Source organism: Trachypithecus francoisi, unplaced genomic scaffold (genome assembly GCF_009764315.1).
Source record: "Trachypithecus francoisi isolate TF-2019V2 unplaced genomic scaffold, Tfra_2.0 Lachesis_group20, whole genome shotgun sequence".
Taxonomy (NCBI): Eukaryota; Metazoa; Chordata; class Mammalia; order Primates; family Cercopithecidae; genus Trachypithecus; species Trachypithecus francoisi.
Window position 1 is genome coordinate 67,856,871 of NW_022681466.1, and position 138,858 is coordinate 67,995,728.

At 50.9% G+C, this 138,858-nt stretch overlaps 1 protein-coding gene across 5 annotated transcripts; it reads right to left on the reverse strand.

Annotated features, from left to right (window-relative positions):
• Nucleotides 1-1,365: 1,365 nt before the first annotated feature.
• On the reverse strand, nt 1,366-59,631 carry SPNS3 (sphingolipid transporter 3 (putative)). Of its 5 annotated transcripts, XM_033185030.1 has the most exons (12): nt 59,101-59,628; nt 51,812-51,877; nt 46,164-46,300; nt 44,833-44,984; nt 44,116-44,182; nt 42,791-42,939; nt 41,705-41,857; nt 37,172-37,361; nt 11,396-11,461; nt 3,421-3,519; nt 3,164-3,335; nt 1,546-1,944 (listed from the first exon to the last, which is right to left on the reverse strand). In XM_033185030.1, the coding sequence occupies exons 1-12, from the start codon at nt 59,297-59,299 to the stop codon at nt 1,856-1,858; spliced, it is 1,539 nt and encodes a 512-aa protein (XP_033040921.1). In that variant the 5' UTR covers nt 59,300-59,628; the 3' UTR covers nt 1,546-1,855. The 5 variants fall into 5 exon arrangements, with proteins under 5 accessions (XP_033040925.1, XP_033040921.1, XP_033040923.1 ...); XM_033185032.1 differs by lacking the exon at nt 11,396-11,461; XM_033185033.1 differs by lacking the exon at nt 3,421-3,519.
• Nucleotides 59,632-138,858: the final 79,227 nt, after the last annotated feature.

Here is a 138,858-nt window from a genome sequence, read left to right on the forward strand (position 1 = left end):
AGTGTTCTGACCCTTGGGCAGCCCTCAGTCATTTTCTGGGAGCCTCGCCTCACCGGGGTCCTCCTTGGGGCTGTTGGGAGGAAGGTTCAGACCTGGAGCTGGGTTTCTGTGGGCCTAGACCTAGCCTGTGCGAATCACATGCTCAGGTTAGAAAGCCACGTCAACACACCTTCCAAACACAGCCAGGGAGTCAGCGGCTCTCGGGGAGTCAAGGAGCCACCTAGGTCACACAGCCAGTGAATGCTGAGAGGGACCGTGGCATCCTGGCTCCCGCCCAGTTGCTGTCTCCTTCTCAGGAAAAACAAAATATTCTCACAGATCTTTTACCTTGTAACTTCAAGGGCCGCCTGTTGCATGAGCTCCAAGCATTGAGTCATGGTCAAGGGCCTGGCTAGCCTGCAGGGAGGGCTGGCTGTGGTGTAGGTGGGGGCTGAGCTGGAAAGCCCTGCTCCTGGGGCCTGTTGCAGCCAACAGGGAGGGCTGGGGGGCACCCCACAGAAGGCAGGGACAGAGCAAGCAAGCATCAGGGGCTGTGCAGGAGTCTCAGTTGCTGCTCTGCCCGCAGTTGCTGGGAAACAGGCACAGCCTGGCACAGCGAAGGTGGCCATCAGTGAGTGAGCAAGTGATGCCTGGCTGGGCACCAGGGGAGGCGGAAAGAACATGAGAACAAGCCTCCCCACTGCTGCCCGCCTGGAAGCTGTCGATCTCCCACAGGGCCCGCTGAGCCCAGCTGCTCTGAACCCAGTGGCAAGCGTGGGCCCCGCAGAGCCAGCCCTCCCCACAGGCTGTGCTGGGGTCAGAGCGTGGGCCCAGGGAAGGCTGGGGGTACAGAACTGGGCAGGCCAGGAGGATCCCTGCATGGCCACTCAAGTCCTCAGCAGGGTTCTGGGGCAGCTGCGCCCATGTCTGTGTAGGCATGGGTGCTCCTCTGTGTGGTTCCCTGGAACTTGGAGCCACAGCCCCACACCAGCGCCCAAGTGGAAACTCATCTCCAAGAGCAAGATTCAGCCCCCACGTTTTGTTCAAAGGGTGGAGTGGGCCGGGCACGGTGGCTCATGCCTATAATCCCAGCACTTTGGGAGGCCGAGGTGGGCAGATCACCTGAGGTCAGGAGGTCAAGACCAGCCTGGCCAACATGGTGAAACCCCATCTCTACTAAAAATACAAAAAGTAGCCGGGCATGGTGGCACACGCCTGTAATCCTAGCTACTTAGTAGGCTGAGGCATTGAACCCGGGAGGCGGAGGTTGCAATGATCCGAGATTGCGCCATTGCTCTCCAGCCTGGACAAGAGTGAAACTCCATCTCAAAAACAAAACAGAGTGGAATCATGCAGAGGGTGCCCTGTGCCCATGACTTTGCAGAATGGAGAAGCTGGGTCAGAGTGGTAGGTCCAGGCTGAGGACCCCAAGAGACCCATGCCGAGCCACCCCCTCAGCTTCCCCACTTTAGGGCAGCCCTGCATCCTTGGCCTGGACTGCCCATCCTGTCCTCTCCCCCTTCCCCTCCAGCAGAGGCACAAGAGGCTATAAATAACAGGGCTGTCTACAGGCCCGAAATCCATAGGCTTTGTACTGGCCTCGCTTTATTCAGCGCCCAGCAGCAGCCAGGCTGGGGAACCCAGGCTGGGGCAGCCTTGAGTGGGGCACAGGCACAGGCCCAGGCCTCCCATGCAGAGTGCTGACAGCTCCATTCGCAGCCCAGCCACAGGGTCCTGCCAGCTCTCCAGCCGGGAATGCAAAAGTGGCAGACGCGCCTCAGCCGGAGTCCCCGAGGACAGCCAAAGAGGAACCGAGGCACGGCTACTGTGGGACCCAACGGGAGGCTTGCAGGCAGGGCGAGTGCAGGCAGGGACCTCAGGGCTCCTCTGTGAAGGCAGCGGCGCCCGAAAGCAGGCCTTGTCTCTCCGGGTCGTTGCTGTCCACATCCTTGCTGTCTGGGGTCCCTGCAGGAGGAAAGATGCTCAGCCTGCCCAAAGGATGCAGAAGGTGCTTTGGGACCAGGCCTGGGCACGGGCTGTCAGGAAATCCTCTCTGTCCCCAATGCAAAATACCTTCCAGATCCAACCCCTTGTCATCACCTTCAATGCCACTGGCGTGGTCTTAGCACCATTGTCCCCTGGAAGGGGAGTAGGCTGTCGGCTATGCCTCTTGGCTTCAACGCTGACCCTCCTGCAGTCTGCTTTCAACACGGCAGCCAGGGCGACACTTTGACATCAGTCAGACCACCTGAGTGCTCCTCTCCTGGAAGCCCCACGGCAGCTCCCGCCTCACTCCGAGCGAAAGCCACGGTCTTTACAAGGACCCCCTGCTCTGGCCCTGTATCCCTCACCCCTACCACTGTCCCTCTTGCTCCTGCTGCAGCCACACTGGCCTCCTGGCTGATCCTCAAACACATCAGGTGCATACATTCCCATGGCAGGGCCTTTGCACTGGCTGTCCCCACTGCCAGGAGCGTCTTCCCCCCGGGTCGCTGGATGGCTCACTCCCTCGCTTCCTCCAGATCTTTGCTCTAATGTCGCCTGCGCAGTGGGGATCCTCGTAACCTGCACCCACCTGTCCCTTTTTTGTTTTTTGTTTTTTGAGACAGTCTCACTTTGTTGTCCAGGCTGGAGTGCAGTGGCAAGATGGCGAGATCTCAGCTCACCGTAACCTCCACCTCCTGGGTTCAAGCGATTCTTCTGCCTCAGCCTCCTGAGTAGCTGGGACTACAGGTGTGTGCCACCACACCTGGCTAATTTTTGTAGTTTTAGTAGAGACAGGGCTTCACCATGTTGTCCAGGCTGGTCTTGAACTTCTGACCTTGTGATCCGCCCACCTCGGCCTCCCAAAGTACTGGGATTATAGGTGTGAGCCACTGTGCCCAGCCCCTGTCTCCTTCCTTTCCTGCTTTATATCTCTCCATAGCACTCGTCACCCTGAACATGCTATATCTTTACTTTTTCTGTTTCTGGTCTGTCTTCACCAACTAGAGTGTCAGTTTCTACAGGGTCCTCATTCTTTCCCTCCCCAGCCTCTGCAACCTTCCCTGGTACATAGCAGGGGTGTATAAGCATTTCTGAATGAGTAAACAAACAAACTGACCAGGGGTTCGGGGGGTGGCCAGTGCTGTCTGCCCCTAGGGTGTCCAGCCCTGAGCCGGGCCTGGTGCAAGGGGTAGGGTACCTGTGCCAGGCTGCCAGGCCCGGTCCTCGTCTCTCTCCAGGTACAGCGCTGTCAGCAGGAAGCAGCCACCCCCCAGGGCAATGACGAAGGCGCAGCACAGGAAGCTCTGCTGCAGGCTGAGGAAGCGCTGCAGGTAGGAGTCAGGGCGCCTGGCCCGCAGGACACTAGAGATCTGTGGAGGAGAAGGGGTGGGTCTGCCAGGCCCACCAGGCTGGCCCCCAGACCCTCCCCACCCCACACACGCAGACACCTCTTACAAGTCCCGTGAGATAGGGGCTGCCAGCGTCTCCCAGGATGTGGCCCACTGTGATCTGAAGTGCCTCTGCTGTCCCCCGACACCTGGGCACCACCACAGACTGAAAAACATAGGCACAGCAGGGGGCACCCCAAGTGAGGGCACCCTTGCCTCCTGTTCCCCACCTGCCAAGGACCTGCCTGGAGGAGTGACAGGCCATTCAGGTGAGTGGGATGCGAGGGGAGTCGGCAACCCCCAAGGTCTAAAGTCCCACCCCAGAACATCAGGCCCACCTGAAGCTCCTCCAATGCCCAAGGATGGGGGTGCCGAGGCCCCCGATCAGGGCCACCTCTTTTGAGAGTTTGCTCTTGAAATGGGAAGGAACCAGGCATGACTGTGACCACAGTGAAAGGGGCTGGGGTATCCCAGCTCAGGGGCCCAGGACACAGCAGTGCAGGTGGGCGGGGAGAAGAGCAGGTGCATGCCAGGTGTCTGCATGTGCGGGCAATTGGGCAGGGGTGGTACGGAGGGCTCAGCCCTCTCAGGAGCCGCAGGGCCCCTGGGGCAGAGACCAAAGGCAGCCTTGCTGGAGAAGCCCACACAACTCGACGGACGAGACTGAGAACGTTAAGAAGATGAACACTGGAACGGGCGCAGTGGCTCACTTCTGTAATCCCAGCACTTTGGGAGGCCGAGGTGGGTGGATCACCTGAGATCAGGAGGTCAAGACCAGCCTGGGCAACATGGCGAAACCCCATCTCTACTAAAAATACAAAAACTAGCCGGGCGTGGTGGTGGCACATGCCTATAATCCCAGCTACTCGGGAGGCTGAGGCAGAAGAATCGCTGGAACCCGGGAGGCAGAGGTTGCAGTGAGCCGAGATGGCACCATCGCAATCCAATCTGGGTGAGAAAGCAAAACCCCGTCTCAAAAAAAAAAAAAAAGATGAACTCTGGAGTCAGAGTCTCAGGTTCCGATCCAATCCCCACTCTCTAGCTGTGTGACTCTGAGCAGGCTGCTTCACCTTTCTTCCCTCTGTCTCTCCATCCCCAAATGGGGATAAATAATAGTACCGATCTTGAGAGTGTCACTCATTGTCATTATTCGTCTGCTACCTGGAGGCTTCGTGTGGACATCAAACCAAAATCATGCTCTGAGATGGAATGCTCCAGGCACTTGAACTCGGCTGTGCCTTCCGCCTGGCGTGCCTTCCCCTCTCTGGTCCAGCTGGAGCGTCTCTATTTGTCATTTAGGACTTACATTTGGGTCACCTCTTCTGTGAAGCCCTCTCAGAGTTCAGGTACCTGCCCTGAGCTCCTACAACTCCTATGCACACCCCTAACTGAACTCATGTCACCCAGAATTGTGAGGGGCCCTTTCTTCTCTGTCCACCTCTCCTTATTCCCTATGGTGTGTAGGCAACAAAGACCCTTAATTTCTCTTGGGGTCCCTGGGCGCAGCGAGGTACCAGGCACAGAGGGGACTAGCTGAAAGTCTGCCAACAAAATAAGTCAAGTAGATCCATCCGGGAGACTGTTCCCAGGAGAAACTCTGCCAGAACCCAGGGCTACAGCAGGGGATGGAAGGAAGGAGGGGGAGGGGATTCAAGCAGAGACCACATGGTCACATGAACCCAGCTGGACAGCCACAGGGGAGCTTACCACCCTGTAGCCTTATCCCCAAGACCTAGGTGTCTATGATCTGAGGCCATGAGTTAGTAATAATCAATATAAGCTGGGCACAGGGGCTCAAGCCTATAATCCCAGCACTTTGGGAGGCCGAGGCAGGTAGATCAACTGAGGTCAGGAGTTCGAGACCAGCCTGGCCAACATGGTGAAACCCCGTCTCTACCAAAAATACAAAAATTAGCCAGGCGTGGTGGTGCATGCCTATAATCCCAGCTACTCGGGAGGCTGAGGCAGGAGAATCACTTGAACCCGGGAGGTGGAGGTTGTAGTGAGCCGAGGTGGCACCACTGCATTCCAGACTGAGTGACAGAGCAAGATCCTGTCTCAAAAAAATTAATAATAGGCCGGGCGCGGTGGCTCAAGCCTGTAATCCCAGCACTTTGGGAGGCCGAGACGGGCGGATCACGAGGTCAGGAGATCGAGACCATCCTGGCTAACATGGTGAAACCCCGTCTCTACTAAAAAATACAAAAAAACTAGCTGGGCGAGGTGGCGGGTGCCTGTAATCCCAGCTACTCGGGAGGCTGAGGCAGGAGAATGGCGGGAACCCGGGAGGCGGAGCTTGCAGTGAGCTGAGATCCGGCCACTGCACTCCAGCCCGGGTGACAGAGCGAGACTCCGTCTCAAAAACAAAAAAAAATTAATAATAAAATAATAACTGCCAACATTTATTGAATGCTTGCTGTATGCATTTTATACATCAACTTGAACAACCCCTAAGGGAGATGCAATGACCACCTGCATTTTACAGATGAGAAGAACCTCCACAGGGAGCCCAAGGTTACCCAGCCTGAAATAACAGGACTGAGATAGGATCCCAGGCCTTCTCCCTCCAGGACCTGGCTTTTTGACTACTCTGCTGTGATCGGCAAGGAGGAGCCAGTGTTTCCAGCAATATTTATGCATTTGTAATAGAACATTCAGAAATCCAAGAGAAAGATGAGGAGGACAAGTTCATTGCTAGCCCTGTAAACGGATGGCAGAGTAATTGGCAAAGAGACGGGGAAAGCTATGCCAGGCAGGGGACAGTGTAAGCAAAGGTGTGGAGGGAGGATCCCAGGGACAGGATCTCTGCATTCCAGAACCCCAGGGGGCAGATGCAGGGGGTTTTGTGGTGGGCAGGGCAGAGGGCGGGAGTCACTGTGGTGACTGTCTGGTCCCAGGGTCACTGGCGCTGAGCCACCCTGCGCAGGTGGCGAGAGAAACCAGGCCTCTTGCCATCACCAGGATCTGCCAACAGGCCTGAGAAGGAACTGACCAACAGCTTTGCACCTTCCCCAAGGACTTCCTTCTCACTCCATAATTATGTCATTACTCACTGGTGGCTCTAGGAAGGCAGGTGAAGCCTCCTGGAGGGAGGAACCTGAATGTCCAAAAAGGTCCACATGGAGGCTAGGGCTGCTGGGACCCCCACAGTAAGGTCCAGGTAGGGTGGCCGCTTCCTCCTCTCCCAGGAACCCCAACCTGCTGGGCCCAGCTCTGTCGCTGCTGCCAGTGGCGAGAGAGGTGGGTCTCCCCCAGCCTGTTCCAAGTCCTCATTGTCTCCATGCAGCCAGCAGCCAAGACCGGGCCCCACAGAAGCTGGAGAGCCCAGGGGGTAATTTCAGAAATAAGAGGCTTTGGGTTCCCAAAAATCCAGGCTCACTCTATTCTGAGACAAAAACACCTCTGTGTCTGGCTCTCCCTTCTTAGAAGGGCTGTTCCCTTTATAGCCCAGGGCTAAACCAGGGCCAACCAAGGGCTTGCAGAAAGTCGGAGCAGCAGCCAGCAGGTGCAGACTGCCCCGGCAGCCTGCCTCCTGCACCCCCACCCAGGCCTTGCCCCCAAACACCCCTGGGAGGGTGAGACAGGCCAGTGAGCTGACAGCTACCTGGAGGCAGAGGCTGAGCAGGGAAGCACTGAAACCTGGGGCAGGGGGAGAACCCAGAGGTGACAGCTCTCCGGGGAAGTGTGGGGACGTCTGCTGGGGGTGGGAGATGAGCCTGTGGGTAGACTGCAGGACCCCAAAGGACAGGCCTGAGAAAGAGGAAATGAGCCCCCTCCTTCTCTAGCCCCCACACTGGTTGAGATCCAGAGATTGTGCTCCTGGGATCCTCCCTCCACGCCTTTGCTTACACTGTCCCCTGCCTGGAGAGGGGTTGGGGTGAGCTGGCTCTGGGCCATCCTGAGTGGGGCCAGGACAGACAGCAGGGCTGGGAGGGAGCCCCCATGGCTAGGTGTGGGGAGGCAGGGAGCTCTGCCTGAGAAGATGCGGGTTCAGGGGACATAATCTCAGTCTCCAGGGAGCAGGGCCCTCTGCGGCCCAGCGGGGCCAAGGGGAGGCTGGCAGAGGTGAGTCTTGGCTGTGACTGCGCCAAATCATTTTCATCAACAGAAAGCCCCCCGAGAGGCAGGCGCTGCCCGAGGTGTGCAGAATGAGCTCTCGGGAGGTGTATGTGAACAAGGGGATGGCTGGAATTTGGCAAAGCATTTATGGACTGGCGAGCTCGCGATGCCAGACCAGTGTTCTCAAAGTGCGCTCTATGGAATGCGATGGCAGGATCACTTGGGAAGTTCATCAGAAACACAGGTCCCTGGACCCCAGCATGGACTTGGAGGACACAGAGCCTGGAATTGGGGTTTGTAACAAGCTCCCTTAAACCTGACTCTCATGCACAGTGATGTCTTCAAGCCACTGGACCAGAGGGCCCCTGAGGTCCCTTCTCCAGAGAGAACCTGGATTCTCCCCATTGTGGAGACTGCATCAAAGACAGCAGTATCCCTGCCAGGGGCAGCGGCTCAAGCCTGTAATCCCAGCACGTTGGGAGACTGACGGGGGGCGGATCACGAGGTCAAGAGATGAAGAGCATCCTGGCCAACATAGTGAACCCCGTCTCTACTAAAATACAAAAATTAGCCGGGCGTGGTGGTGCACACCTGTAGTCCCAGCTACTCGGGAGGCTGAGGCAGGAGAATGGTGTAAACCCGGGAGGCGGAGCTTGCAGTGAGCTGAGATCCGGCCACTGCACTCCAGCCTGGGCGACAGAGCAAGACTCCGTCTCAAAAAAAAAAAAGAAAGAAAGAAAGAAGAAGAGAGAGGAGTGTCCCGAGGAACGGATGATCTGGAAGTCAGCGGGGCCCACACACCCACTCAGGAATCTATAGGACGCAGGTGTGAATTCATTCTGTCATAGCCTGGGGTGTCACTGGTGGTTGCCATCGCTCTACCTATTGGACAGGTGAGCAAACCAAGACCCAGAGAGGTTCAGTCACTTGGCCAGGGCCACACAGCTAGTGAGGAGCTGGGCTAGAAGCGGAAGCAGATGGGCTGCTGCAGAGTCCTCGAGCCTGGGCTCTGCTGCCCTCTGCCCTCTAACCCACCCACAGGCTCCAACCTCCCAGACACCTGCAGTTTCCACCCATTTTCCTATCAGCCGTCTGTGGCTTTCTTGGCTACCGAAAGCTGTTCATGTGAATGTGCCCTGCCCTTCGCTCCCTGCTCCCTTGTTCTGGGGCCCCTGTTCACATACACCCTAAGGCCTCCTCCCTCCCTGGGCCCCTGCCAAAAGAGAAGCCGATCTCCTGTCTCAGGAGCAAGTGCCGGCCGGCAAAGGGGACCTTCCTCTACTTCCTGCCACAGGCCCTGTCCCCACACACTTCCTGCCCCTGCTCTGCTGGGAGGCTACTTCCTCCCCCAGCGCTGGATCCCACCCTCAACTCACCCTCGAACAGGGCTCCCTCTCTCCTCCTGCTTGCCCCTCCCTGCTCCCTGGAGGCTGTTCTGGCCTCCCGTCTTGAAAAGCAGAAAAGCAATGCCAGCTTCCCGGGATCTTCTGCCAACTCCAGCTACCATGCCCTTTGCTCCTGCCAACTCCACTCCTCAAGGGAATTGTCTACCTTCGGTGTCCTGCTTCCTCTTTCTCACCCTCCTCACCCTGCTCCAAGCTGGCATCTGCCCCTCCACTGCACAGAAGGGCTCCCCCTCCACCGGCCTTTACAGGGAGGAAGCAGCAACATGGAGGAGCTGAACTACAGGGGCTACAAGGATTGCTCAGCTCTGACCCCCAAAGGCCGCAAAGCATCTTTGGCCACAGGGCTCCAGGAAGGTGGGAAGGCAGGGAAGGGGGCGGGAGGCTCTGGGGCGGTGGACCTTGCAAAGCGTTGGGGCTGGAGGCCTCTAAGCCAAGCAAAGACCATGGGGAGCCCTGAGGTGGGCTGGCTCCTGTCCAGCCGGCTCCCTGGGCAGCTCCCCAGATGGGTAAAACTGTGCGGCTGGCCAGCCCCTAACTCTCCTTCCCCCCTTCCCCCACCTGTCCTCCCCAGCACACACTCTCCTCTTTAACCCCACAAAGAGCCTGGCTCTGCCAGGTTAATCATTCTTATAAAGGCAGACGCTGTGGGACACGGGTGCAGCCTTCACATATCTGCGGGGCTGTCATGTGGAAGAGGGAGCTGCGCCGTGGGGGGCAGGTCAGGGAAGCTGCGGGGGCAGGTGCAGCTCCGTCTGGACCACCTCAGAGAGAACCAGCTATGCTGGGGGCATGTTAGTTTCCCTGAGCCTAAAAGCGGACAATCCCATGAATAAAACATCTACCAATGCCTTCCCCTTTCCTGAGCGTTCCTGGAGGCCGCCTCGCTCACCCTACCGGGCAGGTGCTGATGACCCCTTTTATAAACAAGGAAACTGAGGCCCAGGGCCATGCAGCAGGTCTGTGGCTGACTCTGGGCTGGAGCCCAAGTCTCCTGTCTGGAGGGAGGGGCAGGGAAGACCTGCCAGCCCTGCAGCTGATCCACTCACCCAGGAGCCAAAGACAGGGCAGGCCTCTCCACACTCGCTGGGCCTGGGCTGTGGGGAGGGGTCAGGGGATCTGCTGGGGAGGGGCAGACATCTTGGCAGGGAGTGAGCATCCCGTCCACAGTAGTATTCAAGCAGGGTTTGTTGACGGAGTAAACGACTATACATACCCATAATTCTTTCAAACTCAGATTCTAGGGCACCATGATTTCTTTGGGGGATAGAAAATGAGGAAATGGAAAATTCTGGATTGCTGTAAGAATCCTAGCCAGCATTCTCTGTGCCAGGCACATGGATCTTCTCATTTCACCCTCACATCAATCCATAAGGCAGGTGCCATTATCATCCCCACTTTCCACATGGGGATACCGAGGCTCAGAGACACACAGTGACTGGCCTAAGGCCACACAGCTCATTAGTGGCAGGACCAGGGCTGACAGCCAGGTCTGTTTTCTGAATCCAGGCTTATACCGCGACATTGAACTGCCCTCGGGTCAGCTCTCAGCCGACGGCCAGGCTGGTCCAGTTCCCTTGTGGCCAGCACCAGGCTGCCAGGAGATGGAAGGAAGGCTCTCGGGGTGCCCACAGGCCCAGGGCCCTGCGTTATCTACAAAGGCACAACCCTTCATGGTATTCAAAGTCCTTCCCTGTATGCCTCCCAGAAGGAGGCAAGGAGGCTGGACGAAGGGCGTGGGGCTCAGGGAGGGGCCTGTGGGACTCTGGATGCAGCAGTCATGTGATCAAGACAGTATCAGGCCTCTGACAGGCAGGGCTGATCCTTGCATGGCAGCCTGTGACACACAAGTTGGTGTGGGCTGGCGCAGTGGGCCTCAGTGGCTACTGCCCCGAAGGATAGCATCCTGTCTGCAAGCCTCAGAGTGGAGGCCAAGGAGCCTGCTTGCTGAGAAGCTACAGAAAGAAGGAGGGAGGGGCCAGGCACAGTGGCTCACACCTGTAATCCCAGCGCTTTGGTAGGCCAAGGCGGGCAGATCACCTGAGGTCAGGAGTTCAAGACCAGCCTGGCCAATATGGTGAAGCCCCATCTCTACTAAAAATACAAAATTAGGCGGGTATGGTGGCGAGTGCCTGTAGTCTCTGCTACTTGGGAGGCTGAGGCAGGAGAATCAGTTGAACTCAGGAGGCGGAGGTTGCAGTGAGCCGAGATCAGGCTATTGCACTCCAGCCTGGGCAACAAGAGTACTCAGTCTCCAAAAAAAAAAAAGAGAGGGAGCCCAGGGAGTCAAAATGCGTAGGTTCCAGCCCTGGCTCCCTGCGCTGGGGCTGTGTGACTTTGGAACAGGCACCTGCCTTCTCTGAACCTCCATTTGTTCATCTGCAAAATGCGGATGATGGTCAGAGACGTCTGAGAGTGTCAGAGGCCTCTGGTCCAAGGTAACCGTGAATGACTTTGGTCCCCTAATGCATGGTCTCTGACGCCATTGCCAGGCAGCTGCTCACCAGCAGAGGTCTAGTCCTGAGCTGGACTCTGTCTAGCTCCCCCTGCTCAGCCCCCTACCCCGACTCCCGCACCTACCAGCAGGATGTCGGCAACCACTGCCCAGTTGCAGGACAGAAGCAGCTCCCCAAGGCCCAGGAACACCTGTGGACAGAGGGTGGCCTCGGTGAGGATTCCCAGACCCCAACCTGTTGCTCCCCACCTATTGTGTGCCAGCCAGCGTGCCCAGCCCCAGGCACCCCACCAAAGGCCCCTCCAGGCCATCCCCCTCCCCGTGGAGCAGCACAGGGAGGTGGGCAAGGCCCGGGACACCCATCATGCAGACGGTCAAACTGAGCCTGGTCAAGGACGGGGCTTGTCTGGGGTCACCAGCTGACCCTGAGTAAAGCCTGCCTGGGGCATGAGGCTTACGGCCCCTGCCCAGTGCCCACCCCCAGCTCTGCTCCCAGTGTCCTCTGGTTACCACAAGCCCGGAACCTGCCCCCCCTTCACCTCGTGCCAAGGGATTAGGACAATCCTCATTCCCCTCACTCAAGAAGAGTTTAATGAAGCAGCAAGAAGAAAGAAAAAAAAAAGTCTAATTTCTCAAAGCTTCCAAGAGCTTATTGCAAGGGTGGAATTAGTCATTCCTGGATCACGGGGCTGTCCCCAGGGTAGCCCAGGCTCAGGCACCCGAAGACCTGATGATCAGTGGCTGGGGAGCACCCGGGACAGAGGACCTGAAGGGCCACCGCCCGAGCACCCACCACACGCCAGCCCTGTCCTCTCTTGTGACCCTGTCTAACTCCTCAGGTTAGGTGCCCTATAAGGCAGGTGTCATTACACCCATTTCACAGATAAACTCAGGCCAGAGGGTACGCATCAAGCCACATCCTGATGAGCGCCCCCACCCCCCGCCCCGTGATGGCCTGTGCATGGTGAGGGTGAAGAGGCCACTGGGGGGAGGGGGGGTTCCCAGCATCCACAGAGCCTGGTGAGGCTAGCACCGGGGAATCAGAGGACAGCCCGAGATGGGCAGGGAGTCCCTGGGCGGAGGTGGCACGGGGGAGAACCCTGAAGGACAGTCAGGATCAGGACGGGCCCAGGACAGCCACAAGACCACGCCAGCCGGGGACCCACGGGAGTGGAGGCAAGGGGCTGGGATGTGCCTATCATGCTGGGCGGGGCAGGAACGTGGCCCAGCTCTGGTGGAGGGAGAGCAGAACCAGCCAAGGAGCCCAAGCAGCCATGTGCTCTCCTGGTCTAACTCAGCCCCTGGGACTTCAGTGCCTGGTCCCTGGCACCCAAACTGAGAGGCCCCTGAGGGTGGGTCTCCCTCAGGCCTGGGACATGGGGCCGGGCACCCACAGGGGCAGAAATCAAGAAGTTGTTGGCAGACAGGTCTCAGGTGGGGCCTGGGCAGCTGCAGATCCACATTCCAGCCTAGCAGGGTCTGCCAGCTGCCTCCTGGGGCCACATGAAAGCCTGGCCTGACTCACACCCTCCTCCCTTCGACTTTTTCCGGGTACCTTCACCTGGCCCTCCAGGCCTCTCCCCGCTTTACGACGCCAGCGTCTGCCTCTACCACCTCCCTCTCCGTGCAGCCCAGGCACCCCGTCCCCCAACCAGCCCCCCGTTTTGCTCTCCTCGGCCACTCCACACCCATAGGACATGCTGAAATACACCTTTTCCTTCCTCCAGCTGGGGCAGGGTGGATCCCGGCCCCAAAATAGAGCCCATCAGAGGGAGGCTGCAGCTACAATGGGGCCTTTCAGACTAAAGCCGCCCGAGGATGCCAGGTCTCCTCAGACACACCTGGAGGCCGGCACCGCGCCACCAAATCCTTGTCTCCGCTTGGCAGCTTTGAGGGGCAAAGGGCTCGGCTGCGGAGAGACCACCTTCTAATCCTGTAATTACAGAGTCTCCTGGGGTGGTGGCCACCAGGGCTGACTCAGCTCCAGGAGGGGTTCCACAGCCAAGGGGTGTGACCTCCTGGGGTGGACGGGCCCAGCCACACCCTGCCTTGCTGAGCGGGCCTGGGGAGGCCACCACCTCTGGACCTCGGTTTCCCCAACGGTACAACGCCAGGGTGCCCCAGATGCTCCACCAGGACCCTCCAGCACCAGCAGTCCCTGCTTGTTAAGCTGGTAACCCCGCTTTGCACTGGGGTTCCTCACAGGCTAGTGCACACTGGGTCCTAGAGCTCAGTGGCTTCCACGAGCAGTTCAAACCTGGGCTCCACAACTCAAAAGCAAAGCAAACACATAAAAAGTGCTCTGGGGCTGGGCGCCATGGCTCACGCCTGTAATCCTAGCACTTTGGGAGGCCGAGGTGGGCAGATCACAAGGTCAGAAGATCGAGACCATCCTGGCTAACACAGTGAAACCCCGTTTCTACTAAAAATACAAAGAAAAAATTAGCCAGGCGTGGTGGCGGGCACCTGTAGTCCCAGCTACTCAGGAGGCTGAGGCAGGAGAATGGCATGAACCCAGGAGGTAGAGCTTGCAGTGAGCCGAGATCGTGCCACTGCACTCCAGTCTGGGCGAGAGAGTGAGACTCTGCCTCAAAAAATAAATAAATAAAAAATAAAGGGGCTCTGGTTTGTAGAATTCAGTTGACTGTTCGCAGCTGCTCCTACATGGGCATCTCAGTCCTGCAGTCCCAGGTCCCTCCTGGACACTCCCTCCTGGACGGCCACAGGCACCTCACACTGAAGAGCTGCCTAAACTCATTTTCTCCCCTGTCCCCAAACATCTCTGTTCCTGCCCAGTGTGGCTGAGCCAGCCAGGACACAGGCCCCAGGCGCAGACTGGTCAGCAAGCTGCTGGAGCTGATCTCCTCCGGCTCAGGAATAGCGCCCGGTCCCCATCACCCAGGCCAGACGCTGGGGTTGGGGGTTCCCTACATGCCTTGCTCACCCTCACACCCCTCATCACTGATTTCTGTCCATTTTGCATCCTGCACATTCCTTGAATCTGCCTCTTTCTCCTGTCCATGGCCTCTGGCCAGTGCACTCCAGGCCTCCCCGGCCGTCTCCTCCCCAGTTTCCCAGGCCCCACCATCCCTCCAGACACCAGCCCTGGAGGGGACTTCCGAAAGAGAAATCTGACTCTGCCCCTGTCTCTGCAGAGTCTGTGTGGCCTCCCTGCACCCTGACTTAGATCCCTCTGGGAGATAGGGCCTGGGAACACTGCCTGGAGCCTGAGAAACATGGAGCCCCTCAGTCCCTGGCCTCTGCCATTCCAGACCAAGATAATTTCCCCCTCGAGCTAGGAAAGTGATGATAAATGTCCCTGGCTTTAGTCATCCCCGGCCACAGAGACCCACACGCATAGGTATCCATGCTCACACTGTCACGCACGCAGCCGCGTGAACATGCCCAGACACACGCACAGCCAAGGCCTCCCACACGTGCACACGAGATCAACACACAAGCACACTCACACACAAGCACACTCACATGCATGCACCCACACACGGACACTCTCAACCTGAGACAAACACAAAGAACTCACACGCCACAACTACGTACAGATGTAGGTAACGGGGAGCCATTCAAACTATCAAAACGTGTGGGGCAAGGGCACCAGAAAGATGATGGCTATAAACCCTGGCACAGGCTCGTTGGGGTGGACTTGCCGAATAACAACCTGGCATGTACCCATGCATCCCTGTGGTCTCATAATAAGCATAGTAATTATGCACACACACACACACATGTACACAGACATGCTTGTGTCTTCACTCTTGTGCACATCCATGCACAAGAGTGGACGTGCGCACACTTAGATCTTCACACACACATTCCTCTCCTCTTGTCCACCTGCACGTGCAGGTTGGCAGGAGGAGGAAGCAGGTGGAAACGGTCAGCCCCTGTGGCATGGCACTGGCAGTGCCTTCAATCTTGGTTCAGCTCAGTCTTCCAACTGGGCGGTAACTGACTCTGAACTGCAAAGAATGGATTCTGGGCCCACCAAGAAAGGAAAAGGCCCAGCATCCCAAGGGTCTCGCTGTGCCCGGGGCAGGGCTGAGGCCCAAGCCTCCTCTCTCACGGACCAACCCTCTGCCTGAGCCAGTCAGGACACAGGCCCCAGGACACAGACCAGCCGCCAGCAAGCTGCTGCACCGTCTGGCACGCTTTGTCCCTGGGCTTGCCAACCTGTAATTGCAACGACTGGCATTGGGGCACAAGGGTACCACCTGGTTTCCAGGGGCCGGCGACAGCCCAACAAGCCAGTGGGCAGGCAGGTGGGGAGTGAGGCAGTGAAGGGAGCAAAAGCTTTGCGTCCTCCCAGAGAATTCGGCTGAGATTGTGTGTTCTCCTGGTGTGCCATGCTGCCAGCCAACAGACACCTGTTACATCTTGGCAGGGCTGTGGGGCCCTCAGAGGAAGGATGAGTGGGCCTGTCTCAGCCCCTCTCAGACAGCGCCTGGTGGGGCCTGGTTACTCCAGCCCAGAAAGCCAGGTAGAAAGGGCTTATCCAAGAGACTCCCCAAGGGCCAAGTCTGGGAAGTGGTAGGAACGCTCCCCAGAGTTGGGGAGCTCACATAGCCCAGCTTTCCATACCACTCCAGGGACCAGACAGCAGATCCCACAGCCATCCCCTGCATCCTGGGCTGACCCTTGAGGACAGCTATGGTGGACTACATCCTGGCTGATCTCTGCCAACCACCCTGCAAGCTCCCCTGTGGATGCCAGATGGGCAGTTATCAGGCCTCCATCCCAGGTCCTCACGCAGTCTTCAGGACTGGGAAGGGGCCGGGCACGGTGGCTCCCACCTGTAATCCCAGCAATTTGGGAAGCCGAGGCAGGCGAATCACTTGAGGCCAGGAGTTTGAGACCAGCCTGGCCAACATGGTAAAACCCCTTCTCTACTAAAAATACAAAAATTAGCCAGGTGTGGTGACGGGCGCCTGTAATCCCAGCTACTCGGGAGGCTGACGCAGGAGAATCGGTTGTGCCTGTGAGGGGGAGGCTGACAGATCGTGCCTGCACTCCGGCCTGGGCAAAAGAGTGAGACTCTCTCTTAAAAAAAAAAAAAAGGCCGGGTGCGGTGGCTCAAGCCTGTAATCCCAGCACTTTGGGAGGCCGAGACGGGCGGATCACGAGGTCAGGAGATCGAGACCATCCTGGCTAACACGGTGAAACCCCGTCTCTACTAAAAAAATACAAAAATCTAGCCGGGCGAGGTGGCGGGCGCCTGTAGTCCCAGCTACTCCGGAGGCTGAGGCAGGAGAATGGCTTAAACCCGGGAGGCGGAGCTTGCAGTGAGCTGAGATCCGGCCACTGCACTCCAGCCTGGGCGACAGAGCGAGACTCCGTCTCAAAAAAAAAAAAAAAAAAAAAAGACTGGGAAGGGCAGTGTCCTCTCCTGGATCTAAAGGCCTCAGTGACAGCCACGTTGGCTCTGCTTTGTCCAGTGGTGGCCACGTCTCTCCTTGGGCAAGGAGGGAACTCAGAGTTATGATCAAGTTTGGGCAGGAAACAGCCTTCAAGATCACCAGGGTCAACTCCTGCGCAAAGATGGAGGATTGAAAGTTGCGTCATAGACTTAAGTTTCCACGCAGAAGCAAAAAATAGTAAGCCAGAAAAAAAGTGATTTTTTTTTTTTACCAAAGAAAAGAACAAAACCTAGCGAAATGAACATTCCCTACTGGCAGCCAGGCGCAGTGGCTCACACCTGTAATCTCAACACTTTGGGAGGCTCAGGCAGGAGGACTGCTTGATCCCAGGAATTCAAGACCAGCCTAGACAGCATAGCCTCTATCTCTACAAATAATTAAAAAATTAGCCGGGCACGGTGGCATGCACCTGTGGTCCCACCTATTCCAGAGGCTGAGGCGGGGAGGATCCCTTAAGCCTGAGAGGTTGGGGCCGCAGGGAGTGAGACATGATCACACCACTGCACTCCAGCCTGGGTGAACGGCAAGATCCTCAAAAAAATAAAATAAAAAAATTTAAAAAATTGGCAGCCAAGCAAAAGAGCAGACGATTCTGTAGAAGAGGGTATTACCCTTCTAGGCTTCTCCTCCTCACAGTCATTCACTAACAGCCCCATATCTGGAGGGAAATAAACTGAGTAGTGTCCCTGAGAGCCAGCAGGGAAAGCTGCTGGGGAGAGACAAGTAAAACCAGAGAAAGCCAACAATGACTCCAATCACTGACTCCACTCAAGGCCTGAGGGCAACCCCCGTCTCAGAAGGGAATGCACCCAGTAATTAAGTAGAATGAACCGTGTTATAGAGCGTTTACCTGAATCCCAGAAGACAGAGCAGACAGCCCAGGTGTTTTTACAGGTGCCTCATTTGCCTGAGCCCTGCATTTCCCTCCGGCAACAGAAAAGTCTGCAGAGCCTAAGCTCAGCTCAGACTGCATTACCTTTGGACAACGGAATGGTCGCAGAGAAGGCAGGGAGAGTCAAAGACACAAAGTCACCCACACTGGCACACAACCACACTATTATCAAAGCGAATCCAGTTTCTGAGCAGAGCTGCCCACACCCAGCTCAGAGGAAAGTCACTCAGCATGTAAACTCTGGATACATGTTGTAGAAAAGCAAAGAAGGAAGGAAAGGAGGGCGATAAGGAGAAAAAAATCCAACCTGGCCGGGCGCAGTGGCTCACGCCTGTAATCCCAACACTTTGGGAGGCCGAGGAGGGTGGATCACTTGAGGTGAGGAGCTCGAGACTAGCCTGGCCAACATGGTGAAACCTCGTCTCTACTAAAAAGTACAAAAATTGACTGGCGTCATGGAGCACGCCTGTAGTCCCAGCTACTCGGGAGGCTAAGGCAGGAGAATCGCTTGAACCCAGGAGGCAGAGGTTGCAGTGAGCTGAGATTGTGCCACTGCACTCCAGCTTGGGCGACAGCGTGAGACTCTGTCTCAAAAAAAAAAAAAAAAAAAAAATCCAACCTAAAAGATAGGTAATAAGAGAAGGAGCAGAAGGAAATTCTTTATATTGGCTTCATGTTATAAAACAATGCAATGAGAATATTAATTCAGACTGGGCACAGTGGCGCATGTCTGTAATCCCAGCACTTTGGGAGGCCGAGGAGGGTGGATCACTTGATCTGAGGAGTTTCACACCAGCCTAGGCAACATGGCAAAACCCTGTCTCTATGAAAAATAGAAAAATTAGCTGGGCGTGGTAGTGCATGCCTGTGGTCCCAGCTACTCAGGAGGCTGAGGTGGGAGGATCATTTGAGCCCAGGAGGTCGAGGCTGCAGAGAGCCATGACTGCATCACTGCACTCCAGCCTTCGTGACAGAGTAAGACCCTGTCTCTAAATAAATAAATAAATAAATATCAAAGAAAAGACAATCTCATGCATAAACGAACCAAAAGAAAATAAACTCTCTAGCCTTTTGGGGGACGGGGGTGGATAAAAATTTCTTAATCACAAAATCTACCCAGTTAGGAGTTGAAGCAAAATAAAGAACTCAGGAATACAGAATCTGTGTAAACAGACTGATAACAAACCTTGAATCTACTTAAATAAGAAACTATTGTCAAGCCACTACAAGGATGATGCTTAAAGAACAGACTGTGGCCGGGTGCGGTGGTTCACGCCTGTAATCCCAGCACTTTGAGAGGCTGAGGCAGGCAGATCACCTGAGGTTGGAGGTTCGCGACCAGTCTGACCAACATAGAGAAACCCCGTCTCTGCTAAAAATACAAAATTAGCTGGGCCATGGTGTCGCACATCTGTAGTCCCAGCTACTCAGGAGGCTGAAGCAGAAGAATCACTTGAAGCTGGGAGGTGGAGGTAGTGGTGAGCCGAGATTGTGCCATTGCACTCCAGCCTGGGTAACAAGAGCGAAACTCCGTCTCAAAATAAAAGCAAAAAAAACAACAACAAAAAAAAGAAAGCAAAAAAAAAAAAAGACAAACAGAAAAAACCCCAAACAAAACAACAACAAACTGTGAATGCTCTAGAAAAAGTAAAAATAATAATTAACAAAAATCAGGAGATTGGGGAGAGAAGGGAGAGAGGAGGTAGAAGAAGGCTGCTGTCCACTTTCATAGCTCATATTCATCAATAAGTCCACAGTTTTACAACTAATTCAAACTTAATTCCTTTGATTTCACTTCAGTTTCTTCAAGTGGATTCATATAAATTAAACATATTATATGATTCTATTTATATGAATTATCCACAACAGACAAATCTATAAAGACAGAAAATAGATGTAGCAGCTGCCTAGGGCCAGGGCTGGAGAGCAGAGAGATAGATTGGAGGGAAATGGGGGTGACTGCTAATAGGCATGAAATTTCTTTTTGGGGTGAGCAAAATGTTCTAAAATTGATGTGATGATGGTTGTTCAACTCTGTGGATGTACTAAAAACCAGTGAATTATACACTTTATTGGGTGAACTGTCAGATATATGAATTATTACTAATATCATTTTGAGACAGGGTCTTGCTCTGTCACCCAGGCTGGAGTGCAGTGGTGTGATCTTGGCTCACTGCAGCTTCTGCCTCCTGGGTTCAAGCGATTCTTATCCTCGGCCTCCCAAGTAGCTGAGATTACAAAGCACCTACCACCACACCTGGCTAATTTTTGTACTTTTTAAAAAAATATTTACTTATTTATTTTGAGATGGAGTCTCACTCTGTCGCCCAGACTGGAGTGCAGTGGCGCAATCTCGGCTCACTGCAAGCTCCGCCTCCCGGGTTCATGCCATTCTTCTGCCTTAGCCTCCCGAGGAGCTGGAACTACAGGTGCCCGCCACCTCACCTGGCCAATTTTTTGTATTTTTAGTAGAGACGGGGTTTCACTGTGTTAGCCAGGATGGTCTCGATCTCCTGACCTCGTGATCCGCCTGCCTCGGCCTCCCACAGTGCTGGGTTTACAGGCGTGAGCCACCACGCCTGGCCCATAATTTTTGTATTTTTAGTAGAGATAGGGTTTCACCATGTTGGCCAGGTGGGTCTCGAACTCCTGACCTCAAGTGATCCACCTGCCTCAGCCTCCCAAAGTAGTGGGTTTACAGGCATGAGCCACTGCGCCCAACCTGAGATATGAATTGTATCTCTATAAATCTGTTTTTAAAAATTGCACTACCATATGACCCCAGCTTAATAAAACTATTTCTACCTACCCATAAGCCTGTTAATGGATAGAAAGACACATATATGGAATGATGGTTACCTAATTGAATAATAAATATGGAAGCAAAAAGGCCAAAATGTGAAGAATTATTCACTCTTGTAGATGAAAACAGGAATAACTGTTATTATCTTCTCTGCACTTTTCTGCTTTTGCTTTGGTTTTTTTAGTGTCCCCCAAATAAAAATACCCAAGTCATTTGATACAGCATGATAGAGTGAACTGTTGGTCCCACCCTTGACTTCACCACGGCAGCACTGTGCATTCACAGCCATGACTGACGTGTGGCATGTCTCTAAGCCAGAGCTTCAGGTCTCCGCTCATGCCCTTGGTGACCCCATTTGGTCTCATGGCTTGAAATAACCAGCCTAGACCTCTCTCCTGAACTCCAGACTCATACATATCCAATTTGTTTTTTTTTTTTTTTTTTTTTTTTGAGATGGAGTCTTGCTCTGTCACCCAGGCTGGCGTGCAGTGCTGTGATCCTGGCTCACTGCAACCTCCACCTCCCAGGTTCAAGTGATTCTCATGCCTCAGCCTCCTAAGTAGCTGGGACTGCAGGCACCCACCACCACGCTCGGCTAATTTCTATATTTTTAGTAGGACATATTTTAGAGAGACCATGTTTGCATTGGGCGTCCAGCCGAATTGCCTCTTAATATGTCCAGTTGAGGCCGGGCACAGTGGCCCATTCCTGTAATCCCAGCACTCTGGGAGGCCAAGGTGAGCGGACCACTTTTGGTCAGGAGTTCGAGACCACCCTGTCCAACATGGTGAAACCCCTTCTCTACTAAAAATACAAAAATTAGCCGGGTGTGGTGGCAGGTGCCTGTAATCCCAGCTACTCTGGAGGCTGAGGCAGGAGAATCGCTTGAATTCAGGAGGCAGAGGTTGCAGTGAGCCAAGATCACACCACTGCACTCCAGCCTGGGCGACAGAGCAAGATTCTGTCATAAACAAATAAATAAATAAAACAAATAAAATAAATCAGGTAGAAGTGATGCTTTTCAAGTTCCTGGCCTGAGGCTTAACAGACTTTGTAACTTCCACTTTTGCTGCCTTAGAGCACTGCCCTGAGATGGTCATGTAAGGAAGCTGCTCTCGCCTAGGGGACGATGAGCGGCCACACGGAGAAGGACGAAGGGGACCCATGGGGCAGCCAGAGGTGAGTAAGGTCAGCGTGGACATTCCAGTGCGGTAATCGTCCAGATGAAAGCCACCACGTGAGTGGACACAGGCCAACCAGCAGAGGAACCGTCCAGCCAGGCCACGGAATCAGAAATAATTGGGCATTGTTTTAAGCCACGAAGTTTTGGGGTGATTTTTTACGCAGTAGTAGATAGCAGATACAACCCCTAAGTCAGATCCTCTCACCTCTGCGCTGGACACTCTGGTGGCTTCCAGTGTCAGTGATATGGGAAGCCAGAGTGAATCCACGTACAAGGCCCTCCATGATCCACACCCTCACTCCCCCATCACCGTGACCTCTGACTTCATCGCCTCTACTGCTCCCTGGCTGACCCCATTCCAGCCACATTTCCCCAACACACCAGTCACGCATTCTCCCTCAGGGCTTCTGCACAGGCTGTCCTCTGCATGGACTGTGCTTCCCTGCTCCACCCCGTACCCACATGGCTTCTTCCCACACTTATTTCTGGAATGTCACTGTCTCAACAAGGCCTACCCTGGCCCCTTGCATTGCTCCTGTCGTTCTCTTTATCCCCTTTCCCTGCTGTTGATCTCCACAGAACTCATCCCCATCTAACATACTATGGTATCTGTTTGTTTGTTTGTTTGTTTGTTGAGAGGGAGTTTTGCTCTGTCACCCAGGCTGGAGTGCAGTGGCGCAATCTTGGCTCACTGCAACCTCTGCCTCCCAGGTTCCAGCGATCCTCCTGCCTCAGCCTCCCTAGTAGCTGGGATTACAGGTGCCCACCACTATGCCCTGCTTATTTTTGTATTTTTAGTAGAGGGTTTCACTATGTTGGGTTTCACTATGTTGGCCAGGCTGGTTTTGAACTCCTGACCTCACGACATCTGCCTGCTTCGGTCTCCCAAAGTGCTGGGATTACAGGTGTGAGCCACTGTGCCTGGCCTTTTTTTTTTTTTGAGACAGAGTCTCGTTCTGTCACCCAAGCTAGAGTGCAAAGGTGCAATCTGAGCTCACTGTAACCTCTGCTTCCTGGGCTCAAGCGATTCTCCTGCCTCAGTCTCCTGAATAGCTGGGATTACAGGCACACACCACCACGCCTGGCTAATTTTTGTATTTTTAGTAGAGGCAGGGTTTCACCATGTTGGCCAGGCTGGTCTCAAACCCCTGACCTCGTGATCTGCCCACCTTGGCCTCCCGAAGTGCTGGGATTTATGGGCATGAGCTACCGTGCCTGGCCTATGGTGTTGATTTTCCATGTTTATTGTATTACACACACATACTTTTGCCTGCTTTGTTCATGCTGTACCCCAGTGCCTGGAACAGCATATGGCAAAGAGGAGGTGCTGGGGAAATATTTCATATGTGAGTGGACATTGCTGCTCTTCCTGGTGGAGACCTGCCTCTCAGCCACCTGGCCATGGCCATAGGCTTGGCCGTTTGAGGCCTCAAGCACATCTGCTCCTTCAGCCCATGGGGCCAAGCAGGGGTATGAGGGAGTCTGGGTTTCTCACCTGTGAGACCAAAAGAGCAGCACGGAACTAGAGACCCAGCCTGGTGGGCTTCGCCACTGTGCACACTAACACTTTCCTATGCAATGTTAGATGTCAGCAGAGCCCAGAGGACAGTAGAGAAGGAACCCCTGGGGCATGATGGGAGATTGCATTTTCCAAAGATAGCCACTGCAATATTTCCAATTCCACAAGTTCTTGCAGATCACTGATACTCTCATCAAAAGATACAGTCCGTTTCTACTTTTTGCTTTGAAATGGAGTCTCACTGCCTCACCCAGGCTGGAGTGCATTGGTGGCAATCCTGCCTCACTGCAACCTCCACCTCCTGGGTTCAAGTGATTCTCCTGCCTCAGCCTTCCAAGTAGCTGGGATTACAGGCACCTGCCATCATGCCAGGCTAATTTTTGTATTTTTTGATGGGGTCTCACCATGTTGGCTAAGCTGGTCTTGAACTCCTCATCTCAGGTAATCTTCCCGCCTCGGCCTCCCAAAGTGCTGGAATCACAGGCATGAGCCACTATGCACGGCCTAGAGTCCATTTCTTTGCCCCAGCAGAAAGTTGTGCTCAGGTGAAAAAAAAAAATAGCACGCAGAGAATGCAAGTTACATTTACGGTAACTTTCAAGGGTAGGTCATAAAAGGCAACACAGTTCTTTCTACCTGGCCCACTATCTCAGAACATTAGTCCTTGTTTAACCCGGCCACCATGCGGTGAGGAAGGAAGCACAGACCACACGGAGAGACCACAGACAGGTATACCAGCCAATGGCTTCTGCTAAGGTCTCAGTCAATAGCTAAATCGACTGCCAGGCAGGCCCCACCACTTTGATGATCCAGCCCCTCACCCCTATCCAGCCTAGCTAACACCAAGTGGAAAAGAGATGTCATCCCCTCTTGCTCTCAAACCTGGCCTAAACTGCAAATATGTGAGCAAAATAAATGTTTTTGTTGTTTTAAGCCATTAAGTTTTGTTACATATGCATAGTAATTATAACAGGCTTGGCCGGGCGTGGTGGCTCACGCCTGTAAACCCAGCACTTTGGGAGGCCAAGGCAGGCAGATCACCTGAGGTCAGGAGTTGGAGACCAGCCTGGCCAACATGGTGAAACCCCATCTCTACTAAAAATACCAAAAATCAGCCAGGTGTAGTGGTGTGCACCTGTAATCCCAGCTACTCAGGAGGCCGAGACAGGAGAATTGCTTGAACCTGGGAGGCGGAGGTTGCAGTGAGCCAAGATTGCACCATTGCACTCCAGCCTGGTCACAGGCTTTTTTTTTTTTTTCTGGAGACAGAAAAAAAAAAACAAAAAAAAAAACAGGCTCAAAAGTTTGCTTATCTCTTTAAGGAAGCCGAGAGGTAAGGAGTAGCACTCCCATTTTCTTGCTAAGAAAACTGAGGCTCCGAGGTCAAGATATTGACCTAGGTCACACAAGTCACACAACTGGTAAGGAAAGAAGAAGGAATGATGTCTAGCTCTTTCAGACACATCATGGCATGCTCCCTCCCACGCCCCATTCCTGTCCCTCCACCTTGACCACAAAGCCCACCTAAGGGGGGATAGCCGACGTTTAGCCACATCCTCCAGCCACCAGGTCAGTGACAGTGGAGGCCCTGCTTTGGGTGCAGTCCCTCCTCTGAGCACAAACCCCTTCTCTGAAGGGCAGCAGCTCTGGGAAGAAGGCCAAGGAAGGTGGTATAAGCCAAGACCTGCTGTGTGCATGTCTGGACCCTAATTAACAGCTGAGAAGTCCACTTCCCTTGCCAAGAGGACAGGAAAGATGGAAGAGATGGAACCCTCTGTTTCTGTAGGTGGCCAAGGGGCATGGGCTCCCCCAGGGAAGGCCCCAGACCAGACTTTATATTCTCAGAAAAGCTCATTTCCATGAAACAAGCAGCATGATTTGGCCCCTACTTCAGGAAATCTGGGAACAGACACACAGTGCGACCAAAAATCATTCTGCCCACACAATGCAGTCACAGGCACAAAAGTAGCAGGAGAAAAGCTATACTTAGCCACAGATGCACATGTGCACACAGGCACATCCCACACAGTTCTCTGCATGTCCTGAGGTGGGTGTGCACACTCATGCACAGAGAAGTGTACAAAACAGCACACGTCAACACACTCATACACACCATGCACACACACACACAAATTAAAATAGATCTATTTGTACATACAATGTACATTTAGTATGTATATTCATTCGTGCTAAATGTACATTGTATTACAAGTATATCCTTTTTTTTTTTTTTGAGATGGAGTCTCACTCTGTCACCCCAGCTAGAGTACAGTGGCATGATTTCGGCTCACTGCAACCTCCACCACCCAGGTTCAAGCGATTCTCCTACCTCGGCCTCCAAAGTAGCTGGGATTAAAGGCACACACCGCCATGCTCAGCTAAATTTTTAAATACATTTTTAATGGGGACAGGGGCATGGGAGAAGGCATGTTGGCCAGGCTGGTCTCGAACTCATAGCCTCAAGTGATTTGCCCACCTTGACCTCCCAAAGTGCTGGGATTACAGGCATGAGCCATCGTGCCTGGCTAGTATAGTCAGGGTGTTTGTTTGTTTGTTTGTTTGTTTTAAGACAGAGTCTTGCTTTGTTGCCCAGGCTAAAGTACAGTGGCGCAATCTCGGCTCACTGCAACCTCCACCTCCTGAGCTCAAGCGATTCTCCTGCCTCAGCCTCCTGAGTAGCTGGGATTACAGGTGCCACCACAATGCCCAGCTAATTTCTGTATTTCAAGTAGAGACGGGGTTTCACCATGTTGGCCAGGCTGGTCTTGAACTTCTGACCTCAAGTGATCCACCCTCCTTGGCCTCCCAAAGTGTTGGGATTATAGGCATAAGCCACTATGCTCGGCCAGTATATTCGTTTTAATGTATACACACAAGAATGAACATATATACACTCATATTAGATGCATGCACACACTAGCACACATGCCCAACTTCCCATGGGCCCTTCCCAAAAAGAGTTTGGAGCCTATCTCCCCAGGACTTACTCCTTCAATAGTAGAAATCATGCAGGAAGGACTTTGGTTCCTGCAATCTGAGAAGTGAAGGGATGGATGGATGGATGGATGGATGAATGGATGGACTGCTGAGTGGGTGAATGGATGGGTCGATTGGTGAGTGGGTGGGTGGGTGGATGGATGGATGGATGGATAGATGGATGGATGGATTGGTGGGTGGGTGGATGGATGGATGGATGGATGGACTGGTGAGTGGGTGGATGGATTGATAGATTGGTGGGTGGGTGGATGGATGGATGGATGGATGGATAGACTGGTGGGTGGATGGATTGGTGGGTGGATGGATGGATGGATGGATGGATGGATAGATTGGTTGGTGGGTGGATGGATGGATGGATGGATGGACAGATGGATGGATTGGTGGGTGGGTGCATGGATGGATGGATGGATGGACTGGTGAGTGGGTGGATGGATGGATAGATTGGTGGGTGGGTGGATGGATGGATGGATGGATAGACTGGTGGGTGGATGGATTGGTGGGTAATGGATGGATGGATGGATAGATTGGTTGGTGGGTGGGTGGGTGGGTGGATGGATGGATGGATGGGTGGATGGACAAATGGATGGATTGGTGGGTGGGTGCATGGATGGATGGATGGACGGACTGGTGAGTGGGTGGATGGATGGATAGATTGGTGGGTGGGTGGATGGATGGATGGATTGGTGGGTGGATGGATGGATGGATGGATGGATGGATAGATTGGTTGGTGGGTTGGTGGGTGGATGGATGGATGGATGGATGGATGGATGGATGGATTGGTGGGTGGATGGATGGATGGATTGATGGATGGGTGGATTGATTGATGGATGGGTGGATGGATGGATGGGTGGGTGGATGGATGGGTGGATGGATGGATGGATTGGTGGGTGGATGGATGGATGGATGGATGGATGGATGGGTGGATTGATGGATGGATGGATGGGGATGGATGGGTGGGTGGGTGATGGATGGATGGATGGATAGATGGATGAATGGATGGGTGGTGGATGGATGGATGATGGATGGATGGTGGGTGGTGGATGGATGGATGGATTGATGGATGGATGGATGGAGGGATGGATGGATGGGTGGGTGGATGGATGGATGGATGGATTGGTGGGTGGATGGATGGATGGATGGATGGATTGATGGATGGGTGGATTGATGGATGGATGGATGGGTGGATGGATGGGTGGGTGGGTGGATGGATGGGTGGGTGGGTGGATGGATGGATGGATGGATAGATGGATGGATGGATGGATGGGTGGATGGGTGGGTGGATGGGTGGATGGATGGATGGACAGATGGATAGATGGATAGATGGATGGATGGATGGATGGATGGAGAAGGTAAAGTGACATCATATTTTGAAGACCAACAGAAGTCAATTCCTCAGCACCCTCTGGACATCCATTCTAATGCTGACATCTTTTTCTCCCCAAAAATGTTCTCACCCTTTGAAGTTTTAGGGATGATTCCATATCCCCTGGACTTCAGACTCCTCTATCCAACTGTCTAGTAACACCTCCACTTGGATGTCAGCCTCCCCCAACAAACCCAGAATGTACAAAACCAAGCTGTTGACCTTCCCCCAACCACCTGCTGCTCCTGCTCACTTTCCTGCCTCAGTTAATGGGCCCTCCCCGCTTCCAGCTGCTCATGCCAATACCAGGAACTCACCTCTGACTCTTCTTGGAATTCATCAAGAAATTCTAATAGCTCTACCTTCAAAATACATATGTAATCCAACTGCCTCTCACAATCTCCATTGTTGGCACTCTGGTTCAAACCCCATCATCACACCTGCATTCTAGCAACAGCCTCCTCACTCCTCTCTGCTTCTGCCCTTGACCCCAGGTCTGTTCTCAACAGAGTAGCCAGAGTAATGCTACTCAACATAAGCCAGCCAGATGGGGTGGCTCACTCCTATAATCCCAACATTTGGGGAGGCTGAGGCGGAAGGATTGCTTGAAGCCAGGAGCTCAAGCCTGGGAAACAAAGCAAGACTCTGTCTCAAAAAAGAAAAAGGAAAAAGAAAATTTTTAAAAAAGCAAATAATAGAAAAAAATTGAGAAAAATTGATGAAACCAAAAGTTGGTTCTTTGAAAAGATCAGCAAGATAGACAAACCTTTAGATAAACTGACTGGGAAAAAAAAGACTCAAATTACTAAAATTAGGAATGAAAGGGGGGACATTACTACTCACCTTACAGAAATTAAAAGAATTAGAAGGAACTGTTATATTAACTATTGTGTGCCAATAAATTAGATTAACCTAGAATAAATGTACAAATTTCTAACAAGATATAAACTACTGAAACAACTCAAGAAGAAATAGAAAATTTGAAATGACCTATAACGAGTAAATATTGAGTTAGCAATCAAAAAACTTTCCACAAACAGAAGCCCAGAACCAGATGGCTTTGCTTGTGACTTCTTCCAAATGTTTAAAGATGAATTAACAAATTCTTCATGAAGTCTTCCAAAAAACAGAAGAGGAAGGAACACTTGCCAACTCATTACAAGGCCACTACCCTGATACCAAAACCAGACGAAGATACCGCAAGAAAACTGCAGACCAGTATCTCTTACGAATGCACATGCAAAAACCCTCAACAAAATACTACCAACTCAAATCCAGCAATACATAAAAATGGTTACCCACCATGACCATGGAGAATATATCCCAGGAATGCAAGGTTGGTTAAACATATAAATATAAACATATAAATATAAATCTAAATATCAGTCAATGTAATAAACTGTAGAAATTGAATAAAGGATAAAACTACATGACCATTTTAATAGATGTGGAAGACAAAAGCCAGATGTCCCACTTCTTAGAACAAAACTCCATCTCACCCGATGCCCACAACATCCTATATGATCTGGAACCCATCATCTCTCTGTCCCCACCTCCCTCTCCCACTTCTCTCTCTGCACTAATCACAGTAGCTGCCTTGTTGTTATTCAAACCCATTGGGTACGCTCCTGATTCAGGGCCTTCACAGTTGCTGTTCCCTCTGCCTGGAACACTGTTCCCCCAAATATCCACATAATTCACTACTTCACCCCCTACAGGTCTTTATTCAACAACTGCCTTCTCAGTGAGGCCTCTCTGGCCACCCTACAAAAAATTGCTACCCTCTCCTCCCGATACTCACACTCTCCCTATTTCCTTCCTGACAATACTTCTCTCCTAAGCCTTTATTATTATCTGAAATACTCTGAATTTTACAATAAAATTCACAATACTTATATATCTTGTTTGCTGTCTTTCTTTCCCAACTAGAATGTAAGTTCCCTCGGGACAGAGACATTTTTATCTGTTTTATTCACTGCTATATCTACAGCATTTATTTATTTATTTATTTAGAGATGCAGTCTCACTCTGTTGCCCAGGCTGGAGTACAGCGGCGCAATCTCGGCTCACTGCAACCTCTACCTCCTGGGTTCAAGTGATTCTCCTACCTCAGCCTCCTGAGTAGTTGAGACCACAGGCACGCACCACCATGCTCAGCTAATTTTTTGTATTTTTAGTAGAGACAGGGTTTTGCCATGTTGCCCAGGCTGGTCTTGAACTCCTGATCTCAGGTGACCCGCCTCCCTCAGCCTCCGAAAGTGCTGGGATTACAGGTGTGAACCACCACAGCCAGCCACCTATATCTACAGCATTGAAACTAGTATGCCACTTAATTGGCAATCAATAAATATTGGTTGAATAAACAAATGAATACAAACAGTTTGTCACTCGACTCTTCACTCAGCCAGCAGTGACTTACCTCACCCACCCATCCATGTGCCTGACACTGTGCTTCAAGCTGGAGTACAGAGAAAGATTAGAACCAGACCTGGACCCTGCTAAAAATCACAGACAGGGCTGGGATAGGAGTCAGAACGTACGTAACCAAGACCCCAGGAAGACAACGCTGGGAGCGCTAAAGATAGGAGGGAGAGAGGGTCAGGCCCAGCAACCAGGGAGGAATTCATGGAGCGACAGTGGTAAGCTGGCCCTTGAAGGCCTAGAATGCTTTGGACACTTGGAGAAGGGAGTGATGATGGGGAAAGAGGGAGAGGGGAAGCATGACTAGGGAACCAAGAGGGGGCCTGTGTGGCAGGACTGCAGCTGAGGAATAAGGCTCCCAAGGTTATCAGGGAAGTTCACGTGGGGCTTCAAATGCTGGGATAAGGGGCTGGGCCTAGTTCCAGAGGCACCAGGGAGCCATGCAAAGCTTTTGAGCAGGGAAGGGTGGTGGGGTCAGCAAGCTCACTCTGTAAGCCAGGCACAGTGACGCATGCCTGTAATTCCAGCTACTCGGGAGGCAGCCTGGGCAGGATCGCTTGAGGCCAGGAGTTCTAAACCACCTGGGCAACACAGGGAGACCCTGTCTGGAAGGAAGGAAGAAGGAAGGAAGGAAGGAAGGAAGGAGGAGGGAGGGAGGGAAGAAAGAAAGAAAAGAAAGAAAGAAGGAAAGAAGGAAGAAAAGAAAGAAAGAGAAAGAAAGAAAGAAGACAGACAGAAAGAAAGAAAAGAAAGGAAGAGAAGAAAGAAAGAAAGAAAAGAGAGAGAGAAAGAAAGAAAGAAAGAAAGAAAGAAGAAAGAAAGAAAGAGAAAGAAGAAGAAAGAAGAGGAAGGAGGAGGGAGGAAGGAGGGAGGGAAGAGGGAGGCCAGGAGTTCAAACCACCTGGGCAACACAGGGAGACCCCGTTTGGAAGAAGGAAAAAAGGAGGTAGGAAGGAAGGGAGGAGGAGGGAAAGAAGGAAAGAAAGAAGGAAAAAGAAGAAGAAAGAAGAAAGAAAGAAAGAAAGAAAAAAGAAAGAAAGAAGAAGAAAGAGAGAGGAAGAAGGAAAGAGGAAGGAAGGGGCCGGGCGCGGTGGCTCAGCCTGTATCCCAGCACTTTGGGAGGCCGAGACGGGCGGATCACGAGGTCAGGAGATCGAGACCATCCTGGCGAACACTGTGAAACCCCGTCTCTACTAAAAAATACAAAAACTAAGCCGGCGAGGTGGCGGGCGTCTGTAGTCCCAGCTACTTGGGAGGCTGAGGCAGGAGAATGGCGTGACCCGGAGGCGGAGCTTGCAGTGAGCTGAGATCCGGCTACTGCACTCCGCCCAGCGACAGAGCAAGACTCCGTCTCAAAAAAAAAAAAAAAAAAAAAAAGAAGAGGAAGGGAGGAGGGAGGGAGGGAGGAAAGAAAAGAAAACAAAGGAAGAAAGAAAAGAAAAAAGAAAGAGAAAAAACAAGCAAGCCAGCTAGCTCACTCTGGCAGTGTGTGAAGAACAGAACAGATTGTGGTGGATGAGCAGGAAGACAAGGAGACCAGGAAGGTGCCTTCTAGAACAGTTCTGGAGAAAGACAGCAAGATATGAGCCAGGGAAGGGCAGAGAGGACAGAGGAGAGGACAGGCCTGGGAGAGGTCAAGGGCTTCACGACTGACAGTTGCTGGGGAGGAGGAACTCGAGCCTGAATCTGAGGTCAGAACATCCGAGCATTCTACGGAGGCGCAGACAGAGCCATGGGGTGGGGGCGGGATGGCAGCACCTCTGGAGGGTTAGAGTTCTGGCCACAGAGGCTCAGTGTCGGTGGGTACCATGCCAGACCCAGCAGCTTCCCAGCGCCAGAGGATGGATGCACTCTAGCCCTGCCCGCCTTTCTGCCCCTCAGTCCCAATCCCCAGGGCAGGCCTAAAGAAGAGTTTCTCCAGCTGGCTTTGATGGCCAAGACACAATGTCATTTCTAGATGAGCCAACCAGCTCTGGAGATGCGCCAGGCTGCAGGGTGCAGGGGGTGGAGGGGGGCAGCTGTGTCCCCGAAACACAGCCAAGGAGCCACCTCCCAGAACCAACCGAGACAGTGGCAGAAGCAGGGCTGGCAGGGGGCCCCCAGCTCCAGCTGGCTGGTACAGGGACAGCTTTGATGGGGCCTCCATCTGCCTGGGCTTCAGCCTCCCTGTGAGGTCAGGCCCTACCAGCCCCCATCAGCTCCCACCAGCCAGAAGTGATGGTCCCCTCCCTCAGTCAAGAAGCATTAAGGTATTTACTACTGCCTGGGGTGTGCCCAGCTCTGTTTCTGGTTCAGTACACTATGAAGGACACAGACTTTGGAGGCGTCACAGCCAAGTTGGAGGTTGTTTGATGGTTTGTTTTGAGACAGGGACCCAGGTTGGAGTGCAGTGGCATGATCAGAGCTCACAGCAGCCTCTATCTCTCGAGCTCAAGCAGTCCTCCAGCCTCAGCCTCCCCAGTAGCTGGGACTACAGGCATGTGCCTCCATGCCCAACTAATTTTTTAACTTTCTGTAGAAACAGGGTTTTGCTACTTTGTCTAGGCTGGTCTCTAAACTCTAGAGCTCAAGTGATCCTCTCACTTCGACCTCCCAAAATACTGGGATTCCAGACGTCAGCCACTGCACCTAGCCATGCGTTGGAGTTTTGTCTGTCCCACTATTTACCTGATTCAATCTGTGGACTTCAGTTTTCCAACCTGTCAAGTGGCATAAGAAAAAACCTTCCAGGCTGGGTGTGGTGGATCATGCCTGTAACCCCAGCACCTTAGGAGGCCGAGGTAGGCAGATCACTTGAGGTCAGGAGTTCGAGACCAGCCTGGTCAAAATGGCGAAACACCATCTCTACTAAAAATACAAAAATTAGCCAGGCGTTGTGGCATAGGCCTTAATCCCAGCTACTCAGAAGGCTGAGACAGGAGAATTGCTTGAACCCAGGAGGTGGAGCTTGCAGTGAGCTGAGATCGTGCCACTGCACTCCAGCCTGGGTAACAGAGAGAGACCCTGTCTTGGAAAAAAAAAAAAATAGTGGCAGGTGCCTATAATCCCAGCTGCTGGGAAGGCTGAGGCAGGAGAATTGCTTGAACCTGAGAGGTGGAGGTTGCAGTGAGTCAAGATCGTGCCATCATACTCCAGCCTGGGCAACAGAGAGAGACTCTGTCTCAAAAAATAAAATAAAATATGAAAAGAAAAACCCTTTCTCACCAAAACATCCATTGAGAGGACTAAATAAGAGCATGTGCAGAAGAGAATGACAAGACTTTCTAGTCTTCAGGAATTTCCACAGAGACCCAAGGCTGAGAACAAGGGATGAGCAGCGCCCACACCTCAAGAGAGGTGCCAGCACACCTCCAGGACTTGGCAAGAGAGAACGGGGCTATCCTATGTGGCCCCCGCCCGCTTGCATAGAAATCATGCTTGGGGGAGGATTTATTGAAAGAGTTCTGCTCTTGACCAGGTGCGGTGGCTCACGCCTATAATCCTAGCACTTTGGGAGGCTGAGATGGGCAGATCACTCAAGGACAGGAGTTCAAGACCAGACTGGGCAACATGGTGAAACCCCATCTCTACTAAAAATTAGCCGGGTGTGGTGGTGCACGCCTGTAGTCCCAGCTATTCAGGAGGCTGAGGCAAGAGGATTGCTTGAGCCCAGGAGTTCAAGACCAGTCTGAGCAACATAGTGAGAGCTCCCATCTCTAAAAAAGTTAATAAACAATGAATAAAGAGTGTCACTCTTTTTTTTTTTTTTTTTTTGAGACAGAGTCTCGCTGTGTCACCCAGGCTGGAGTGCAGTGGCGCTATCTCGGCTCACTGCAAGCTCCGCCTCCCGGGTTCATGTCATTCTCCTGCCTCAGCCTCCCAAGTAACTGGGACTACAGGTGCCCACCACCACGTCCGGTAATTTTTTTGTATTTTTAGTAGAGATGGGGTTTCACTGTGTGAGCCAGGATGGTCTCGATCTCCTGACCTCGTGATCCACCCTCCTCGGCCTCCCAAAGTGCTGGGACTACAGGCGTGAGCCACCGCGCCCGGCCAAGAGTTCCACTCTTAAGCTGAGTGAGGGGCTTCAGATGACACTCAACCCAACAGAGGGCAGTGCTTGCCAAGAAGGAAGCTGGCCTTTTCTTTTTTTTTTTTTTTGAGACGGAGTCTCGCTCTGTGGCCCAGGCTGGAGTGCAGTGGCCAGATCTCAGCTCACTGCAAGCTCCGCCTCCCGGGTTTACCGCCATTCTCCTGCCTCAGCCTCCCGAGTAGCTGGGACTACAGGCGCCCACCACCACGCCCGGCTAGTTTTTTGTATTTTTTAGTAGAGACGGGGTTTTACCGTGTTCGCCAGGATGGTCTCGATCTCCTGACCTCGTGATCCGCCCGTCTCGGCCTCCCAAAGTGCTGGGATTACAGGCTTGAGCCACCGCGCCCGGCCGAAGCTGGCCTTTTCTCCCTGGCTGGACACTGGCTAAATGCTAAGCCTCCTATACCAGGACAGCCCGAGGGGCGTGCACAGAAGACGTCTTCAGGACACCCAGATGCATGTCATCTGGCGTTCGGGGAGAATGGACCCTGGGGCCTGACTCCCCCCAGGGAAGTTTGCAGGTGGGGATGCCAGAGGAAGCAGTCTGAGGTGTCGTGGGAGGGGAGAGGGCGGCAGTGGGGGAGGCCTCCCTTCCTCACCTCCTCCAGGAGTCAGATGGACACCGCGGAGGGAGACACGGTGCTCATGAGAGGAGCCTCTTGCAGGATTACCTACCCAGGCAAGACGGCCTGGCTGGAAAGGCAACCCTTGCATCAAGGAATTGGGCAAAGTAAAAACCAGGGCTGCCGGGTGCCATGGCTCAAGCCTGTAATCCCAGCACTTTGGGAGGCCGAGACAGGTGGATCACGAGGTCAGGAGATCGAGACCATCCTGGCTAACACGGTGAAACCCCGTCTCTACTAAAAAAATACAGAAAACGAGCCGGGCGAGGTGGCGGGCGCCTGTAGTCCCAGCTACTCGGGAGGCTGAGGCAGGAGAATGGCGTGAACCCAGGAGGTGGAGCTTGCAGTGAGCTGAGATCTGGCCACTGCACTCCAGCCTGGGCGATAGAGCAAGACTCCGTCTCCAAAAAAAAAAAAAAAAAACCAGGGCCAGAGACCCCAAAGTGCCCACAAAGGCCCCCACACCCAGCCTCTGAGCATCTGCCACCTGGGGGTCACTGACAGAGCGCGAAAACAACCCGGACACACACAGTACTCGGCCTGTTCTCAGCCATCCTCCCACGCCTGCTCATCTCTGGGGGGGACAGAATTGCGAGGGGAGGGGGGATGTCAGGGATGTGGGGTGAAAGATGGAACAAGGAGAACAAAACCCCACTGTAGCCCCACCTCTTCCCAAGGCAATTTTCTGGTCCTGGATAGAAACTTTATTTGGGGCCAGGCACAGTGGCTCACACCTGTAATGCCAGTACTTTGGGAACCTGAAGCGGGTGGATGACAAGGTCAGGAGTTGGAGACCAGCCTGGCCAACATGGTGAAACCCTATCTGTACTAAAAATACAAAAATTAGCTGGGCGTGGTGGCGCGTGCCTGTAATCCCAGCTACTCAGGAGGCTGAGGCAGGAGAATCGCTTAAACCTGGGAAGCAGAGGTTGCAGTGAGCTGAGATGGTGCCACTGCACTCCAGCCTGGGGCAACAGAGCAAGACTCCATCTCAAAATAAATAAATAAATAAAATAAAATAAAAAATTTAAAAAATAGCTGGGTGTGGTGGCTCGCACCTGTAATCCCAGCTACTTGGGAGGCTGAGGCAGGAGAATCACTTGAACCCAGGAAGCAGAGGTTACAGCGAGCTGAGATTACGCCACTGCACTCCAGCCTGGGTGACAGTGCGAGACTCAGTCTCAAACAAAAAAAGAAAAGAAAAAAGAAACTTTATTTGGAAGCAGGGACAAGTTTTTATTTCAATGGGACCAGACTGTTTAGTTCGTGCGTGTGACTGGAGAAGCGATGGGCTCTGGCCACGGGTGGGAGATGTGGCCAAACTAGTGTGAGGACAATAAAGTCGTGGCTGGCTTACTTTTCCAAAGTCCGGCCTGCTCAGTAAACCTGGTGCACACGCGTATGGGCCCTGTCTGCAGCCACAGGGCCCGGGGCCATGGATCTGGGAAAGGAGGGGAGGTCTAACCCCTCTGCTTCCGGCTGGGCTGGTGTTAGCTTCCCAGAAGCAGTGGCCCTTTCTCATGTTGGGGGTCAGGCAGGGCTGGGACTTTGGGGAGCCAGGGACACTCCAGCTCTGGTCCCCTGCCCTTTGGGCCCCCTGTCTTTGGACAGGCCCCATACACCTCAGTGCCTCAAGGGAACCAAACAGGCACTGAGCCCAAGCAGGAACATGAATTCTGGCATGAGGATAGAGCGGTCCGGGAAGCCTTTTGGAGCTTTTTGGAGCTCAACTCAAAGCTGACTTTGAGTTGAGTCTTGCAGAAGGAGGATTTCAGGATGCACAAAAGAGGAACTGGTGCTCTCGATGGAATAAATGGACGCGTGCAAAGTCTGGGAAGTCGGTGTGCCCACGCGGCTGGCACGGCCAGAGTGTGAGGCCCATGAAAGGGTGTGATGGGATGTGGATATGGAATACTTGATATTACCGTGATTATCGCCCTTCAAGCAGCATCCACATTGACTATAACCAATCTGGGCCTTGCTTCCCTCCTCTGTAACCTGGGGAGAATTGCTCTATTTCTTCTTGGGCCCACAATATGCCCTGGCAATAAATGAGTCCTATTTTCTCAAACTAACACATTAATCCAATGCTCAGAGGACACCTTTTACAGTCAGAAAAACTCAGGCTCAAATCCTAGTTCTGCCGCTTCCTCACTGTGAAACTCCTGGTAAGCTTCTCTCTCTTTTTTCTCCCCCACGATAGAGTCTTGCTCTGTTGCCCAGGCTGGGGTGCAGCACCACAATCTCAGCTCACCGCAACCTCCGCCTCCTGGGTTCAAGCGATTCTCCTGCCTCAGCCTCCCAAGCAGCTGGGATTATAGGTGCCCACCACCATGCCCAGCTAATGTTTTTCTATTTTTAGTAGAGACGGGGTTTCACCATATTGGCCAGGCCGGCCTTGACCTCCCAAAGTGCTAGGATTACAGACGTGAGCCACCGCGTCCAGCCTCTCTTTACTGATCTGCAAAACGGGGATAAGCTCTACCCAGAAGGAGAGATCAACATAATGTACGTAAAGGCCGGGCACAGCGTGAGCGGTGGAAACGGGAGTTCCTCGTCCCCCAACCCTGTTCCCACCTCCATAGAGGCTCTCACTTACATAGGAGGCCAGCAGGGTGGTCGGGGCCAAGATGAGAGCCAGGTAGAGGCAGGGGGCTGTGGCAAGCAGGCTGGAGGCGCAGATGAGGGGCTCAGCTCTTGGAATGACTTTCTTGTACCTCCTCGCAGCTTCTGCCCCCAAGATGACCCCAATGACGCCGGTTATGATGGTCAATGACCCAAAAATCAAGCTAATGGGAGAGAACACAGAGGGGTTGGTCAGCTGCTTGAGCTCAGCATGGAGACCTTTCACCCTGCTCCCAGCCCCAGGTCTAGCCCCATGGCTCAAGGGCATGATCTGGTGTCTACAGGGAATATGGCTGTGGGCCCCTGATCTGACCCAGGCCTTACCCACCTTCATCACTGAGGCTCCCAGAACCTGGGGACCCTGACCAGGGACCAATGTCCCACAGCCCTCCCCCAGCCCCTTTCCTACCTCCTCCCCTATCTCATCCTGGGGATCCCACTGGCCATGTGGGTGATCGCCCAGCACCCCAGGTCCCAGCCTGCCTCATCTCCATTGACCCTTTCCCTCTCATCCCCCAAAACTGCCCACTCAAAATCTGAATTCCAGGGTCCCACTCTGGCCCCAGCCTTCTCTCTTTCCAGCTCCCAGTACTACGAGGAATGGAGGCAAGCGAACATGTATTTACTAAGCCCCTGTGATACACCCGGCCCTTGTCTGGGCCCTCTACACGCCTTCCTTCCTTGAATCCCATCCTTCCCCTTCCTGTCTTTGAACCTCCCTCAGGCAGCCCCTGCCTGACCTCCGTCCCTTTCCCACCCACTTTTAGACCCGCTTCTACTCCGTTTCGCTTCCCCTTGTACATCCTTCCTGTGGAGACCTGTCCCTACAAAATAACTGCCACATAGGCTCCCCAAGAGTGCATTCTGTGGTGGCAGGAGATCTGTGGTGGGAGGAGTTCAAGATCAGAAAGATCTCATCTCTACAAAAAATGTTTAAATGATCCAGCCTTGGCGGCATGCACCTGTAGTCCCAGCTACTCAAGAGGCTGAGGCGGGAAGATCACTTGAGCTCAGAAGTTCGAGGCCACAGTGAGTTATGATCATACCACTGCACCCCAGCTTGGGCAACAGAGCAAGAATCTGTCTCTAAAAATAAAATTAAAAACACAGACCTGACCACGTCCCCGCCCACCTCCTGCCTAAAATTCTCCACCAGCTCTCAGATACCCACTAGATTTGTCCCCAGTTCCGTAAGGTGTACATTGTTCTTCGTGATCTGACTCTGACTCACATCAACTCCAGGTCCGAGCTCTATTTTCTTCACCCAGACTAGTTGCTCTCCCCTCCCGACTCCCAACCACACAGTTTCATTCCTGTGCCTGGAACACCCTTCACTAGTTTTTGACCTATCAAACTCCTACTCATCCTTCAAGACCCAGCACAGCCTACTTGGGGATGCCCTTCCTTTGTTCGCTTGCTGATCCCTTCACTCCCATCAGTTCCCACAGCACCTTCTGTGTCTGTCATCAGGTTCATTAGCTGGCCTGGGAATTCCTAGAGAACAGTTTCCTCTCTTGACTCTATGCTGGGAGCATAGAGCCTGGCACACGAGAGACATATGTTGAGCAACTGAACTCATGGATTCCTCCTACAATTCCCAGATGGACAGATGAGCAAGGAGAGGCTGAGAAAGGTCAAGGCCAAGATTACCCAGCTGGTAAATGACAGACCAGGATTTGAATATACATCCTCACCCTCCTGGTCTATTCTGCAACCTCTAGCCTCCCTTTAAAGGAGCTCAAAGGGGCCAGGCGAGGTGGCTGATGCTTGCAATCCCAGCACTTTGGGAGGCCGAGGCGGGTGGATCACTTGAGGTCGGGAATTCAAGACCAACCTGGCCAACACGGCAAAACCCCAACTCTACTAAAAAAAAATTGGCTGGGAATGGTGGTGGGCACCTGTAATCCCAGCTACTTGGGAGGCTGAGGCAAGAGAATCACTTGAATCTGGGAGGTGGAGGTTGCAGTGAGCTGAGATCACACCACGGCACTTCAGCCTGGGCAAGAAAGTGAGACTCTATCTCAAAAACAAAACGAAACAAAACAAATAAAGGAGCTCAAAGGGAACGCTGAGACTGTGCCCAGCATGAACTCTTGAAAACACCAGTCTAACCAGGACCTTTCCAGCCTCTCAGTAGCTCCCTGTCGTCCTCTGAGCAAGCTCCTGGCCAGCACTGACAGCTCTGCGGGACTGGTCCATGTCGACTGATGTAGCTTCCCCTCTCTTCTCCCACCCTCGCTTTGCCCAAATGACTGAGAATTCTCTAAATTCTCTACTAAAAGTACAAAAATTGGCTGGGTGTGGTGGCAGGTGCCTGTAGTCCCAGCTACTCAGGAGGCTGAGGCAGGAGAATCGCTTGAACCTGGGAGGTGGAGCTTGCAGTGAGCTGAGATCGTGCCGCTGTACTCCAGCCTAGCAACACAGCAAGACTGTCTCAAAAAAAAAGAAAGAAGAAGAAGAAGGAGAAGGAGAAGGAGAAGGAGAAGAAGGAGAAGAAGGAGAAGAAGGAGAAGAAGAAGAAGAAGAAGAAGGAGGAGGAGGAGGAGGAGAAAAAGAGGAGTAGGAGGAGGGGAGGGGGAGGGGGACGAGGAGGGGAGGGGGAGGGGGAGAGGGAGAGGGGGAGGCGGAGGGGGCAGGGGCAGGGGCCGGGGCAGGCAGAAAGAAGAAAGAAGAAAGAAGAGCTTTCCAAACCTTCCCAGCCTTCTGAGCTGTGCGAGGTCTGGCTCAGCCTAGTCAAGTGACCCGAATCCCAGATGTATGCTGGCCGCCTCTGAGTCCTGGTCTGAGCTGACCTTGGCAGGTTCTCGAGATATTCGTGAGACTTAGGATTGATTATCTAGACAGGCTGCCTGAAAAAGCACCCCCGCCAGCCCCTGAACGGGAGGTGCAGCCAGAGGACATGGCCCAGCTCCGAAGCCCTTCACGTTCCCTCCATCCACACAGAGCCTTCCCAGCATCACAGACTCTAACAGCCAAGAGAGGCCTTAAAGATCTGTAAGTCAGGCCGGGCGTGGTGGCTCACGCCTGTAATCCCAGCACTTTGGGAGGCTGAGGTGGGCCAATCATTTGAAGTCGGGAGTTTGAGACCAACCTGGCCAACATGGTGAAACCCCATCTCTACTAAAAGTACAAAAAAAAAAATTAGCCGGTTGTGGTGGCGCATGCCTGTAATCTTAGCTACTAGGAAGGCTGAGGCAGGAGAACAACTTGAACCCAGGAGGTAGAGATTGCAGTCAGCCAAGATTGTGCCATTGCACTCCAGCCTGGGCAACAAGAGTGAAACTCTGTCTCAAAAAAAAAAAAAAAATACCAGGCATGGTGGTGTGTGCCTGTGGTCCCAGCTACTTGGGAGGCTGAGGTGGGAGGATTGCTTAAGCCTGGGAGGTCGAGGCTGCAGCAAACTGTTTGTACCATTGCACTCTAGCCTGGTGACAGAGTGACACCTTGACTCAAAAAAGAAAGAAGAGAAGGAAGGGAGGAAGGGAGGGAGGGAGGGAGAGAGAGAGAAGAAGGAGAGGAGGGGGGAGGGAGGGAGAGAGAAAGAAAGAGAGAAGGAAGGAGAGAAGAGACAAGAGAGGAGAGGAGAAGAGAAGAGAGAGAAGAAGAGAGGAGAAGAGAAGAGAGGAGAAGAGAAGAGAAGAGATAAGGAAGGAGGAGAAGGAGGAGGAGGGAAGGAGAAGGTAGGCGCAGGTGCAGTCAGCAGAGGACCAGTGTCGCCAAAACCCTGGGGGAGGATGGGGCTCCAGGGAAGAGGACAGCATCCCCAGGAGCCCCCAAGACCCACCAGGACAGGGTCAGAACGGAGGAGGGGACCACACGGATGCTGAAGAGCAGCTGCCGGAGGCAGTGGCGAGGCGGGGGTTAAGGGTTCCGGGAGGAGGAGGAGAGAAGGAAGGGAGAACTGAAGGATGTCCTTGACTCAGCATCAAGCAGTCACTGGAGCTCTTGGAGCACAGGGTCGAAGGTGATAGGAACAGAAGTGGAGCCCAGCCGGGCAGCAGACAGCCCAGGAAGCGGGAGAGGGCGTGCCCTAAGGGCAGAGTGCCCGTGCCTTCCCTCCCAGGAGCCTTCTCACACACATGAAATCCCAAAACTAGCGAAGCGACGAGGCCTCCCGGGCCCCAGTTTGCCATCTGTAAAATGGGATGTCCTCACAGAAGATGCTACAGGCCCCTCTGAAGGGTGGGGCCCCTCTCATCCCACAGCCCCACAGAAGCCTCATGCCCATCTCCCACCAGTGCCTTCTGGAGCCCACAGCGGCCCCAAGAGTGGAGAGACGGGGGATTCAGCCCACAGAGGACAAGGGAGCTGGCCATGGCCACCCAGAGTGGCAGAGGCTCAGCCCGAGCCCGAGCCAGGCCTCCTGCTGCCATCTGGGTCCCGTGCCTCACTGTCTTCACACAGCATCACGTGTCCCACCCCAAGAAACTGAATTTTGGAGCTCAGAACTTCCTCAGGAAGAGCCCCCAAGCTGGGCAAGGTGCCCAGTGCCCCCGGACGCCCTCACCTGTCAGGGTTGCTGCACGGCTCCTGGAAGCAGGGAGGCTGCAGCCCGTGAACCACGCGCGCCTCGAGCAGAAACTTGGGGGCCCAGAACCCCAGGGCTCCAGTCACAAAGGCCATGGTGGTCACTCCGAGGGTGGACCACACAAAGCTCCAGCTGCAAGACAAGGTGCCCCAGCTGGAGTTGGGAGAGGGCTGGGGCTGAAGGGGCCTGTCCACTCCTCCCCACTCCTGGGCACCAGGAACTTTTCCATCTCATCTCATTACCTTCAAGATTCCATAGGTAGCATTTGCTAACTCCTCTTTACAGATAGGCAAACTGTGGCTCCGAAGAAGACACTCAGGTTACCCCAAGCTCCAACCTCCAGACCCTTCCTGGCAGCACCCTGAGCTCCAGCCTCCCTATGTTTCGGAGACCCCCTACCCACATACCTTGGCTCCTCCTCCCTCCCTCCTCTCTGCAGGACCAAATCTCCCCATCCTGAGGGTTCCCCAGCCAGCATCACATTCTCCAGGAGGATGTCCCTGCCTGCCCCACCTTCCTCTGAGTCCTCCTGGCCGGTTTCACAGCTCAGTAACGGAAGTGGGTCCTGTCCATGCCCTGCCTTGCAGTGAATCATGAGGCCTGGGACCAGCAGTTGACTCCTGCCTGCCTCCCCCAGCATGGCTGGCACAGAGGATCACACACGCCATGCGGCTTGGAGAGGTGAGTGATGAACTCCCAGCATCCTCCAAGCAACCCGGAGAAGGGGACAAGGCTGGAGAATTCCATCCATTGAATAAACAAGGACAGTGAGGCTCTGAGTGCCAGGGCCACTTATGGGCAGGGCAGCGGCAGAGGCAAGGCTGGGGCTCATGCCATCTCCCTCCCTCCCTGTCCATATTTCTGTCACATGGCAAGGTGATGGCGGCTGAGCCCTAAGGGAGGGAGGGGCACTTCAGTTGGTAAGTGGGATCTCAGAGGAAGAGGAGGGCTGTAAACATTAGGACAATAAGGGAGGCTCCCTGGAGGTGGAGAGAGGGGGTCAGTGAGGCTGGGGCAGACAAAGGGGTTTTTCCGTGCCTTGCAGGGGGTAGCAGTGACACTCACTTTTTCCCCAGGTATCTGACGTCCTCACACCAGCTGCTCCTGGAGCCTCCCGCGGCCCCCTCCCTCTGCGTCTCGGTAGCTCCCCGGGGTGGGTCTGGAACCAGCAGGATAAGCAGGATCAAGGCCACGGCCTCCAGGCAGGGCATGATCTGGGGACAGGAGGGCCCGGGAAGCTCAGGGCCACATATTATCACAGCCCAAGAGACCCCGGGGGCAACTGGTCACAGTACCAGCCAGTGTCTGACCTCTAGAGTCCAGGCCCTGGGAGTGGTGGGGGTGACTTGTTTTTCAGGGCGCTAGTATCCACAGAGCGGGATGTACCACTGTTTCTCAGCCCTCACCACTGCAGCTTTTCCAGGGAGTGGAGTCTCTTTGGGACTTCATGTAATTCCCATCTTTCCAGTACAGACACCACTCTTTTGGGGTCAACGGGCCTGAGATGGTTGAGAACAGGGACGCTCACTACCCTGGCCCTGCCTCCTGAGTACCTGCTGCCCCTAGAGCTGACCTTTCCCTGGCCCAGGCCTCCATCTGCCACATAGTCCTGCCCTGGCATCCTCTCCTAGCGGTCCCTCTGCTCAAACCCCAAGGACGGGGGTCTCACTACCCACCTTGGGGCAGCCTTCAGACAGCTCAGACCATGAGAAGGTTTATTCAATCCAGGTCAGACCTGCCTCCTTGAAGCCCACCCCACTCCCGAGATTCCAAATCTGGCTTCAGCGCTTCACACGCCAGCTCCCCGGCACTGGGCCGGCTCCGTGGAGGTCTGCATGCAGCCTGCACTCCCACCAAGCTGCACTCCCAGGGCTGAGCTCCGCGCCCTCCACTGTGGAGTTCCTTCCTCTTCAGAACGGTCCTGCTCCGTGCCCATGTTGGAATTACAAGGCCCGCAGCCCAGCGGGGCCTGCCCGGCATCTTCTTCAGCATCCTGCTCAACTGCTGAGCGAGCCTAGCTGCCAGTCCGCCAGGGCCTACTCCGTGCCCTGACCCTGCGGCTTGGAACTTCCATCTCTCGTCTCACTGATCCTCAAGATGCCTTAGGTAGCGTTTACTACCCCCACTTTACCGACAGGTAAACCGAGGCTCTGAAGAAGGTGACCTGCTTGAGATCACACAGCTGGTAAACTAAGCAGCCAGCTTTGAGCCTAGGGCCACCACCTCCCCAGCCCATGCTCCCTGTGGGGCCCCAAAGCTGCCAATGCCTGACCACCCCCGCCCCCCTCATGGCGCCGGGTGCTACGCCAAGTGGCTAAGGTCACCCAAGGCTGGAAAGTCCCTGCTGGTCCAGAGGGAAAGCAGAGGGAAGAAAAGGAAGCTGGACTCACTCGGAAGGCCCAGCGCCAGTTCCCAGTCAGCGTCGTCACAGCCGACCCCAGCACGTAACCCAGACCACTGCAACAGAGGGTCAAGGGCGATGGACTGTGAGGGGAGGGAAGCGGAAGGCAGACCCCACTGCCAGCCTGACCCAGGGTGCTCCCCCGTGCCCCAGGGAGCTGGTTCTCTGCAGGCACAGAGCTGTTTCACTGAGGAAAGTAAGCCGCGTGAGGTCCAGATGTCCACTGCCCTTGGTCAAATCACCAGTGACCTCTGGCTCCTGGCCCACCCCCAGCGCCACTCTCCCCACCTATGGAAATACATACCGTCCACCCTCCTGCCCAAGGCTGGGCCCTGCTTGAGTCAGGCAAGTTCAGGAAATCTGGGTCAGAGGCCAGGGTCCTGACTGCAAATCCTGCTTCCTCACCTCGCCTCCCAGGGCCGGCCCCTCCCTGGCCGGGCCACACTGCCGAGTGTACGAATCTGCAGGGCGCATCCTCATCACCTCTACTCCTCCCCCAGCCCATCAGCTGGCGTCACTGCCTCCGTTGACAGATGAGGAAACTGAGGCTCGGAGAGGTAGACTCATGTGGCGAGGAAGGGGTAGCACTGGAACTCACATTGCAGCCCTCCTGGTTTGACCTCTCCTACCCATGCCCAGCCCCTGTTCTGACTCCTTTGGGCCTCAGTTTACCACCTGGGGAAGTGGACCCATGGGTAATACCAACCTTCCAACAGGGATAAAGATGTAGAAGACGGCCAGCACGCGGGTGCGCTCGTCCCTCACGAAGAGGTCGCCCAGGACGGTGGGCGCGATGGTGGCGTAGCTGGCCGAGCCAGTGCCCACGACGCCCCGGGACAGGAAGAAGAGCCAAGAATACTGGGCAAGCAGGCACAAGACCACGTGAGTTCCAGAAATCACCCATAAGGCCAGGGACCCGAGGGTTTGTTGGAAGAGCCAAGGGGACCTCATGTCACAGGACCCCAGAGTAGGGAGAGGGGATCGGGGCTATGGACACCTCTCCACTCCAGGTTTCCAAAGTCCCACATGTGTCCCCTGAAGCCACTGCCTACCCCCCTGCCCAGGCGAGCCCTTCTCCTGGGTCCCACCATTGCTAACCAGGCCAGTTCCCCAAGACAGCAGCTGTTACCCCCAGTTCCACCCCCAGCAGAGTCAGGCAGAAATGAAGCTGGTGCGGCAGTGAGAGGTAGGAGAGAGGAGGTCTCCTGTTAAGAAAGTCCACCAGGCCGGGTGCGGTGGCTCAAGCCTGTAATCCCATCACTTTGGGAGGCCGAGACGGGCGGATCACGAGGTCAGGAGATCGAGACCATCCTGGCTAACATGGTGAAACCCCGTCTCTACTAAAAAAAAATACAAAAAACTAGCCGGGCGAGGTGGTGGGCGCCTGTAGTCCCAGCTACTCGGGAGGCTGAGGCAGGAGAATGGCGTAAACCCAGGAGGCGGAGCTTGCAGTGAGCTGAGATCCAGCCACCGCACTCCAGCCTGGGCGACAGAGTGAGACTCCGCCTCAAAAAAAAAAAAAAGAAAGTCCACCGGGTCGGCCAGGCACGGTGGCTCACGCAAATAATCCCAGCACTTTGGGAGGCTGAGGCGGGTGGATCAACTGAGGTTGGGAGTTCGAGACCAGCCTGGCCCACACGGCAAAACCTTGTCTCTATAAAAAATACAAAAATTAGCTGGGCGTGGTGGCACACGCCTGGTATCCCAGCTGCTCTGGAGGCTGAGACAGGAGAATCACTTGAACTTGGGAATCGGAGTTTGCAGTGAGCCGAGATCGCACCATTGCACTCCAGCCTGGGCAACAAGAGCGAAATTGTGTCTCAAAAAAAAAAAAAAATGTCCACCAGCTCTGCCCTGCGCAGCTCAGGCTGGAGACTGGGCCCTCACCTCCTCTCCCAGCCCTCAGTGCAATCCCTGATCCAGTCACAGTTGGGAATGGAGCAGAATTGTCCCCACGCAGCTCTGATGGGGCTGGATCAGGGAGGAAGCAGGTGGGGAAGGGGCCTCAGGGGCCGGGGCAGAGGCATGGACACCTACCCGGGGGGAGATGAAGGAGCTAGAGAGACCAGCTCCTGACCAGAGCAAGATCCCGAAGCTCATGGTGGTCTTGCGGCTGTATCGGTCGCCCAGGTAGCCAAACACGGGTGCAGACAGCAGCAGGCAGCCGATGAAGACTGGAGGAGACACACAGGGGCAGCCTGGGTCCCCCCACGACCGTGGCAGGGCAGACGGCCCAGCAGGCCCGGGGAGGGAAGGAGCCTGACTCAGAAGCCACAAGCTGGCACCTTGGCAGCGGGCCCAGGGTAGGAGGAAGAAAAGATAAGGTGAACCTCATAGTGCGTGGCCAACATACAACCCCAGCCGAGAGTGTAGAGGCCTGGACCCGGCCCCGAATCCAAAGCCCAGCTCTGCCGCTTGCTCTGGGTGTCACCCCAACACTGGAGAAGTCACCATCCCCCCCAGGATGGTGAAGGTGAGATGGGAAGTGAATGTGGAGCGTCAGGCATGGAGCAGATGCCAGTTTCCTGGCTTTACAAAAACACGTGACCCCTGTGAACCTGGAAATGGGGACAGGTCTGATTTTTCATTCGTGCACCTACTGGGGCAACAGGGAGCAGGGGAAGAGGGAAGTCAGCTTGGGCCTGCTCTGAGCAGCAGATGAGGACAGTTTAGAATGAGCACATTGGGCCGGGCGCAGTGGCTCATGCCTATAATCCCAGCACTTTAGTTGGCTGAGGCGGGCAGATTGCCTGAGCTCAGGAGTTCTAGACCAGCCTGGGCAACATAATGAAACTCTGTCTCTACTAAAAAAAAAAAAATACAAAAAAGTTAGCCAGGCCTGATGGTGGGCGCTGGTAATCCCAGCTACTCGGGAGGCTGAGGCACGAGAATTGCTTGAACCCGGGAGGCAGAGGTTGCAGTAAGCCGAGATCACGCCACTGCACTCCAGCCTGGGCGACAGAGCAAGGCTTGGTCTCAAAAAAAGGAAAAAACAAAAGAAACAATAAGCACATTCACTGTAAACTAGTGATGATTCCAGGAAGCCAGGAAAGAATTGGTTTTCCTACATAGGTAAAATGTTCCCTGGACACAGCTGCATTTATACTTTTATTTAATTTGTAAGACAAAATCTCACTCTGTCACCCAGACTGGAGTGCAGTGGTTCAATCTCGGCTCACTGCAGCCTCTGCTTCCTGGCCTCAAGCCATCCTGCCACCTCAGCCTCCAGAGTAGTTGAGACTACAGGCACGTTACCACCACACTTGGCTAATTTTTGTAGTTTTTGTAGAGATGGGGTTTCACCATCTTGCCCAGGCTGGTCTCGAACTCCTGGGCACAAGGGATCCACCCACCTCGGCCTCCCAAAGTGCTGGGGTTACAGGCGTGGGCCACCGTGCCCGGGCCACTTTCCATTTTTCTGTTGGGCTGTTGTTTGTTCATATGTTTTGGAAATAAGTTCCCATAGTCTTTTATGTTTGTTTTAAGAATTAAAAACGCAACTTCTGGGACTAAGTTGGCTGGGTTTAAATCCTGGCTCACCACTTTCTAGCTATGTGACCTTGGGCAGATTCCTTAACTCTTTTGTTCCCCTTTCATCAACAGTGCTTTTCCCTTGTTTGGTTACTGAGAGGATGAAGTAAAATAAAGCACATAAAAGTTATCTGCACAGCTTCATGCAAACATCCAACAAATGTTATCTATTATTATTACTGATTACATAATTTCAATCATCATCATACAGAAGTGTTTAGCTTTGATGTTGTCAAGTTTATTAACCTTCTGGAAGGGCAAGAGTTGTTTCACGTCTTGTTTATGCATATCTTCTTTATCCAAAAGTTATAAAACTATTTCCCAGCCGGGTGCAGTGGCTCACACCTGTAATCCCAGCACTTTGGGAGGCCAAGGCGGGTGGATCACCTGAGGTCAGGAGTTCGAGACCAGCCTGGCCAACATGGTGAAACCCCATCTCTACTACAAATACAGAAATTAGCCAGGTGTGGTGGTGCATGCCTGTAACCCCAGCTACTAGGGAGGCTGAGGGAGGAGAATTGCTTGAACCCAGGAGGCGGAGGTTGCAGTGAGCCAAGATTGTGCCACTGCACTCCAGTCTGTGTGACAGAGCGAGACTCTGTCTCAAAAAAACAACAAACAACAACAATAAATAAATAAATATATTTTCCCCCGTATTCCTCACATGCAGGGATCACTTGCAGGCTGTTTTCAGTGCCTTAAACCTGCAGATGCTCTGTGACTGACTCTGCAGATGCCCTTCCCAAGGGGAAAGTAGACACTCCTCATTTCCAATGTCTCCAAATTCAAATCGTGTCTTTGACATAGTGGATGAAATGAATGCTCCTAGAGTTAAAAGACAGACTCTGGAGCCACACTTCCTGGATTCAAATCCCAGCTTCAGCAAGTCTCCTAACTTCTCTGAGCCTCAGTTTCATCAGCTGTAAAATGGACGTAATAATAAAACCTGCCTCGTGGGATTGTTGTGAAGATTAAATAAGTTGATATTTAAAGCACTTAGAATAGTGCCTGGCACGTGGTAGGGGCCAAGTCAGTGTTAGTTTTAAATATGATTAATTAATTAACTCACTCCAGCAGCCTCTCTAGCCCATGGGTGGGTGAAGGGAACCTGACCACTGCCTCTTCTCACCTTCTACCACTCTCTCTTTTTCTTGTTTTTTTGAGACCGAGTCTCATTCTGTGGCCCAGTCTGAAGTGCAGTGGCACGATCTCAGTTCACTGCAACCTCCGCCTTCTGGGTTCAAGTGATTCTCCTGTCTCTGTCTCCCAAGTAGCGGGATTACAGGCACCTGCCACCACACCCGGCTAATCTTTGTATTTTTAGTAGAGATGGGGTTTCACCATGTTGGTCAGGCTGGTCTCAAACTCCCAACCTCAGGTGATCTGCCCACCTCGGCCTCCCAAAGTGCTGGGATTACCGGCGTGAGCCACCATGCCTGGCCCAATCCCTCTGTCTCTTAACCACTCTCTCCCTCAGTCATCAGTTTCCTCTTCTTAGCAGCCCTGTGGACACACAACAGGCTGGGTCTAGGGCCACAGCATGGCAACCCGAAAAGGTAAAGAGACCTCACCTGAGGCCACCAGAGACCAGCCTGGTCATCAGGCCGCCAAGCCCACTGTCCTTTCCATGAAATTTTTGGGCTGCTTCTGCAAAGATGACCCTTCTCTTCACCTACTCCCAAACACACACACACACACTTCTCCCTCCGTGGCCCAGGCCTTATAGTAATAATCCTGACCACTATAGTAGAATCAGTGAAGGGCCAGCATGGTGGCTCACACCTGTAATCTCAACAATTTGGGAGGCCGAGACTGGCAGATCACCTGAGGTCAGGAGTTCAAGACCAGCCTGGCCACCATGGTGAGACCCCCATCTCTACTAAAAATACAAAAATTAGCCGGACGTGGTGGCGGGTGCCTGTAATCCCAGCTACTCAGGAGGCTGAGGCAGGAGAATCACCTGAACCTGGGAGGCAGAGGTTGCAGTGAACCAAGATCGTGCACTCCAGCCTGGTCAATAAGAGTGAAACTCCGTCTCAAAAAAAAAAAAAAAAAAGAACCAGTGAAGGGAAATGTTGAGTAAACCACCATTATCTATTTAATCGAGGAGGTTGTGGGTATCTCACTTTGGCTACAGATATGGCTGGCAGATCAGCATCAGTTGCCGCCTCTTGGCCACAAGACTGAGGGGCAATTGGAAATGATGCATGTTCTAAAGCCATGGTCTTCTAACTCTTGCTCATGTAACTCTTTTGTCTTTTTTTTTTTTTCCTTTTTGTGGAGAAGGAAGTCTCACTATATTGCCTGAGCAGGTCTCGAACTCCTGGGCTGAAGCTATTCTCCCGCCTCCGCCTCCCTAAGAGCTGGGATGACAGGCGTGAGCCACCGCACCCGGCTCTCACCTCATTTTTAAAGAAGTTTCTAGAACTACGTACCCTTCCACATATTTTCAGCTAATATTAAAATGTTCTTATCCCGAGTTTGAATCGTTGCCAAGGATGGGACTTCCAGCATTGTTGTGTATTTTTTTAACTGTATTTTCATCCAAACTCTTGGAGCTACAGGGTCGAGTTTATTCAGTTTACGGGGAATGTCTGCAGTAGAATCCAAGTCATAATGCCCGTCCTCTTTTGCCAAAGCAATTAGACAATCAAATTGATTATAAGAAAAATGTTGCCCGGTGCGGTGCCTCACGCCTATAATCCCAGCACTCTGGGAGGCTAACATGGGCGGATCACCTGAGGTCGGGAATTTGAGACCGGCCTGGCCAACATGGTGGTACATGCCTGTAATCCCAGCTACTCGGGAGGCTGAGGCAGGAGAATTGCTTGAACCTGGGAGGCTGCAGTGAGCCGAGATCGTGCCACTGCGCTCCAGCCTGGGCAACAAGAACGAAACTCCGTCTCAAAAAAAAACAAGAAAAATGTTGGCTTCATTTTTTTCATTGAAACAAATGTGTTGACATGCATCCCTGAGACCATTATCTCACTTTGAATTCTAATTTGTAGATAAATAGTAGACATTGCACACAGGGACAGCTAGATAAGGCTTGGCTCCTTGCCTGGGCTGTGGCCTAGGGCACATCTCCCCAGCACATTTCTCCTGATGCCAAGGTCCCCCCAGCAGAAGCCGAACATCCACGTGGGGGCCTCTGTGTGATGCCCCGGAGGTTTTTATACCCAGGAACAGCACATCCAGGATGTGGAGAGGAGTCCCTCTCTGCTTACTACGGTAGCCAGGGAATTGTACAACGGAAGGAGAGGAAGGAGAACCACAGGCCGACCACAGGCTCCCCGGCAGGCAGATCATTTTAGGAAAAAAACATACAGGCTTGAGGATCTAGAAAAAAATCAGTCTCTCAAAACTCTGTGTTCATGTAGCCCCTGGAAAGTTACTGTGTATCCCCAGAGATCCCTGTACCCCAGTTTGAGAGTCATGTTCTAAAGCCCTGAGATGATGGACTGTGAGGAGGACCCTCGGTGCCTACTGATTACAGGCTGGGTGTGTGCACAGGTGTATCACGTGTTGTGACCACATGTGTGCCCACGTGAGTGTGTGGATATGCACATGTGTGAGTGTGTGTCACCATCCAGGCAACCACAAGGCAAAAGCTAATCCCTCATGACCCCAACCGCTCTGATGTTGTGATGGGACGTGTGGCTGCTCCCTGCTGCTGGGTGTTAGGCGCTCTGTGGGCCCAGAGTCCATCTGAGCCCATGCGGGGCGATGTGTCTGTGTCTGTGTCTGTCTGTTTGACTTCGTGTGTCCCAGTAGTCAGATTTTTCAGGTCTATGAGAGGAAAGCGCACATCAGGATTTCTCAAACACCAGCAAGCCTCTGGTGCACAGCTGAGCCTCAGCAATATGAAGGGAAGGAATGACTAGCTCCATAACCGGGAGCTGAGGCTTGGGGGCCTCTCCCAGCCCCACCTCCCTTTGCTCTCCTGCAGCACCCTACACTCAAACTACCACGGCTGCTCCAGCCTGGGCTCTCTCCCACTCCTGCCTAGACTGTCCCTCAGGCCCACGCCACACCCACCCTCTGTGCCAGGGGACCCAGTGGGGCTGGAGCTGGGCACAGAACATGACCCACAGAAAGAGCCCACCCCAGCAGGAACCCAGGACCCCAGTTCCAGAGCCAGGGCTCCTCCTTACCAGTCTGAAGCAAACCAGCATGGGTGTCACTGATCTGAAAAACCTCCTGTACATCCAGCAGCACTCCTGTGGACAGAGGGACAGTGCTCAGGAAATGGGAAGTAACACTCCTGGACTCCAAAGGCAGCTGCTCCAGGTTTGACACAGGGCCACAGCACAGCAGAAGGCATGGCACCAAAGCCCACTGTTCTCTCCCCCCGCTCTCCCACACGTGCACAACCACACACACAACAGCAGACACACAGAGAAACGTGTGCATTTCAAACACTCAAAGAAACAAGCATCCCTTGACCGGGCATGGTGGCTCATGCTTGTAATCCCAGCACTTTGGAAGGCCAAGGTGGGCAGATTACCTGAGGTCAGGAGTTCGAGACCAGCCATGGTCAACATGGTGAAATCTCGTCTCTACTAAAAATACAGAAAATTAGACAGACGTGGTGGTGGGTGCCTGTAATCCCAGCTACTTGGGAGGCTGAGGCAGGAGAATCGCTTGAGCCCGGGAGGCGGAGGTTGCCGTGAGCCGAGATCGTGCCATTGCACTCCAGCCTGGGCAACAAGAGTGAAACTCCATCAGAAAGAAAGAAAAGGAAGGGAGGAAGGAAGGAAGGGAGGGAGGGAGGGAGGGAGGGAAGAAAAGAAAGAAAGAAAGAGAGAGAGAGAGAGAGAGAGAGAAAGGGAGGGAGGGAGGGAGGGAGGGAGGGAAGGAAGGAAGGAAGGAAGGAAGGAAGGAAGGAAGGAAGGAGGAAGGAAAGAAAGAACGAAAGGAAGAAAAGAAAGAAAGAAGCATCCCAAAGGCACAGACATTCACATACACACATCGACATACAAGCACGCAGCCACACAGCTCCTTCCCTCCTCTTCATGTGGGAACACAGATATAAATAGATACAAACAGGCATTTCCAGAGAAAAACACCTGCAGAGGCACAAATATACACACACACACACAGGAACGCACACTCAGACATGTACACCCAGCAAACACACCTGCAGAGGCACAAATACACACACACACAGGAACGCACACTCACAGACATGTACACCCAGCCTCATACACACAGACACACAGACACATGTGCAGTGAGATGTACCCATAAAGAGACACCCAGATACCCACCTGCGTATGCACAGGCTCAGGGCTGCCATCCACACTGCGGTCAGAGGGGCACAGCTCCCTGTTGCTGTGCAGTGCACAGCCCTTTACTTAGGCTGCTGTGTAAACAGAAGTCCCTAGAGCTGTGCAGCACAGTGGCCGTGCTCGTGCAAACACCGGACATGCATAGATGAACATGCACATACAAAGACGAACGTGTCCTGGCTTGCACGCATGCGCACACACAAGCATGTTCTTCCAGAGGCACAGCAGTGGGCGCCCAGCCTAACGCAGAGAGAGAACGTGGGTCTCCCAGACACCAGGGTCTGTTTCCTGATAGCCTCTTGGTGGTGTCTCAGAAAGGGTCCGGGTCTGCAGCACCTGCTCAAGTGAGCCATGCGGCTCTGGCCCTGTCGTTACTATGAAGAGCAACAATCATCACTTTCATGAATCAGGAGGTGACAGAGCCAGGCCCTGAGCTGTCCACTTGCAGCTGTCATCCTAAAAGGAGGGGACTGTCATTGCCCCCATTCTACACAGGAAACAGAGGCTCTAGCAGGCCAAGGTTGCCCGTCTGAAGCTGGGGGAGCTGGGGCTCAAATCTCAGCCAGAGGCAGCCTGTCCGCACACCCAGAACCACAGAAGGGGGGCAGAAACCCCCAGGTGGGTCCCCGCAGAAACACCCACGTCAAGAAAGTCCTGCGTGCGCACCTCCAAGACCTGCCCCATGCACATAAAGATCAAGGAATCAGAGGAGCAAAGCAAGAAATCTTTGTTTAGAGCAGGGCACGGTGGCTCACGCCTGTAATCCCAGCACGTTGGGAGGCCGAGGCTGGAAGATCACGAGGTCAGGAGATCGAGACCATCATGGCTAACATGGTGAAACCCCGTCTCTACTAAAAATACTCTACTAAATAATCTACTAAAATACTCTAAAAATACTCTACTAAAAATATTTTGGAGACTCTGTCTCCAAAAATTAAAAAAAGAAATAAATCTTTGTTTAGAGGGCCGGGCGCGGTGGCTCAAGCCTGTAATCCCAGCACTTTGGGAGGCCGAGACGGGCGGATCACGAGGTCAAGAGATCGAGACCATCCTGGCTAACACGGTGAAACCCTGTCTCTACTAAAAAATACAAAAAACTAGCCGGGCGAGGTGGCGGGCGCCTGTAGTCCCAGCTACTCCGGAGGCTGAGGCAGGAGAATGGCGGGAACCCGGGAGGTGGAGCTTGCAGTGAGCTGAGATCCGGCCACTGCACTCCAGCCTGGGTGACAGAGCGAGACTCTGTCTCAAAAAAAAAAAAAAAAAAAAAATCTTTGTTTAGACATTTAATTTGCCCCAGTTGCCACCGTAACCTGGCGTACAAACCGGCATGTCCTTTTCCCCCTTTAATATTTTATTTGTTGTTGTTTGAGTTTTATTGCTTGTTTTTGTTTGTTTTTGTTTTTGTTTTTTTTTGAGACGGAGTCTCACTCTTTTATCCAGGCTGAAGTGCAGTGATGCAATCTCGGCTCACTGCAACCTCCACTTCCTGGGTTCAGGCGATCCTCCTGCCTCAGTCTCCCAAGTAGCTGGGATTACAGGCGTCTGCCACCACGCCTGGCTAATTTTTGTATTTTTAGTAGAGACGGGGTTTCACCATGTTGGCCAGGCTGGTCTCGAACTCCTGACCTCTGGTGATCCACCCGCCTTGGCCTCCCAGAGTGCTGGGATTACAGGTGTGAGCCACTGTGCCCGGCCTGTTGTTTTTTTGAGATGGAGTCTCGCTGTGTCGCCCAGGGTGGAGTACAATGGCACAGTCTCGGCTAATTCCAACCTCTGCCTCCTGGGTTCAAGTGATTCTCCTGCCTCAGCCTCCCAAGTAGCTGGGATTACAGGCACACGCCACCATGCCCGGCTAATTTTTGTATTTTTAGTAGAGACAGGGTTTCACCATGTTGGCCAGGCTGGTCTCAAACTCCTGACCTCAGGTGATCCACCTGCCTCGGCCTCACAAAGTCCCCTTTTATTATTATTATTTTTTTTTTGAGACGGAGTCTTGCTCTGTCGCCCAGGCTGGAGTGCAGTGGCCGGATCTCAGCTCACTGCAAGCTCCGCCTCCCGGGTTCACGCCATTCTCCTGCCTCAGCCTCCCGAGTAGCTGGGACTACAGGCGCCCGCCACCTCGCCCGGCTAGTTTTTTTGTATTTTTTAGTAGAGACGGGGTTTCACCGTGTTAGCCAGGATGGTCTCGATCTCCTGACCTTGTGATCCACCCGTCTCGGCCTCCCAAAGTGCTGGGATTACAGGCTTGAGCCACTGCACCCGGCCAGTCCCCTTTTATTATTTTAAATACACAAAGAAAACAGTCTTTGGAAAGAAAAAAAGTAGACAACACAGGTAAGCAAAATAAATAGCTAAACAAAAATGCTCTAAATTGTACCCATCTTCCATTTTCAGGAATGAGGACTCACCCCCTTGTTTTATCTCCTCCTGGGCTCCTCCCAGCCCCATGGTGCTCTAGGGATGACCCAGGGCCAAGTGTGTACCCAGCCTTGCTTTTACCTGTAACGTACCACCCTGGCCCCATAAGAGCTGTTTCCTGCAAGAACATTTTAGCTGTTTATCCCCACCAGTTCCCAGACGCTCCGCATGGTTTCACTTCTCTAGGTCTCTACCCCCACAGTAATCACAGCCCACTTTTTTGCACATACAGAGGAAGGGCTAATGGGGAAGGGACCGAGGCAGGCAAGACTCAGGGTCTTAGGGCCCAGCCAGGGGCCTCCAGGGCTAGCGGCAGAGATAGCAGGTCCCCAGGCTCCTGGGTTCTGGGAGCTCTGCACTGGTGATTCCTGGCTCTCATCTGCCTCTTGCTTCTTCCCGCCTTTGTGTGCCCTTGGCCCACACTCCGACTCAGGCCTCCTCAGCTTTGGCCTGATCCACTACAGCAGCCTCTGAACTGACTCCCTGGATCATTTTGCCTCCATCAGGGCCTCAAATCCAATTATATGGCTCCCCATTGCCCAAGGTAGAAAGTCCAAGCTCCCAGTCTGGCACCCAAGAAGCTCTGATCTCACCCCATACGCCCCTTCGGGGTTGTTTGTTTGTTTAGTATATTTTGTTTTGCTTTTTGTCTTTAGGGGTTTAAGATAAGATCTTGCTCTGTCACTCAGGCTAGAGTGCAGTGGTACGATCACTGCTCACTGCAGCCTCAAGCAATCCTCCTGCTTCAGCCTCAAGTAATCCTCCTGTTTCAGCCTCAAGCAATCCTCCTGTTTCAGCCTCAAGCAATCCTCCTGTTTCAGCCTCAAGCAATCCTCCTGCTTCAGCCTCAAGCAATCCTCCTGCTTCAGCCTCAAGCAATCCTCCTGTTTCAGCCTCAAGCAATCCTCCTGTTTCAGCCTCAAGCAATCCTCCTGCTTCAGCCTCAAGTAATCCTCCTGCTTCAGCCTCAAGTAATCCTCCTGTTTCAGCCTCAAGCAATCCTCCTGTTTCAGCCTCAAGCAATCCTCCTGCTTCAGCCTCAAGCAATCCTCCTGCTTCAGCCTCAAGCAATCCTCCTGTTTCAGCCTCCCAAAAGGCTGAAGACATCACTGTCTTCAGCTGTCACTGTCCCTAGCTAACTTTTTTAATTTTTTGTAGAGACAAGGCTTTTCTCTGTTGCCCAGGGTGGTCTCGAACTCCTGACTTCAAGTGAGGAGGAGAAGCTTCTGACCTCTGAGCTCCTCAAAGACAATGACCAGGTCTGGGGATGGCTCTGCAGCCCCTAGAGTTTCATGATTCCACAGCCACTCTCTGGCGTGCTGAGCTGGTAACGGACAGATCAATGGCCAGGTCTCAGAGAGGACTAGCAGCTGCAGGCACCCTCCTGAGCTCCCAGCTTGGCCTGTGCCTCTCCCTTGTCTGGCCGCACCTCTCTGCCTCGCAGGACTGCCATCAACCAGCCTCTATCTCTGCCCCATGAGACGGTCGTTCCTGAGTTCAGGAACTACAAGTCCAATTTCCTCCCTGGGTCCCCAGGAGCCACCAGGGGTCCTACCCACAGTTAGTGCTCAGTCAGTCTTGAATGAATAAGTGAGTGAATGAATGAATGGATGAATGAATGACAAGAAGAGCAAGTGGAGCCTCAATCAGTTGTTGTTATTGTTGTTGTTGTTTGAAATGGAGTCTCACTCTGTCGCCCAGGCTGGAGTGCAACAACGCGATCTCAGCTCACTACAACTTCCACCTCCCTGGTTCAAGCGACTCTCCTGCCTCAGCCTCCCAAGTAGCTGTGATTACAGGCACCCGCCACCACACCTGGCTAATTTTTGTGTTTTTAGTAGAGACAAGGTTTCACCATGTCGGCCAGGCTGGTCTCAAACTCCTAACCTCAGGTGATCCACCCACCTCAGCCTCCCAAAGTGCTGGGATTACAGGTGTGAGCCACCGTGCCCAGTCCCCAATCAGTCTTGAATGAATGAATGAGTGAGTGAGTGAGTGAGTGAATGAGTGACAGAAGACAGAAGCAGGCTGAGCCCTGAGGCCTGCAAGAAGGAGGGCAGAATGTGCAGGCGAGCAGCCTGTTGTCCTAGAAACGCAGCCAGCAGGAGCTATTCTTGCCTGGGCCAGGCTACCCTGTCCTCCACCCAGAATCTCGCGGTCTCTGCCTGGAAGTCCTCCCTGCCATCCTCACCAACCCACCCCTCATTACGCCTCTGGCTCCACCCCCACTGTGCCCTCTCTTAATTTAAAAATATATATATATATATATTTTTTTTGAGACAGAGTCTTGCTCTGTCGCCCAGACTGGAGTGCAATGGTGGAATCTTGGCTCGCTGCAACATCCACCTCCCGGGTTCAATCAATTCTCTACCTCAGCCTCTGCAGTAGCTGAGATTACAGGCGCCCGCTACCACGCTCGGCTAATTTTTATAGTTTTAGTAGAGACGGGGTTTCACCACGTTGCCCAGGCTGGTCACGAACTCACTTCAAGTGATCTGCCCGCTTTGGCCTCCCACAGTGCTGGGATTACAGGCGTGAGCCACTGTACCCAGCCCTAAAATAGTTTTAATTTTTTAAATAGAGACAGAGTCTTGGCCGGGCGTGGTGGCTCAAGCCTGTAATCCCAGCACTTTCGGAGGCCGAGGCAGGCGGATCACGAGGTCAGGAGATCAAGATCATCCTGGCTAACACGGTGAAATCCCGTCTCTACTAAAAATACAAAAAATTCTCCAGGCGAGGTGGCAGACGCCTGTAGTCCCAGCTACTCGGAGGCTAAGGCAGAGAATGGCGTGAACCCGGGAGGCAGAGCTTGCAGTGAGCCGAGATCGCGCCACGGCACTCCAGCCTGGGTGACACAGCGAGACTCTGTCTCAAAAAAAAAAAACAAAAAACAAAAAAACCCCCATCTCTACTAAAAATACAAAAACTAGCCTAGCATGGTGGTGTGCGCCTGTAGTCCCAGCTACTCGGGAGGCTGAGAGAGGAATCGCTTGAACCCGGGAGGCAGAGGTTGCAGTGAGCCAAGATCGCGCCACTGCACTCCAACCTGGGTGACAGAGCAAGACTCCATCTGGAGAAAAAAAAAAAAAAAAAAAAAAAGGCCAGGTGCAGTGGCTCACGCCTGTAATCCCAGCACTTTGGGAGGCCGAGGCAGGTGGATTACCCGATGTCAGGAGTTCAAGACCAGCCTGACCAACATGGTAAAACCCTGTCTCTACTCCTCTATTAAAAATACAAAAATTAACTAGACGTGGTGGTGCATGCCTGTAATCCCAGCGACTCAGGAGGCTGAGGCAGGAGAATCACTTGAACCCGGGAGACAAAGGTTGCAATGAGCTGAGATTGCGCCACTGTACTCCAGCCTGGATGACACAGCGAGACTCTGTCTGAAAAAAAAAAAAAAGATAGAGACAGAGCCTCACTATGTTGACTAGGTTGGTCTCAAACTCCTAGGCTCAAGCAATCTTTCTGCCTCAGCCTCCCAAAGTGCTGGAATTACAAGTGGAAGCCACCATGCCCAGCCTGTGCCCCCTCTTTAACTGAGGCTGGATTGGGAATGTCAGTTGGTCCTCCCCGATTCGGGCAGACCTGAAAACCACCTCTAGAGGGGAGAACACCAGAGACAGGGCCAGGAACAGAAAGATGGGTGATGGCTGGAAGGCCACCGTGGATCTGCTGCCCCGGCTGGCAGGCAGAGCAGCAGGCGCTGCCCAGGGTGGCCGGCCCCTCCTCACCTGCGATGATGAACCAGTTCATGTAGTTCAGAAGGTTGATGTAGCAGAGCACGGCAGCAGCCACGTAGGCCCTCCACTGGGGCAGGCTCCAGGGGGCGGGCGTGATGGGAGGGGGACACTGCCTGCCTGGCCCTGGGGACTGGCCCTGCGGCCCTCCTGGCCCAGGCTCAGGGTACTCCACGGACATGCCCCCAGCCATGCCAGCCTGCAGCTCCTGGCCTGAGACCGGCGCCAGATCGAAGCAACATCAGTTCAGCACCAAGTCACTTCCTGTGGGCTCTCAGGCTCCAAACCTCAAAGCAGCTGCCTTAACTGTTGGGCATCTTATCGCAGGTTCCTCCTGAGCCCACGGCAGTCTCACCAGTGCGATTTCCCCATCATCAGCCTCTGAGACCTGCTACGGAGGAGAAGGGCTCCTGGCACCCCTACCCTGGGGGACTGGACAACTCTGGGGTCCCCTCGATCCAGCCGGCAGCTTCAGCGGCTGCAGTGAGGAGACAAAGCTTTCAGGACAGGAAGTGAGACGAACCTCCCAGAGGGCTGCTCACTGTGAGATGGTCTGGCTGCCCATACGGGACTGTGAACCAATGCCCTGAAGCTGGGGCAAAGGAGGAAGGCTAGGTGTTGGCCAAGACAGCAGCATTGCACTTGACTGCCAGGCAAGGCGAGCACCCACCCAGGATCTAAGGTCCTTCCCGGAGAAACAAACGTAGCAGAGGAGGCTGCCTACAAGAAGACAGTCTATGAGCAGAATTCATCAGTGGGGGCTGGGAAGTCCTCAGTGAGGGGCAGGGCGTCGGCATGATCACAAAGCATCTCCTGATAGATTGCTTGTTAGTAACAAGAGGAAAAAGAGTAACTATACAGTAGAGGAATCAGACATCTTGACCGAGGGGTTAAAATAAATCACCTGTGAGAGGCAGGCGGGTGTCGTGTGCCTCCAGATGTGAGGGTCTTCGCACGCCACAGCATCATCTATGCAGCCTTCCAGCCAGGAAGGCACAACTGGAATCTCATCATGAGAAGACATCAGCTGGGCCCGGCGGCTCACACCTGTAATCCTAACACTGGGAGGCCAAGGCAGGAGGATCATCCGAGCCCAGAAGTTTGTGACCAGCCTGGGCAATATGGCTAAACCCCATTGCTACAAAAATACCAAAAAAAATAAATAAATAATTAAAAAAAAAAAAGCCGGGTGTGGTGGTGTGCATCTACGGTCCCAGTTACTTGGGAGGCTGCGGCAGGAATATTGCCTTAGCCTGGGAAGTGGGGGCTGCAGTGAGCCATGTTCACGCCACTGCACTCCAGGCTGGGTGACAAAGCAAGACCCTGTCTCAAAAACAATTTTTTTTAAATTTTCAAAATGAAAAAACATCAGACGAGCCCAAATTGAGAAACACTATTTATTTAAAGGGACTGTATATTCGAAAACGTCAGAGTCACGAAAGACTAAGAAAGACTGAGGGAGCCCGGCACGGTGGCTCATGCCTGTTATCCCAGCACTTTGGGAAGCCGAGGCAGGTGGATCACCTGAGGTCGGGAGTTCGAGACCAGCCTGACCAACGTGGAGAAACCCCATCTCTACTAAAAATACAAAATTAACTGTGCGTAGTGTTGCCTGCCTGTAATCCCAGCTACTTGGGAGGCTGAGGCAGGAGAATCACTCGAACCCAGTCGGCGGAGGTTGTGGTGAGCCAAGATTGTGCCATTACACTCCAGCCTGGTCAATAAGAGCAAAACTCTGTCCAAAAAAAAAGAAGGAAGGAAGGAAGGAAGGAAGGAAGGAAGGAAGGAAGGAAGGAAGGAAGGAAAATACTGAGGGACTGTTTTGGATTGAAGGAGACAAAAGACACAAGACAGTAAGACAATTAAGGGTAGCACAGGATCCCAGCCTCGCTCCTGTACTGGATCAATTGATAAAATTGGGTCAGGAAAACAGCATATGAGCATCTGCGAACTACAGGTATGTAAGTAAATAAGTCAATATCCTTATCTGAAGTATCCAGGGGCACAGGGCCATGATGTATGCCACTCATTCTCAAACGGTTCAGGAAGAAATATTAGACATGTAGAGTAAGAAAGCAAATGGGGCAAATATTAATAATAGATGAATCCGGGTAAAGATTATAAGGGTTTCTTTGTACTATATGATAAACTTTCTATAAGTTATAAATGATGTCTAAACAAAAAGTTAAAGCATAAAATGACAAAACCAATTTAAAAATGAGTGAAGAACCAGGCATAGTGGCATGCATGGACTTGTAGTCTCAGCTACTCTGGAGGCTGAGGTGGGAGGATCACTTGAGCCTGGGAGGTTGAGGCCGCAGTGAGCTATGATCGTGCCACTGCACTCCAGCTTGGACAACACAGCAAGACTCCACCACTGGAAAAAAAAAAAAAAATCGGGAACAAAAATGGGGCAAGGAGTTGAATAGACATTTATCTGAAGATATACAGATGACCAACAAGCACATAAAAAGATGTTCAGGCCAGGCACAGTAGCTCATGCCTATAATCCCAGCACTTTAGGAGGCTCGGGTGGGCGGATCACAAGGTCAGGAGTTCGAGACCAGCCTGGCCAACATAGTGACACTCCATGGCCAGGCGCAGTGGCTCACACCTGTAATCCCAGCACTTTGGGAGGCCGAGGCCAGCAGATCACAAGGTCACGAGATCGAGACCATCCTGGCAAATACAGTGAAACCCCGTTTCTACTAAAAACACAAAAAATTACCCGAGCGTGGTGGTGGGCACCTGTAGTCCCAGCTACTTGAGAGGCTGAGGCAGGAGAATGGTGTGAACCCAGGAGGCGGAGGTTGCAGTGAGCCGAGATCGCGCCACTGCACTCCAGCCTGGGCAACAGAGCCAGACTTTGCCTCAAAAAAAAAAAAAAAAAAAAGAAACTCCATATCTACTAAAAGTACAAAAATTAGCTGGGCGTGGTAGCAGGTGCCTGTAATCCCAACTACTTAGAAGGTTTCTTGAACCCAGGAGGAGGAGGTTGCGGTGAGCTGAGATTGTGCCACTGTACTGCAGCCTGGGTGACAGAGCGAGACGCCATCTCAGAAAAAAAAAAAAAAAAAGTTCAACATTATAAGTCATTAGGAAAATGTAGATTGAAGCCACCATAAGATATCAGTTCATACCCACTAAGATGGCTATAATTTTAAAAAGAGAGAGAGAGGAAATAACAAACATTGGTGGAGAGATTGAAAGCCTCACGCATTGCTGGGAATGTGAAATAAAGTAGCCACAGTAGAACACAGTTTGGCAATTCCTCCAAAGGTTAAACATAAAATTACCATATGGCCCTGCAATCCCAATCCTAGGTCTATATCCAAAAGAACTGAAAACAGGCTGGGCGCAGTGGCTCACACCTGTAATCCCAGCACTTTGGGAGGCCGAGGCAGGTGAATCACAAAGTCGGGAGTTCAAGACCAGCCTGGCCAAGATAGTGAAACCCCGTCTCTACTAAAATTACAAAAAAATTAGCCAGGCGTGGTGGTGGGCGCCTGTAATCCCAGCTACTCGGGAGGCTGAGACAGGAGAATCACTTGAACCCAGGTGGCAGAGATTGCAGTGAACCTAGATTGCGCCACTGCACTCCAGCCTGGGTGACAGTGAGACTCCATCTCAGAAACAACAACAACAAAAGAATTGAAAACAAAGACTTTGCTGGGCCTCTAATCCCAGCACTTTGGGAGGCTGAGGCAGGTGGATTGCTTGAGGTCAAGGTTCGAAATCAACCTGACCAACATGGTGAAACCCCGTCTCTACTAAAAAATCCAAAAAACTTAGCCAGGCGTGGTGGCGCGTACCTGTAGTCTCAGCTACTGGGGAGGCTGAGGCATGAGAATTGTTTGAACCCTGGAGGCAGAGGTTGCAGTGAGCCAAGATTGGGCCACTGTACTCTAGCTTGGGCAACACAGCAACTTTGTCACTTTGTCTCAAAAAAAAAAAAAAAGAAAGAAAGAAAAGGAAACAAAGACTCAAACAAATACTTGTACACAAACGTTCACAGCAGCACTGTTCTTAACAGCCAAAAGGTGGAAACGGCTTAAACGATGGAAACCCATTGAATCTGATAAATGGGTCAAGAAAATGTGGCATAATCATACAATGGAATAGTATCCAGTCATAAAGAGGAAGGAAGTACTGATTCATGCTACAACACGGATGGACCTTAAAAACATTATTCTGGCTGGGTGTGGTGGCTCACACCTCTAATCCCAGCAATTTGGGAGGCTGAGGCAGGCGGATCATCTGAGGTCAGGAGTTCGAGACCAGGCTGGTCAACACGGTGAGACCCCATCTCTACTAAAAATACAAAAATAAGCGGGGCATGGTGGCACCACACTTGTAATCCCAGCTACTCAGGAGGCTGAGGCAGGAGAATCACTTGAACCCGGGAGGCAGAAGTTGCAGTGACCCGAGATTGTGCCACTGCACTCCAGCCTGGGCGACAGAGTGAGACTCCGTCTTGAAAAAAAAAAAAAAAGAAAACATTATACTAAGTGAAAGACACCAGACACAAAAGGCCACATATTGTATGATTCCATTTATATACAATATCCTGCAGAGGTATATTTACAGAAACAGAAAGTAAATGGTTCCCAGGGGCTAAGAGGAGAGGAAAATGCTTAATGGAAACCGAGTGATGAAAATGTTTCAAAACTAGATAGAGATGACGGTGTCACAACACTCTGAATGTACTAAATGCCACTGAATTATACCCTTTCAAACGTTTACAACTCTAAGTAATGTAATTACCTCAATTTTTTAAAAAAACATTAGAGAAGCTTGGCTTGATGGCACGTGCCTGTTGTTTCAGCTGCTTGAGAGTCTGAGGTAAGAGGATCGCTTGAGCCCAGGAGTTTGAGAACAACCTGGGCAACATAACAAGATCCTATTTCTTAAATAAAAAAAAAAAAAAAGTTAAAGCAAACAAAGTAAAAACCAGCCTGGCAACATGGCAAGAGTGTGAGCTCTACAGTCTGACCAGCCTGGATTCAAAATCAAATTTTTCTACTTTCTAGTTGTGCGCCTCAGACAAGTCTCTAACCTCTCTGAGCCTCCGAGTTCTCATTTGTTTTTTTGTTTAGAGACAGAGTCACCCCGGGCTGGAGAGCAACGGTGCAATCTCAGCTCACTGCAACCTCCACCTCCTGGGTTCAAGCCATTCTCCTGCCTCAGCCTCCCAAATAGCTGGGACTACAGGCATGCGCCACCATGCCAGGATAATTTTTTGTATTTTTAGTAGAGACAGACTTTTGCCGTGCTGACCAGGCTGGTCTCAAATTTCTGACTTCAGGTATCTGCCTGCCTCGCCCTCCCAAAATGCTGGGATTATGGGCGTGAGCCGCCATGCCCGGATAATTTTTTGTATTTTTAGTAGAGACAGGCTTTCGCCATACTGACCAGGCCAGTCTCGAACTCCTGACTTCAGGTGATCTGCCTGCCTCAGCCTCCCAAAGTGCTGGGATTAAGGCATGAGCCACTGCGCCCAACTAGTGTTCTCATTTGTGATAGAGAATAATAAGACGGGTTGGGCATGGTGGCTCATGCCTGTAATCCCAGCACTTTGGGAGGCCGAGCCAGGCAGACCACTCGAGGTCAGGAATTCGAAATCAGTCTGGCCAACATGGTGAAACCCCGTCTCTCCTAAAAATGCAAAAAATTGGCCTAGCATGGTGGTGGGTGCCTGTAATCCCAGCTTGGGCGACAAGAGCAAGACCCAATCAATCTCAAAAAAAAAAAAAAGAATAATATGACATTGTTTCAGGGATTAAGTGTGAGGAGGAACCAACATAGATGCACATAATGTTTCCAACATAGAGCTTGACATGTGACAAGCACTGAGTGTGGAGTGTTACTGTGGTGGTGGTGATGATGATGAGGTCCTTGGCCTCTGCTGCCTGGTTCAGCCGCATACCGTCTTGGTGACTCCCCGCATGGGGTCTGCAGTTTTGGAAGGAAGGGAAGTTCAAGATCACCCTCACCAACATGCACACATGCAGGCAGTTTCGCATCCTGCTTAAGATCCTGTACTCCGCAGCTAGACTCACTGCTCGCCGGCCATAGGATCTCAGGCAGATCACCCAACCTCTCTCCACCGCAATTTTCTCACCTATAAAATGGGGATGGCCAGGCGCGGTGGCTCGTGAATGTCATCCCATTACTTTGGGAGGCCAGGGCAGGCAGATCGCTTGAGTTCAGAAGTTGGAGACCAGCCTGGGCAACATGGCGAAACCTACTGAAAATACAAAAATTAAGGCCGGGCGCGGTGGCTCACGCCTGTAATCCCAGCACTTTGGAAGGCTGAGGCGGGTGGATCACCTGAGGTCAGGAGTTCGAGACCAGCCTGACCAACATGGTGAAACCCCGTCTCTACTAAAAAAAAATTTTAAATAAAAATACAAATACAAAAATTAGCCAAGGATGGTGGTGCATGCCTGTAATTCCAGGATCACTTGAGCCGAGGAGATCAAGACTGCAGTGAGCTGTGGTCGTACCCACCGCACTCCAGCCTGGGCGACAGAGTAAGACCCTGTCTCGAAAATAAATAAATATAAAACAAATAAAATGGGGATAAACATAGTATACACTGCATGGGATTGTTGTGCTTGAATACGATGATGTTTGAAAAGTGCCAGAACTATGCTTGGTATTGAGGAAGTGTGAGTGTTAAATACAGTGGGGGTTTTCCCCAGCACACGTGGCTGAAACTTTGTTCTCAGCCCCTGCCCTGAGAGCCAAAGAGTAGTGGGCAGAGCTACATCCACAAGTATGAGTGCGTGAGAAGGAAGTGGGCACACAAGCACCCACACCCTCACTCACACACACTCATGTAAACCACACAACAGTGAGGACCGAGGCAGCCCCCACCCAGCAGCTGCTGCCCCAAACAGGACCTTTCCAGGGTCCAGCCCTCACCTTTACCCAACAAGAAAGAGACCCTGTGGTGGCTATCAGAGCCAGTCAGGGACCAGGGAAGGGTTCATGGGGCCAGAACTCCCAGGAGTTGGGCAAGTCAGGGAGGCTGGATGTTAGCCAGGAGAGCAGCATTAGAATATATCCAACTCTCTAGGTGTGGTGGCTCACATCTGTAATCCCAGCTACTGGGGAGACTGAGGTAGGAGGATGGCTTGAGGCCAGGAGTTCGAGGCTGCAATGAGCCATGATCATGCCACTGCACTTCAGCCTGGGCGACAGAGCAAGACTCTGTCTCAAAAAAAAAAAAAACAAAAATAAAACAAAGACATTATGCTAAGTGAAATTACCCAGAATGCAAAAGACAAATATTGATTGTATGATTCTACTTATATGAGATTTACAGAATAAATGAATTTTTAAATTAATTAATTATTTTAATTTAATTTTATTTTATTTATTTATTTATTTTTTGAGACAGTCTCGCTCTGTTGCCCAGGCTGGAGTGTAGTGGCACGATCTCAGCTCACTGCCACCTCCACCTCCCAGGTTCAAGCGATTCTCCTGCCTCAGCCTCCCGAGTAGCTGGGACTACAGGCTCATGTCCCCACGCTCGGCTAATTTTTGCATTTTTTAGTAGAGACGGGGTTTTGCCATGTTGGCCAGGCTGGTCAAGAACTTCCGGCCTCAGGTGATCTGCCTGCCTTGGCCTCCGAAAGTGCTGGGATTACAGGCATGAGCCACCACGCCCGGCCTTTTATTTATTTATTTATTCATTCATTCATGAATGACAAGGTCTGGCTCTGTCACCCAGGCTGGAGTGCAGTGGCACAATCTCAGCTCATTGCAATCTCTTTCTCCCAGGCTCAATCCGTCCTCCCACCTCAGCCTCCCGAGTAGCTGGGACTACAGGAACACACCACCATACTGGCTAATTTTTTGCATTTTTTGTAGACAGGGTTTCATCATGTTGCCGAGACTGGTCTCAAACTCATGAGCTCAAGCAATCTGCCCACCTCAGGCCTCTCAAGGTACTGGGATTATAGATGAGAGCCACGGTGCCTGGACTAGAATACGTGAATTTATAGAGACCAAAAGTAGAATAGAGGTTAGGAGGGACTGAATGGGGGCGAGTGAGAAATGGGGTTATTGCTTAACAAGTACAGAGTTTCAGTTGGGGATGATGAAAAAGTTTCAGAGATGGAGAGTGGTGATGGTTGCACAACAATGTGAGTGCATTTAACGCCTCTAAGCTACTTAAACATGGTTAAATTGAGGCCAGGTGCAGTGGCTCATGCCTGTAATCCCAGCACTTTGGGAGGCCGAGACGGGTGGACCACCTGAGGTCAGGAGTTCGAGACCAGCCTGACCAATATGATGAAACCCCGTCTCTACTAAAAATGCAAACATTAGCTGGGCATGGCGGCACGCACCTGTAATCCCAGCTACTCAGGAGGCTGAGGCAGGAGAATCGCTTGAACCTGGGAGGCGGAGGTTGCGGTGAGCTGAGATCCTGCCATTGCACTCCAGCCTGGGCAACAAGAGCGAAACTCCATCGCAAAAAAATAAAAATTAAATTAATAAATAAACTATGGTACCTCCCTACAATGGGGCACCAGACAACCCTGTACATGATGTTAGTCTATGTTGATCTGAAAGGCATTCAGAATTTGATGGTAAAAATAAACAAGAGCCTATAAAATTCATGTCCTGGCTAATTCCATTCAGGTAAAAATAACAAAAATAAATAAAAGAAAAACTTATGAATTGGCCAGTTATAACATATTTGGCTGCTTTTTCTCATGAACTCTGATACAGAAGCTTATTGGAGGCCAGGCTGTAATCCCAGCACTTTGGGAGGCCAGGGTGGGCAGATTACCTGAGGTCAGGAATTCAAGACCAGCCTAGCCAACATGGTGAAGTTCTGTCTCTACTAAAAATACAAAAAAATTACCTGGGCATCGTGGTGGTGCCTATAATCCCAGCTACTTGGGTGGCTGAGGCAGGAGAATCCCTTGAACCCAGTAGGCAGAGGTTGCAGTGAGCCAAGATCGCACCCCTGCACTCCAGCCTGGGGAACAAGAGAGAAACTCCATCTCAAAAAAAAAAAAAAGAAAGAAAAAAAACAGCTCATTTGAGAGATGATTTTCAGTGAAGACCCTTCCAGAGGGGATCCCATCAGAGTTTAAATTTATGCCCTTCTTTTTTTAACAAAAGAAATGTCCAGTCTCACAGAATAGGAGGTGACAGGCTGGGCACAGTGGTTCGCACCTGTAATTCCAACAGTTTGGGAGGCCAAGGTGAGAGGACTGTTTGAGCCCAGGAGTTTGAGACCAGCCTGGGCAACATAGTGAGACCCCCATCACTGTAAAAAAAAAAAAAAAAAATTAGGCAGGCATGGTGGCGGTGTGCCTGTAGTCCCAGCTACTCAGGAGGTTTAGGCAGGAGGATTGCTTGAGCCAAGGAGGTTGAGGCTGTAGTGAGCTGTGATTGCATCACTGCGCTCCAGCCTCAGTGACAGAGCAAGACCCTTACTCAAAAAAAAAAAAGAGAGAGAGAGAGAGAGAGAGAGAGAGAATAGAAGGTCACAGGAAGTCACTCAGGAATCACTTTTTTTTTTTTTTTTTTTTTGAGACGGAGTCTCGCTGTGTCGCCCAGGCTGGAGTGCAGTGGCGCGATCTCGGCTCACTGCAAGCTCCGCCTCCCGGGTTCACGCCATTCTCCCGCCTCAGCCTCCGAGTAGCTGGGACTACAGGCGCCCACCACCGCGCCCGGCTAATTTTTTGTATTTTTAGTAGAGCGGGGTTTCACCGTGTTAGCCAGGAGGATCTCGATCTCCTGACCTCGTGATCCACCCACCTTGGCCTCCCAAAGTGCTGGGATTACAGGCTTGAGCCACCGCGCCCCGCCTCACTTTTTTTTTTTTTTTTTTGAGATGGAGTCTCACTCTGTTGCCCAGGCTGGAGTGCAATGGCATGATATCGGCTCACTGCAAGTTCCACCTCCCAGGTTCACGCCATTCTCCTGCCTCAGCCTCCCAAGTAGCTGGGACTACAGGTGCCTGCCACCACGCCCAGCTAGTTTTTTGTATTTTCAGTAGAGACGGGGTTTCACTGTTAGCCAGGATGGTCTCGATCTCCTGACCTTGTGATCCGCCCGCCTCGGCCTCCCAAAGTGCTGGGATTACAGGTGGGAACCACTGTGCCCGACCAGGAATCACTCTTCAGAAATCCCCAGGGAGTCATCTTTTATGTGACGAATCAATAAGGATGCTTTTGGCTGCAAGTAACAGCCGAAGTAACAGCAGCCAAACCAGGACATTCATTCATTTTCTTACACTGCAAGTCAAGAAGTAGGCAGTTTCAGGGTTGATTGACTCGGTGGCAACATGACATCATAGAAAACTCGGCGTTTTTCATCTGTCCTCTCTGAAATCTTTATAGTGTTGGCCTTTGATTACCTAATCAATTTCTGTAAAACAAATCCCCCTGAACTCATGGCTTTACACAACAGTAGTCATTTATCTCTTGTATTTTTTAGTGGTCAGGGATTTGGGAGCAGCTGAGATGCAGGACTATGGCTCAGGGTCTCTTGTTGCAGTGAAGGGCTGCAGTTCCCTGAAGGCTTGACTGGGCCTGGGAGCTCTGTTTCCAAGGGGCCTCACTCACATGGCTGGCAAGTTGGTGTTGCTTGTTGGTTCCTCTCTAGATGGGTCCTTCCACAGCACTGCTTGAGCATCCTCACAGTATGGTGGCTAGTTTCCTGCAGGGGCAACAATGCATTAGGGACCAAGGCAGAAACTGCAACATCTTTTATATTTATTTATTTATTTATTTATTTATTTATTTATTTATTTTTGGAGACAGAGTCTTGCTCTGTCACCCAGGATGTAGTGCAGTAGCACAATCTCCACCCACTGCAACCTCTGCCTCCCGGGTTCAAGCGATTCTCCCACCTCAGCCTTCTGAGTCACTGGGATTACAGGTGCATGACACCACGCCTGGCTAGTTTTTGTATTTTTTTTTGTTGTTGTTGTTGAGACAGAGTCTTGCTCTGTCGTCCAGGCTGGAATGCAGTGGCGTGATCTCCACTCACTGCAAGCTCTGCCTCCCGGGTTCACGCCATTCTCCTGCCTCAGCCTCCCGTGTAGCTGGGACTGCAGGTGCCCGCCACCGCGCCTGGCTAATTTTTTTTTGTATTTTTAGTAGAGACAGGGTTTCACCGTGTTAGCCAGGATGGTCTCGATCTCTTGACCTCGTGATCTGCCTGTCTCGGCCTCCCAAAGTGCTGGGATTACAGGCTTGAGCCACCGCGCCCGGCCAGTTTTTGTATTTTTAGTGGAGGCAGGGTTTCACCATGTTGGCCAGGCTGGTCTCAAACTCCTGACCTCAGGTGATCCGCCTGCCTCGGCCTCCCAAAGTGCTGGGATTACAGGCATAAGCCACTGTGCCCGGCCTGCATCTCTCCTGACCCGGACTCCTAGGTCTGTACTCAGCTGCATTCCATTGGTCACACAAGCCAGTCTGTGCTCTGTGCTCCCATATTCTCTGCTGCCCCTCTGCGTGGAAGGGCATGAATACCAGGAGGGAAAGCTCATGGGAGATCTTTAAAAAAAAAAAAAAAAAGCTGGGCGCAGTGGCTCACGCCTGTAATCCCAGCACTTTGGGAGGCTGAGACGGGCGGATCACGAGGTCAGGAGATCAAGACCATCCTGCCTAATACAGTGAAACCCCGTCTCTACTAAAAATACAAAAAAAAAAAAAAAAAAAAATTAGCCGGACGTGGTGGTGGGTGCCTGTAGTCCCAGCTACTCGGAAGACTGAGGCAAGAGAATGGCGTGAACCCAGAAGGCGGAGCTTGCAGTGAGCCAAGATGGCGCAATTGCACTCCAGCCTGGGCAGCAGAGCAAGACTCAGTCTCAAAAAAAAAAAAAAAAGATTTATGTATTTTATTCAAGTCATTTTTTTTTTTTTTTGAGATGTCGTTTTGCTCTTGTCACCCAGGCTGGAATGCAGTGATGCAATCTCAGCTCACTGCAACCTCCACCTCCCAGGTTCAAGTGATTCTCCTGTCTCAGCCTCCCAAAAGTAGCTGGGATTACAGTCGCCCGCCACTACGCCCAGCTAATTTTTGTATTTTTAGTAGAGACAGGATTTCTCCCTGTTGGCCAGGCTGGTCTCAAACTCCTGACCTCAGGTGATTCACCCGCGTTGGCCTCCCAAAGTGCTGGGATAACCAGCCTGAGCCACCGCACCCTGCCAGGAGATCTTCTTGCAGGCTGGCTACCACAGTCTCCATCTTGAGGCTTGTCGTCTCACCTATAAGAAGGTAGTAGATTCATCCGGAAATGTGTTCACGTGTATTTATTAGGGAGGAAAATCTGTCCTAGAAATTCCCCTGCTGGCGCTCCCTCACATCCCACTGGCTAGGTTGAGTCACACATCGGTTCCATGTCTGCAGGAGAAGCTGGGAAGGTGGGTGCCAGGGGGTCGGCCTCTGTCTCTGAGGAGGAAGGGGAAAGAAAGGGGCCACAGGGTGACCGGGCTCGGTGGCTCACACCGGTAATCTCAGCACTTTAGGAGGCCAAGGCAGGCGGACCACCTGAGGTCAGGAGTTCGATACCAGCCCGGCCAACATGGTGAAACCCCGTCTCTACTAAAAATACAAAAATTAGCCAGGCGTGGTGGTGGGTGCCAGTAATCTCAGCTACTCGGGAGGCTGAGGCAAGAGAATCGCTTGAACCTGGGTGGCAGAGGTTGCAGTGAGCCAAGATTGTGCCATCGCACTCCAGCCTAGGGAGACAAGAGTGAGACTTGTATCAAAAAAAAAAAAAAAAAAAGGAAAGAAAGAAATTGGCCACGGAGTGAGCAGACCATGTCTTCGCGGATGGCTAACCACCTCCCAGCCTTGATGCTTGCAGGGCTGAAACGAGCTCCTGGTGTGGATTTCCAAAGAGGAAGGGAAAATTTTAGGTTCTGGATCTAGGAGGTGGCAAATGTCAGAAGCTGTCCTAACCCAGGCCTCCTGGAGCTAGGAATCACCCTAGATGGTGGCAAGTGTGCAGGAAAAAGAGCAGCTGAACGCTGAGAACAGCAAGCTTGACATCTCAAGCCTGGAACCCTCCTCGCTGAGGTTAGCACGATTTCAAAAAGCATCAGTACCACCAAGTCCTAGGGACTAGTTACAACTGGGCTTCAATGGCGACACCATGTGGTCATGAGAGGAAATAGCAGTCATGACCTATGCGCGGCATGGTGTGGGCTCCCCAAGTTTGTTTGTTTGGGTTTTTTTTTTTTTTTTTTGAGACAGAGTCTCACTCTATCGACCAGGCTGGAGTGCAGTAGCAGTGATCACAGCTCACTACAGTCTCGATCTCCTGGGCTCAAGTGATCCTCCCACCTCAGCCTCCCGAGTAGCTGGAACCACAGGCATGTTCCTCACTGGGCTAATTTTTGTATTTTTTTGTGGAGACGGGGTCTCACCATGTTGCCTAGCTGGTCTCAAATTCCTGGGCTCAAGCGATCCACCTGCCTCGACCTCTCAAAGTGCTGGGATTACAGGCATGAGCCACCACGCCTGGCCCTGGATTTCTTTTTAATAAGGCGTACACAAGCATGAACAATTAATCGGGAAAATGAGAGTTATGATCATATTTTAGACCACGTTGTGGAACCGACCCTATTTATAAAGTATATACATATAGCAAACATGTGGAAGACTATAGCTCAAAGGCTTAACAGTGTACTTATCTCAGGCTCATAGAACTACAGTAAACTTTTTTCCTTTATTTCTTTTTTCTATCACTATGTGCCAATAATAATAATAGCAAATATTAACAGAGCACATACCATGTGCTGAGTACCTGTGAATTGGCGATGATCATTATGCTGACTGGACGCGGTGGTTCACGCCTGGAATCCCAGCACTTTGGGAGGCTGAGGCAGGTGGATCACGAGGTCAGGAGTTCAAGATCAGCCTGGCCAATATGGTGAAACCCCATCTCTACCAAAAATACAAAAATTAGCTGGGCATGGTGGTGTGCACCTGTAGTCCCAGCTGCTCAGGAGGCTGAGGCATGAGAATCACTTGAACCCCGGAGGCGGAGGTTGCAGTGAGCCAAGATCATGCCACTGCACTCCAGCCTGGGGGACAGAGCAAGTCTTCATCTCAAAAAAAAAAAAAGAAAAAAAACAAAAACAAACAAACAAAAAACCATCATTATGCTTAGTTTTTGGCGGGGGCAGGTAGAGACAGGGACTCTCTGTCACCCACGCTGGAGTGCAATGTTGCAATCACAGCTCGCTGCAACCTTGCCCTCCCGGGTTCAAGCGATCCTCCCACCTCAGCCTCCTGAGTAGCTGGGAGTACAGATGTGCACCATCACATTTGGCTAATTTTTTATTTTTAAATTTTTTTTAGAGAGGGAGCCTCCCCATGTTGCCCAGGCTGGTCTCAAACTCCTGGGCTCAAGTGATCTTCCCATCTCGGCCTCCCAAAGTGCTGAGATTATAGGCATGAGCCACCATGACCAGCCTATACTTACTTTTTAAGTGAGGAAACGGAGACACAAAGAAGCTACGTCACTGCCGCATGTGGCTCTGAACTCTGCCCCATCCTCTCTGTGATACCACCTCCCTGTCTTATCTGTGTATATTAATTTTTCTGCAGTGTGTCACTTGCATAGGAATAATATAAGAAAAGAAAAAGCAGTGGGATGTATACCTTTTTTTTCCCCCAAGACGGAGTCTTGCTCTGTCACCCAGGCTGAAGTGCAGTGGCGTGATCTCGGCTCACTGCAACCTCCGCCTCCTGGGTTCAAGCAGTTCTCCTGCCTCAGCCTCCAGGATAGCTGGGATTACAGGCACACACCACCACGCCCAGCTAATTTTTGTATTTTTAGTAGAGACGGGGTTTCACCATGTTGGACAGGCTGGTCTCGAACTCCTGACCTCGTGATCTGCCTGTCTTGGCCTCCCAAAGTGCTGGGATTACAGGTGTGAGCCACCGTGCCCAGCCTGATGTATAACTTTTATAATCAGAAAAAAATAATGCAGGCCAGGCGCGGTAGCTCAAGCCTGTAATCCCAGCACTTTGGGAGGCCGAGACGGGCGGATCACGAGGTCAGGAGATCGAGACCATCCTGGCTAACACGGTGAAACCCTGTCTCTACTAAAAAAATACAAAAAATTAGCCGGGCGAGATGGCGGGCGCCTGTAGTCCCAGCTACTCGGGAGGCTGAGGCGAGAGAATGGCGTAAATCCGGGAGGCGGAGCTTGCAGTGAGCTGAGATCCGGCCACTGCACTCCAGCCTGGGCGACAGAGTGAGATTCCGTCTCAAAAAATAATAATAATAATAATGCTGGCTGGGCATGGTGGCTCATTCCTGTCCCAGCTTTTTGAGAGGCTGAGGCAGGAGGATCGCTTGAGCCCAAGAGTTTGAGACCAGCCTGGGCAACATAGCAAGACCTTGTCTCTACACACACAAAAAACAATTTTTAATTAACCAGGCATGATGGCATGTGGCTGTAGTCCCAGCTACTTAGGAGACTGAGGTGGGAGAATTGCTTAAGCTCAGGAGTTTGAGGCTGCAGTGAGCCATGATCGCACCACCGTACTCCAGCCTGGGGCACAGAGTGAGACACTGTCTCTAAATAAACGAAGAAATAAAAATAAAAAATATGCCAGGTGCTGTGGCTCATGCCTGTAATCCCGGCACTTTGGGAGGCCGAGGCAGGCAGATCACCTGAGGTCACGAGTTCGAGACCAGCCTGGCCAACATGGTGAAACCCCACCTCTACTAAAAATATAAAAATGAGTCGGGCGTGGTGGTGGGCGCCTGTAATCCCAGCTACTCAAGAGGCTGAGACAGAAGAATCACTTGAACCCAGGAGGCAGAGGTTGCAGTGAGCCGAGATCATGCCATTGCATTCTACCCTGGGTGACAGAGCCAGATTCTGTCTCAAATAAACAAATAAAATGAAATAAAAAATAATGCTTTGAAACTAAACAAAATGTGCGTATGATGTGTGCTATCCATACAGCTCCAGGGCTCAGGACTGCAGGTGCCACATGGATGTAGCTATGCCAGAAAGGTCAGGAATTTGTGCCTGCAAAGGCCCAGTTTCCCTCTTTGCCTGGGGTCTCCTTATTTTTTTTTTTTTTTTTTTTTTTTTTTTTTTTTTTTTTTGAGACGGAGTCTCGCTCTGTCACCCGGGCTGGAGTGCAGTGGCCGGATCTCAGCTCACTGCAAGCTCCGCCTCCGGGGTTTACGCCATTCTCCTGCCTCAGCCTCCCGAGTAGCTGGGACTACAGGCGCCCGCTACCTCGCCCGGCTAGTTTTTTGTATTTTTTTAGTAGAGACGGGGTTTCACCGTGTTAGCCAGGATGGTCTCGATCTCCTGACCTCGTGATCCGCCCGTCTCGGCCTCCCAAAGTGCTGGGATTACAGGCTTGAGCCACCGCGCCCGGCCGGGGTCTCCTTATTTGATAGCAGTGTGGAAAACCCCTGCTTTCCTTTGGAATCTATAAATACAGGAACCCGCGGTTATTAGGGACCTAGCTTTGGTGAGCAATGGGCCCAAACTGGGAACAGAGATTGGAATGAGAGGGCCTGGCAAACTGAAGGGCAGATGGGAAAAAGAGAAGCAAGGAAAGAAAGGCAAAAGGAAAGAGGAAAAGTGGACAGAGATGGATGAAAAGGAGGAAGAGAATGCTCCAAACTCCCTCCATCCCCAGCTCTCTGAACTTTCAACATCCACCCCACGGGCCTGTTGATGCCACCTCCTACTAGGGCAAACTTCATGCATCACCTCCTCCAGGAAGCTTCCAGGCTTGGCTAAGCCTCTTGGCTTGGCTTATCTTTATTATGATACTTACTGCTCATCATTAGGATTTTCTGTCTCCTCCACTGGTCAGTGAGGCTCTGGAGGGAAAGGAAGACCTTCTGCCTCCCACTGGCCCAGGCCTTGTCCAGAGCAGGAAGACAAAACAGGTGTTCTGAATGAGTGAATAAATCTAGCTTCTCAGGCCATCAGCCTCACCAGCCTGGGAGTAATAGTAGGCTCTGAATCTCGGCAAAGGATGCTCTGGCCTACGTCCGTAAAATAGCTAGAACTGTATCCCCATTCCAAAATATGGGCTGGGTGTGGTGGCTCACGCCTGTAATCCCAGCACTTTGGAAGGCCAAAGCAGGCAGGTCACTTGAGGTCAGAAGTTTGAGACCAGCCAGGCCAATATGGTGAAACCCCGTATCTACTAAAAACACAAAAACTAGCCAGGTGTGATGGCAGGTGCCTGTCATCCCAGCTACTTAAGAGGCTGAGGTGGGAGAATCGCTTGAACCTGGGAGGCAGAGGTTGCAGCGAGCTGAGATCGTGCACCACTGCATTCCAGCCTGGGCAGCAGAGGGAGACCATGTCTCAAAAAAAAAAAAAAAAAAAAAAAAAAAGAAGAAAGAAAGAAGAAAGAAGGCCGGGCGTGGTGGCTCAAGCCTGTAATCCCAGCACTTTGGGAGGCCGAGACGGGCGGATCACGAGGTCAGGAGATCGAGACCATCCTGGCTAACATGGTGAAACCCCGTCTCTACTAAAAATACAAAAAAAAAAAAACTAGCCGGGCGAGGTGGCGGGCGCCTGTAGTCCCAGCTACTCCGGAGGCTGAGGCAGGAGAATGGCGTAAACCCGGGAGGCGGAGCTTGCAGTGAGCTGAGATCCGGCCACTGCACTCTAGCCCGGGCAACAGAGCAAGACTCCGTCTCAAAAAAAAAAAAAAAGAAGAAAAAGAAAGAAAAAGAAAATCTTGCATTCGCTTGGAATAGTCTTTCAAATGCATGGCCCCCAGGTGCTCTCTGCACACAGGGGCATCTCTCGTGGGGCAGCCAGTGTCTTGCAGGGATTCAGGGTAGTCCTGTTGACACCCCCTCTCCCTTTCCTTAGGGATAAAGGAGCAGAGGACAACCTGCGCAGCGGGCCCGTGCTACAAACCGCATCACTCTGCTCTCCAGCACCAGAGGTTTGCACCAACCAAAGCTGAGGACCTCGCTCTCTCCTTATTTAGGGTGAATTCTTGGCAACCTAGACCCCTCATGTGAATGAATAGGCAGCATCTGCTTCCCCCATGTGCCTAACCATAACTGAAGACCACGGGAAGGCACAGCTGAGACTGCAGCCTGAACCCTCGTTACCAACGAAAGAACGTGGAGACCCAGGGGACGAGCTCAGGCTCTATCCCAGCTCTGCCTCCACATGCTCCCGGCTGCAGCTGCAACACCCATTTCACCAGACAGAAGAGGGAGTCCCTGGCCCCAGCTCCAGGTTAAACCATCTCACCACAAGTCACTGGAAAGAAGAGTCCCCACAGCCAAGAGAACAGGCCCCCAAGAAGGCATCTGCCCCCATCTTGACTACACTCACCTGGGTGTTAAGGAAGCAACATCATGTCTGTGGCCCCACAACAGGCAGCTTGAGCTAGCTGTCTATTGCTGCTTAGCAAATTACCCCAAAATTTACAGGCTTAAAACAATAATAAGAATTCCATTTTTATAAAAATGATACACCTAGCTGGACGCAGTGGCTCACGCCTGTCATCCCAGCACTTTGGGAGGCCGAGGCGGGTGGATCACCTGAAGTCCGGAATACGAGACCAGCCTGACCAACATGGAGAAACCCCGTCTCTACTAAAAATACAAAATTAGCCAGGCATGGTGGCGCATGCCTGCAATCCCAGCTACTCGGGAAGCTGAGGCAGAAGAATCACTTGAACCCAGGAGGCGGAGGTTGCAGTGAGCCGAGATCACACCATTGCACTCCAGCCCGGGCAACAAGAGCAAAGCTCTGTCTCAAATAATAATAATAATAATAATAATAATAATAATACACCATAGGCCGGGCATGGTGTCTCATGCCTATAGTGCTAGCACTTTGGGAGGCCTAAGCGGGTGGATCTCATGAGATCAGGAGTTTGAGATCAGCCTGGCCAACATGGCGAAACCCCGTCTCTACTAAAAATACAAAAAATTAGCGAGCAAGACTCTGTCTCAAAGAAAAAAAAAAAAAGAATCCCTTGAACCCAGAAGGTGGAGGTTGCAGTGAGCCGAGATCACACAGCAAGACTGTGCTTGGGCGACAAGCAAGACTCCGTCTCAATAAAAAGTCCAGAAATAAGGCTGTACACCTATGATCCACTGAGTTTTGACAAGAGTGTCAAGACCAGTTAATGGAGAAAGAATAGTCTTTTCAACAAATCGTGCTGGGACCATTGGATACCCACGTGCAAAAGAATGTGGCCAGGTGCGGTGGCTCACTCCTGTAATCCCAGCACTTTGGGAGGCTGAGGCAGGCGGATCACCTGAGGTCAGCAGTTCAAGAACAACCTGACCAACATGGAGAAACCCCGTCTCTCCTAAAAATACAAAATTAGCCGGGCATGGTGGTGCATGCCTGTAATCCCAGCTATGCGGGAGGCTAAGGCACGACAATTACTTGGACTAGGAGGTTGTGGTGAGCCAAGATGGCACCACTGTACTCCAGCCTGGGCAACAAGAGTGAAACTCTGTCTCAAAAAAAAAAAAAAAAAAACAAAATAGCCAGGTGTGGTGGTGGATGCCTGTAGTCCCAGCTACTCAGGAGGCTGAGGCAGGAGAATCATTTCAACTGGGAAGGCAGAAGTTGCAGCAAGCCGAGATTGTGCCATTGCACTCCAGCCTGGTCAACAAGAGCAAAACTCTGTCTCAAAAAAAAAAAAAAAAGATTGTAAATTATATGTATGGTAAGGGACTGGCTCACACCTGTAATCACAGCACTTTGGGAGGCTGAAGAGGGCAGATCACCTGAGGTCAGGAGTTTGAGATCAGCCTGACCAACATGGTGAAACCCCATCTCTATCAAAAATACAAAAATTAGCCAGGCATGGTGGCGGGTGCCTGTAATCCCAGCTACTTGGGAGGCTGAGATGGGCAGATCACCTGAGGTCAGGAGTTTGAGACCAGCCTGGACAACATGGTGAAACGCCGTCTCTACTAAAAATAAAAAAATTAGCTGGGCGTGCCGGGCGTGGTGGCTCATGCCTGTAATCCTAGCACTTTGGGAGGCCGAGACGGGTGGATCACCTGAGGTCAGGAGTTTGAGACCAGCCTGGCCAACATGGTAAAACGCCGTCTGTACTAAAAATACAAAAAAAAATTAGTCGGGCGTGGTGGTGAGTGCCTGTAGTCCCAGCTACTCGGGAGGCTGAGGCAGGAGAATGGCGTGAACCCAAGAGGCGGAGCTTGCAGTGAGCCGAGATCATGTCACTGCACTCCAGTCTGGACAACAGGGCAAGACTTCATGTCAAACAAACAAAGAATAAAGAAAGAGACGCGGTCAGGCACAGTGGCTCGCTCCTGTAACCCCAGCACTTTGGGAGACCGAGGCAGGCAGATCACCTGAGGTCAGAAGTTCAAGAGCCTGACCAACATGGTGAAAACCAGTCTGTACTAAAAATACAATATTAGCCAGACGTTTTTCACCAACATGGTGAAAACCAGTCTGTACTAAAAATACAATATTAGCCAGACGTAGTGGCACATGTCTGTAACCCCAGCTACTCGGGAGACTGAGGCAGGAGAATTGCTTGAACCCAGGAAGCGGAAGTTGCAGTGAGCTGAGATCGTGCCATTGCACTTCAGCCTGGGCAACAAGAGCGAAATTCCATCTCCAACACACACACACACACACACTCAAATAAGCCGGATGTGGTGATGGGTGCCTGTAATCCCAGCTACTCGGGAGGCTGAGGCAGGAGAATCACTTGAACTCTGGAGGCAGAGGTTACAGTGAGCCAAGGTCGTGCCATTGCACTCCGGCCTGGGCGGCAGAGTGAGACTCCAAAAAAAAAAGAAAAAGAAAGCAGGAAGGCAGGAAAGAGAGAGAGAGAGAAGGGAGGGAGGGAGGGAAACAGAGAGAGAGGAAGGAAGGAAGGAGGGAGGGAGGGAAGGAAGGAGGAAGGAAAAGAAAGGGAGGAAGGGAGGAAAGAAAGAAACGAAGGAAGAAGGAAGGAAGGAAGGAAGGAGGGAGGGAGGGAGGGAAGGAGGGAGGGAGGAAGGAAGGAAGGAAAAAGAAAGGGAGGAAGGAAGGAAAGAAAGAAACAAAGGAAGGAAAGAAGGAGGGAGGGAAGGAGGAAGGAAGGAGGAAGGAAGAAAGAAAGAAGGAAGGAAGGAAGGAAGGAAGGAAAGAAAGAAAGAAAGAAAGAAAGAAAGAAAGAAAGAAAGGAAAAAAAGAGAGAAAGAGAAAAAAAGAGAGAGTGGGTCGGCACTGAGGCTTCTCATGCAGTGATGTAACCACAAACTCGTTTCTGGCCGCCCTCAAGGCAAGTCCCAGGTCTGATGCTCAGTGGCCACCAGGTGGCGCTAAAGTCTAAGATGAGAACCTTCACTAAGCTGCCGTTCCGTGGCAAGGCCCAAGCGTCCACCAAGAGACGCTCCAAAAACACTTGGCTTCAGCGTCTGTCTTCTAGGGGCGACCTTGAAGTGGGGGGAGGGGTCTCCAGTGACAGGCATCCAGGCATAGGACCAGGGGCTGGACCCTGCGTTGTCTCTGGCCTCGGTCTTCTCATCTGTCCATTGGGTGTGGATTCACCGTCCAGGTTCCTCTAGCTCTGACCCTTCCTCCGTGGACAGAATCAGGGCAGGAGGAAGGAGGACAGAAAAGCAGAAGAGGTTCAACTTTCCTCCTCTCTTCTGCTCTCCAGGCCCTTCCCTTGGGGCAGGGACATGTGGCTTTCTCAGTGTGTTCCTGGTGCCCACACATTCAAGGACTCCCCACGGACAGGCTCTCAGCATTATCATTCTGCTGTGATGAGGAGGAAACAATTATATCCCATCCAAGTCGTCTTGCAGGGCTTGGGGAACTCGTGGAAGAGGTGGGGAGGTGGGGAAATGTATTTTTCTTTTTTTCTTTCTTTCTTTTTTTTTTTTTGAGATGGCGTTTTGCTGTTGTTGCCCAGGCTGGAGCACACTGGTGCGATCTCGGCTCACTGCAACCCCCGCCTCCCGGGTTCAAGCGATTCTCCTGCCTCAGCCTCCCGAGTAGCTGGGATTACAGGCGCGTACTACCACACCCGGTTAATTTTGTATTTTTAGTAGAGATGGGGTTTCTCCATCTTGCCCAGGCTGGTCTCAACCTCCTGACCTCAGGTGATCCACCCCCCTCGGCCTCCCAGAGTGCTAGGGTAACAGGCCGCCCAGCCAGAAATGTATTTTTTTAAACAAACAGATGTTAATTGGTTCTGGGGGGAAAAAAAAACTGGCCATCAGCCATGCATCCAGCAGGCCAGAGTTCACATACCCTTGATAGAGAGGAAAACTCACAATGAGCCACTTGGGATCCCAAGTATTCATTTAAGAGTGGAGACTCAGGGAAGGATGCTGACCCGTGAAGGTCATCACTTTTCTTCCTTAATGCAAAACATACACGCACAAAAAACACGTCCACCAGCTGCTGCGCATGCGTCCAAGGGAATGCTCTGCTTAACCCAAAAGCCCAAGACCGCAAACCAGCAGCAAGAATGCATTTTACTGCATACATCAAAGGTCGAAATGGGTAAAGTTGGCCGGGTGCGGTGGCTGCCGCCTGTAACCCCAGCACTTCGGGAGGTCGAGGTGGGTGGATCACTTGAGGTCTGGAGTTCAAGAGCAGCCTGGACAACATGGCAAAACCCTGTCTCTACTGAAAATGCCAAAGTTAGGCCAGGCGCGGTGGCTGACGCCTGTAATCCCAGCACTTTGGGAGGGCAAGGCAGGTGGATCACGAGGTCAGGAGTTAGAGACCCACCTGGCCAATATGGTGAAACCCTGTCTCTACTAAAAAAATGCAAAAATTAGCTGGCCATGGTGGCACACGCCTGCAATCCCAGCTAATCAGGAGGCTGAGGCAGGAGAATCGCTTCAACCTGGGAGGCGGAGGTTGCCATGAGCTGAGGTCGTGCCACTGCACTCCCGCCTGGGCAACAGAGATTCTGTCTCAAAATGCCTGTAATCCGAGCTACTCAGGAGGCTGATATGGGAGGTTTGCTTGAGTCCAGGAGCTCAAGGCTACAGTGAGCCATGATCACACTACTGCACTCCACCCAGATGACAGAGTGAGACCCTGTCTCAAAAATAAATAAAAATAAATTAGCTGAGGATGGTGGTACACACCTGTGGTCCCAGTTTCTCAGGAGACTGATGTGGGAGAATCCCTTGAGCCCAGGAGGTTGTTGAGGCTGCAGTGAGCTATGACACTGGGTGACAAAGCAAGATCCTATCTAAAGAAAAAAAAAAAGTGGAAGCACCTCGTATGCCCAGCTGAAGAACAGATAAACAAATTGAGGCGCTTCTGATGTATCCACACAATGGAATGGGCATGAAAAGGAATGAAGTACTGCAACATGCTAGCACTTGAATGAACCTTGAAAACATTAGGTGGCCGGGCGCGGTGGCTCACGCCTGTAATCCCAGCACTTTGGGAGGCCGAGACGGGCGGATCACGAGGTCAGGAGATCAAGACCATCCTGGCTAACACGGTGAAACCCCGTCTCTACTAAAAATACAAAAAATTAGCCAGGCGCGGTGGTGGGCGCCTGTAGTCCAGCTACTCAGGAGGCTGAGGCAGGAGAATGGCGTGAACCTGGGAGGTGGAGCTTGCAGTGAGCCGAGATTGCGCCACTGCACTCCAGCCTGGGGCACAGAGCGAGACTCCGTCTTAAAAAAAAAAAAAAAAAAAAAAAAAGAAAACATTAGGTGAAGTGAAAGAAGTCACTCAGAAAAGGCCAGATTTTTTTTTTTTCTTCTTTTTTTTTTTCAGACAGAGTCTTGCTCTGTCACCCAGGCTGGAGTACAATGGCGCAACCTCAGCTCACTGCAACTTCCCAGGTTCAAGTGATTCTCCTGCCTCAGCCTCCCAGGTAGCTGGGGTTACAGGCATGCACCACCATACCCTGCTAACTTTTGTATTTTTTTTAGTAGAGACAGAGTTTCACCATGTTAGCCAGGCTGGTCTCGAACTACTGACTTCAGGTGATCTGCCTGCCTCGGCCTCCCAAAGTACTGAGATTACAGGCATGAGCCACCGTGCGCGGCCAAGGCCAGACATTATGTGATTCCATATATATTTATATATGTGTATATATATGTGTGTGTATATATATGTGTATATATATACATATATATATGCATTGTTGAAATATAATGTGCATACCATGTTCATTTAAGGTGTACAATTCAATGTTTTTTGGCATACTCACAGATCTGTGCAACCATCACCACAATCACCTTTAAAACATTTTCAGCTGGGCTCGGTGTCGCATGTCTGTAATCCCAGCACTTTGGGAGGCTGAGGCAGGTGGATCACTTGAGCTCAGGAGTTCGAGACCAGCCTGACCAACATGGTGAAACCCCGTCTCCTGCAAAACAGAAATGAGCCAGGTGCATTGGCTGGTGCCTATAATCCCAACTACTCAGGAGGCTGAGGCAGGAGAATCTCTTGAACCCGGGAGGCAGAGGTTGCAGTGAGCCGAGATCATGCCACTGCAATCCAGCCTGGGCAACAGAGTGAGACTCCATCTCAAAAAAAAAAAAAATTTCATCACCTCAAAAAAACCCCTGTGCCCATTAGCAGTCACTCTCTACTTTCCTCCAACTTTTCCTCCCTCCCTGCCCCTGGCAACAGCCAACCTACTTTCTGTCTCTGTGGATTTACCTGTTCTGGACATTGTATATCAATGGAATTACACAACATCTGGCCTTTTAAGAGTGGCTCCTGGCTGGGTGTGGTGGCTCACGCCTGTAATCCCAGCACTTTGGGAGGCCGAGGCAGGTGGATCACCTGAGGTCAGGAGTTTGAGACCAGCTTGACCAATATGGTGAAAACCCCATTTCTACTAAAAATGCAAAAATTAGCTGGGCATGGTGGCAGATGCCTGTAGTCCCCAGCTACTGGGGAGGCTGAGACAGGATAATTGCTTGAACCTGGGAGGCAGAGGTTGCAGTGAGCAGCTGAGATTGTGCCACTGCACTCCAGCCTGGGCCACAGAGCAAGACTCCATCGCAAAAAAAAAAAAAAACAACAAAAAAAAGAACGAGTGGCTCTTTTCATTTGCCTTGATGTTCTCAAGTTTCATCCATGTTACAGCATGTGTCAGTATGATTCCTTTTCATGGCCTAATAATATTCCACCGTGTGGATACACCATAATTTATTGAGCCATTCTTTGGTTGGACAGATGAGTTGCTTCCATTTTTTTGCTATTACGAAGAATTGCTGCTACAAACATTCACATCACAGTTTTTGTGTGAACACGTGTTTAATTTACTGGTTATATCCCTAGAAGGGGAATTGTCAGAGCAAATGGCAATTCTACATTTAACTGCTAGAGCAACTACCGGACTATTTCCCAAAGAGGCTGCACCTGTTTTGATTCCCACCAGCAGCCTGTGAGGGTTTTGATTTCCTCAAATCTTTGCAATCATTTTTAACATTATTTCTCTTTTTTATTCTAGCCATCCTAGTGGGTGTGAATTGGTAGCTCACTGTGGTTTTGATTTGCAGTTCCCTGATCATTTATGGTGTTATATCTCCTTCAGAAAGAAATGTCTATTCAAGGCTGTGCGTGGTGGCTCATGCCTGTAATCCCAGCACTTTGGGAGTCCTCAGCAGATGGATAAGGAGGTCAGGAGTTCAAGACCAGCCTGGTCAAGTTGGTGAAACCCTGTTTCTACTAAAAATAGAAAAATTTGCCAGACGTGGTGGCCGCCACCTATAATCCCAGCTACTCAGGAGGCTGAGGCAGGGAATTGCTTGAACCCTGGAGATGGTGGTTGCAGTGAGCTGAGATCGCGGCACTGCACTCCAGCCTGGGTGACAGAGTGAGAGTCTGTCTCAAGAAACAAACAAACAACATACAAAAGAAATGTATATTCAGGCCGGGCGCGGTGGCTCACGCCTGTAATCCCAGCACTTTGGGAGGCCGAGGCAGGCGGATCACGAGGTCAGGAGATCGAGACCATCCTGGCTAACATGGTGAGACCCCGTCTCCACTAAAACTACAAAAAACTAGCCAGGCGAGGTGGCGGGCGCCTGTAGTCCCAGCTACTCAGGAGGCTGAGGCAGGAGAATGGCGTGAACCCGGGAGGCGGAGCTTGCAGTGAGCCGAGATCGTGCCACTGCACTCCAGCCTGGGCGACAGAGAGAGACTCTGTCTCAAAAAAAAAAAAGAAAGAAAGAAATGTATATTCAAATCTTTTGGCCTTTTTAAAATTGGGTTATTTGGGTTTTTATTGCTGAGTTGTAAGAGATTTTATTTTATTTTATTTTGTTTTATTTTCTGAGACAGAGTCTTGCTCTGTTGCAAGCTCTCAGTTCACTGCAACCTCCGCCTCCTGGGTTCAAGCGATTCTCCTGCCTCAGCCTCCCAAGTAGCTGGGATTACAGGCACCCGCCACCACGCCCAGCTAACCTTTGTAATTTTAGTAGAGATGGGGTTTCAACATGTTGGCCAGGCTAGTCTCAAACCCCTGACCTCAGGTGATCCACCCACCTCGACCTCCCAAAGTGGTGGGATTACAGGTGTGAGCCACTGTGCCTGGCCAAGAGATTTTTAAATATATATTCCAGATACACATTTCTTATCAGGTACATGATTTGCAAAAATGTTCTCCCATTCTGTCGGTTGTCTTTTCATTTGATATTTGCTTTATATCTGTTGAACATATGTTATTAGATAATACAACTTGAGAATTGTTTCACCTTACTTTTTTTTTTGAGAGAGAGAGAAAGAGGAGGTCTCTATGTTGCCCAGGCTGGCCCTGAGCTATTGGCCTCAAGCAATCCTGCCTCAGCCTCCTAAGTAGCTGGGATTACAGGCGTGAGCCACTGCAACCAGCTGAGGTCGCTTCATCTTAGTAGGTTGTTCCTGTAATCATGATGTAAACACGATTGTTTTCCCTGATAACTATTTTTTGTCTTAAATACTATTTAGTTTGATATGTATATAGATACACCAGCTTTCTCTTGGGGTGCATTTTCTAGCCATTGACATTCAGCCTTCCATATCCTTGTTTGATGTGTGTCTTTTATAAACAGCATGAATCTAGATTTTTTAAAAAATCCGATCTGACAGCCAATCTGGCCAAGTTGGTGCATTTGCAATTGCCGTGACTCAGGCTAACCAGTGGCACCTGCAATCTGCCATGGGCCAGACGACAGGAGGAGGGAAAGGAGCCTCCATTTGTCAGGCGTTGGTTTTGTGACATGCCCTACGCGACGTGTGCCATAGATGGCCTTGCTCAGAGCTCATGCTGTGTTGACATAAACATCATTACCGTTATTTATTTATTTATTTTGAGATGGAGTTTTGCTCTTGTTGCCCAGGCTGGACTGCAATGACATGATCTCAGCTCACTGCAACCTCCACATTCCGGGTTCAAGTGATTCTCCTGCCTCAGCCTCCTAAGTAGCTGGGATTACAGGCATGTGCTCCCACCCCCGGCTAATCTTTGTATTTTTAGTAGAGTCGGGGTTTCACCATATTGGTCAGGCTGGTCTCGAACTCCTGACCTCAGGTGATCCTCGGCCTCCCAGAGTGCTGGGATTACAGGCATGAGCCACCCCACCCAGCCTTACTATTTTTTTTTTTTTATATAGAGACAGGATCTCCCTCTGTCACCTCATCCAGAGCACAGTGGCACAATCATAGCTCGCTGCAGCCTCAAACTCGTGGCTTCAAGCAATCCTCCTGCCTCAGCCTCCCAAGTAGCTGGAACTAGAGGTATGTGCCAGCACGTCAGGGTAAATTCTTTAATCGTTTTGTTGAGACAAAGTCTTGCTATGTTGCCCAGGCTAGTCTCAAACTCTTGACCTCAAGCGATCCTCCCACCAGGCCTCCAAAAATGTTGAGATAACAGCTGTGAGTAACAGGAGCAGCCTGGGGGCTGTTTCTGAAACTGAATCAGAATATGGACTTGTAAGCGGAGATTTTTTTTAATGTAATGCTTGAAAATATCCAGCCAGGCGTGATGGCTCACTCCTGTAATCCCAGCACTTTGGGAGGTGGAGGCGGGAACATCACTTGAACCCAAGAATTCGAGACCATCCTGAGCAACACAATGAGACCCCCATCTCTAAACGTTAAAAATTAAGCCGGGCGCAGTGGCTCACGCCTGTAATCCCAGCACTTTGGGATGCCGAGGGAAGCAGATCACCTGAGGTCAGGAGTTCGAGACCAGCCTGACCAACATGGTGAAACCCCGTCTCTACTAAAAATACAAAAATTAGCCAGGCATGGTGGGGCATGCCTGTGATCCCAGCTACTCGGGAGGCTGAGGCAGGAGAATCGCTTGAACCCAGAGGTGAAGGTTGCAGTGAGCCAAGATCCCGTCACTGCACTCCAACCTGGGCGACAGAGCGAGACTGTCTCAAAAAAAAAAAAATTAGGCATGGTGGAGCGTATGTGTGTGGTCCTGGCTACTCCTCAGGAAGGCACCACTGCATCCCAACCTGAGCAACAGAGAGAGACCTTGTCTCAAAAAAGGCCAGGCACAGTGGCTCATTCCTGTAATCACAGCACTTTGGGAGGCTGAAGCCAGCAGATCGCCTGAGGTCAGGAGTTCCAGACCAGCCTGGGCAACATGGCAAAACCCTGTCTCTACAAAAAAACAGCCCAGCGCAGGCTGGGTGTGGTGGCACAGGCCTGGAATCCCAGCTACTCAGGAGGCTGACACAGGAGAATCTCTTGAACCTGGGAGGCAGAGGTTGCAGTGGGCCGAGATCATGCCACTGCACTCCAGCCTGGGCAACAGAGCAAGACTCTGTCTCAAAAAAAAAAAAGAAAAAAGAAAAAAGAAAGAAAAAACCCGACAGGCGTCTGTAATCCCAGCTACTCTAGAGGCTGAGACAGGAGAATTGCTTGAACCTGGGAGGCGGAGGTTGCAGTGAGCCAAGATTGCGCCGTTACACTCCAGCCTGGATGACAAGAGTGAAACTCCATCTAGGCCGGGCGCGGTGGCTCAAGCCTGTAATCCCAGCACTTTGGGAGGCCGAGACGGGCGGATCACGAGGTCAGGAGATCGAGACCATCCTGGCTAACACGGTGAAACCCCGTCTCTACTAAAAAAAATACAAAAACTAGCCGGGCGAGATGGCGGGCGCCTGTAGTCCCAGCTACTCGGGAGGCTGAGGCAGGAGAATGGCATAAACCCGGGAGGCGGAGCTTGCAGTGAGCTGAGATCCGGCCACTGCACTCCAGTCCGGGCAACAGAGCGAGACTCCGCCTCAAAAAAAAAAAAAAAAAAAAAAAAAGAGTGAAACTCCATCTCAAAACAAGAAACAAACAAACAAACAAAAACTATCATCTAATTCTGCCCGCAGTTTTGTCCTGAGTTATTATTTATAAATGGCTTCTCTCTGCCTCAGCTTTTCTGAATCCCTTCCCTGATTCTGTCCCCATAAGCATGGGAACTTCTTCCAGCCTGGGTCCCACTAGTGGTCCTAGACAAACCCAGAAACCAGCTCCTGGGATGTGGTGTGGGACTGGTGAAGGTTAATGGGATTCAAGCTAATTCTTGGGTGAGTAGGAATCATGGTCAAAGAGGGAGCCAAAGCCGGGGCAGGCTGTCAATAGGAGTCAGGCCAGGGGCTGGGCAGGGAGCACAGGAAGCAGAGCCAGTGGTTCAGGAAAGGACGCAGGAGACCAACGGAAGGGTCCTCCAGCCTACCGCCTGCAGGCACGGTCACTGCACAGAGGCTGTGAGGCTGTGGGAGGCCACCGCGTGGTCTGGCCCGAGTAGACGGACATGCATCTACATGACCCCAGCGTCCACCGACAACCAGCTGACCCCATCACTCAAAAAGAATGGCATTGACTTTCTTGACCCCAAATGCCTCTGCTGGTGGGCAGAGCCCCAGGGAGACACTGAGTTCCCAGGAAGAGAACTAAAGCCAGTGTACCCTCCTGGGGTTCCCAACTGCAACCCAACCTCTCCACCCACCTTGTCCCCCAGATTCCCTCCCCTCCCCTCCTCTCCCCTCTCCTCCTTCTCTTTTCTCTCCCCCAGTCTCCCAGCACAGTTCATTACACCCATCGCTGGGCTGGTCAATGTTCTCCCAGGAGATCTGTTGGCAGCTAGACATATGTGTACCTGTGAGTGACCATGCATGCCCGTGGTGCATACACATCCTCGTGTGTGCTGTGTGTGCCTGTACACACCCATGTATGCCCATACATGCGTGCAGACACCCACGTATGTGCAGACGGGCATGTACACACAGTGTATATATGCCGCTGTGTGAGCCTGTGAGTGTAAGACCCCTTGTCCCAACTCCCCGAGCCCAGATTAGCTGCCTCTACTGGGCTGACCTGGTCCTGACAGCCCCTAGGGATTGGGGGAGCTGCAGAGCCCTCCCTGCCCTCACCAAGAAACCAGGAACCCAGAGCATCCCCACCTTCCTGGAGAAGGTAAGAGGGAGGAACAGCCTGAGCAAATGTGAGAGAGAGAAGAGCATGTGGATGCTCCTGGGAGTGAGTGAGGGCAGAAGAAGGATGCCCAGGGGAAAACCTGTTCAAAGGGAAAAACAGTGAGTTAGGTTCAAAAGATGTTATATATATATATATAATATATATATATATATATATTTTTTTTTTTTTTCCCGAGGCATTATTTAGCTCTTGTCCCTCAGGCTGGAGTGCAATGGCCAATCTCGGCTCACTGCAACCCCTGCCTCCCGAGTTCAAGCAATTCTCCTGCCTCAGCCTCCCAAGTAGTTGGAACTACAAGCGTGCGCCACCAAGCCCGGCTAATTTTTGTATTTTTAGTAAAGACAGGATTTCACCGTTTGGCCAGGCTAGTCTTGAACTCCTGACCTCAGATAATCTGCCTGCCTCGGCCTCCTAAAGTGCTGGGATTACAGGCGTGAGCCACTGCACCCGGCCAAGAGATGTTATATTTGGAGGGGCCTTGGGACGCCTATATAGGGAGAAACCTGGAGCAAAGTGGGATCTTGGAGCCTTGAAACCCAGGGCAGAGGGGAGCTGACCCCAGGCCCCAGCTTCAGGAGTGGACGCAGAACCAGGGCCTCCGCAGCATCTGAGACTTAGATTTAGTGTGAGTTTCTCCAAAGTAGACCCTGAGACAAGGACTTGGTTGTGGGTAGTTTATTTGGGAGGTAATCCAAGGAAACGCAAGTAAGGTAGTGGGGAAACTGAGGCAGGGAAGAAATGCCAATGAAGCCTGGGCAATTGGTATTTAATCTTACTCTGACCCCTCTGAGGAGTTAAGACTTGAGGGGTGGCCGGGCGCGGTGGCTCAAGCCTGTAATCCCAGCACTTTGGGAGGCCAAGACGGGCAGATCATCAGGTCAGGAGATCGAGACCATCCTGGCTAACACAGTGAAACCCCGTCTCTACTAAAAAATACAAAAAAATTAGCCGGGTGAGGTGGCGGGCGCCTATAGTCCTGGCTACTCGGGAGGCTGAGGCAGGAGAATGGCGTAAACCTGGGAGATGGAGCTTGCAGTGAGCTGAGATCCAGCCACTGCACCCAGCCTGGGCGACAGAGTGAGATTTCGTCTCAAAAAAAAAAAAAAAAAAGACTTGAGGGGTTCACCCCAGAAGAGGAGAAGCCGGTCCAACCAGTCAGAAAATTGCAGAAACGGCCGGGCGCGGTGGCTCACACCTGTAATCCCAGCACTTTGGGAGGCCGAGACGGGCGGATCACGAGGTCAGGAGATTGAGACCATCCTGGCTAACACGGTAAAACCCCATCTCTACTAAAAATACAAAAAATTAGCCCGGCGTGGTGGCAGGCGCCTGTAGTCCCAGCTACTCGGGAGGCTGAGGCAGGAGAATGGCGTGAACCCGGGAGGCAGAGGTTGCAGTGAGCCAAGATCGCGCACTCCAGTCTGGGTGACAGAGCGAGACTCCGTCTCAAAAACAAACAAACAAACAAGCAACAACAAAAAAGAGGGCCTCTCCTGAGGACTTACGCTCTTCAGAGGGTCCACCAAAACCTGGAAAAGCACACGGGATCCTAAGAGCAGGAGGTAGGACAGGGAGATTAGGATTCTGGGGAGCTGTGTCCCTCTATCCCAACTGCCCTAATGCCCCCAATTTTGATGACCTGGTTGTGGCCAGAGGAGGATACCAGTGCTGCAGGGACTTGGGTCTCTGGGCACTAAGCCTGTGCTAATGAGCTGGTTCTTTGTTTGTTTGTTTGTTTGTTTGTTTTTCCTGATGGCGCGATCTCGGCTTACTGCAACCTCCACTTCCCGGTTTCAAGTGATTCTCCTGCCTCAGCCTCCTGAGAAGCTGGGATTACAGGCACCTGCCACCACGCCTGGCTAATTTTTGTATCTTTAGTAGAGACGAAGTTTGACGATGTTGGCCAGGCTGGTCTCGAGCTGCTGACCTCAGGTGATCCTCCCACCTCCGCCTCCCAAAGTGCTGGGATTCCAGGTGTGAGCCACCACGCCTGGCTCAATGAATTTTTCTGTATATATATGCACCTGTGTGTACTAGTTTCCTGCAGCTGATAAAACAAACTATCCCAAACTTGGTGGCTTAAACAACATAATGTGGCCAGGAGCGGTGGCTCACGCCTGTCATCTAAGGCCAAGGCAGGCGGATCACCTGAGGTCGGGAGTTCAAAATCAGCCTGACCAACATGGAGAAACCCCATTTCTACTAAAAATACAAAATTAGCTGGGCGTGGTAGCTACAGAGGCTGAGGCAGGAGAATTGCTTGAACCTGGGAGGCAGAGGTTACGGTGAGCTGAGATCATGCCATTGCACTCCAGCCTGGGGAACAAGAGTGAAACTTGGGTCTCAAAACAAAAAACAAAAAACACCAAAACCATAAATGTATTGTCCTAAATGTTTTCTCTCCTGGGGAAAGAAATCTGAAGTTGGTATCGCAGGACTGAAATGGTAGTGTCAGCAGGGTCATGCTGCCTTGGAGACTCTCTGGGAGAATCCCTTCCTTGCTTCTTCCAGCTGCCGGCTGCTGGCATTCCTTGGCTAGTGGCTGCTTCACTCCAGTCTCTCTCCATCTTCACATTACCTTCTCCCCTTCTGTCTTCTCAAATCTCCCTCTGCCTCTCTCTTGTGGGACACCTGTGATTGCATTTAGATTCACCCGGGGAATCCAGGCTATGCTCTCCATCTCAAGATCCATAACTATGACATCTGCAAAGACCCTTTCCCAGATAGGGTAACGTTGACAGACTCTAGAGCAGCAGTCCCCAAGCTTTGTGACTCCAGTCCCTGTTTCATGGAAGACATATTTTTCCACGGATGGGTGACAGGTGATGTGGGGGATGGTTTCAGGATGATCCAAGTGCATGACATTGATTGTGTACTTTAATGCTGTTATTATGACATTGTAATATATAATGAAATCATTATACTTCACCATCATGTAGAATCAGTAGGAGCCTGAGCTTGCTTTCCTGCATCTAGATGGTCCCATCTGGGGGTGATGGGAGACAGTAACAGATCATCAGGCATTAAATTTTCTTTTTTTTTTTTTTTTTTTTTTTTTTTTTTTTTTTTTTTTTGAGACGGAGTCTCGCTGTGTCGCCCAGGCTGGAGTGCAGTGGCGCGATCTCGGCTCACTGCAAGCTCCGCCTCCCGGGTTCACGCCATTCTCCCGCCTCAGCCTCCGAGTAGCTGGGACTACAGGCGCCCGCCACCGTGCCCGGCTAGTTTTTGGTATTTTTAGTAGAGACGGGGTTTCACCGTGTTAGCCAGGATGGTCTCGATCTCCTGACCTCGTGATCCGCCCGCCTCGGCCTCCCAAAGTGCTGGGATTACAGGCTTGAGCCACCGCGCCCGGCCCAGGCATTAGATTTTCATAAGGAGATGGCAACCCAGACCTTGGCATGCACAGTTCACAGTAGGGTTTGTGCTACTATGAGAATCTCATGGCTCCTCTGATGTGACAGGAGACAGAGCTCAGGCAGAAATGCGATCAATGGGGAGCAGCTGTACATACAGATGAAGCTTCCCCTGCTGGCCCACCACTCCACCTCCCATTGTGAGGCCTGGTTCCTAACAGGCCAGGGACTGTTAGTGGTCCGTGGCCCAGGGACTGGGGACCCCTGCTCTGAGGTTAGGACTGGATATAGTTGGAGTTATTCAGCCTACTGTACAGTGTAACCGCCACCCAGATCAAGATTCAAAAGATTCTCTTGCCAGGCACAGCGGCTCACGCCTGCCTGTAATCCTAGCACTTCAGGAGGCCGAGGCGGGTAGATCGCCTGAGGTCAGGAAGTCAAGATCAGCCTGGCCAGCATGGTGAAATCCCATGTCTACTAAAAATACAAAAAAAAAATTAGCCAGGTGTGGTGGCAGGAGACTGTAATCCCAGCTACTCAGGAGTCTGAGGCAGGAGAATCGCTTGAACTTGGGAGGTGGAGGTTGTGGTGAGCTGAGATCATGCCACTGCATTTCAGCCTGGGTGACAAGAGCAAACCTCTGTCTCAAAAGAAAAAAAAAAAATTCTCTTCATCCCAGGAAAGTCTCCTAGACCACAGATAACTGCTCTTCTGGTTTGTAACACTGTAAATGAAATTTTCTTCTTTTTGAGCTTCATGTAAAGGAATCATAGTACGTCTGTATCAATCATACTGTGTATATGTATTTCTCTCAAGGATATCTGAGATTCATCCACATTGTTACATGATTCAGATCTTTTAAAAAATTTTTTCCTTTTTTTTTTTTGAGACAGAGTCTGGCTCTGTCACCCAGACTAGAGGGCAGTGGCACCATCTCAGCTCACTGCAACCTCTGCCTCCTGGGTTCAAGCAATTCTCCTGTCTCATCCTCTCGAGTAGCTGGGATTACAGACACCCACCGCCATGCCCGGCTGATTTTTGTATTTTTATAAAGATGGGGTTTCACCATGTTGGCCAGGCTGGTCTCAAACTCCTGACCTCAGGTGATCCACCTGCCTTGGCCTCCCAAAGTGCTGGGATTACAGATGGGAGCCACCACACCCAGCTCTAGATAGCATTTTAGATATGAATACTGCTAGGAAGTACTATGCCCTAGGAATACCCTAGGAAGTACTACAGTGGAATGCCTGAGACTGGATAATTTATAAGAAACAGAAATTTATTTCCCATAGTTCTGGAGGCTGGGAAGTCCGAGATTAAGGTGATGGTATCTGGTGTGGGCCCTCTTGCTGTCTTCACATGGCAGAAAGCAGAAGTCAAGCAGGGACAAATGCTGTGTTCTCACATGTCAGAAGAGTGAAAAGAGAGGACCCACTTCTGCAAGCCCTTTTAATGGAAGCATTTATGTATGAATGAGGGCAGAGCCCTCATGACCTAAACACCTCCCAGTAGGCCCTACCTCCCAACACTGTTGCATTGAGGATTAAGTTTCCAATTCACGGGATGTGTTGGCTCAGGCCCGTAATCTCAACACTTTGGGAGGCCAAGGTGGGTGGATCACATGAGGTCAGGAGTTCAAGACCAGCCTGGTCAACATGGTGAAACCCTGTCTCTACTAAAAATACAAAAATTAACCAAGCGTGGTGGCAGGTGCCTGGAATCCCAGTTACCTGGGAGGTTGAGACAGGAGAATCACTTGAACCAGGGAGGCAGAGGTTGCAGCGAGATTGCACCACTGCACTCTAGCCTGGATGACAAGAGGGAAACTCCATCTCAAAAACGAAAACAAAAGTTTCCAATTCATGAATTTTGGGGGACACATTCAGACCATAGCAAATATACTACAATTTATTTATCAATTATCCTATTTCCAGTTTAGAGCTATTAAATAAAACTGCTGCAAGCAGGCTGGGCGCGGTGGCTCACGCCTGTAATCCCAGCACTTTGAGAGCCTGAGGTGGGCAGATTACTTGAGCTCAGGAGTTCAAGACCAGCCTGGGCAACATGGTGGAGACCAACCCTGTCTCTACCACAAATACAAAAAAGTAGTTGGGTGTGGTGGTGCACACCTGTAGTCCCAACTACTTTGGAGTCCCTAGGAAGCAGAGGTTGCAGTGAGCTGAGATTGCGCCTTTGCACTCCAGCCTGGGCGACAGAGTTAGACCCCGTCTCAATCAATCAATTTTAACCTGCTACAAATATTCTTGCTCATGTCTTTTTCATTTTTGTCCAGAAAAGTATATGTTTATTATTCTAGTAACTACAAATAGAAAGCCAGAGGGGAGCCTCAGGCTGGGAGAAATAATGTCTATGTCCACTCTAACAGAACAGGGGGAGAAGGAAGCCCCTAGACCTCCAAGGTCAACACAGGGCTCCTCTCCCCACTGTCTGCTGCAGCATCCTAGGCCAGGGCCCACCTTCCCTGGGACTGGGGGAGTCCGTAACCCAGCTGCTGTGCCCTACATTCCCTTCCCTGCAAAGAGAGTATCTTGGGGGAGGGGAATGTCAGCAGAACAAGTGGAGGCAATGAGGATAAATATTTTGCACTGGCAGCAGCGGCAGCAGTAATGACCAATGAATGCAACACTGAACAAAAAAAACGCCGTGACTGTCCGGAGGTAATTTACACACAGAGGAAAAATGGAAGCAGACCTTGGAAATCAGGGAAGAGCAGGAGGGGTGGGAGTGGGCAAGGCTAGCCCCTTGCTGTTAGTGTCCTGTCTGAGGAAAAGGGAAACTGAGGCCTAGAGTAGAAGCAGACAGGGTTGGGTGAGTGGCCCTAGCCTACCTTAGGTGGCTGCCACAGGGAACCTGGGCATCACCTAGACCTCAACTGGATCAAAGGTGACTGTATCTCCATCATTGCAATAGATTCTCTGATGCCAGGATGAGGGCAAGGTGGGCTGGGACTCCTGTGAAGAGAGGGTAGGGGACTAAACCTCCCTCCTCACTCCACCCACCTTCCTTCTTGGACCACAAAGGCACCACCATCCAACCTAGTTCAAGAATGGGCCGGGCGCGGTGGCTCAAGCCTGTAATCCCAGCACTTTGGGAGGCCGAGACGGGTGGATCACGAGGTCAGGAGATCGAGACCATCCTGGCTAACACGGTGAAACCCCGTCTCTACAAAAAATACAAAAAACTAGCCGGGCGAGGTGGCGGGCGCCTGTAGTCCCAGCTACTCCGGAGGCTGAGGCGGGAGAATGGCGTGAACCCGGGAGGCGGAGCTTGCAGTGAGCTGAGATCCGGCCACTGCACTCCAGCCTGGTGACAGAGCAAGACTCCGTCTCAAAAAAAAAAAAAAAAAAAAAGAATGAGGGAGGGTGAGGAAGAAAGGCCAGGCACGGTAGCTCACGCCTGTAATCCCAGCACTTCGGGAGGTCGAGCCAGGCGGATCACAAGTTCAGGAGTTCAAGATCAGCCTGACCAACATGGTGAAACCCCATCTCCACTAAAAATACAAAAATTAGTCAGGTGTGGTGGTGCATGCCTATAATCCCAGCTACTCAGAAGGCCAAGGCAGGAGAATTGCTTCGACGCGGGAGGCAGAGGTTGCAGTGATCCAAGATCGTGCCATTGCACTCCAGCCTCGGCGACAGAGTAAGACTCCACCTAAAAAAAAAAACAAAAAAAAAACAGGAAGGAAGGGAGCTGTGAGTCCCACGTGGCAATGGGGACATCAGTTGGTTGGGGACATCCTTGGGGCCAAGCAGTCCCCTCCACTAGCCACACCTGCTGCTGCCGTATGGTAGAGAGGGACACGTCAAAACGAGATGGGGCTTGGGCTCCTTTCAAGGCCAGGACAGCCTTCCCCTTCACTTTATGGGGAACCAAAGGGAAGAGTGGGGAGCAAAGGGACTCCCAAACCAAGAATCCACTGCCATGTCCCTACTGCCAGGACAGTGGGGACACAGCAGGCATAGGATGTGGCTAAGTGGGCCTGATCCAGGAGGCCAAGTGTATGTGTAGGAACTGAAACCAAAAGAACACTCCTCTGAGCCACTGGGTCCTGCAGTGGCTGGTGTGCCCTGTTCTGCATGATGGTGAAGACGCAGGCAGAGGCTCTGGAGAGGGGTGGGTGATGTGCACTGCCCGTGTCTTTTTTTTTTTGAGATGGAGTCTCACTCTGTCACCCAGGTTGGAGTACAGTGGCAAGATCTTGGCTCGCTGCAACCTCCGCCTCCCGGGTTCAAGCGATTCTCCTGCCTCAGCCTCCAGAGTAGCTGGGATTACAGGCACCCACCACCATGCCCAGCAAATTTTTTTTATTTTTAGTAGAGACGGGATTTCACCATGTTTGCCAGGCTGGTCTCAAACTCCTGACATCAGGTGATCTACCCACTTGGGCCTCCCAAAGTGCTGGGATTACAGGCATGAGCCACCTCATCTGGTCCCTAAACTGCTCCTAAGATCAATGCTTGAGATCCTGTGCAGACCCTGCCCTTGATGGATCAGCTGGCCCCACCCAGATCAATAAACTGGCTCTTCTGATCTTGTGGCCTCACCCGGGAACTGACTCAGCACAAGAGGACAGCTCGGACTCCCTATGCGGTCATCCCTGACTAATTAGCTCTCTGGCTCACTGGCTTTCCACCCACCCACCAAGTTATCCTTAAAGACTCTGCTCCCCAAATGCCTAGGGAGACTGACTTGAGTAATAACAAAACTCTGGTTGGCTGGGCGTGGTGGCTCATGTCTGTAATCCAGCACTTTCGGAGGCCAAGATGGGTGGATCACTTGAGTTCAGGAGTTCGAGACAGGCCTGGCCAACATGGTGAAACCCTGTCTCTACTAATAAGGGAGGAGACCACCCCTCATATTGTCTTATGCCCAATTTCTGCCTCCAAAGAAAGAAGAAGTAAAAACTAAAAGACAGAAATGAAATCCACAGGCAGACAGCCCTGCGCCACACCCTGGGCCTGGTAGTTAAAGATCGACCCCTGACCTAATGGGTTCTGTTATCTATAGATTACAGACATTGTATAGAAATGCACTGTGGCCGGGCGCGGTGGCTCAAGCCTGTAATCCCAGCACTTTGGGAGGCCGAGACGGGCGGATCACGAGGTCAGGAGATAGAGACCATCCTGGCTAACACGGTGAAACCCCGTCTCTACTAAAAATACAAAAACTAGCCGGGCGACGAGGCGGGCGCGTGTAGTCCCAGCTACTGGGGAGGCTGAGGCAGGAGAATGGCGTAAACCCGGGAGGCGGAGCTTGCAGTGAGCTGAGATCCGGCCACTGCACTCCAGCCTGGGCGACAGAGCGAGACTCTGCCTCAAAAAAAAAAAAAAAAAAAAAAAATGCACTGTGAAGGCCAGGCATGGTGGCTCAAGCCTGTAATCCAGCACTTTGGGAGGCCGAGATGGACGGATCACGAGGTCAGGAGATCGAGACCATCCTGGCTAACACGGTGAAACCCCATCTCTACTAAAAAATACAAAAAAACTAGCTGGGCGAGGTGACGGGCGCCTGTAGTCCCAGCTACTCGGGAGGCTACGGCAGGAGAATGGCGTAAACCTGGGAGGCGGAGCTTGCAGTGAGCTGAGATCTGGCCACTGCACTCCAGCCTGGGTGACAGAGTGAGACTCTGTCTCAAAAAAAAAAAAAAGAAATCCACTGTGAAAATCCCTATCCTGTTTTGTTCCGATCTAACTACCGGTGCATGCAGCCCCCAGTCACATACCCCCTGCTTGCTCAATCAATCACGACCCTCTCACACGCACCTCCTTAGAGTTGTGAACTCTTAAAGGGACAGGAATTGCTCATTCGAGGAGCTTGGCTCTTGACACAGGAGTCTTGCCGGTGACCCTGGCCGAATAAACCCCTTCCTTTTTTTTTTTTTTTTTTTTTTTTGAGACGGAGTCTTGCTCTGTCACCCGGGCTGGAGTGCAGTGGCCGGATCTCAGCTCACTGAAAGCTCCGCCTCCCGGGTTTACGCCATTCTCCTGCCTCAGCCTCCCGAATAGCTGGGACTACAGGCGCCCGCCACCTCCCCTGGCTAGTTTTTTGTATTTTTTAGTAGAGACGGGGTTTCACTGTGTTAGCCAGGATGGTCTCGATCTCCTGACCTCGTGATCCGCCCATCTCGGCCTCCCAAAGTGCTGGGATTACAGGCTTGAGCCACTGCGCCCGGCCTACCCCTTCCTTCTTTAACTCTGTGTCTGAGGAGTTTTGTCTGCATCTTGTCCTGCTGCATTTCTTGGTTCCCTGATCGGGAAGCGAGGTGAATGGTGGATGGTCAAGGCAGCTCCTCAGGCGGCTTAAGCCTGCCCTGTGGAACATCCCTGCGGGGGACTCTGAACAGCCCGAGCAACGCGGATCCTGAGAGAGCTCCCAGGCAGGCATTTGCCCGGCGGGGGGACGCCTCACCAGAGCAGTGTGTGGAGACCCTCGTGGAGGATCAACGCAGTGGCTGAACACCGGGAAGGAATGGGCACTTGGAGTCTGGACATCTAAAACTTGGTAAAACTAGTCTTTGAAACTTGCCCCCTCCGTTTGAGTGGAAGCGTGGCCTGAACACCCACGGTGTGCCTTTATCGGCACTTTGGTTTTGGTTTTGACTGGGTTTGAATTGCTTGACGGGACCGGTCTTGGGAACTTGCCCACTCCATTTGAGTGGAAGTGTGGCCTGATCACCCACGGTGTGCCTGTACCCGCACTTTGGTTTTGGTTTTTGACTTGACTTGGATTGCTTCATACTTTGGTTTTGGTTTTGACCTGGCTTGGATTTCTGGATACTCTGATTTTGGTTTTGATTTTGGTTTGGTGTAAACTGCAAGTGTGTGTGTGCCCTTTTTACCCATTCTTTGTTTTGTGGTGTGCGTGTGGTGTGAGCGTGGTGTTTTGTCTAGAGGAAACATGGGTGAGGCACAAAGTAAGCCCACTCTACTAGGAACTATGTTGAAAATTTTCAAAAAAAGGATTTAAGGGAGACTATGGAGTACTGTGACACCAGGAAAACTTAAAACTTTGTGTAAGACAGACTGGCCAGCATTAGAGGTAGGTTGGCCATTAGAAAGAAGCCTGGACAGGTCCCTTGTTTCAAAGGTATGGCACAAGGTAACCTGCAAGCCGGGGAACTCAGACCAGCTTGTTTTAGATCCCCTGCCCCCAACACACGGCGGTTGAGAGAACAGCAGCATAAGTGGCTGGGCAGAGGCAAGGAAAGACCAGCAGAGAGAGAGAAAGGAAAGAGACAGAGAGGAAAAGAGGGAAAGAGAGAGAGAGGAAGAGATGGAGAGGAAGAGACAGGCAAAGAGGGAGTCAAGGAGAGAGAGAGACAAAGACAGAGGCAGAGAGAGGAAGAGACAGAGGCAAAAGGAAAGTCAAGAGAGACAAAGTCAAAGAGAGAAAGAAAGAGAGCTAAGAAAAAAAAAAGTGTACCCTATTCCTTTAAAAGCCATCATACCGATTCTAATTTCGACAAAACAAGGTCTTATTAATAGCAAAGGATAATTGAAATCCCAAACTGAAAAGGTTTTCAACAAAAGTAAAGCTTGCTGAAGGTTAACAGTGTAACATGTGTTATAGTAATTCTATTCTTGTGGCCTTAGACAGTCTAGTCCACAGACATAAAAAAAAAGTTTCGCTTTGGAAAAAAAATGGGTATCATCTTCGGAAAAAAAAAGGGGGAAGAAAGGGGGGGCAGAATTTATATAAAAAGAGTGTTATATGGTAAATTCTTGTCCTGAAATAAATTAACTGGTTGTTTAAAAAAAGAAATGTTTGTAACAAGTCAGAAAATTAAGGCATGTCAAAAAATTGCCTTTAAAAGTCGTGAAAGAAAAAAAAAGGTTATAAAAAAAGTGTGTTAAAAAAAGAATTTATGCAAAAAATGTTGTATAATTTGAAAGTAACTAGGCCTCCTGAATGTAAAACTATTAAAAAAAAAAAAAGCAGTTTATGTGCAAGGTGTATAAGAAAAGCAAAATAGACCTTTGGTAAAAGGATTATAAGGAGGCATAGGAATGTACATTTTTACCTATATTAAAAAGTTAAAAATTGCTATTTTGAAGGTTTAAGCAAGGTTTAAAACATTAATTGTAAAGAACATTCTGTGTGTAAACATATTAGCTAAAGTTAAAGAAGTATCATCCAGTTTTTCTGTGAACTGGACATTCAAGTAAAAGCATAACAGGTTTTTCTTAAAGCACCAACCTGCTTTTTAGCAAAAATCATAAAATGTTATAAAGAGTCTATAAAATCTTACCTTATGGTCAAACATTAAAAATTAAATAAATATGTCCACAAAGTTATACTAAAATTAGGTTTAACATTAATAACACACTAATATAAAGATAAAATTTAGCTTATCTGGTATAAAAATCATATGAGAAGCATTGTTAAACATAAAATGGTATTTGGCTTTCTTTAATTTAAAAACTAATAAAAATAGGTGCTAAAGTAAATTTCTCAGTAAAAAGGCACTAAGGACTATAAAGTCCATTGCTAAGGTCCCCACATTTAAAATAAAAGGTCAGGCCGGGCGCAGTGGCTCACACCTGTAATCCCAGCGCTTTGGGAGGCCGAGGCGGGAGGATCACGAGGTCAGGAGATCGAGACCATCCTGGCTAACACAGTGAAACCCCGTCTACTAAAAATACAAAAAATTAGCCAGGCATGGTGGCGGCGCCTGTAGTCCCAGCTACTTGGGAGGCTGTGGCAGGAGAATGGCTGGAACCCGGGAGGTGGAGCTTGCAGTGAGCGAGGCAGAGCTTGCAGTGAGCGGAGATCGCGCCACTGCACTCCAGTCTGGGCGACAGAGCGAGCCTCCTCTCAAAAAAATAAAAATAAAAATAAAATAAAATAAAAGGTCAATTTCTTAGAAGTGATATACTTAGTTTATCTTCCACTTTCCTTTCTCACAAAAACAAAACAAAACAAAACTAAAGGTCTTTCAGCACATGTACCACCCCTAGACTTTCTGGTAAACCAGCACCAGCCTGAAGATCACGTTCTCATGCAAAGGTGGAAAGAAGAAAAACTGGCCGGGCGCGGTGGCTCAAGCCTGTAATCCCAGCACTTTGGGAGGCCGAGACGGGCGGATCACGAGGTCAGGAGATCGAGACCATCCTGGCTAACATGGTGAAACCTGTCTCTACTAAAAAAAAAAAAAAAAAAAAAAACACTAGCCGGGCGAGGTGGCGGGCGCCTGTAGTCCCAGCTACTCAGGAGGCTGAGGCAGGAGAATGGCGTAAACCTGGGAGGCGGAGCTTGCAGTGAGCAGAGATCCGGCCACTGCACTCCAGCCTGGGCGACAGAGCGAAACTCTGTCTCAAAAAAAAAAAAAAAGAGAGAAAGAAGAAAAACTTTACCGGGCGCGGTGGCTCACGCCTGTAATCCCAGCACTTTGGGAGGCCAAGACGGGCGGATCACGAGTTCAGGAGATCGAGGCCATCTTGGCTAACACGGTGAAACCCTGCCTCTACTAAAAATGCAAAAAGTTAGCTGGACGTGGTGGCGGGCGCCTGTAGTCCCAGCTACTCCGGAGGCTGAGGCAGGAGAATGGCGTGAACCCGGGAGGCGGAGCTTGCAGTGAGCCGAGATGGGCCACTGCACTCCAGCCTGGGCTGTGACAGAGTGAGACTCCGTCTCAAAAAAAAAAAGAAGAAAAACTTGAGCCAGCCTGGGAAGGACCCTACCTTGTGCTGCTAACCACCAAGACTGCTGTTCATACAGCAAAAAAAGGATGGACTCATCACACCCAAGTCAAGAAAGTGCCACCCACTACAGAGTCGTGGGCCATAGACCCAGGGGAAAACCCTACCAAACTAAAGTGAAGAAAAATTTAACTCTTTTAATCTATTCTATTACTCTTTCTTCTTTCATCATTGCTGACCATCTAGTTATTAATATAACCATGTCAATTTTTATTATTGCATTTAATGCTTGCCTTGTTATACCCTGTGAGGACTTGCCAAGTCAAAGACAGCTTTCTACTTCAGAAAAGTACTTCTGTTCCTCCTGACTCTCCTCAGACTGGGCATTAGTAAACTAGGACCATTTAATCCAGGGAGATTTCAATAAAGACCCCAGTGCCAACCAGGAGTGTTGCCCCCGTTGTACAGCTTTCGTGCCATAGTTGGTCCAAAGTTCTGTGGACCACTAAAGAGCAAGGATGGACGGCCCCAACTGGTTTTTGTAATTTCCCTAAAAACCATACATTCATTTTACCAGAGGATCATAGAAGTTAAAGACTTAAACTTTAGCAATTAAGACAGGATACCAAGGCCGGATGCGGTGGCTCAAGCCTATAATACCAGCACTTTGGGAGGCCGAGACGGGCAGATCATGAGGTCAGGAGATTGAGACCATCCTGACTAACGTGGTGAAACCCCATCTCTACTAAAAAAATACAAAAAACTAGCCAGGCGAGGTGGCGGCGCCTGTAGTCCCAGCTACTCGGGAGGCTGAGGCAGGAGAATGGCATGAACCCGGGAGGCGGAGCTTGCAGTGAGCTGAGATCCGGCCACTACACTCCAGCCTGGGCAACAGAGCGAGACTCTGTCTCAAAAAAAAAAAAAAAAGAGAATACCAAGATGCAAATGCCTGGTTAAAATGGATCAAATATTCCATCTGCACATTAAACAAAAGCAATTGTTATGCTTGTGCACATGGCAGGCCAGAGGCCCAGATTGTCCCCCTTCCACCAAGGTGGTCCTCCAGTCGACCAGGCGTAGGCTGCATGATAGCTCTTTTCCAGGATTCTATAGCCTGGAGTAATAAGTCATGCCAGGCTCTCTCTGCTATATCCCGAAGTCCCTGCGGGTCAGCCCCCGAGGGCCATCCAGCTTCTGTCTCCCAACACTAAGTTCACTTCGTATCTCTCACGGCAGGGAGGAAACTTAGCATTCCTTGGAGACCTGAAGGGATGCGATGAGCTTAAGAATTTTCAAGAGTTTATCAATCAGTCAGCCCTTGTTCATTCCCGAGCGGATGTGCGGTGGTATTGTGGTGGACCTTTACTGGGCACTCTGCTGAATAACTGGAGTGGCACTTGTACTTTAGTCCAATTGGCTATCCCTTTCACCCTGGCATTTCATCAACCAGAAGGGAAAAAAAAAAAAAAAAGACATCATAAAGTGAGAGAAGCCCCTTATGGGTCTTTCAACTCTCATGTCTATTTAGACGCAATTGGAGTCCCACGAGGAATACCAGATCAATGTAAAGCTTGAAATCAAATAGCTGCAGGATTGGGGTCAATATTTTGGTAGGTGACAGTTAATAAAAATGTAGATTAGATAAACTACATCTATTACAACCAACAGCAACGAGCTTTTCATGAGTTAAAAGAAAAACTCATGTCAGCCCTAGCCCTGAGGCTACCTGACCTGACAAAACTCTTTACACTCTATGTGTCAGAAAGAGAAAAAATGGCTGCTGGAGTTTTAACCCAGACTGTGGGGCCCTGGCCAAGGCCAGTGGCCTATCTCTCAAAACAACTAGACAGAGTTTCCAAAGGCTGGGCCCCAGGTCTAAGGGCCCTAGCAGAAAAGGCCCTGTTAGCACAAGAAGCAGATAAACTAAACCTTAGGTAAAACCTGAATATAAAGGCCCCCCATGCTGTGGTAACTTTAATAGATACCAAAGGACATCATTGGTTATCAAATGCTAGATTAACCAAGTACCAAAGCTTGCTATGTGAAAATCCCCACATAACCACTGAAGTTTGCAAAACCCTAAACCCCACCACCTTGCTCCCGGTATCAGAGAGCCCAGTTGAACATAACTGTGTAGAGGTGTTGGACTCAGTTTATTCTAGCAGGCCCAACCTCCGAGACCATCCTTAAACATCAGTAGACTGTAAGCGGTACGTGGTCGGGAGCACCTTCGCCAACCCCTGCCAAGTGACTCTGAAGAAGACAACAAGCCCTGCTCCAGTCACACCCAGAAGCTGACTGGTCCACGCACAGCTGAAGCATGAGGAAACTCATCGTGGGACTCATTTTCCTTAAAATTTGGACTTGTACAGTAAGGACTTCAACTGACCTTCCTCAGACTGAGGGCTGTTTCCAGTGTATACATCAAGTCACTGAGGTAGGACAAAAGGATGCTACAGTCCTATTATTTTACGGTTATTATAAGTATACTGGAACTCTAAAAAGAACTTGTTTGTATAATGTTATTCTATACAAAGTAAGTAGCCCAGGAAATGACCAACCTGATGTATGTTATGACCCATCTGAGCCTCCCATGACCACAGTTCTTAAAATAAGATTAAGGACTGAGGACTGGTGGGGGCTCATAAATGATATGAGTAAAGTGTTAGCCAAAACAGAAAAAAAAAGAAAAAGAAAAAAAGGGTGCCCAAACAAGTCACCTTAAAATTTGATACCTATGCTGTCATTAATAGTAATAAGTTAGGAATAAGGTGTGGTTCTCTTAATTAGGGAAGAGGCTATATGGCAGAAAATAAGTACATCTGTCATAAATTAGGACTGTGTGGAAATAAATGTAAATAGTGGTCTTGTGTCATTTAGGCCACTTGGATAAAAGGAAGAAAATGATGAAAAGGATCCAGTCCACTTTCTTTTTTTTTTTTTTTTTTTTTGAGGCGGAGTCTTGCTCTATCGCCCAGGTTGGAGTGCAGTGGCCAGATCTCGGCTCACTGCAAGCTCCGCCTCCCGGGTTTTTACGCCATTCTCCTGCCTCAGCCTCCCGAGTACCTGGGACTACAGGCGCCCGCCACCTCGCCCAGCTAGTTTTTTGTATTTTTTAGTAGAGACGGGGTTTCACTGTGTTAGCCAGGATGGTCTCGAGCTCCTGACCTCATGATCCGCCTGTCTCGGCCTCCCAAAGTGCTGGGATTACAGGCTTGAGCCACCGCGCCCGGCAAGATCCAGTCCACCTTCACAGCGGAAAAAATGGCCCTTCCTGTACTGAGGGTCAATGTAACCCCTTAGAGCTAGTAATAACCAATCCCCTTGATCCTCACTGGAAAAAAAGAGGAGTGTGTGACCTTAGGAATTGATGGGGCCAGATTGGATCCTCGAGTAAATATCTTGGTCCCAGGAGAAGTTTACAAACGCTCTCCTGAGCCAGTGTTTCAAACTTTCTTTTTTTTTTTTTTTTTTTTTTTTTTGAGAGGGAGTCTTGCTCTGTGCCCCAGGCTGGAGTGCAGTGGCGTGATCTCAGCTCACTGCAAGCTCCACCCCCCCGGGTTCATGCCATTCTCCTGCCTCAGCCTCCCAAGTAGCTGGGACTACAGGCGCCCGCCACCACGCCTGGCTAATTTTCTTGTATTTTTAGTAGAGACAGGGTTTCACTGTGTTAGCCAGGATGGTCTCGATCTCCTGACCTCATGATCCACCCACTTCGGTCTCCCAAAGTGCTGGGATTACAGGCTTGAGCCACCGCGCCCGGCCTGCCAGTGTTTCAAACTTTCTATGATGAACTAAATGTGGCAGTACCAGAAATTCCAGGAAAAACAAGAAATTTGTTTTTGCAATTAACTGAGCATGTAACCCAGCCTCTCAATGTCACTTCATGTTATGTATGTGGAGGAAATGTAATGGGAGATCAATGGCCATGGGAAGCCCGAGAATTAGTGCCTACAGACCCAGTTCCTGATGAATCCCCAGCTCAAAAGAATCACCCTGATAATTTCTGGATCCTAAAAGCCTCAATTATTGGACAATATTGCATAGCTAGAGAAGGAAAAGAATTCACTCACCCCGTAGGACGACTTAGTTGTCTGGGACAGAAACTGTATAATGGTACCACAAAAACAGTCACTTGGTGGAGTTTAAATCAAACAGAGAGGAATCCATTTAGCAAATTCCCAAAGTTGCACACCGTGTGGACCCACCTGGAGTCCCACCGGGGGCCTGGACAGCCCCCACTGGATTGTATTGGATATGTGGGCATAGAGCTTATGCCAAATTACCTGACCAGTGGGCAGGTAGTTGTGTTACTGGCACTATTAAACCATTTTTCTTCCTACTGCCCATAAAAACAGACGAACTCCTGGGCTTCTCTGTCTATGCTTCCCATGGAAAGAGAAGCACAGCTATAGGAAATTGGAAAGATGATTAACGGACCCCTGAGGGAATCATACAATATTATGGGCCTGCTACTTGGGCACAAGACGGCTCGTGGGGGATACCAGACCCCCATTTACATGATCAACCGAATCATACGGTTACAAGCTGTCTTAGAAATCATCACTAATAAAACCAGCAGAGCCTTGACTATTCTGACCCGGCAAGAAACTCTGATGAGAAATGCTATCTATCAAAATAGACTGGCTCTCGACTACTTGCTTGCAGCTGAAGGAGGGGTCTGTGGGAAATGTAACCTTACTAATTGCTGCCTACACATAGATAATCAAGGGCAAGTAGTTGAAGACATAGTTAGAGATATGACAAAACTGGCACATGCGCCTGTGCAAGTGTGGCATGGATTTGATCCTGGGGCCATGTTTGGAGAATGGTTCCCAGCGCTAGGAGGATTTAAAACTCTTATAATAGGAGTTACAATAATAGGAACCTGCCTACTGCTCCCTTGTTTGATACCTGTACTTCTTTGAATGATAAAAAGCTTCATCGCTACCTTAGTTCACCAAAATGCCTCAGCACAAATGTACTATATAAATCACTATCGATCTGTCTTGCAAGAAGACATGGGTAGTAAAAATGAAAGTGAGAACTCCCACTAATAAAATGAGTGAGAGTCTCAAAAGGGAGGATAAGAGAGGAGACCACCCCTCATATCGTCTTATGCCCAATTTCTGCCTCCAAAGAAAAAAGAAGTAAAAACTAAAAGGCAGAAATGAAATCCACGGGCAGACAGCCCAGCACCACACCCTGGGCCTGGTAGTTAAAGATCGACCCCTGACCTAATCGGTTCTGTTATCTATAGATTACAGACATTGTGTAGAAATGCACTGTGAAAATCCCTAACTTGTGTTGTTCCGATCTAATTACCAGTGCATGCAGCCCCCAGTCACGTACCCCCTGCTTGCTCAATCAATCACGACCCTTTCACGTGCACCCCCTTAGAGTTGTGAGCCCTAAAAGGGACAGGAGGCCGGGCGCGGTGGCTCAAGCCTGTAATCCCAGCACTTTGGGAGGCCGAGACAGGCGGATCACGAGGTCAGGAGATCCAGACCATCCTGGCTAACACAGTGAAACCCCGTCTCTACTAAAAAATACAAAAAACTAGCCGGGCGACGAGGCGGGCGCCTGTAGTCCCAGCTACTGGGGAGGCTGAGGCAGGAGAATGGTGTAAACCCGGGAGGCGGAGCTTTCAGTGAGCTGAGATCCGGCCACTGCACTCCAGCCTGGGCGACAGAGCAAGACTCCGTCTCAAAAAAAAAAAAAAAAAAGGGACAGGAATTGTTCACTCAGGGAGCTTGGCTCTTGAGACAAAAGTCTTGCTGATGCCCCCGGCCGAATAAACTCCTTCCTTCTTTAACTCGGTGTCTGAGGAGTCTTGTCTGCCGCTCGTCCTGCTACACCAAAAATACAAAAAAATTAGCCGAGCATGGTGGGGCATGTCTGTAATCCCAGCTACTCTACTCGGGAGGGCTGAGGCAGGAGAATTGCTTGAACCCGGGAGGCGGAGGTTCCAGTGAGCTGAGATGGCGCCATTGCACTCTAGCCTGGGCAATAAGAGCAAAAACTGTGTCTCACACACACACACACACACACACACAAACTCTGGTCTTCCGCATAGCTGGCTTTGCCTGAATTACTCTTTCTCCATTGCAATTCCCATCTTGATGAATCGGCTCTGTCTAGGCAGTGGGCAAGGTGATCCCCCTGGGCAGTTACACAACCAGCTTTCCATCTTGCGAACAGTCTAATGATCTTTACATAGATTTTTAACAATCCAGTTTGACAATGATTATCTAATATATTTTTTTCATATCAAACATTTCTATCTAGCGTGAATCTTTGAGCTGGATTTTTCCAACATTATCTCCCTTTGCAGCAAATTTGAAATAAAAAATTTTAACCTGTGGTCATATAAGTACGTCTTCTCATGTCCTCTCTTCCCACCACCTCTGACACATACCTACACTTTTATTATTATCATTTTTTTTTTTTTTTTTTGAGACGGAGTCTCGCTCTGTCGCCCAGGCTGGAGTGCAGTGGCCGGATCTCAGCTCACTGCAAGCTCCGCCTCCCGGGTTTACGCCATTCTCCTGCCTCAGCCTCCCGAGTAGCTGGGACTACAGGCGCCCGCCACCTCACCCGGCTAGTTTTTTGTATTTTTTTTAGTAGATACGGGGTTTCACCGTGTTAGCCAGGATGGTCTCGATTTCCTGACCTCGTGATCCTCCCGTCACGGCCTCCCAAAGTGCTGGGATTACAGGCTTGAGCCACCGCGCCCGGCCTATTATTATTATTGTTATTATTTTATGTATTTATTTTGAGATGGAGTTTTCGCTCTTGTTGCCCAGGCTGGAGTGCAGTGGTGCGATCTTGGCTCACTGCAACCTTCACCTCTCCGGTTCAAGTAATTTTCCTGCCTCAGCCTCCTGAGTAGCTGGGATTACAGGCACCAGCCACCACACCTGGCTAATTTTTGTGTTTTTAGTAGACATAGGGTTTCACCATGTTGGCCAGGCTGGTCTTGAACTCCTGATCTCAAGTGATCCGCCTGCCTCAGGCTCCCAAAGTGCTGGGATTACAGCGTGAGCCACCTGCCCAGCCAGAACTACACTTTTAGAGAGAGCTACTCACAAGAGAAAATTGGGCAAGAAAAAAAACTAAGATTTTCAATGAAGAAACTATAGGGTGGGGGTGGGGAGGCACATCTTTTGTTTAATCTTTCTGAAAGATCCCCCAAGTTTCCTTTAACAGTTTCCTGGCACTCCTTAAACCCTGGTGGCCTAAGGCCGGTGCGGTGGCTCATGCCCCTAAGCCCAACACATTGGAAGGCCAAGGCGGCAGATCACCTGAGGTCAGAAGTTCAAGACCATCCTGGCCAACGTGGTGAAACTCCGTCTCTACAAAAATACAAAAATTAGCCAGGCGTGGTGGCGCCTGTAATCCCAACTACTCAGGAGGCTAAGTCAGGAGAATCACTTGAACCCAGGAGGCGGAGGTTGCAGTGAACTGAGATCGCACCATTGCACTCCAGCCTGGGCGACAGAGTGAGTACCTGTCTCAAAAAGAAAAAGAAAAAGAAAAAAATGGCCGGGTGCGGTGGCTCATGCCTCTAATCCCACCACTTTGAGAGGCCGAGGTGGGCGGATCATAAGATCAGGAGTTCGAAACCATCCTGGAGGCTGGGCGCGGTGGCTCAAGCCTGTAATCCCAGCACTTTGGGAGGCCGAGACGGGCGGATCACGAGGTCAGGAGATCGAGACCATCCTGGCTAACACGGTGAAACCCCGTCTCTACTAAAAACTACAAAAAACTAACCGGGCGACGTGGCAGCGCCTGTAGTCCCAGCTACGCGGGAGGCTGAGACAGGAGAATGGCGTGAACCCGGGAGGCGGAGGTTGCAGTGAGCCGAGATCAAGCCATTATGCTCCAACCTGGGCAACAACAGCAAAACGCCATCTCAAAAAAAAAAAAAACCTGGTGGCCTAATGGAGGCCCCACTCCCTCCCGCCCCCTGCCTCACATGGCACGTAAAAAGGGGAAGAAAAACTCAAAAGCCCAAGTATTCAGCAGTCTCTGCCAATGGCAGATCAAAACAGAGGTAAAAGATCTTCAACCAAATGAAATTTGATTTACATAAGTCTCATTTTGATCACATTTCCTGCAGCGTCTTACCCCACCCTGGACTCCCCGTGCAGGTGTCCCAAACCCCTCCCCTCCAGTTTATCCCTAACCCATCTTGAGGGCCTGGGCTCCCAGTTCCCTCCCTCAAAGGATCTGTCGTCTTTCCGACACTCCCCAAGAGCAGAGACTGGTTTACACCGCCTGGAATCCAGTCTGGCAGGTGGTGTCAGAAACTGTAACTGTTGGCATGTTCACCACCACTGGGGTCCTGCAGGCAGAGCTGGAACTGGCCACTGGGATGCAAGCCCTCTGCGTACCGCCCAGACCCACGCTGAGAGCCTGTGACTCCAGGACCCTCATCTAGAAGCTCCTGGAAGTTGGCCCAGAAAGTCTGCCCAGCACCCACCCTGCCACCCACCCCAGCCACGTCAGGTGGGAGCACAGGAAACGTCCCAGGGTCTGCAGAGGGATCCTACAGACCATTCTCTCTCCCATCGCCTTCTTTTTTTGTTTGTTTTGTTTTTTGAGACGGAGTCTCACTCTTGTTGCCCAGGCTGGAGTGCAATGGTGCGATCTCAGCTCACTGCAACTTCCACCTCCCAATTGCAGTGGTTCTCCTGCCTCAGCCTCCCGAGTAGCTGGGATTACAGGCATGTGCCACCACATCCGGCTAGTTTTTTGTATCTTTAGTAGAGATAGGATTTCACCATGTTGGCCAGACTAAGCTCCCGACCTCAGGTGATCCACCCACCTTGGCCTCCCAAAGTGCTGGGATTACAGGCCTGAGCCACCGCCCCGGCCTCCATCTGCCTTGTCATTCTAATTAACTGCTGGGGATACCTTTTGTCAACGGTAGAAAGTTATGCAAATGAGTGAAGTTGGTATTGTTATTACTAAGAGGTGCTTGGTTTCAAAATCACTTTGAATATTCTAGCACCGAATCTTGTCTGTCCTGTGCCTGCGGACCTGCACACTCTTTGTCTTTTTCCTCCTGTGTGAATGGCAGGGTTGAGGCCTTCCTGCTCGCAAAGTGGGTGGTTTGCCAAGTTACCTGGGGTGTACGTAGAACTTGAACTTTGGAGTCAGACTGGCACAGGCTGGATGCTTCCCCTGCGCCTTGGTTACTGTTTGCCCTTATGCAAGTCTCTTGGCTTCTCAGAGTCTCAGTTTTCTCATTGGTGGAAGAGGAGTGAACACCCTCTGCAGAGAGCTGCCATGGTGACCATCTGGGAGCTGATGGAGGTAGAGTCCCGGGTGCCCTTTAGGGTGGCAATTGTGCCAGTGCTCCAAAGGACCAGGACCAGGTGGCAGTGGCTGTCTGGAACTGCTGTGGAAGAACTGGCAAGGCTGCCAGATTTCGCAAATAAAAATACATACACATGGTTAAATTTGAATTTCAAATAAGCAGCTAAATTTTGTTGTATAATTATATCCCATGCAGTATTTGGAATATACTTATACTGAAAAATTAGTCAGGCGTGATGGCTCACGCCTGTAATCCCAGCACTTTGGGAGTCCAAGGTGGGCAGATCACCTGAGGCCAGGAGCTTGAGACCAGCTTGGCAAACTTGGAGAAACCCTATCTCTACTAAAAACACCAAAATTGACCGAGCTTGGTGCTGCACATCTGTACTGCCACCTACTTGGGAGGCTGAGGCACAAGAATTGCTCGAACCCGGGAGGCAGAGGTTACAGTGAGCCTCAGTCGCACCCCTGCACTCCAGCCTGGGCAACAGAGAGAGACTCTGTCTCTAATAACAATAATAATAATAATAATAATAATTCATTATCTGAAATTAAATTGAACTAAGTGTCCTTTTTTCTTTCTTTTCTTTTTTTTTTTGCAACAGGATCTCACCCTGTCACCCAGACTGAAGAGCAGTGGAGTAATCATGGTTCACTGCAGCCTTGATCTCCTGGGATCAAGTGATCCTCCCACCTCAGCTTCCCAAGTAGGTAGGACTATAGGTGCAAGCCACCATTCCCGGCTATTTTTTTTTTTTTTAATTTTTGGTAGAGATGGGGTTTTGCCATGTTGCCCAGTCTGGTAACTGAGTGTTACTGTGTTGTATCTGGCTATCCTAAGAAAAGAGGTTAAAGTGCTTAGAATGGGGGTTCTTGCTGTCCCTGAGAGATACCTTCATTTGGGATTGGGAACTCTGGGAGAGAGACGGCAAGAGCCACTGGAAGAAACATGGGCCAGGGAGGCTGAGGCAGGAGAATCGCTTGAACCTGAGAGGCAGAGGCTGCTGTGAGCCAAGATCGTGCCACTGCACTCTAGCCTGGGTGTCAGAGTGAGACTCTGTCTCAGAAAGAAAAAAAGAAAGAGAAAGAGAGAAGGAGAAAGAGAGGAAAGAAAGGAAAGGAAGGAAAGGAAGGAGAAACGTGGGCCAAAGGAGGAGAAGGATCTAGAATACCAAGGCCTGGAAAGGGCAATGACCTCCTGACCTGGTTCACTACCTGCTGATCTCAAGCCAGCAGCAAACACACTCTGGAAGCCTGGATGGGGGCTAGGCTTAGCTGGACCCGGCTCTCCAGCCTCCAGCCTACATACCGCCCCCTCCATCAGTCAGGAGCCCACTCCCCACCCAACCCACCTATCCCTGAGCCAAGAGACAGCATGGAAGGAGCTACATCAAGGTGGGAAACCTGGAGCAAAGCAAGCTCTGTGTTCATTAGCCTCCAAGGAACCAGATTGCAGGAAGCCAGGAGCAGGACACACCCCAGAGGTAGTTTAACTTGCTGTGGCCAGACTGGCCACATTCGCATCCTGGGTTGGACATGTGACTGCTCCATTCCTTTAGCCTCTGGGAGGACATTCATCCAACAAGCATTTCTTCATGTCCTTTGTCCATCCCACAGACAACCTCCAACTCACCCACCGTCTCCCTGAAACTCTCCCCCTTCTCCCGGGGGTCACCTGTCTGCTTCTCTCCCTCTTCTACCTCACCCCATCGGCCCCAGTGGGGCCATCTCTGAGGATCTCTGGGTCCATCCCGCTGCTTGGCTCACTCATTTTCACTCTCCTGACCTGCTGCAGCCTCCTCCCCACTCCCCATTGGTTCCAGCTCAGTTCCAATAAAAGCAGGTCTCGTCTTGCCATTCCCCTGCTGCAAATCTGCCCATTGTGCATCGGAGGCCAAGTCCCAGCCCTCAGGGAGAGAAAAGCAGAACAAACCAGGGTGTCTGAGTAAAACATGCCTCTTCCAGTCTCCCCAGATAAAAGTTACTCATCCCAGGTGAGGGGCTGCAGGAGACAGCTCCTGGGAGGGCCGAGGATCCAGGCTGCCAGGCCATCTCATCTGCAGGGTGGGGAGTAGAGGCACAGTGCCTCAGCCTGGGGCCAGGGCCGAAGCCCACTCCACTTACAGACTGGCCTCTGGGCTTCTATCGCAGAGGCTCAATCTTTTTTTTTTTTTTTCTTTTTGAGACGGAGTCTCGCTCTGTCGCCCAGGCTGGAGTGCAGTGGCTGGATCTCAGCTCACTGCAAGCTCCGCCTCCCGGGTTCACGCCATTCTCCTGTCTCAGCCTCCGGAGTAGCTGGGACTACAGGCGCCCGCCACAGCGCCCGGCTAGTTTTTTTGTATTTTTTTAGTAGAGACGGGGTTTCACCGTGTTAGCCAGGATGGTCTCGATCTCCTGACCTCGTGATCCGCCCGTCTCGGCCTCCCAAAGTGCTGGGATTACAGGCTTGAGCCACCGCGCCCGGCCTTTTTTTTCTTTTTTTGAGGTGAGGGGGAGGGACGGAGTTTCACTCTTGTTGCCCAGGCTAGAGTGCAGTGACTCGATCTCAGCTCACTATAACCTTCGCCTCCCCAGTTCAAGCAATTCTTCTGCCTCAGCCTCCTGAGTAGCTGGGATTATAGGCGTGTACCACCATGTCCTGCTAATTTTGTATTTTTAGTAGAGATGGGGTTTCACTGTGTTGGTCAGGCTGGTTTCAAACCCCTGACCTCAGGTGATGCACCTGCCTCGGCCTCCCAAAGTGCTGGGATTACAGGTGTGAGCCACTGCACCCAGCCAATCTTATTCATAATATGAAAAATGTATATTAAGGGGGAGGGGGATGTTTTATTTATTATTATTACTATTATTTTTTGAGACACAGTTTTGCCTTTGTTGCCCAGGCTGCAGTGCAATACAATGGTGTGATCTCGGCTCACCACAACCTCCGCCTCCCCGGTTCAAGCGATTCTCCTGCTTCAGCCTCCCGAGTAGCTGGGGTTATAGGCATGTGCCACCATACCTGGCTAATTTTGTATTTTTAGTAGAGACGGGGTTTCTCCATGTCGGTCAGACTGGTTTCAAACTCCTGACCTCAGGTGATCCGCCCGCCTTGGCCTCCCAAAGTACTAGCATTCAGGTGTGAGCCACTGTGCCCGGCCTCTTATTTATTAATTAATTTATTTATTTTGAGATGGAGTCTCGCTCTGTCGCCCAGCCTGGAGTGCAGTGGTGCGATCTCGGCTCACTGCAACCTCCGCCTCCGGGTTCAAGCAATTTTTGCCTCGGCCTCCCAGTAGCTGGGATTACAGGCGCCCACCACCATGCCCGGCTAATTTTTGTAACTTTAGCAGAGATGGGGTTTCACCATCTTGGCCAGGCTGGTCTTGAACTTCTGACCTCATGATTCACCCACCTAATTTTTGTATTTTTAGTAGAGATGGGGTTTTGCCATGTTGCCCAGACTTGTCTTGAACTCCTGACCTCAGGTGATCTGCCCTCCTCAGCCTCCCGAAATTCTGGGATTACAAGGGTGAACCACTGCACCGAGCTGGGGGATATTTTTAAAATATACATTAGGCCGGGCGCGGTGGCTCAAGCCTGTAATCCCAGCACTTTGGGAGGCCGAGATGGGCGGATCACGAGGTCAGGAGATCGAGACCATCCTGGCTAACATGATGAAACCCCGTCTCTACTAAAAAATACAAAATATTAGCCGGGCGACGTGGCGGGCGCCTGTAGTCCCAGCTGCTTGGGAGGCTGAGGCAGGAGAATGGCGTAAACCCAGGAGGCGGAGCTTGCAGTGAGCTGAGATCCGGCCACTGCACTCCAGCCTGGGCGACAGAGTGAGACTCCGTCTCAAAAAAAAAAAAAAAAAAAAATATATATATATATATATATATACACATTAAAACTATGAGAAAGAACATTCCACTTATCAAACTGGCAAAACAAACAAAACAAAATAACTCAAGGCCGGGCGCGGTGGCTCAAGCCTGTAATCCCAGCACTTTGGGAGGCCGAGACGGGCAGATCACGAGGTCAGGAGATTGAGACCATCCTGGCGAACATGGTGAAATCTCGTCTCTACTAAAAAATACAAAAAACTAGCTGGGCGAGGTGGCAGGCGCCTGTAGTCCCAGCTACTGGGGAGGCTGAGGCGGGAGAATGGCGTAAACCCGGGAGGCGGAGCTTGCAGTGAGCTGAGATCCGGCCACTGCACTCCAGCCTGGGCGACAGAGCGAGACTCCGTCTCAAAACAAACAAACAAACAAACAAACAAACAAAAAACAAACAAAATAACTCAAGTGAGTGGAGGTGTCTGTTCTTTGTTTTTGTTTGTTTGCTTGAGACAGGTCTCGCCCGTCACCAGGCTGGAGTGCAGCGGCACGATCATGGCTCACTGTAGCCTCAACTTGCTGTGCTCCAGAGATCCTCCTACCTCAGCCTCCCAGGTAGCTGGGTAGCAGGGACCACAGGCGCATGCCACCATGTCCAGTTAATTTTTGTAGTTTTTGTAGAGACAGGGTTTCTACAAAACACGGTTTTGCCATGTTGCCCAGGCTGGGGATGAAGGTGTCTAAAACAGGCCCGGCCACACCTTGTTTGTTGGTGGGAAAGTTAATTGGTACAACCCCTTTGTGGGGCAAACTGGTAATATCTATCAAAAAATAAAATACACAACCTCTTTGTTCCAGTAATCCCACTTTCAGAAATTTACACTACAGGTACACAAGTAACCCTATTATATATAATATGCACCAGGACAGACATTGCAGCATTTCTTTCTTTTTTTTTCTTTCTTTTTCTTTTTTTTTTGAGATGGAGTTTCGCTCTTGTCGCCCAGGCTGGAGTGCAATGGCGCGATCTTGGCTCACTGCAACCTCTGCTTCCCGAGTTCAAGTGATTCTCCTGCCTCAGCCTCCCGAGTGGCTGGGATTACAAGGTGCGTCAGCACACCTGGCTAATTTTTTTTTTTTTTTTTGTATTTTTAGTAGAGAAGGGGTTTCTCCATGTTGGTCAGGCTGGTCTCGAACTCCCGACCTCAGGTGATCCACCTGCCTTGGCCTCCCAAAATGCTGGGATTATAGGCATGAGCCACCGCGCCTGGCTGCAGTATTGTTTTCACAGCTAAAGTTTGGAACTACATGGCGGCTGGTTAAATAAATTATGCTACCACCATCAATTAAATATTATGTACTATTTTAAAGAATGAGGCAACTAGGTACTAAAATTAAGTCATCTTAGTTAAGATATATTATATACAAAAGTAAAGTGCCAAACATGTAAAGTTGGTGATTTAAAAACACGTGAGAGGCCGGGCGCGGTGGCTCAAGCCTGTAATCTCAGCACTTTGGGAGGCCGAGACGGGCGGATCACGAGGTCAGGAGATCGAGACCATCCTGGCTAACATGGTGAAACCCCGTCTCTACTAAAAAATACAAAAAACTAGCCGGGCGACATGGCGGGCGCCTGTAGTCCCAGCTGCTTGGGAGGCTGAGGCAGGAGAATGGCGTAAACCCAGGAGGCGGAGCTTGCAGTGAGCTGAGATCCGGCCACTGCACTCCAGCCTGGGCGGCAGAGCGAGACTCCGTCTCAAAAAAAAAAAAAAAAAAAAAAAAAAAAACACGTGAGGGGCCAGGCATGGTGGCTCATGCCTGTAATCCCAGCAATTTGGGAAACTGAGGCAGTCAGATCATGAGGTCAGGAGTTCGAGACCAGCCTGGCTAATACGGTAAAACCTTGTCTCTACTAAAAATACAAAAAAGTAACCGGGAGCTGTGGCATGTGCCTGTAGTCCCAGCTACTCGGGAGGCTGAGGCAGAAGATTCACTTGAACCCGGGAGGCAGAGGTTGCTGTGAGTCATCATGCCACTGCACTCCAGCCTAGGCAACAGAGCAAGACTCCGTCTTCAAACAAACAAACAAACAAACAAAAAACATGTGACCAAGCACAGTGGCTCACACCTGTAATCCCACCACTTTGGGAGGTCGAAGTGGGTGGATTACTTGAGCTTAGGAGTTGAGACCGACCTCGGCAACATGGTGAAACCCTGTCTCAAAAAAAAACACAAAAAACACAAAAAACAAAAGCAAAACAAAACAACACACACAGACACACACAAAAATGAGCCAGGTGTGGTGGTGTGCACCTGTGGTCCCAGCCACTTGGGAGGCTGAGGTGGAAGGATTGCTTGAGCTCAGGAGATGGAGGTTGCAGTGAGCTGAGACTCCAACCTGGGTAATAGAGCAAGATTCTGTCTCAAAAAAAAATAATAATTTATGGGCTGGGCACAGTAGCTCATGCCTATAATCCCAGCACTTTGGGAGGCTGAGGCAGGTGGATCACAAGGTCAAGAGATGGAGACCAGCCTGGCCAACATGGTGAAACCCTGTCTCTATTAAAAATACAAAAATTAGCCGGGCATGGTGGCGCATGCCTGTAGTCCTAAGTATTCGGGAGGCTGAGGCAGGAGAATTGCTTGAACCTGGGAGGCAGAGGTTGCAGTGAGCCAAGATCGAGCCACTGCCCTCCAGCCTGGCAACAGAGCGAGACTCTGTCTCAAAAAAAAAAAAAATATATATATACACACACACACACACACACACACACTATATGTATATACACATAAAAATATATAAATATATATGTATATACACATACATGTAAATGTTACATATATATAAAATGTCTCTAGAAAGATAAGAAAGTAGGCCGGGCGCGGTGGCTCAAGCCTGTAATCCCAGCACTTTGGGAGGCTGAGGCGGGTGGATCACGAGGTCAGGAGATCAAGACCATCCTGGCTAACATGGTGAAACCCCATCTCTACTAAAAATACAAAAAATTAGCCGGGCGAGGTGGCGGGCGCCTGTAGTCCCAGCTACTCGGAGGCTGAGGCGGGAGAATGGCGTGAACCCGGGAGGCGGAGCTTGCAGTGAGCCGAGATCGCGCCACTGCACTCCAGCCTGGGAGACACAGCGAGACTCCGTCTCAAAAAAAAAAAAAAAAAAAAAAAAGAAAGATAAGAAGAGGTAACAGCAGTGGGTGTCCTAGCTAGGGTGAAGTACTGTGAGACCAGGGATAGCAGTGGGAGGGAGACTGACTTTTTGGTGCCTTTTGACTTTTATGCATGTATTTCATATATATACAGGAAATACGTATTTCATATTTTATATGTAAAAAGTATATATGCATATGTAAATAATTTTAAAAGCAAGCAACTTTTCTCCCGCAGTGTTCCACTAGAGAAGATGATGAACATATTAAATAGCTGCATGGCCCTGGGCCAGGTCCTCCCTCTCCCTGGGCCTCAGTTTCTTGTTTAGACAATGGGAGTTTTGGATCAGGAGACTATTCCTACATTCTTCTTAAATCTTACTTCTAATCAGCCAAATGAATACTGGTGCAGTGACCATAAAATAACATTTGGCCGGGCGCGGTGGCTCACGTCTATAATCCTAGCACTTGGGGAGGCTGAGGCAGGTGGATCACTTGAGGTCGGGAGTTCAAGACCACCCTGACCAACATGGAAAAACCCCGTCCCTACTAAAAATACAAAATTAGCCAGGGGTGGTGGCCCATGCCTGTAATCCCAGCTACTCAGGAGACTGAGGCAGGAGAATCACTTGAACCCAGGAGGCAGAGGTTGCAGTGAGCTGAGATCGTGCCATTGCACTCCAGCCTAGGCAACAAGAGGGAAACTCCATCTCAAAAAAAAGAAAAAAAACAAAAATTAGTCGGACATGGTGGCATGCTTGTAATCCCAGCTACTCAGGAGGCTGAGGCAGGGGAATCACTTGAACTCAGGAGGTGGAGGTCACAGTGAGCCAAGATTGAGCCACTGCACTCTAGCCTGGGCGACAGATCCTGACTCCACCTGCAAAAAAAAAAAAAAAAAAAAAAAACGCTGGGCGCGGTGGCTCACACCTGTAATCCTAGCACTTTGGGAGGCCGAGGCAGGCAGATTGCCTGAGCTCAGGAGTTCAGACCAGCCTGGGCAACACGGTGAAATCTCATTTCTACTAAAATAAAAAAAATCAGTTGGGCATGGTGGTGTGCGCCTGTAATCCCACCTACTCGGAGGCTGAGGCAGGAGAATGGCGTGAACCCGGGAGGCGGAGCTTGCAGTGAGCCGAGATCGCGCCACTGCACTCCAGCCTGGGAGACACAGCGAGACTCCGTCTCAAAAAAAAAAAAAAAAAAAAAAAAAAAAGAAAGATAAGAAGAGGTAACAGCAGTGGGTGTCCTAGCTAGGGTGAAGTACTGTGAGACCAGGGATAGCAGTGGGAGGGAGACTGACTTTTTGGTGCCTTTTGACTTTTATGCATGTATTTCATATATATACAGGAAATACGTATTTCATATTTTATATGTAAAAAGTATATATGCATATGTAAATAATTTTAAAAGCAAGCAACTTTTCTCCCGCAGTGTTCCACTAGAGAAGATGATGAACATATTAAATAGCTGCATGGCCCTGGGCCAGGTCCTCCCTCTCCCTGGGCCTCAGTTTCTTGTTTAGACAATGGGAGTTTTGGATCAGGAGACTATTCCTACATTCTTCTTAAATCTTACTTCTAATCAGCCAAATGATACTGGTGCAGTGACCATAAAATAACATTTGGCCGGGCGCGGTGGCTCACGTCTATAATCCTAGCACTTGGGGAGGCTGAGGCAGGTGGATCACTTGAGGTCGGGAGTTCAAGACCACCCTGACCAACATGGAAAAACCCCGTCCCTACTAAAAATACAAAATTAGCCAGGGGTGGTGGCCCATGCCTGTAATCCCAGCTACTCAGGAGACTGAGGCAGGAGAATCACTTGAACCCAGGAGGCAGAGGTTGCAGTGAGCTGAGATCGTGCCATTGCACTCCAGCCTAGGCAACAAGAGGGAAACTCCATCTCAAAAAAAAAAAAAAAAAAACAAAAATTAGTCGGACATGGTGGCATGCTTGTAATCCCAGCTACTCAGGAGGCTGAGGCAGGGGAATCACTTGAACTCAGGAGGTGGAGGTCACAGTGAGCCAAGATTGAGCCACTGCACTCTAGCCTGGGCGACAGATCTGACTCCACCTGCAAAAAAAAAAAAAAAAAAAAAAACGCTGGGCGCGGTGGCTCACACCTGTAATCCTAGCACTTTGGGAGGCCGAGGCAGGCAGATTGCCTGAGCTCAGGAGTTCAGACCAGCCTGGGCAACACGGTGAAATCTCATTTCTACTAAAATAAAAAAAATCAGTTGGGCATGGTGGTGTGCGCCTGTAATCCCACCTACTCGGGAGGCTGAGGCAGGAGAATTGCTTGAACCTGGGAGTCAGGGGTTGCAGTGAGCAGAGATTGTACCACGGCATTCTAGCCTGGAGACAGAACAAGACTCTGTCTTAAAAAAAAAGATAATATTTGATGGCATGCAGGGGGCATAATATAAAATGGTGCTGTTGAAACCAGGATGCAGTGCCCATCACCTGAGGGACAGGGTCATTTCTCTGACCCCAAGTACCCATAGGCAAAGCTGCATCTGCCTGGACTAGAGGAGCCTGCCGGGGGCCCTGCTAGCTCCTGCCGAGGTCAGCTCCCCAAGCCTTGACAGCTTATCCTGCCTCCGCCCACTGAGGCCCTAGGCTGGCCCAGGGGCGGAGCTGAAGCCTGGCCTGTCTCTGGCTTACTCCTTACTCTATCAGGCTCTGCCTAGTTTACCTGTCTGCCTGGACTCTCCTCCCCTCCTTCCTGTGCCCGTTCAAAGGAGGTAGCTCTGGCACCATGCTAAAGCTGGAATCCTACCCAGCTCCTTTCCTGAGCCAGGTCTGTGCAGGTGGCTGAGAGACCCAAGATGCCTGGCCACAGCAATCTGAGGCCTCAGAGTACACACAAGACCCAGCCTCAGCAGGAAGCCTCCTTGTTCGAAAGTACTGGGTCTTCCTCTTAATATAGTACTGGGCCTTTCTTTTAATATTTGAAGCCAAAGGAAAAATACATGGGAATCAGAGGAGTCAAAACTGGACACATTTCCTCCTCCTCATTCCCCCTTCTTTTCGTCCTAAGTTTGGAATCAGAGGACTTGAGTTCCTGTCCTAAATTAGCCCTGGCTCCCTGAAGAAGTCACTCCCCTTCTTGGGGCCTCATTAGCGAGAAGAGGGGCTTGGGCTCAGAAAGCTACATATTAACAGGTGTCCCCAGGTGCTTCCAATGCAGCTTTTTTTTTTTCAGTGACAGGCTTTTTTTTTTTGAGACAGAGTCTCACTCTGTTGCCAGGCTGGAGTGCCGTGGTGCAATTTCGGCTCACTGCAACCTCCACCTCCCAGGTTCAAGTGATTCTCCTGCCTCAGTCTCCCAAGGAGCTGGGACTACAGGCACGCAGCACCACACCCAGCTAGTTTTGTTTTTGTATTTTTAGTAGAGATGGAGTTTCACTGTGTTAGCCAGGATAGTCTTGATCTCCTGACCTTGTGATCTGCCCGCCTCGGCCTCCCAAAGTATTGGGATTGCAGGCATGAGCCACCACACCCGGCCTGTAGTGACAGGCTTTAAGAAGCAACTGCCGCCGGGCATGGTGGCTCACGCCTGTAATCTCAGCACTTTGGGAGACTGAGGCAGGCGGATCACTTAAGGTCAGGAGTTTGAGATCAGCCTGGCTAACATGGTGAAACCGTGTCTCTACTAAAAATACAAAAATTAGCCAGGTGTGGTGGGCGCCTGTAATCCCAGCTACTGGGGAGGCTGAGGCAGGAGAATTGCTTGAACCCGAGAGGCAGAGGTTGCAGTGAGCTAAGATCATGCCATTGTGCTCCAGCCTGGGCAACAGAGCGAGACTCTGTCTCAAAACAAAACAAAACAAAGCAAAAAAGATAAAGGACGAACCCACTGGTTTGCAACAACTGGAATGAATCTTAAAATAATTATGCCAGCCTGGGCAACATAGTCAGACCCCTGTCTCTACAAAACATTTCAAAATTAGCCAGGTGTGGTGGTATGTGCTGGTAGTCCCAGCTGCCTGGGAGGCTAAAGCAGGAGGATCGCTTAAACTCAGGAATGTGAGGCTGCAGTGAGCCACGATTTCACCACTGTACTCCAGCCTGGGAGACAGCAAGACTCTGTCTCAATACTACTACTAATAATTAACTAATTAATTAAAAATAAATAAATGGCCAGGCACAGTGGCTCATGCCTGTAATCCCAGCATTTTGGGAGACCAAGGCAGGCAGATCATGAGGTCAGGAGTTTGAGACCAGCCTGGCCAACATAGTGAAACTCCCATCTCCACTGAAAATACAAAAATCAGCCAGTGTGATGGCAGGTGCCTGCAGTCCGAGCTACTCAGGAGGCTGAGGCAGGAGAATCGCTTGAACCCGGGAGGCAGAGGTTGCAGTGAGCCGAGATTGCACCACTGCGTTCCAGTCTGGCGACAGAGGGAGACACCATCTCAAATAAATAAGTAAGTAAATAAATAAATAAAATAATTATGCTAAGTGAAAGAAGACCAAAGAGAGTATATAGGCTTGCTTTCATTATAAAAAATTCTAGAAAGTGACAGAAAGGGGATCAGAAAGTGGCTGGAGTGAAAGGAAAGAGGGAAAGATTACAACAAGGCACAGAGAAACTTTTAGGTGTGATGGAGAGGTTTATTATCTTAATGGGGTGATGTTTTCATGAGTGTTTACAGTATGTCAAAACTCATAAGTTGTATGTCAATTATCAGGTCATTTTAAAAGGTGATGATGAATGAACATGTGTTCAGCATATACCCTAAATGCAGCCAGACACTGAAGTCGCTTGTGGAAATCAACTGGATTTTTTTTTTTTTTTTTGAGATGGAGTCTTGCTCTGTTGCCCAGGCTGGAGTGCAGTGGCATGATGGCTTACTGCAACCTCTGCCTCCTGGGTTCAAGCAATTCTCCTGTCTCAGCCTCCCAAGTAACTGGGATTACAGGCACTCGCCACCACACCCGGCTAATTTTTGTATTTTTTGGTAGAGACGAGGTTTCACCATGTTAGCCAGGCTGGTCTGGAACTCCTGAACTCAAGTGACCGACCAGCCTCGGCCTCTCAAAGTGCTGGGATTACAGGCATGAGCTGCTGTGCTTGGTCGTGGATGATCTTAAGAACAAAGAAAAGAAAACCCAACTTGAAGTGAGATAAACAATAATAAAATGTACCATCTCATCTACCTGGAAGGCCAGAGGCTACAGGGACAGTTTGACTGCTCCCCTCCTAGTACCAGACGCTATATTGAGCTACATCATGGAAGCTCCATAACTGTCAGGGAACTTAGCTACAAATAATGGAATCTACTCTAACTAGTTAAAGCAGCCAAGGAATGTATTTAAAGATATAAATGACTCACACAGTCTCTGAGAGGGATAGAGAATTGGGCTTGGAGGCTACTTGGCCAGGAACAATACCCAAATTTTGCTGCTGGACTGTTATCAGCAGAGCCTCTGCTTTTTGCCATCACTAGACACTGCAGCTCACAAGTGGAAGGGGTGTCTCTACTCCTGGGGCCTCCACTCCCACTGCCCTCAAAAGCTCTGTGTCAGCCAGGTGCGGTGGCTCACGTCGGTAATCCCAGCACTTTGGGAGACCGAGGCAGGCGGATCACAAGATCAGGAGATCGAGACCATCTGGCTAACATAGTGAAACCCGGTCTCTACTAAAAATACAAAAAATTAGCCGGGTGTGGTGGCGGGCACCTGTAGTCCCAGCTACTCGGGAGGCTGAGGTAGGAGAATCGCTTGGACCCAGGAGGCGGAGATTGCAGTGAGCCGAGATCGCGTCACTGCACTGCAGCCTGGGCGATAGAGAGACTCTGTCTGAAAACAAACAAAACAAACAAAGAAAAAAAGCTCTGTGTCTACAGCATTCTCATCCTCGTATAGCTCACCTCTGAATGGATATCAACTGCATCTGATTGGACGAGCCCGCACTGTATGCCTGAGTGCTAGCTACATGGGAAGCTGGGTACAAGAGTCTATCTTCCACCATGGGGAAGCAGAACTCATCGTGTCTTGACATAGAATGGGTTTTCAAAAAGATGCTGAATGACCAGGCGCGGTGTCTCACGCCTGTCATCCCAGCATTTTGGGAGGCCGAGGTGGACGGATCACTTGAGGCCAGGAGTTTGAGACCAGCCTGGCCAACATGGTGAAAACCCATCTCTACTAAAAATATGAAAATTAGCCAGGCGTGGTAGCACACACTTGTAATCCCAGCTACTCAGGAGGCTGAGGCAGGAGAATCCCTTGAACCCAGGAGACGGAGGTTGCAGTGAGCTGAGATGGCACTACTGCACTCCAGCCTGGGCAACAGATGGAGACAGTCTCAAAAAAAAAAAAAAAAAAGAAAAAAGAAAGATGCTGGGTGGTGACAATATTAAAAACATCCACTATAAGCCCTATTAGAGATTATCCCAGCCTGGTCAACATGGAGAAACTCCACCTCTACAAAAAATACAAAATTTAGCCAGGCGTGGTGGCAAGTGCCTGTACTCCCAGCTAGTTGAGGGACTGAGGCTAGAGAATCACTCGAACCCCGGGCAGTCAAGGCTGCAGTGAACTATGTTCGTGCCACAGCACTCCAGCCAGAGTGACAGAGTGAGACCCTGTCTCAAAACAAAACAAACAAACAAAGAAAACAAAACAAAAAAAAGAAAAGAAAGAAACTAGGAAATAAAGAAAAATCAGAATGCTGTACCTGTTAATGGAAGTTCACAATACTGCATATGAAACAGTCTAGGAGGCCGGGCACAGTGACTCACACCTGTAATCCCAGCACTTTGGGAGGCCCAGGCAGGCAGATCACAAGGTCAGGAGATCGAGACCATCCTGATTAACACGGTGAAACCCCGTCTCTAGTAAAAATACAAAAAATTAACCGGGCGTGGTGGCGGGCGCCTTTGTCCCAGCTACTCGGGAGGCTGAGGCAGGAGACCCAAAGGTGATCAAGTTGCTAGATCCGACTACTGCTTTACATGAAATACAGAAAATAGGAATGTTAAATGATACCGTGAGGACACAATCAGTAAAACCCAGATTTTATTTTTTCTATTTGTTTGTTTGTTTTCTGAGATGGAATTTCACTCACTGCCCAGGCTGGAGCGCAGTGGCACAATCTTGGCTCACTGCAACCTCCGCCTCCCAGGTTCAAGCGATTCTCTTGCATCAGCCTCCAGAGTAGCTGGGATTACAGGCGCCCACCACCACGCCTGGCTAATTTTTTAGTATTTTTAGTAGAGACGGAGTTTCACCATGTTGGCCAGGCTGGTGTCGAACTCCTGACCTCAGGTGATCCGCCTACCTCGGCCTCCCAAAGTGCTGGGATCACAGGCATGAGTCACTGTGCTTGCAGAAAGATTTTAGAAGATGGAACCTCGTGATTAAAAGAAACATAAGAGACATATTAACCAACCAAAACACATGGCTCTTTCCTAGATCATAATTCAAACAAACTGTAAAGAGAATAATGATGATGATGATGAGACAGTGGGAATATTTGAACACTGAATATTTGATGATATTAAGGAATTATTACACGCCTGTAATCCAGCACTTTGGGAGGTCAAGTCACTTGAGCCCAGGAGTTCAAGACCTGGGCTTGTGAGCAACATGGTGAAACCCTATTTCTACAAAAAATACAAAAATTAGCCGAGTGTGGTGGCATGCACCTCTCATCCCAGCTTCCTAGGAGGATCACTTGAGTCTAGAAGGTGGAGGCTGCAGTGAGTTGTGATCATGCCGCTGCACCCCAGCCTGGTTAATAGGGCGAGACCCCGTCTCCAAAAAAAAGAGATAGAGGCCAGGACTGGTGGCTCACGCCTGTAATCCCAGCACTGTGGGAGGCCAAGACAGGAGGATCATGAGGTCAGGAGTTCAAGACCAGCCTGACCTACATGGTGAAACCCCGTCTCTACTGAAAATACAGAAATTAGCCAGGCATGTTGGCGCCTGCCTCTAATCCCAGCTACTCAGGAGGCTGAGGCGGGAGAATTGCTTGAACCCGGGAGGTGGAGGTTGCAGTGAGCCAAGATCGTGCCACTGCACTCCAGCCTGGGTGACAAAGCGAGACTCCATCTCAAAAAAAAAAAAAGAAGAGATGGAATTGCTGGGGGCTGGAAGGATGTTACAAAATCTCCCTCAATTCTTACCATGCTGGCAAAGCCGACTCCAGCCAGATAAAGCTGTAGCCTTCAGAGAGATGCAGAGGGTGGTATTGACAGCAGGGGCACCTTGGTAAGCCTGGGGCCATGTGTCATCCACTGCAGTTCCTTTGGAAGAATTAATGTTATTGCTTTGATTATATGGCTATATTTTCATACACTTTTCCAAAGCCAGGTGTGGTCACTTATGTCTGTAATCCCAGAGCTTTGGGAGGCCAAAGTGGGAGGATAGCTGGAGCTCAGGAGTTCAAGATCAACCTGGGCAACATAGCAAGACCCCATCTGTAAAAAAAAAAAAAAAAAGGAGGAGGCCGGGCGCGGTGGCTCACGCCTGTAATCTCACCACTTTGCGGGGCCAAAGTGGGCGCATCACAAGGTCAGTTTGAGACCAGCCAGGCCAATATGGTGAAACCCCGTCTCTACTAAAAATACAAAAATTAGCCAGGCATAGTGGCGGCCGCCTGTAGTCCCAGCTACTCGGGAGGCTGAGGCATGAGAATCACTTGAACCGAAGAGGCGGAGGTTACAGTGAGCCAAGATCGCGCCATTGCACTCCAGCCTGGGCGACAGAGCGAGACTCCTTCTCAAAAAAAAAAAAAATGGCCAGGCGTGGTGGCTTACTCCTTACTGTACTAGGTGACTTAGCCTCCTGAGTAGCTGGGATTAGAGGCAGGCGCCAACGTGCCTGGCTAATTTCTGTATTTTTAGTAGAGACGGGGTTTCACCATGTTGGTCAGGCTGGTCTTGAACTCCTGACCTCATGATCCTCCTGCCTTGGCCTCCCAAAGTGCTGGGATTATAGGCATGAGCCACCGGCCCTGGCCTCTCCTTTTTTTGGAGACAGGGTCTCGCTGTATTAACCAGGCTGGGGTGCAGCGGCATGATCACAACTCACTGCAGCCTCCATCTTCTAGACTGGCCTGTACTCCCAGCACTTCGGGAGGCCAAGGCAGGTGGATCACGAGGTCAGGAGTTCAAGACCAGCCTGGCCAAGATGGTGAAACTCCGTCTCCACTAAAAATACCAAAAAAAAAAAAAAAAAATTAGCCAGGTTTGGTGGCAGGCGCCTGTATTCCCAGCTATTTGGGGGGCTGAGGCAGAGAATTGCTTGAACCCAGGAGATGGAGTTTGCAGTGAGCCGAAATCGCACCATTGCACTCCAGCCTGGGCAACAGAACAAGACTCCGTCTCAAAAAAAAAAAAAAGGAATTATCCAGGCATAGTGTTGTGCACTCACATTCCTAGCTATTTGAGAAGCTGAGATGGGAGGATCGCTTGAGCCCAGGAGTTGGTTACAGTGAGCCATAAGCACACCACTGAATTCCAGCTTGGGTGACAGAGCAAGATCCCATCTCTAAAACAAAAACAAAAACAGCACACACTTCCAAAGCAGAGCTAAACAGAATAACCAGATGTACTCATGTTTTTTGGGGGACTGGGGAAGTACATGGAGTGTTTATGGGGTCTCTGTCAAAGATAAATAATCACGCGCTTGCTCTTGTGCAATTCAACATGCACTGTTCAGAGCGACGCGCTGTGCGGGAAACACCATTCAAGATAAGCCCTGCTGAAGAACTAAAGTACAGTTTCTATCTCAATCAGAATCTCTAAGGCAGTGGGTTAAATGCTTTTGATTTTCTTCAGGAATGATAGCTGCCTCTTAAGGGCAAGATTGCAAGATTTTTATGTCTTCATGTAGGGCAGGAATTAGGTCCTGAATGCTGCAAGATTGCCTGTCACTGCCAGCTTTTTCTCATTTGCACATACCTGCTGAATGAATGTGTGGAAAATAAGTGAATGAATAAGCAAATGATTGTCTGAAGGAGCAAATAAGTGAATTTTTAACCATATCAGGAATAAAACGGGGTCACTACATGTGAGCTCCTTTTGCTCCTCTGGAAAGAAAGCAATTGTTTTTTTTTTTTTTTTTTTTTTTGAGATGAAGTCTTTCTGTTGCCTGGGCTGGAGTGCAATGGCACGATCATGGCTCACTGCAACCTCTGCCTCCCAGGTTCAAGCGATTCTCCTGTCATAGCCTCCCGAGTAGGTGGGACTATAGGTGTGTGCCACTACGCCCAGCTAATTTTTGTATTTTTAGTAGAGACAGGGTTTCACCATGTTGTTTGGCCAGGATGGTCTTGATCTCTTGACCTCATGATCCGCCCACCTCAGCCCCCCAAAGTGCTGTGAGCCACCACACCTGGCAGAAAGCAATTCTTTAAAAATTGGACCTGACCGGGCACAGTGGCTCATGCCTGTAATCCCAGCACTTTGGGAGACCAAGGCAGGTGGATCACAAGGTCAAGAGTTCGAGATCAGCCTAGCCAAAATGGTGAAACCCCATCTCTATTAAAAATACAAAAATTAGGCTGTGCGCGGTGGCTTACACCTGTAATCCCAGCACTTTGGGAGACCGAGGCAGGCGGATCACGAGGTCAGGAGATCGAGACTATCCTGGCTAACATGGTGAAACCTTGTCTCTACTAAAAATACAAAACATTAGCTGGGTGTGCCAGCAGACGCCTGTGGTCCAAGCTACTTGGGAGGCTGAGGCAGGAGAATGACGTTAACCCGAGAGGTGGAGGTTGCAGTGAGCTGAGATCACACCACTGTACTCTAACCTGGGCAACAGAGTGAGACTCTGTCTCAAAAAAAATAAATTAAATAAAATAAAAAATACAAAAAATACAAAAATTAGCAGGGCATGGTGACACATGCCTGTAGTCCCAGCTACTCAGGAGGCTGAGGCAGGAGAATCACTTGAACCCAGAAGGTGGAGATTGTGGTGAGCCAAGATGGCACCACCGCACTCCAGCCCGGGCGACAGAGTGAGACGCCGTCTTAAAAAAAAAAAAAAAAAAAATTAGCCAGGTGTGGTGGTATGCGCCTGTGATCCCAGTTACTCAGAAGACTGAGGCAGGAGAATTACTTGAACCCAGGAGTCAGAGGTTGCAGTGAACCGAGATTGTGCCACTGCACTCCAGCCTGGGAGACAGAGCAAGACTCCGTCTCAAAAACAAAAATTGGACTCGATGGCCAGGTGTAGTGGCTCATGGCTGTAATCCAGCACTTTGAGAGGCCAGGGCAGGAGGATGGCTTAAGCCCGGGAGTTTGGGACCAGCCTGAGAAACATAGCAAGACTCTGTCTCTAAAAAACAAACAAAAAAAAAATAGCTTGATGTAGTGGCACACACCTGTAGTCCCAGCTGCTTGAGAGGTTGAGGCGAGAGAATCTCTTGAGCCTGGGAGGTTGAGGCTGCAGTGAGCTGTGATGGTGCCATTGTACCCTAGCCTGGGTGACAGAGTGAGATCCTGTCTCAAAAAAAGAAAAAAAAGGACCTGTTGCTTAGAAATGTTAAGTTTGGCCAGGTGTGGTGGCTCACACCTGTAATCCCAACACTTTGGGAGGCTGAGGCAGTCAGATCACTTGAGGTCAGGAGTTCAAGATCAGCCTGGGCGGCCGGGCGCGGTGGCTCAAGCCTGTAATCCCAGCACTTTGGGAGGCCGAGACGGGTGGATCACGAGGTCAGGAGATCGAGACCATCCTGGCTAACACGGTGAAACCCCGTCTCTATTAAAAATACAAAAATTAGGCTGTGCGCGGGGCTTACACCTGTAATCCCAGCACTTTGGAGACCGAGGCAGGCGGATCACGAGGTCAGGAGATCGAGACTATCCTGGCTAACATGGTGAAACCTTGTCTCTACTAAAAATACAAAACATTAGCTGGGTGTGCCAGCAGACGCCTGTGGTCCAAGCTACTGGGAGGCTGAGGCAGAGAATGACGTTAACCCGAGAGGTGGAGGTTGCAGTGAGCTGAGATCACACCACTGTACTCTAACCTGGGCAACAGAGTGAGACTCTGTCTCAAAAAAAATAAATTAAATAAAATAAAAAATACAAAAAATACAAAAATTAGCAGGGCATGGTGACACATGCCTGTAGTCCCAGCTACTCAGGAGGCTGAGGCAGGAGAATCACTTGAACCCAGAAGGTGGAGATTGTGGTGAGCCAAGATGGCACCACCGCACTCCAGCCCGGGCGACAGAGTGAGACTCCGTCTTAAAAAAAAAAAAAAAAAAAAATTAGCCAGGTGTGGTGGTATGCGCCTGTGATCCCAGTTACTCAGAAGACTGAGGCAGGAGAATTACTTGAACCCAGGAGTCAGAGGTTGCAGTGAACCGAGATTGTGCCACTGCACTCCAGCCTGGGAGACAGAGCAAGACTCCGTCTCAAAAACAAAAAATTGGACTCGATGGCCAGGTGTAGTGGCTCATGGCTGTAATCCCAGCACTTTGAGAGGCCAGGGCAGGAGGATGGCTTAAGCCCGGGAGTTTGGGACCAGCCTGAGAACATAGCAAGACTCTGTCTCTAAAAAACAAACAAAAAAAAAATAGCTTGATGTAGTGGCACACCCTGTAGTCCCAGCTGCTTGAGAGGTTGAGGCGAGAGAATCTCTTGAGCCTGGGAGGTTGAGGCTGCAGTGAGCTGTGATGGTGCCATTGTACCCTAGCCTGGGTGACAGAGTGAGATCCTGTCTCAAAAAAAGAAAAAAAAGGACCTGTTGCTTAGAAATGTTAAGTTTGGCCAGGTGTGGTGGCTCACACCTGTAATCCCAACACTTTGGGAGGCTGAGGCAGTCAGATCACTTGAGGTCAGGAGTTCAAGATCAGCCTGGGCGGCCGGGCGCGGTGGCTCAAGCCTGTAATCCCAGCACTTTGGGAGGCCGAGACGGGTGGATCACGAGGTCAGGAGATCGAGACCATCCTGGCTAACACGGTGAAACCCCGTCTCTATTAAAAATACAAAAAACTAGCCGGGCGAGGTGGCGGGCGCCTGTAGTCCCAGTTACTCCGGAGGCTGAGGCAGGAGAATGGCCTAAACCCGGGAGGCGGAGCTTGCAGTGAGCTGAGATACGGCCACTACACTCCAGCCTGGGCAACAGAGCAAGACTCCGTCTCAAAAAAAAAAAAAAAAAAAAAAAAAAAGACCAGCCTGGGCAACATGGTGAAACCCTGTCTTTACTAAAAATACAAAAATTAGCTGGGCGTGGTGGCTACCTGTAATTCCAGCTACTTGGGAGGCTAAGGCAGGAGAATAGCTTGAACCCAGGAGGCGGAGGTTGCAGTGAGCTGAGATGGTTCCATTGCAGCCTGGGCAACAAGAGTGAGACTGCCTAAAAAAAAAAAAAAAAAAAAAAGAAAAAAGAAATGTTAAGTTCAAAAGGCACAGCTCTCATTATTTGAACCATTAAGGAATCAGCTCACAGCCTCTTCATACTCATAAAACTGTGGGTTCCTTTATCCTGGTGTATTTGCATGCGTCCCTGTAAAGAATGGGCAAGGGCGGGTGTGGTGGCTCACGCTTATAATCCCAGCACTTTGGGAAGCTAAGGTAGGTGGATCACCTGAGTTCAGGAGTTCGAGACCAGCCTGGCCAACATGCTGAAATCCTCTCTACTAAAAATAGAACAATTAGCCAGGCATGGTGGCACACACCTGTAGTCCCAGCTACTCGGGAGGCTGAGGCAGGAGAATCGCTCGAACCTGGGAGGTGGGGGTTGCAGTGAACCGAGATCTCACCATTGGACTCCAGCCTGGGTGACAGAGTGAGACTCCCTCTCCAAAAACAAACAGACAAACACACAAAAAACAACAAAAAATAAAAAACAGCCAGGCGCAGTGGCTCATGCCTGTAATCCCAGCACTATGGGAGGCCAAGATGGGCAGATCACCTGAGGTTGGGAGTTCGAGACCACCCTGACCAACATGAAGAAACCCCATCTCTACTAAAAATACAAAATTAGCTGGGTGTGGTGGCCTGTAATCCCAGCTGCTTGGGAGGCTGAGGCAGGAGAATCACTTGAATCCAGGAGGCGGAGGTTGCGGTGAGCCAGAGATCGCACCATTGCACTCCAGCCTGGGCAAGAAGAGCAAGACTCCATCTCAGAAGCAAAAACAAAAAACAAAAAACAAAACAAAAGAATGGGCAAAAAGTCTTGGGATTCATGAAAAGGGCTGATTTAGGTTCTAGATGGGGTGAGGTATTAAAAAACTTTAATGTATAAGATGATATTTGTGAGGTCATGCTCAGTGGTTCATGCCTATAATCCCAAAGACTTGGAAGACTGAGGCTGAAGGACCCCTTGAGGCCAGGAGTTCAAGATCAGCCTGGGCAGCATAGTGAGACCCCTGGCACTACAAAAAAAAAAATCTAAAAATTAGCCACGTGTGATGGCTAATGCCTGTAGTCCTAGCTCTTCCAGAGGCTGAGGTGGGAGGATCATTTGAGCCCAGGAGGTCAAGGCTGCAGTGAGCTATGACGGTGCCACTGTACTACAGCCTAGGTGACAGAATGAGACCCTGTCTCTCAAAAAAAAAAAAAAAAAAAGACAATATTTATGTTAAGCCTTGAAGGACAAAGCAAGAAGGGAATTTCTGAGCAACTGTGATACGCCAAGTATTCTGTTGAGCCTTTGTCTGCATTTTCTCATTTAATCTTCCCAGTAATCCTGTGAGGTTGTATTCCCCTTTTCTTACATGACAAAACTGAATTGGCAGGCGGGAAGTGAGTCTGTCAGTATTTCAGAGCCAGCCTTTAGTCTCAGCACTGCCATTTGGGGAAAGAAGACTGGTCAATTGGCAATTTCAGCACAGGTACTGTTTCTGACCAGCCAGTGCTGGCCAATAAATAAAAAACCAGAAACTTGTTCTCGAACTCGGGAGGCGGACATTGCAGTGAGCCCTGATCCCACCATTGCACTCCAGCCTGGGCAACAAGAGCGAAACTTCATCTCAAAAAAAAAGACCAGGTGAGGCGGGCGCGGTGGCTCAAGCCTGTAATCCCAGCACTTTGGGAGGCCGAGACGGGCGGATCACGAGGTCAGGAGATCGAGACCATCCTGGCTAACATGGTGAAACCCCCGTCTCTACTAAAAAATACAAAAAAACTAGCCGGGCGACATGGCAGGCGCCTGTAGTCCAGCTGCTTGGGAGGCTGAGGCAGGAGAATGGCGTAAACCCAGGAGGCGGAGCTTGCAGTGAGCTGAGACCCGGCCACTGCACTCCAGCCTGGGCGGCAGAGCAAGACTCCGTCTCAAAAAAAAAAAAAAAAAAAAAAAAAAAGACCAGGTGCAGCGGCACACACCTGGAATCATAGCACTTTGGGAGGCCGAGGTGGGTGGATCAACTGAGGTCAGGAGTTCGAGACCAGCCTTACCAATAGTGAAAAGCCGTCTCTACTAAAAATACAAAAATTATGGGCCGGGCGTGGTGGCTTACACCTCTAATCCCAGCACTTTGGGGGGCCGAGACGGGCGGATCACAAGGTCAGGAGATCGAGACCATCCTGGCTAACACGGTGAAACCTCATCTGTACTAAAACTACAAAAAATTAGCTGGGTGTGGTGGCAGGCGCCTGTAGTCCCAGCTACTCAGGAGGCTGAGGCAGGAGAATGGCGTGAACCTGGGAGGCAGAACTTGCAGTGAGCTGAGATTGCACCACTGCACTCCAGCCTGGGGGACAGAGCAAGACTCCATTTCAAAACATAAAATAAAACAAAATAAAATAAAATAAAGTGGCCGGGCGCGGTGGCTCAAGCCTGTAATCCCAGCACTTTGGGAGGCCGAGACGGGCGGATCACGAGGTCAGGAGTTCGAGACCATCCTGGCTAACACGGTGAAACCCCCGTCTCTACTAAAAAATACAAAAAGCTAGCCGGGCGAGGTGGCTGGTGCCTGTAGTCCCAGCTACTCGGGAGGCTGAGGCAGGAGAATGGCGTAAACCTGGGAGGCGGAGCTTGCAGTGAGCTGAGATCCGGCCACTACACTCCAGCCCGGGCGACAGAGCAAGACTCCATCTCAAAAAAAAAAAAAAAAAAAGGCTGGGCGTGGTGACTCACGCCTGTAATCCCAGCACTTTGGGAGGCCAAGGCGGGTGGATCACGAGGTCAGGAGATTGAGACCATCTTGGCTAACACGGTGAAACCCCATTTCTACTAAAAATACAAAAAAATTAGCCAGGCGTGGTGGTGGGCACCTGTAGTTCCAGCTACTTGGGAGGCTGGGGCAGGAGAATGGCGTGAACCTGGGAGGCGGAGCTTGCAGTGAACTGAGATTGCGCCACTGCACCGCAGCCTGGGCGACAGAGACTCCATCTCAAAAAATATATATTAAAAAAAGAACATGAGGCACGTTATTTGGTAACACCCTCTGCCAGGTACACAAACCCAAATACCCAAATTTAATAAGCATAGACCTATACTTATCTGGGAAAATTACCCTGTTATTAATTTTAGAGGATTCATGAGTTCATTCAGGAGATATTTGTTAGGTGCTACTGCATAGCATTATATTAAGCTCTGTGAACAAAGACATGAAAGAGAGTCCTGCCATCACAAGCTTATACACAGAAAAGAAAAATAATCAATTGCAATCCTGCATGACAAATGCTAGGATAAGAGATGTAATACAAGCTGGAAGTAGGAAACAGGGAAGATAAGATTAGTTTAGAGATTGCCAGAGGTATTCTGGAGGAAGTTGCTTCTTTTTTTTTTTTTTTGAGACGGAGTCTCGCTCTGCCGCCCAGGCTGGAGTACAGTGGCCGGATCTCAGCTCACTGCAAGCTCCGCCTCCTGGGTTCACGCCATTCTCCTGCCTCAGCCTCCTGAGTAGCTGGGACTATAGGCGCCCGCCACCGCGCCCGGCTAATTTTTTGTATTTTTAGTAGAGACGGGGTTTCACTGTGGTCTCGATCTCCTGACCTTGTGATCCGCCCGCCTCGGCCTCCCAAAGTGCTGGGATTACAGGCGTGAGCCACCGCGCCCGGCCGGAAGTTGCTTCTTTCAAGGATCTGAAAGATGGATTTGTAGGTATTAACCACATACATCTAGCAGAAAAGAGTGGTGTTTGCTGTTTGCTTGTTTTCTTTCTTTCTTTTTTTTTTTTTTTTTTTTGAGACGGAGTCTCACTCTGTCGCCCAGGCTGGAGTGCAGTGGCCGGGTCTCAGCTCACTGCAAGCTCCGCCTCCCGGGTTTACGCCATTCTCCTGCCTCAGCCTCCCGAGTAGCTGGGACTACAGGCGCCCGCCACCGCGCCCGGCTAGTTTTTTTGTATTTTTTAGTAGAGACGGGGTTTCACCATGTAAGTCAGGATGGTCTCGGTCTCCTGACCTCGTGATCCTCCCATCTCGGCCTCCCAAAGTGCTGGGATTACAGGCGTGAGCCACCGCGCCCGACCGTTTGTTTGTTTTTGAGATGGAGACTCGCTCTGTGGCCAGGCTGGAGTGCAATGTGTGATCTCAGCTCACTGCAGCCTCCGCCTCCCGGGTTCAAGCGATTCTCCTGCCTCAGCCTCCCGAGTAGCAGGCGTGCACCACCACGCCGGCCTATTTTTGTATTTTTAGTAGAGACGGGGTTTCACCATGTTGGCCAATATTGTCTCCATCTCTTGACCTCATGATCCCCCTGGCCTTGGCCTCCCAAAGGGCTAGGATTACAGGCGTGAGCCAGTGTACCCGGCCCAGAAAAGAGTATTTTAAGCTACTGGAACACCAAATGGAAAGACGTTTTGGAGAAAGGAAAGAAGTGTAGTGTGTCAGAAGTAGAGTGTGTCAGGATGAAGCTAGAACATCCCTGGAGACCAGATTGTGAAGAGCAGGCCTTTAAACCAAAATGGGGTCAGGCGTGTTGTCTCACGCCTATAATCCCAGCACTGTGGGAGACTGAGGCAGGTGATCACTTGAGGTCAGGAATTCGAGACCAGCCAGGCCAATAGGGTGAAACCCTGTCTCTACTAAAAATGCAAAAATTAGCCGGCTGTGATGATGGGCGCCTGTAGTCCCAGCTACTCGGGAGGCTGAGGCAGAAGAATCATAGAACCTGGGAGGCAGAGATTGCAGTGAGCCGAGATCCAGCCATTGCACTCCAGCCTGGGTGACTAAGTGAGACTCTATCTTTTTTTTTTTTTTTTTTTTGAGACGGAGTCTCGCTCTGTCACCCAGGCTGGAGTGCTGTGGCCGGATCTCAGCTCACTGCAAGCTCCGCCTCCCGGGTTCACGCCATTCTCCTGCCTCAGCCTCCCGAGTAGCTGGGACTACAGGCGCCGCCACCTCGCCCGGCTAGTTTTTTGTAGTTTTTAGTAGAGACGGGGTTTCACCGTGTTAGCCAGGATGGTCTCGATCTCCTGACCTCGTGATCCGCCCGTCTCGGCTTCCCAAAGTGCTGGGATTACAGGCTTGAGCCACCGCGCCCGGCCGAGACTCTATCTTAACAAAAAAGAAAAGAAGGCCGGGCGCAGTGGCTCAAGCCTGTAATCCCAGCACTTTGGGAGGCCGAGACGGGCGGATCACGAGGTCAGAAGATCGAGACCATCCTTGCTAACCTGGTGAAACCCCGTCTCTCCTGAAAAATACAAAAAAACTAGCCGGGCGAGGTGGCAGGCGCCTGCAGTCCCAGCTACTGGGGAGGCTGAGGCAGGAGAATGGCGTAAACCCGCGAGGCGGAGCTTGCAGTGAGCCAAGATCCAGCCACTGCACTCCAGCCTGGGCGACAGAGTGAGACTCCGTCTCAAAAAAAAAAGAAAAGAAAAGAAAAGAAACAGAGTCTCAACTGGGTGTGGTGGCTCACACCTGTAATCCTAGCACTTTGGGAGGCTGAGGTGGGTAGATTACTTGAGGTCAGGAGTTTGAGACCAGGCTGGCCAACATGGTGAAACTCCATCTCTACTAAAAATATAAAAATTAGCTGTGTGTGGTGGCAGCATATGCCTGTACTTCCAGCTACTCGGGAGGCTGAGACAGAAGAATAGCTTAAACCTGGGAGGTGGAGGTTCCGGTGAGCTGAGATCAGGCCACTGCATCACTGCACTCCACCCTGGGCAACAGAGCAAGACTACGTTTAAAAAAAAAAAAAAAAGAAAAGAAAAGAAAAAAAGAAAAGAAATGATGGTCAGGATGGGTGACTGGAAACTGAGAATCAGGGGGTGGTGCGGTTTTGGGTGACAAGACTGTCTCATGGGAGAAACCATGTCTCATAGAGAGGCCAGCAGGTGGGAAGGGGGAGGAGAGGAAGTCACGTGGTGAGAGGCGGGGATACTGGATGGGTCATTCACGTGAGTAATTAGGTCCCCAAGGAGGAGGGCCGGAGTAGAAGGAAGAGAAGGGCTGTGAGGCAGGAACCAAAGTTCGTGATGAGTGGGTCTGCAGGTCACAGCACCAAAGGGGAGTAACAAGTGCTGCAGCTGGATGGCAGTAACCTCAGACGAGCTAGGGGCTGGCCGGGCGCGGTGGCTCACACCTGTAATCCCCAAAATTTGGGAGGCCAAGAATGGGCAGATCACTTGAGGTCAGAAGTTTGACCAGCCTGGACAACATGGTGAAACCCCTTCTCTACTGAAAATACAAACATTAGCCAGGCGTTGTGGTGGGCATCTGTAATCCCAGCTACTTGGGAGGCTGAGGCAGGAGAGTCAGTTGAACCCAGGAGGCAGAAGCTGCGGAGAGCTGAGATCATGCCACTACACCCCAGCCTCAGTGACAGAGTGAGACTCAGTCTCAAAAAGAAAGGGCCGGGTGCGGTGGCTCACACCTGTAACCCTAGCACTTTGGGAGGCTGAGGTGGGTGGATCACCTGAGGTCAGGAGTTTGAGACCAGCCTGGCCAACATGGTGAAATCGCATCTCTACTAAAAATACAAAAATTAGCTGGGTGTGGTGGTGTGTGCCTGTAATCCCAGCTACTGGGGAGGCTGAGGCAGGAGAATCACTGGAACCTGGGAGAAAGAGGCTGCAGTGAGCCAAGATGATGCCACTGCACTCCAGCTGGTTGACAGAGCAAGAGTCCGTCTCAAAAAAATAAATAAATAGGCCGGGCGTGGTGGCTCAAGCCT

Excerpts from the sequence above, each read along its gene's own strand:
- SPNS3 (XM_033185030.1), bottom strand. The coding sequence starts at position 59,299 with ATGGCTGGGGGCATGTCCGTGGAGTACCCTGAGCCTGGGCCAGGAGGG. Across the intron at positions 46,301-51,811 it reads TGCTGGTTTGCTTCAGACTG|TCTTCATCGGCTGCCTGCTG; the intron begins GTAAGGAGGAGC and ends TGTCTCCTCCAG. Across the intron at positions 3,520-11,395 it reads TGGTTGCCGACATCCTGCTG|TCTGTGGTGGTGCCCAGGTG; the intron begins GTAGGTGCGGGA and ends TATGTTTTTCAG.